The sequence below is a fragment of the Sus scrofa genome, chromosome 6 (assembly GCF_000003025.6).
Source record: "Sus scrofa isolate TJ Tabasco breed Duroc chromosome 6, Sscrofa11.1, whole genome shotgun sequence".
Lineage (NCBI taxonomy): Eukaryota > Metazoa > Chordata > Mammalia > Artiodactyla > Suidae > Sus > Sus scrofa.
Genome location: NC_010448.4, coordinates 98,268,052 through 98,412,230, shown reverse-complemented (window position 1 = coordinate 98,412,230; position 144,179 = coordinate 98,268,052). Strand labels below are relative to the sequence as shown.

The 144,179-nt window shown below is 46.3% G+C and overlaps 2 protein-coding genes across 2 annotated transcripts; both read left to right on the top strand.

Annotated features, from left to right (window-relative positions):
• RAB31 (RAB31, member RAS oncogene family) lies at window positions 26,374–133,587 on the top strand. Its single transcript, XM_021096057.1, has 7 exons — window positions 26,374–26,574; window positions 57,525–57,604; window positions 64,318–64,399; window positions 90,658–90,729; window positions 91,721–91,827; window positions 116,076–116,185; window positions 130,233–133,587. The coding sequence occupies exons 1-7, from the start codon at window positions 26,536–26,538 to the stop codon at window positions 130,328–130,330; spliced, it is 588 nt and encodes a 195-aa protein (XP_020951716.1). The 5' UTR covers window positions 26,374–26,535; the 3' UTR covers window positions 130,331–133,587.
• TXNDC2 (thioredoxin domain containing 2) lies at window positions 136,192–141,107 on the top strand. Its single transcript, XM_021096056.1, has 2 exons — window positions 136,192–138,355; window positions 138,654–141,107. Exons 1-2 carry the CDS (start codon window positions 138,283–138,285, stop codon window positions 141,020–141,022), a joined length of 2,442 nt encoding a protein of 813 aa, XP_020951715.1. The 5' UTR covers window positions 136,192–138,282; the 3' UTR covers window positions 141,023–141,107.

Here is a 144,179-nt window from a genome sequence, read left to right as displayed (position 1 = left end):
TGGAACCCTCGTCCTCATGGATGCTAGGTGGATTCACTTCCTCTGAGCCATGACAGGAACTCCAGTGATTCTAATTTAAAACTGTGGGTTCAAGTCCCAGTCTGGGTTTAGGCTAGGTTCAGGCCATTAGTGCTATCAGTTTCAGTGTGAAGTATGAAATGAAATTCCTTCTTTTTTTCACATGGATATCCAATTGTTTCAACATCATTTGCTTTTTTTCTTTTTCCAAGTTGCTTTGGCTTCAGACATTCTTTGCAGTTCCACATGAATTTTAGAATCGGTTGGTCAATTCCTACCAAAAAATTGTGCAGGGATTTTGATTGGGATTATGTTGAAACTACAAATCAGTTTGGGGAGGATTGACATCTTAATAATGTTGAGTCTTCCAGCAAATGAACAAAATATATCTCCATTTATTTTGGTTTTATTTCTCTCAGCAATGTTTTGTAGTTTGTGGGTCTGTACCTTTTTTGTCAGATTTATCATTCTTTACTTGTTTAGTGGCTTGGTTCCACTATTTTGTGAAGTCTGTTTCTCCTGATGTGAAGCTTTGATGTTACTGTTCTGAGGCTACAGCTCTGGGCAAGATTCGCTTGACTGTCTCTCTCCTTAATCTTTCTGTTAAACTGCTGCTCTGTTGGATTTATAACCAGCACTTAGGCTCTGCTCATTGCCTGTTACTGCTCTATTGTTTTCAAGAGTAGCCTGTGGGCTAATTGCTCCACTGTCCAGTCAGGTAAAATTTAGGCCCCTTTGCAGGGGTAGTTTTTTTTTTTTTTTGGTCTTTTTAGGGTCCTACTGGCAGCATATGGAGGTTCCCAGGCTAGGGGTCGAATCAGAGCTACAGCCACTGGCCTACACCACAGCCACAGCAATGTAGGATCCCAGCTGTGTCTGAGACCTACACCACTGCTTACGGCAATGCCGGATCCTTAACCCACTGAGTGAGGCCAGGGATCGAACCTGATTTGTCAGATTTGTTTCTGCTGAACCACGACTCAAACACCTGCAGGGGTAGTTTTTGAGGCCCATCTTTGAGGTTTGTTCTGACTCCAGAGGATTTGTCTTAGCTATGCCTTTTTTCAGCCCTTCTCTGGAAAACTAGACTTTTCTTGATTTGCTTATCACCAAAATCTCCATTGTTCTCAAGAGTGTTCTTAAGCTCGGACTTCCCCACACTCTGTTCCAAATAAAGTCAGATCCTTTGGGGAGAGTTTCAGGTTTCTCTGTCCTCATGGCTTGACTGGCCTCCTGAGCAGGTTCTCTGAAGCCTTGCTCTAGAGCTGGGGGCAAGGGACAGCAGTCACTTTCCTTGGAGTAACACCCTCCTGTAGGAACAGGTCACTGGACAGGGGTGGTGGCCTCTGGACTTTTCAGCTTCTTCTGGGCATCAAACCTCAGTTGTGTGAGAAACAAAGGAAAGGACAACAGAGGCCATGCTCTCAGCCTGCTTGCATCGGGGGCAGCCTCCATCCTGGGAGGGGGTGGCATGGAGGAAGAGTGCCCCGACCTCTTGGCTCTGCTCACAGGAACTCTGCCCTTGTAACATGGCACAGGGGGTAGCAGATGAGAAACACTGGCAACCTTCCTCTCCCAGAGAGATGCCACACCCTTGACCTGAGTGGAGCTCCCATCCTGCTGAGCAGAAGGTGAGGGAGGGAACAGTTCTGGCTCAAGGGTCATAGACTCTTGCTGAGACTGCATGGACTTTCTTGAATAAGTGTTTCTCAGTTTGCTGCATGTCTTTAAGGCAATTCTCAGAAACTTTAAATGGTCACTGAAAAGAGCAATTTTCACAAGTTCTGGTTGTGTCAGTAGAAAGTGGATCCATGGAGTCCCCGTGTCCCTTTTCTGGGAGAAATCCCACTCTTTTCACTTTTGAGAGTTCTTTCCCTCTGATTTCATTTCTGATCATTTCTATTGCTAGGTCTTCAAGCCCAGTAATTTTTATTTTTATTTTAGTTTATTTTATTTTTTGCATTTTAGGGCTGCAACTGCAGCATATGGAGGTTCCCAGGCTAGGGGTCAAAATGGAGCAGCAGCTGCCGGCCTGCACCACAGCCCAGCAATGCAGGATCTGAGTCACATCTGCGACCTACACCACAGCTCATGGCAATACCAGATCCTTAACCCACTGAGCGAGGGCAGGGATCGAACCCATATCCTCATGGATCCTAGTCAGACTCGTTAACTGCTGAGCCACAAAAGGAACTCCCAAGTCCAGCAATGTTTTTTAATGTGATATCGAATCTGTCTTTAACCCCACTCAGTGAATTTTTGCTTCAGACATTGCATTTTTCTTCTGTAGAAGCTTGCCTTATTTGGGTATTTTTGACATCTTCCTTGTCTCAATTTTTTGAACATATATAGTTCAGTTGTAATAATTCTTTTAATGTGCTTATCTTCTAATTTTAACTTCTGGGTCAGTTCTGGGTCAGGTTTTTTTTTGTTTTGTTTTGTTTTTTCTTTTTAGGGAAGGCATATGGAAGTTCCCAGGCTAGGGGTCAAATCGGAGCTGCAGCTGCAGGCCTACACCATAGCCACAGCAACATGGGATCTGAGCCATGTCTGCCACCTATACCACAGCTCACAGCATCACTGGATCCTTAATCCACTGAGCAAGGCCAGGCATCAAACACTCATCCTCATGGATACCAGTAGGGTTCTAAACCCACCGAGCCACAACAGGAACTCTTGGGTCAGTTTTAATTGATTGATTTTTTTCCTCAGTATGGTTTTTATTTTCCTAGTTCTTTGTTCAACTGGTAATTTTTAATTGGACGTCAGACTTTGGCCATTTTTGTATTATAATTATTTTTGAGCTTTCTTCTAGAAGACAGTTAAGTTCCTCAGACACAATTTAATACTTTCAGGTCCTGCTTTTTGGATTAATTTGGCTTTTGGACCAGACTAGGGTTCAGTTTAGTTATTCCCCTTTTCTGCGAGCCTACCTGACATTCCATGAATGATGAGTGTTTCCGGCCTGGCTGGTGGGAATAGGCACTGTTCCGGCCCACAGTGAGCACCAAACACTGTTCCCTGTAATCCTTTCAGGTGGTTCTCTCCTTGGTTTCTAAAGACTCCCCCACATGGACATGCTGGCTGGTGGGCTTCGGCTGACTATTCGAGGGGGACCCTCTGTAGATCCCCAGAGTTCTCACTTTACAAGGAGCTCCCCTTCCTAGTCTTCAGTCCTAAGAAGTCCAGCTGCAGAGGTGTGGAAAAACAGAAGAGGGAGCTTGACAAGAGCGAAGCCATCTTGCTGCCACTGTCCATCTTGGTGATCTTAAGCTGACCCATACAAGGGCTCTGAGAAAAACAAAGTCATTAGGATTTGAGTAACTCCAGGCCCCAATTGTTCTTGGGATATTTGAAAAATAGCTAGATTTTACTTGAGGGTAATCATTAAGTAACTATAAGACATTCTGCACAGCTATACATCTTTCTGTATCCTGCGTGTAACTGAAGGTTAATGTAGCATGTTAGACACATAAACAAGCACTATAAATGTTTCTCCCCCTTTGGGAAGCAATTCCCTGTGGACCCGCTGGTGTAATAAAGCTGTTCTCCGTCTTCTTCGAGTGTCCTCTGAGGTGATCTCTGGGAATCATACAACACAGCTACCTTGCTCTCCCCAGACTCTCACCTCTGCCTCCACAAACCAGGGAGCCCACAAGACTGCCTATGTTCCCTGCTCTGAACCACAGTCTGGAAAATATGTTTCCACAGGATGGGCAATCTAGGGCTCACCTCATTTTTATCTTATCTCTTAGGGGTCACTGTCCTTTGTCGTCTGTGTTCGATGTCTTGACACATTTTTAAAAATACAGTTTATTTTGGGGGAGGGGAAGTTCATGCAGGAACGTATATCTGGTCTCTGTTTCTTCATCTTGGCAAGAAGCAGAACCTAGAACACCTTCGTTCATTCTGCATTTCCCTCTGGATCCAGTAAGTGAAACCATATTAGATCTACATGCTAATAATAAAACTAAAAAGTATACTCAGTAAGATTCTTTTATGTATAAAGAAGAAAAGCATCTGGACACACATGTTATTTAAAATAAAGACATTAAAAATCAAAGGCAGGAGTGCCCGTAGTGGCACAGTGTTTATTGAATCCGACTAGGAGCCATGAGGTTGTGGGTTCGACCCCCGGCCTTGCTCAGTGGGTTAAGGATCTGGCGTTGCCGTGAGCTGTGGTATAGGTCGCAGATGTGGCTCAGATCCCCAGTTGCTGTGGCTCTGGTGCAGGCCAGCGGCTATAGCTCCTATTAGACTCTTAGCCTGGGAACCTCAATATGCCGTGGGTGCAGCCCTAGAAGAGGTAAAAAGATAATAAAATAAAAAGTAAAAATCGGAGACAAAAGCTTCTCCAGATAAATTCTAACCTCTCCCAGTAGGTTGATCTTTGTGGGAAGATTTCCAGAGCCAAAGGATGAAAAAGGATATAGTGATCACTTAGAACATTCAAGAAAAACATGCATAACTCCCAAATTTCCTCTTAACTTGTGGTATGGGTTCTCTCTCTCTGTCTCTGTCTCTCTCTCCTTCCTTTGCGCCTTCTAAAATTGCAGTATCTGAAACTGGCTTTAGAGCAAAAGGAAGACTAGTTCATGTGTGGATGTTAGTAGCTGAAAATTTGGTTTTACTTATAGAGGAACTCTTTTAAGTAAAATAAAATATGAAAAAATAACATATTCAGTATTTCAAAATGTTCCTGTTTCAAAACCCAAACAAAAGCCTTTGAATACTCAACGTTCATAGTTCTGTTTTTACCAGAGGCTGGAAAACATTGAAACCAAACCAATCCCTCAGAAATGTGTTCCTAACCACAACTCCATGTAGGCAGACAAACAGAATTTATGTCAGTTCCTGGAAAAGAGAGGCTCAGGAACCACATTTAACTATTTCACCTCCTTTGTCCTTTTGTTCCTGGCCTGCTCCTCTTCTTCGGGGTCAGACATGTTTATTCTCTCTGTTCTGACTGTGCTCTGGGTTCTGGAGGGTCTGCTCTGGATTTCCTGGATGCCTTGTCTGGCTCCTTGTCCCTTCCCAACTCTGTCCAAAAAGCCTGGGTGTCCCTGCGTCCTTCCCATGGTGACTTGTTTTGAGCTGAGATGGAGGCTGAGTGGGCAGGCTGTGCCCTCATGCTATACTCTGGCTCTCGTGTTGTTCCCAGCTCTGAGGGGCCTGTTCCAGGGGATGCCTTCTCAGCACAGCCAGCCTGCAGGGCAGGGGAGGTGGGGAGCCAGCCTCTGGGTTTGTGGGTGGCTATCCCTGTAACAGGCAAACCTGTAACAGGCAAATCTCAGGAGTGGTCACTGGTCTAGTTCTGCTATGTGGATGGGATAGGCAGAGAAGCCCAGCATGCAGACAGAAAGAACGAAGCAGAGGTATCGACAGAATCAAGAAGGTCCAGCTGCTGTGTTCTTCCAAGTCCAGCCCCTTCCTGAGTTCCCCTTGGGTTCCCCAGGACAACTTTATGAGACCTCCCTGAGGCTGTTCAATCGACATCTCCCCTTAAACACTGACATTTTTTGGCCCACACCAGCTCCAAGTTGGTCCCATTATGTGACACAAAACTGCTCCAAGATCTGTTTCATTTCAATGTGATCATGGATTATTAAAAAAAAAAATCCACGCTAATTGCTGGAGGAATGTTAATGATGTAACTTTTATATTTTAAAAATTATGTGTTAAATAATAAAAAAAAACCTCGAAATGGATTAAAGATATAAATGTAAGACTGGATACTATAAAACTCCTAGAGAAAAACAGGCAGAACACTCTTTGACATAAATTGCAGGAATATTTTCTCTGGATCCATCTCCTAGAGTACTGGAAATAAAAGCAAAAACAAACAAATGTGACCCCATTAAATTTATAAGCTTCTGCATAGCAAAGGAAACCATAAACAAAGTGAAAAGACAACCTACTGACTGGGAGAAAACATTTGCAAACAATGTGACCAAGAAGGGTTTAATTTTCAAAATATGCGAACAGCTCATACATCTCAGTATAAAAAAAAATAACCAACAACCCAATCTAAAAATGAGCATAAGACCTAAATAGACATTTCTCCAAAAAAGACATACAGATGGCCAACAGGCAAATGAAAATATGCTCAACATCACTAATTATTAGAGAAATGCAAAGCAAAACTACAATGAGGTACCATCTCACCTGGTCAGAATGGCCATCATCAAAAAGTCTACAAATAATAAATGCTGGAGAGGATGTGGAAAAAGGAAACCTTCCCACACTGTTGGCAGGAATGTAAATTGGTACAACCACTATGGAGAAGAGTATGAAAGTTCCTCAAAAAAACTAAAAATAGAGTTACCATATGATCTAGCAATCCCACTCTTGGGCATTTATCTAGAAAAGACAAAGTCTCTAATTTGAAAAGGTACATGCTCATAGCAGCACTATTCACAATAGCCAAGACATGGAAGCAACCTAAATGTTCCCTGACAGAGGAATGGATAAAGAAGATGTGGTACATATATACAATGGAATAGTACTCAGCCACAAAAAAGAATGAAATAATGCCATTTGCAGAAACATGAATGGACCTAGCAATTATCATACTAAGTGAAGTAAATCAGGGATAGACAAAATATCATATAATATCACTTATATGTGGAATCTAAAAAAATGACACAAATGAACTTACTTATAAAACAGAAACAGACTCACAAACTTTGAAAACAAACTTACCAAAAGCAGGAAGGTGGAAGGAGGGATATATTTTAGGAGTTTGGGATTAACAGATTCACACTGCTGTATATGAGGCAGATAAACACTAAGGTCCTACAGTATAGCATGGGGAACTATATGGGTTATTGCAGTAACCCATAATGAAAAAGAATATATAACTGAATCACTGTTACATACCTGAAACTCATACAACACTGTAAATCAACTATGCTTCAAAAAAATGTTACACATTAGGGGAGTGTTGTCCAATAGCAATATAATGTGAAACACATATGCAGTTTAAAATTATCTAGATCTGGAGTGCCCTTCGTGGCGCAGTGGTTAACGAATCCGACTAGGAACCATGAGGTTTCGAGTTCAGTCCCTGGCCTTGCTCAGTGGGTTAAGGATCCGGCATGGCCCTGAGCTGTGGTGTAGGTTGCAGACTCGGCTTGGATCCCGCATTGCTGTGGCTCTGGAGTAGGCTGGTGGCTACAGCTCCAATTAGGCCCCTAGCCTGGGAATCTCCATATGCCGCAGGAGAGGCCCTAGAAAGGCAAATAGAAAAAATAAAATAAAATAATCTAGACCTGAAAATTAACTACATCTGAAAAAGTAAAAAGTTACATGCACTTTTATAATATACTAAATGTTATTATATATCCCTTATCTCATTTCATCATATAATCAATTAAAAGTTAATGAGATTTTAAATTCTTTTTTCATACTAAATCTTAAAATTTTGCGTGTCACACTTAACACCACATCTCTGTTGGGACTAGCTACATTTCACATCCTCAATAGCCATGACAGCATGGTTTCTGGTGGCTTTAACAGACGGGAATGACTTTAATAGTGTGAATGTAAATGCCATAGCAAACAGACATTATTTCAGGGGACGTGGGGCCCCACAGTAACCTTCGTATGTCAGCATATTGCCAAGTAAGGCCCCTCTGCTCCTCTGGAAGGTGGACCCTCTAATGAGAGGGCACTTACCCCAACCTAAGATGACTGAGGATAGCAAGGAGGCTCAGGATTATTGGTGGAAAAATATCCACTGTAAGTCTATTATCTAGGACAATACTAGGAGCTGAAGTAAATAGAAACATATTCTACATTCAAGGACATTACTGTCCGGAGCGGGATGGGGGGATATTTATCAGAATCACAACTGAATGTGCCAGGTGTTGAGGAGGAGAGTCAGTCAGAACCACAAGAGCAGGTGCTGGGACTTGCTCATGTCTGGAGCCTGGGAGAGCTTCCTATATGAGGAGGTTTGAGCTTAGACTTGGAAACATGTGCAGATGCTTAGGGGCAAAAAGGAGGGGAACTATGCCAGGTGCAGGAGCTTGTGCAGAGGCAGCAGGAAGCCCGACCCGTTTGGGCCTGAAGGCAGACTCTGGGGCTGCAGCGTGGAGTGAGAAAAGGCGGCCTGGGCAGAGGGCACAAGGGCCAGATCACACCTAGGGCATTAGACCCAGGTACATGTGTAGGTCTTTATCCCAAGAGCAATGGGAAACCATTGCTGGGTTTCAAGTGAGGGACAAGATGTAATCAGGTTTCAGTTTTGAAAGATCATCCTGATTACAGTGAGGAAGACGAGAGGTGTCTGTGGGGAGACCAGTAAGGGTGTCAGTGCAGGAATCTCAGCAGGAGGCCATGGTGGCACATCATGTGGTGGCTGCAGAGATGGAGAGAGGAGGACCACTTTGAGGAATGTCAGGAATGCAGAGGAGACAAAGCTCGGTCAAGGGGCAGGGCATGGTTCCAATCCTTGCACTAGAACAAGCATAGAGATCAGACTTGGAGAGGAAGATCTTGTAGAGTTTTAGGGGCCGGGAGACATGCAAGGTGCAATGATGAGTCTGGACCTCAGAGGAAAGGTCAAAACTGAAGATGATCTTGAGGTCATCCACTCCTCTCTGTTTTCCAGCCTCCCTGACCTTTCAGTTCCTTAGACTCATGCTCCGGTGCCTTTGCCTAAGATGCTCCATCTGCCCCAAGTTCTCCTCTCTCTCCCCTTTGCCTAGGGACTCCCTACTTTAGATTTCAGACCACCTGTCACTTTTACATGGTCACCCCTCCTCACCCCCATGCCTGTAATAAGCCCTCACAGCACAACATACCTCACCTCTGCAGTACCTGAAGCAATTACCAATGGCAGTTTTACATTTATTTGCATCCTCATTTGATCAACAACTGTCTGTCACTAGAATGTAAGAACGGGACGGGACTAAGTCTTTTTTTTTTTTTTTTTTTTTTTTTTTTTTTTTTTTTTTTTTTTAATCAGATGGGCTTTATTTTTAGAGAAGTTTAGGTTTGTAGAAAACTTGGACAGAAAGTAGAGTTCCCATCCGCCCAAACTTGCAATCTTCTCCACCATCAACATTCTGCATCTGAGTGGAAAGTTTGTTACAGGTGGCAAACCAACACTGCAACATCATTATCACCCAAATAGCATGGTTCATGCCGGACTTCACTCTTGGTCTTTTACGTTGTTTGGGTTTTGACAAATGTCTAATGACATGTATCCAGCATTATAGAATAGTTTCATTGCCCTAAAAATCCCCTGTGCTCTGCCTATTAGCTCCTCTCTCATCGTAACTTCTGGAGACCACTGATTTTTTTTTTTAATGTCTCCATAGTTTTGCCTTTTCCAGAATGTCATGTAGTTGAAATCATACAGTACATACAGAGCCTTTTCAGACTGGCTGCTTTCACTTAGTAATATACCTTTAAGTTTCTTTCTGTCTCTTCATGATTTGATAGCTCATTTCTTTTTAGGGCTGAATGATATTCCATTGTCAGGATGGACCACAGTTCACCTACTGAAGGACATCTTGGTTGTGTGGTCGTTTTGGCAATTATGAATAAACCTGCTATACAAACAGCCATGTACAGACATTTATGTGAACGTCAGTTTTCAACTCCTTTGCGTAAATACCAAATGGTGAGAGTATATTTAGTTTTGTAAGAAACCACCAAACTGTCATCCAGAGTGCATCATTCTGCAACCCCACCAGCAATGAGTGAGGGTTCCTGTTGCTCCACACCCTTGCTAGCATTCGTTGATGATGTCTTGGATTTTAGCTGTTATATTAGGTGTGTGGTAGTATCTTGTTTTAATTTGCACTTCCCTGATAATGTATGATGTTGGGAATCTTTTGATATGCCTATTTTCCATCTGTATATTTTCTTCAGTGAACAGGTCTTTTACTCATTTTTTTTTTTTTTTTGGTCTTTTTAGAGCCACAGCTGTGGCACATGGAGGTTCCTAGCCTAGGGGTCGAATCAGAGTTACAGCTGCAGGCCTACTCCACAGCCACAATAACATGGGATCCAAACCACATATGTGACCTATACCACAGCTCATGGCAATGCCGGATCCTTAACTCACTGAGTGAGGCCAGAGACTGAACCTGAGTCCTCATTGATATTAGTCAGATTCTTAATCTGCTGAGTCACAACAGGAACTCCTTAGTCATTTTTAAGTTTTGTTTTGTTTTGTTTTGTTTTTATTGTTGTGGGTTAAGGATTCTTTGTATATTTCAAATCTATTTTTGTTCACCATTATGTACCAGAGTTTAAGATTATAGTTAAGAGCTGAGTAAATGTACACTGAATGAATGAAGTGAAAGCAAAATGTCAGATAATTCGAGCTGTAGATAAAGATTAGTTACTGAAATAAAGAGTATAAGAGAGAGATGAAGAGAATATTGGGACAAAGATTTTTGAGGGTTTCCTTCATTTAAATGCTGGATAGAAGAGAATATCCAAATGGCTACAGAACATAATGAAAGCAACTCAATTTCATCAGTCATGGAGAAATGCAGATTATAACTACAATGAAATACTACTGCATACCCACCAGAGAGGTTAAAATTCTTGAAAAGGATGGAAATACCAAGAGTTGGTAAGGATGTGGAGTAGGTGGAATGCTCCTACTCTACTAGGGGGACCGTAAATTCATACAACCAACTTGGAATACTGGTGGGATCAATTAAAACCTGAATGTATTTACACTTTAGGACCTAGCAATTCTATGATTAGGTACATATCCAATAGAATGATTCACAGAAATTCATGATTCTATTTATAATAATACTCAAAAGCAGGCAACATGAGTTTATTTCATTAAAGCCAAGGTGGTCATTACCTTCCAAGAGAGGTAGTAACTTGGAGGAGGGTCAAGGTGGGGATGATTCTACAGTTTTGGTATTTCCTGATCTGGGTGTTGGTTACGTGAGTGTGTTCAGCCTGTGGTGATTCATCAGGCTATTCACTTTATGATTTGTGAGCCTGTCTTCCTAATGCTTATGCATTAATTAAAGATGTATTTAAAGGGAGAAAAAAAAACCTGTTCAGAGTCTTCCAAAAGGAGGTCTTACAGCTCTTTTCCCATCCTTTCAGTGCCCCAAAGATTGTGAGTCTATGAGCCATTATAAGAGCAAAGGAAAGTGTTTATAAAGACTTGTCACACATCTTAAATGTTGATCCTTTAACTTAGAACCTAATGCTATTGTCAGGAAGAGACTTACTTGATAATCATGGAATGATAAAAAAAAAAAATTGGAGATGGTCTAGGATAGTTAATGGGTCATGCAAGAAAACCCTGGGTCCTCCAAACTGTTCTGCTACTGTTCTTATCAGAGTAAACTTTTTTATTGAAGATACTTATATAAATGAAATGATTTATCAGCCTAGATGCTTGCTCTGGTTTCTATAACTCTGTTGTTGTTGATGAATACTAGTATCACGAGTAGCTCTCAGCTGAGCTTTAGGTAATTGCTTAGAAATGCTGTGAGTTTCTATCAATGAAACAGAGTTAAATGTGGAAAGCTGCCCACAGAGCTGGCTAGATTCTCAGAAGCCCTCTCTTCCACTCCTTGATAGAGCCCACGAGGTGATTGTTACTGCCTTGAATTGTGGCATTGGGGTAAAACAATCAAACTATACTAGGAAGAAGGGATCTGATAGAAGAGAAGAAGCTCAGAGTTCTTGTCAGAAGAAATGGCTTGTACCTGGTCCTGCCACTCACTGTGTGGCTGTGGGTAGTTACGAGTGGTACTCTCTGCACCCAGCATCTTACCTATAACACAGGTGTGATGCACTGGCTCACTGGGTGGGATCATGACCTCACATGTCCGAAAGCATTTAGCGTGTGAGCGGTGCTTAATCAACACCGTGTTCCTTTCATAACTGAGAAGTGAGAAAAAAAACATGTGTTATAACCTATTATTTTTTTCCCTTGCTTTTTAGGGCCACACCTGTGGCATATGGAGGTTCCCAGGCTAGGGGTCAAATCAGAGCTGTAGTCACTGGCCTATGCCAGAGCCATAGCAACGCCAGATGCGAGCCCCGTGTGTGACCTACACCACAGCTCATGGCAACGCCAGATCCTTAATCCACTGATCGAGGCCAGGGATTGAACCTGCAACCTCATGGTTCCTAGTCGGGTTCGTTGACCGCTGAGCCACGATGGGAACTCCTATTTTTTTAGCAAACATAAACTTTCTGTTAAGAGAGTTGTTGAATATATAATGTATCTAATGGTGGGAGCTAGTGAAAAGTGCTTCAGCTCAATGGATCTTGGTTCAAACCCTGCTGGTCATCCTGCCTGCCACTTGCTAAATATCTGACTTTATATGTTACTTCAGGTATCTGAAATTTAGTTTTTTTCATCACAAGAGAGCAAAATGTTAGTAGTTTCCTCACAGGCTATTGTGAAGGTTGAGAGTGAGGTATGTAATAGCCATGGGTCTTTGTTTGCCAGGCGAAACTCCACCTCACCTAGACAAAGCCGCAAGAGGGAATGTGTGGGCTCTTGCTGCCAATTTTGGGCAAGGGCAAAGAAGAAGACAGGAAACTCTGGGTCATATAATAAGTATTAATTAATATAAAATCAATTATCAAATTAATTATTAATAAAATAATTAATGTTAATTATTTGACCATGTTACATATCTCAGGAACGATGATGTTATCGTAGTTTTAAATAAGAATGTTTTTGTTTTTAGGAGATACAGGCTGAAGTACTTAAGGGTGAAATGTGATGATTAGTTTATTTTCAAATGGTTCAGCAGAAAAAATATAGATAAGCCTTTTATACACACACACACACACACACACACACACACACACACACACACGCAGAGTTTAGTACTTCTAGACTCTTCAATTTCATGGGCCAAAATAAATTTAAAAATAAAAATATACACACATATACAATAAAACAAAACCAGAAAATGGGGAACGGACGTCAAGTTACTAGCTCTGTATTTTGTCTAATAAAGACTGACACAAACAATTTAAAAGCTCATCTATTATTCCATTTTTGTTATCATATTTATGTCATGGAAAATGTCATTTTCCTGAAATGGTGACCTCAAAGAAAAAGGTTTTTTTTTTTGTCTTTTTGGGGCCTCACCCCTGGCAAATGGAGGTCCCCAGACTAGGGGCTGAATTGGAGCTGTAGCTGCTGGCCTACACCAGAGCCACAGCAACATAGGATCAGAGCCTTGTCTTCGAACTACACCACAGCTCACAGTAACACTGGATCCTTAACCCTGAGCAAGGCCAGGGATCAAACCTGCGTCCTCATGGATGCTAGTCAGATTCATTTCCACTGAGCCACGATGGGAACTCCCACATGTTGTTCTTGTTCTCCAGGGACAATTGAAGATGGTGGCAGCTGGTGTAGTCACTGGACAGGCACTGGGGACTGCGGAGCCCAACCACATCCCGGCGGGGAACCGCATCACTAAGGCTTCTGCTGGGTTGCTCCACTTTCAGCCTCCGAGAGAGAGAGAGGAGGAAGCAAAATCCTTCCTCCAGAACCTATTCCCCCTGGACAACTCTGGAAGGTAAGTGTCTCTTTGTTACTTTGCTATCTGATGCTCCTTGGAACTTAACCAGTACAGTGTTTCCCATTGAATGAGGCAAGGTATGAATCCAGAAAGAAAGGAACTGAGAACCAATCTTTCCCCATCATGTATGAGTATGTTTGTGAGATGCAAAGGCTACTGTCATGTTTTCCTTAATCATCTCCAGATCTAACTCACCAGTTTTTCATATACCCTTCTTAAGCTGTGGGTTGGTTACTTGAAATTTTTCGCTTTTAATCTTTCTTAAATAGTACTAAAAAGGCCTTCGTCCCACTTGTAATTTCTCAAAGTTCAAACCTTAAGAGCACTCAACAGTTGTTCCCGCAGCTCGTGTGTGTGTGCACGGGCTCATGCAGACATGTGTTAATAAAATCACAAGGCTATGATGCAGGAGGTTTGCTTTCCTTGAAAATGCTTTACAGCATGCATGTTGAAGATCCTCATCTGCTCAGCAGTGGCGTTTCCCTATTTTCAATCTTTCTTTCTCTTTCATAGCTGAGCTCTCTGACCTTTGAGCTGTCTCGGAGATATTTACAACAGGTGCTCACACTTGGGAGGGAGAGCAGCTCTGAAGCTGAATCACAGTCCAACTGTGGCTCGTGAACTGTGCAGCAGTCAGGACCTCCTAGGCAGTTCCACGGTGATGCTACCAAACACCCTCTGGCAGAACTTCTCCGGAACCCACTATCTTCACAAGCCAGTGGTCCCCAGACAGAGCAACAAGGAAAACAAACAAAAATTAAAAAAAATCCCAACATCCCTTCTATGATTGCTATCATTCATAAAGGAAGGATATTTTAATACCCACAAAGTGAGGGACACCATTGCCTGAGGGTGATGTGAGAGCCGTGCCCTCAGCTATGACATATGAGGGAGGTCACAAGAAAGTGCCAGGCCTGCACTTGGAGCACATGCTCAGAACCTATGCCAGGGACAAGCTTCAGTGTCACCTTGCCCAGCCTTCTTCTCAGTGTGTAGGCGAAATGATGGCTATATGGCTATGTATGACACAGTGTAGAAGTGAGAATTCCTTTCAAGGAGGCAGGGTAATATCTGGGGAGGTAAGAGGAGAAGGGAAGCTCCAGGACACAGCAGCTGAATGAGACGGCAAGGAGTAATTCGATTTAGACCAAAGGTTCTCAAATCTTAGTGCTCATTAGTCTCACCCAGAGGGCCTGTTTAAACATGGAATTCGGGCTTTGATTTAGTGGTCTTGTGGGAGGTGGAGAGAATTTGTCTGTAGGACATTTCCCAGGTGGTGGTGCTGCTGCTGCTAGTGTGGGGACCAAGGGCTTGGAGATGCTGAAAGAAGCAGGAAAGTGGAGTGAGTTTGTGTAGGTAAGAGGGGCAGACAGGATTTTGCAGAAGAGTGAATGCCACGTTGAAGAGCTCGGATTTTATCTGGATAGGCAATGCGTAGCCATGCGAGATTTTTGAGCCAAAGAATAGAATTTAAAACAGGATCACATGAAGGAATGAAGTGCTGACACAGGCTGCAACATGGACAGACCCTGAAAACATTATGCTCAGTGAAAAAAGCCAGTCACAAAACACCACATAGCCTGTGATTCCATTTATGTGAGATATCCAGAGTCAGCAAATCCATGGAGACAGAGAGATTAGTGGGTACTTGGGGCTGGGGAGGAGGAGGTGGGAAAGGACTGCTTAGGAGGAACGAGGTTTCCTTTTGAGGAGAAAATGCCCTGGAGCTAATAGTGGTGACAGTGACAACAGTGTGAACGCACTAGACGTCACCGGTGGTAAATTTTATGTTATGTATACTCTCACTATGACTTTAAAAAACCCAACCAGCAGGATATTCTTACAAAATTAGGCTATATCACAACAAATACTTTGGATACAAGTCCAACAGATAAAACATGCAAATCTGTATGTACAAATGGTTGTAAACTTTTCTGGATATAACTCATACAGAAAAAAAGGACTAGTCATGGCTGACTATGCAAGTATGTGTGTGTGTATCAGATGATGAAAATCTTAGGTTTCCCCTGTTGTTAGGGTTTTTTAATTCTTCAATAATATCTGGATTTAACTTGTATAATTAAAACATTTTAAAGGAGAAGGAGTTCCCATCGTGGCTCAGTGGTTAATGAATCCGACTAGGAACCACAAGGTTGCAGATTCGATCCCTGGCCTTGCTCAGTGGGTTAAGGTTCCAGCGTTGCCGTGAGCTGTGGTGTAGGTCGCAGACATGGCTCAGATCCTGCGTTGCTGTGGCTCTGGCATAGGCCGGCGGCTATAGCTCCAATTGGACCCCTGGCCTGGGAACCTCCATATGCTGCAGGTGCGGCCCTAGAAAAGGCAAAAAAAAAAAAGAGAGAGAGAGAGAGAGAGAAGAAAGAAGAGGGTGCTGACTTCTGCACAATTTCACCAAGAATAACTAGGGAGGGAGTGAGCATGAACTGGGCAGATCTGGGTGTCGAACCTGAGACTCAGGAGGGCACTGAGTGAGGGAGTGAGCCATCCTGAGCAGAAGTGGGGACTGTCTGCCGCCCCCCAAGAGCACCGTGTTTCCTCCAGAGACCTCCTCCTGACCTCCAGCCTTTCTTCATGGAGCTGTCAGCCTGTCCCAGGATGTCACTCGTTCATCCATTGTCTCAGCAAGTATTTACTGAGCATCTACTGTGTGCTCCCGGTACTCTACCCAGGGAGCCAAGGTGCAAGCACATTGTAGTCGAGTCATTATGACCAGTGGGGGCTGGCTTAACACCCCGGAATTTTATACTGTTTCTCACTTCCATTTTCTGAACATAACTGTTTGCTATGCCTGGTCTGTGCACAGCCCTGTCCCTCAATTCCCTTGGATGGTGAGAAAGTCTTGCCTTTTTTAGTTTCACTTCTCTGGAGGGTGCCCTTGAGTCAGGCTGGTACGGCACCAGGTTCCAGGCTGGTGTGTCATCTATGAAGGCTCCTAGAGCAGGGCTTTCTCCTCCTGGGGTCCACACCCCACGTTCAGGCCTGGCTGTTTGACTCTGACTCATCTCTGTTCCTTCATCAGCCTTTTCTCTCCAGTTCTGATACTTCTTGGTCACTAGAAGTGTTCAACCTAAGGCCATGTGTTTCTGCTTTGGACCTGGGTCTATCTCCAATGTTAATATTCTCTCTCTCTTTCTTTCTTCCTTTCTTTCTTTCCTTCTTTCTTCTTTTTTTGCTTTTTAGGGCTGCATCCACACATATGGAAGTTCCCAGGCTAGGGGTCAATCCAATGTTAATATTAAGTCATTGTTCTCTTCTTGCAACTCGATGTGGCCGAAACTGCCACAGTGTTTTCTGTTTCAGAAACACTCTGCTTCTTCAAAAGGTCAAGGCCAGAGGAGAGTTCAGACTGTGGTCTCCTGATTCCAGGGCCTCCTTGTTGACCTCTGCATCTCTAGCTCTTGGCCTCATGTCTGGCACACAGTGGGTACCCGATTAATATTTGGGGAAACAGGCTCAGGACCAGAATGGATGAACATGGTGTGGTGGATTCAGGGCAAAGAAAAAAAAATCAGTAGAGTGCTGTATTAGTGAGAACTCTCTAGAGAAACAGAATCAATAGGATGTATAAATGTAGAGAGATTTATTTTAAGGAATGTGTAGGGTCAGCCAGCAGGCTGGAGACTCGGGGTGGAGTTATAGTTCAGGTCAGAAGGCTGTCTGCTGGTAGTTTCCTCTTCCTTGAGATCAGTCTCTACTAAGCTCTTCAACAGAATGGATGAGTTCTACCCATATTAGGGAGGGCAATCTGCTTTACTCAAAGCCTACTAATTTAAATGTTCATCTCATCCAAAATACCTTCACAGAAACATCGAGAATAATTTCTTCAATTTATTTTGTATTAAGGTAACACTGGTTTATACCATGTTGTAAGTTTCATGTGTACATGAAGATGAGTGAAGTAACCCACGTGACAGAATGGCTGTGGGGATATATAAACATCTGTAAAGCCATACACACACACACACACACACACACACACACACACACACACACACATAAATAATGTGTTACTCAAAAGGTCAAACCCATCTAGTCTGGCCAGCATGAATGAATGCTGCTCCTTCTGCCCCACTCACAGCACCATGGAGCTATGGGTTTTAGGATTTTGCTAGTTTGATAAGGGGAAGATTGTTTCTTGAGGCCGTTTTTGGGGGGAGGGGTGCTGCACCTGTGCCGTATGGCAGTTCCCAGGGTAGGGGTTGAATCAGAGCTGCACCTGCTGGCCTATGCCACAGCCACGGCAACGCAGGATTCAAGCCACATCTATGGCCTTCACCACAGCCTGGGGCAATACTAGATCCTTAACCACTGAGCTTGCAGATTTTCTATGTAGACAGTTGTCTCATTTGCCAATAAAGACAGGTTTATGTCTTCCTTTCCAATCTGTACACTTTTAAATTTCCTTGTCTTGTATCATTTTGTCAGCAAAGATTTCTGGTTTGATGTTGGAAAGGAGAGGGGACATCCTTATATTGTAGCTGGTCTTGGTTGGAATGTCTACTCATTTTTTCTAATACAATCTTAATTCCTTCCTTCCTTTTTTAGTACATTAATCCTTCCTATATTAGGATCATTAACTGAGTCATATTTATGCCAAACATTCTTCTAGACTGCAGTTAAAGCATTTATTAAAAAAATTAAGGAGGTCCTGCCGCAAGCTGCAGTGTAGGCCACAGACACAGCTTGGACCCCCTGTTGCTGTAGCTGTGACGTAAGTCAGCAGCTGCAGCTCTGATTCAACCCCTAGCCTGGGAACTTCCATATGCCCTGGGTTCAGCCCTAAAATGACAAAAAAAAAAAAAAAAAAAAAAAAAATTAACACCAGTAGAATTCCCATTGTGGTCAGCAGGTTAGGAACTCTACGAGGATGCAGGTTTGATCCCTGACCTCACTCAGTGGGTTAAGGATCTGGCGTTGCCACAAGCTGTGGTGTAGGTCGCAAATGTGGCTCGGATCTGGCATTGCCATGGCTGTGGTATAGGCCTATAGCTGCAGCTCTGATTCGACACCTATCCTGGGAACTTCTTTATGCCCCCGGTCCAGCCCTAGAAAGCAAAAAATAATTAACACCGTAAAGTAGGTGTTAACATTTACTTCTATCAGTCTTTTTCCTTGTGATTTCTGGACGTAAAGCTGCATTTCCCTTTCTGCATTGAGGAGACAAAGAGCCAGAGCCCCTTCATCCTGGGTGCTCCCCCAAAGCATGCCACCAGACAGTATCAGTACCACTTTAGAACAACCACTGACAGTAGAACCAAGACAGGGCCCACAGCCTGGAACTCAGGGAGCCACATGGGGGCTAAGGGAATAATTGTCTGAAAAAGGGTCAACTTCCCAGGACATTTACCCAAGAAAAGATTCTGCTTTAAAATCCCCTCTTCCAGAGGTATGATGTGTTGGTTCTGAAGGAAGTTTCAGTTCAGTAGAATATAACGTTTGATACGTGTATGTGTGGGAAGAGGTCAGATAGGGATCAGGAAAGAGAAAGAGAGAGAGAGGGGGGAGTTAGAGTGAATTGTGAGCCACCAAAAAGAGGAAGAGGCCTCACCAGAAGGATGGGAAACTAAGCAATCTTTATTTCCTGTTTCTTTTTTAAAAGCTGACATGTCATTCAATGAAACAGTTGTCATTTAGCTGAAGTTATAATTTGCATATTAAAGGCTTTAAGGTGCACTGAGCATAAGATGGTGAGTGATCATAGGGAATTTAGATGTTAACAGCTCGGTGTAAGGTAGTGCCGTTTTCTGAAGTCTAGAGGCTTTTCTATACTCAGAGCTGGAAAACTGAGGAAGGAAGTGAGGACGTTTGGAAGTTAATATTTCCTTTTTAAGGAATGGTAGCAACACAGAAACAGGCTTAGGGGAAAGGAACAGCATGGCCCTTGGTGCTGTTTACCCGGGACTGAGGGGTTTCCAGGATGCGGGACTTTGTGTTCAGACCTGGACAGTCTGTGCCAACCAGGAGGATTAGTTATCTAGGTTTCCTAGTCACATATGCACACAGACACACACAGACACACACCCCTAATTCATTTCTCTCCCCAAATAATGCAACAGCCTTTTCATGTCCACCTTTGACAGAGTAGGAAACTGAAAGACACTCAGGAACTTCTTTAACTCACTCAAACTGGGATAAAAGAGCCTAGACTGAACATTTCGCTCTGTCTGATGTCAATGTGCTCTTTCCATCTACCACCCTGAGATTATCAGTTGTGCTGATACCCTCACTCTCTCATCTACTCCCTCGGACAATTTTGGAGTCCCAAAGGTCAGGACTGTAGATGACTTATAGCAGGCTCTGTCACATGGGTAAATCAGACAAGTCAATGCATAATGAAAAAAATATTAGGTCAATAAAATAACCATAAGGGTTGAAACAAAACTTGCAAGAGTTCTGATGTAAATTGGAGTCTTAAGGTAACTTAGTTAATCATTAAACTAGGTACTTGGATCTTCTGGGAGGTCCTTGGAACTAGGGGTTAGTTAGTGTTAGGTTCTTCCTGTCTGGGGCAGTATTAGGAGTTCAGACCGAACAAAGATCTCTATCTTTGTTTGCCTATGTCTCTGTCTCTCTCTCTCACACACACACACACACACACACACTCACTCACCTCCTGTTTGACTAGCTTCAAGCTCTAACTAGCTTGATCATCATCCCTATTACTTGGGGGATGATTTGGATTCCATTCAACGTTTGCTGACTCTGGAAGTTATACTCATTTTTTTTTTTTTTTCTTTTTTGACTGTGTCCTGGCATGAGGAAGTTCCTGGGCCAGGGATCAAACCTGCACCACAGCACTGACCTGAACCATAGCAGAAAACAAGTATAGGAGTTCCCTGGTGGCTCAACAGGTTAAAGATATAATGCTAGATCCTTAACCTGCTGAGCCACCAGGAAACTCCTATACTCATTTTCTCAATTAGAGGAATAAGAAAAATGAAGCTAGTATCCCAAGCCTCGTCCATCTGCCAGCACACAGTAGCTGCCTGTTTATTTGCCTGTTTCTACTGCAAGCTCTGTGCCAGTGTGTCCTCTGCATCTCTGGTCACAGGCCTAGGGGGCCAGCATGTAGTCAGCATTTACTATTAGCTGTATGGGTGTATAAACAATTAAAAACAAATTCCCCAAGATATAGGAGTCGTTTCCAACACCTAAAAATCAGTCTTTTAGTTTGATAGCAAATATTAAAGTACACAACCTCTTTTAAAGAAAAAGAATACCATCCTACACTCCACAGTGTTATCTGAAGCTGTTGCAGTGACACTCCCATCCTGGCCAGAAAGAACAACCAGTTGGTAACCTAAGAAATGGAGCTGGGCTGGGTTGACTGGTTTGAATCAGAATGGTAATTTCACTCCTGGTTTAGAAGCAAGTAATGAAAATGAACAGGACTGACAAGGAACATATGGGTTTAGGGAGGTGATCTCCCAGCTGAATCCATTCACTTACATTTTGTTGGGAGGTGTTATTACATATCTTGTATCTTCTTGTAACTCAACCTTTTCAGCTCAACCAAGGGTTGCAGAGACTGCAGAAGCTGATGGGCAGGAGGCTGGCAGGGTGCCCAGTGTGGAGACTCAGGAAGGTGTACCTGGAAAATCGAAAAGTGACCACCTGACACAAATCCTTTGTGAGAGACCAACAGAGGTCTCCCTTGTTTTAAGTCAGGGCCACCTGCTTGTTCCAAGTAGGTGTATTCAGAAGGTGATGGAAAGAATGCAGATGGCGGTCTCCACCCACCTCTGCCCCATCCCGACTCCAGCTGCTGTCCTGAGCTTCTGGGAGACGTTCCTGTCCTGTCCACATGAAGATGAGGACAGCCAGTGTGGCCAAGAGGGGACAGGCATCACAAAGGGATCTCTGTCCACGTACGCACCACGCCCTCCACCAGGCTGCCCCATTCTGGGCAAATTCTCCCCAAGGGGGGGCTCCTTCTGTCCTCAGGCATCCCCAGCACCTCTGAACTTACAGGCTGCTTTCCCTTTCTCCAGGTCTGTGGGTGAACTGTGGGGTCCATTCACCTCTGCCTTCCTAAACCTCTCAAGTCATTCTCTTAACCTGCTATGTCCAGAATTCAGCTCCTCAAGGTTTGTATTTGTTTTTAAGTTACAGAGTAAAGTTTATTTAGAGTATTTGCAGGTGACAAAGTGATTCTGCAGCATTCAGTGTCTTAGGAAGGAAAGCAGAGTGTAATAGTGGTCACTTACTCTTTTTTTAAAATTATAGTCGATTTATAACGTTGTGCCCATTTCTGCTGTACAGCAAAGTGACCCAGTGGTGTGTGTGTGTATATACACACATTCTTTTTCTTATACTATCTTCCACCGTGGGCTCAAGATTCGTTTAAAGGATCTGCGTTACAAACAAGAGAAGGCAACAGATGTTAGTTGCAAGGTGTCTGAGATTTAAGGAAGCGAGGGCAGGGGGAAGGAAAGAGTTGCCTAGAAAATGAGAAATATTAAAATGCTATTTAATTGATACTGCAGACAATGAAGTTCTATAATAAGTAAAAAACAAAGTTCATAAACATTCTTATTTTTCCTTGACTGGCCCTTGAGTCCACCAGATGATTCACCATGGTCTGCTGAGATCAGCCAATAGTCTGGGGAGTTGTAACAAATTGGTACGGCTTAACTGTTCAACATGCAAACCCAATTCTGTGTCATGTTACACTCACCAAAACTTACTCACTAGACATCTCTCTCTAAATCTACCTCATAGACACTCTTGATGTAATACCTAAGTGACATTTATACCACCATACACCATCAAATATGCCGTGGTAAAGACACCGGTTTGCTTAATCATTCCCAAATGTTAAGGGATACCGGCTGTTTTAGCTCTTCAATGCTACAATAAATGCTGCTGTACCTCGCTGTCTCAGCAAAGGTGACTTCCTATTTCTCTAATGTATCTGTCTCTTTATGAGCATGTTTGTGCACAAAGAGGCAGGCTTTCTAGTTGCTCACTTTTCTGAGTTTGCTTCTATGTTATGGTCCAAAAAGAAGATTAGCTGGATCAAAAAAACATGATTAGTTTTACAGCTGATTGGCTTCTGGTGGATTTAAAGAATCAGATGGTTCTTCCAGTCACTTGGCAGATTTTGCTAAATACTCTTCTCTAACACTCCCCGCCACACCCCCAGCGGTCTGAGGTGAAGTCCAGCGTGCGCATTCCAGCTCACACACCCTGTTCCATGGGTCCTGTCCTGTCCTGAAGACGATGACGACGGTGGCCTCCCACACTTACACAACCCACAAAGTGCAAGTCTCCTTGGAATGAGAGGCCGCAGGCACTGCTGGAAACTTCTAGGTAGACTGAGATCAAAAAGACCCATTTCTAACCACTTTTCCTCTGCTTTCTTTATTTTTTATTTTTTGTCTTTTTTTTTTTTTTTTTTGTCTTTTTATACCTGCAGCATATGGGGGTTCCAGGGCTAGGGGTCTAATCGGAGCTACAGCTGCCAGCCTACACCACAGCCACAGCCATGCCAGATCCGAGCCGCGTCTGCAACCTACACCACAGCTCACGGCAATGCCGGATCCTTAACCCACTGAGCAAGGCCAGGGATCGAGCCTGCAACCTCATGGTTCCTAGGTGGATTTGTTTCTGCTGTGCCACAATGGGAACTCCTACTTTCTTTCTTTTCTCTTTTTTTGAAAAAGAACCCTTTTCATCATTTTAAAATTCTGAGGACACCCAGATGGTCCTTGCTTCACCTATGAGCTCCTCTCACAGACACAGACACATATTTGCATATCAATTACAATGTGGCCTATTGTAAAAGGGATTTAATGGCCAATTAACAAGTAATTAACAATTCCCTGGGAATAAAAACAGAATCTGGGTCATTAAAGTTTAACCTTGTTTCCTCTGCCCTGAGTCTACTTCTGCTGGTTCACATGGCACCGCGAGCAGAGACCTCGCACCTGCTCTTCAGACCAGGGTCCTGGTGCAAAAATGGCGGCTGATAGTGCACTGAGGGCCGTGTGCAGAAACCCCGCCCACCACACCTCAGTGCAAGATGGCGGGTGGGCCGTGTGCAGAGTAGCACTGCCCAGCACTGTGATGTGGAGCATGAGCAACAGTCACGCCTGCGTGCTGGAGAGCCCCACCTGCGCCTGCCTGATGGATCCCTGCAGAGCAGCCCCATCCCCTGGTCTGCAGAGAACATGTGCTCTGGAGCGAGTGCACACATCTCTGTTTTCTGATCAGAGTAAAGCTTTCTTTCCTTTACTTCTTAACCAGACTCTGCCTCCAACACCTGGGAGGAGGACCCTTGTTGGAGACAGGAGGGTTGGTGGCTTGCTGAATCAGTGCCAGGAGAGCTGTGAGCAGAGGACATGCAAGCTCAGGGGAGACCTAGCAGAGGTGGGATCTGAGCAGCTCCTTGCAGGGTGATGGGGTCCATCAGCCAGGCAGAGAAGAGGTGGGTTTGGGAGGTATCACAGTGCATGCTGTAGAGTTCGTTTTCATCTTGTAGATGCCACTGAGGACTTAAAAGCAACAGAAAAGCAGAAATCTGAATTCGAGCAATGACCTTTTGCTTTACAGGTTCTCATAAGAAAAACTTGCCTGTTTCATTTTTTAAAATTTGATATATTCTTAGTTATGTACACTGGATTTTTATCCCTGCTTAAATCAGAACCCCTTTAGATTTGCAGAAAATTCCAGAGGAGTCAGACTGGATGGGTCCTTCGTATAGTAATCCTGAAGTGTAATAACAGCATTCCTAGGGAACACTATACCTGTAACAAGCTGAGACCCACCCAGGCCATGACACACCCCAAATACGTCTCAGAGCAGCCAGTGTCCCTCCGTCCTGGGAGAGCTTTGTGCATCACCTTGGAGACCAGGCTTTTAAGTCCCCAAGAGTGACCTGGCTGATGAGGGGGTATAAACCTACAGAGGTGGTCCACTTGACACACCAGGGCTGGCGCTTTGTAAGTGCTGGGCCTGCAGAATGAGACCTAAGTGGGGTGATTTTAATGGGGTGGGTGTGGGGAGAATAAACAGACCAGTGATTCTTGGGGGGTGGAGGTGGGGAGGAGGCCTGCATAAGCGTCTGTCTGGGGAGAGCCCAGATACCAGAGAGTGAGCATTGGATTCACCGAGGCTAGTGGAGAAGAGAGGAGAGGGAAGAGTAGTGAAGAGGGTAGGGAAAAGATGCGAAATTCTGCCAGCTCCCTTTTGTCTGGAGGTGATCCTGCCCTCAGGAACCTACCTCAGTTTTAATGGAAAATCCTCCCACTCTGGCTTGGCCAACTTTTGGGAAGTGAGAACTAGTTTGACTGACTTTTGGGAAGTGAGAAGAAAGGCCAAAGGGAAGCACTTCTCTGAACTTATGCTGTTCCGTCCAGGACGGCAAGGTGCTCAGGAAGGCTACTGGAGGCCTTGCCAGGGCTGCTTTACCACCACGTATCTCTGCAGCTGTGTGGGTGTAACCCTGCTTAGCAGACCTGGGGACAGTGAGGTCCTGTGACCAGGCTGGGAGATTCTGGAGAGGCCTCTTTTCCTCCTTCCCACACAGAAGACCAGCCTTGCTGTTGATACTAAATAAAAGACAGGTACCAATACAAGCATCTCCATGTTGCACAGGACCTGCATGCATGTCCGTCCAGCTACGTTTTGAACAATTTAGTCCAAATTTGTGTAATCCTCCGCAGCCCGCTCAAGCCAGGAGAAGCCCCCACTGCCCTGGGAGATTAATGGCCATTTTCCAGGTTTTTTTGTTTGTTTGTTTGTTTGTTTTTTGAGGAGGAGGGGGGCCCGGCATTTTGACCCCAGCCTTTTAGGAGGTACCCATTGTGTGGGGCTACCTGGGTGCCGGGGAGCTTCAGCATGGCTTCAGGAGGAATAAAGCCAGAAAAACCAAGGTGGGTAGTCTGCTGGGGGGACAGAAATGTCTTTGATCAAAATTGGCACGTTAGGACAGAGCCCTGAGAGTTCAGTCAGGGGATGAAGTTTAAAGAACAACGTTCTTTCCAAACTGAAATGCCAGGCATAACTCAGGTACATATGTCCAAAAAGCTGACGTTTCCATGGCAGCAACACAAGAGGTGGCCTGGGTGGATGAGGTGCCTGCCCCACTGTGGAGAAGAGAGGGCAGTTCCCAGAGGCCTCTTGACAGTCTCAAGCCTGAGCCTCTTTGTTTCCCAGTCAAGGAAGGATGCAGAACGCTGGCCGCCAGCTACCTATTTCTAGCTGGTATTCTGAGGGCCAGGCGTCTGTCCAGACAAGTTGTAGCATTTTCTGCCCTGGGCAAGGCAGCTTCCTCACTAGAATGTTTCCCTTTTCAGATGCCGACACGCCTGTTTTGGAGGGAGACACAAGGCCATCGCTTCTAGACCCATTTTCCATTACATATAGGAGACCGAGCTCTGGGCTGAGAGTGACGAGCTGTATGGGGGTGAACTGAAGCCTGCCCACCCTCATAGTATTAGGGGATGGGCTGCAGGGTCAGACCCTCAGATCCTCCTTCCCATCCTCACAACTTCTGTCAAGTGCCATCTAATGACGGGGGTGCACACAGCCTTCCAAGTGCTCCCTGTAGATGACCACGGCGCACAGCATCTCCGGTGACGCCGCCAGTCGTGGGGGCCAGTCCCCAGGGGAACTGACGGGTCCTCCTTCGGCCCCATAGGCTCTGCAGAGCGGGCTCCGAGGCCGGGCTGGTTGAGGGGAGGAGGCCCCGTCCCGGAGGCGGCCCTAGGGGCTGACGCCGTCGGGGGCGTTCCTGGGAGCCAGCCGGCGAGGTTAGCCTCGCAGCCCCGGGAGGAGCCGGCGGCGGCCACGTGACCCACCGCGGCGCGCCCGGCAGCCCAGAAATAGCAGCGGCGGATCCGCCCGCGGGCTGCGCAGGGGGGAAGGCGGGGACCGGAGGACGCCGGCTGGCGGGGCGCGGCGCGGCCCCGGACGATGCTGAGCTCCTGCCCGGCCCGGCCCAGAGCTCATGATGGCCATCCGGGAGCTCAAAGTGTGTCTCCTCGGGGTGAGTCCTACGCCGCCGCCGCTGGGGACCCTGGTCCGTGCGTCCCCCTCCTCCCCGCGCCCCGTCGTCTCCGCGCCCTGCTGGTCCCTGCTCCCCCTTGTCTCCTGCTCCCCCTTTGTCCCCACCTTCCCCTGCGCTCCCTGGTCCGTGCGCCCCCAGTGTCGCAGGCACCCCCTGGTCCGCGCGCCCCTCTTTCCCGGGGCCCGCTCCCAGTCCCGGCTCTGCTGGATTAGGGTCCGAGCCTACTCGGGAGCTTTCTCTATTCGGTCCACCGCCGCTGGCCCGCGCTCCGGGGGCCGCTCGGGCCTCGCCAATCTCGGGCTGGGCCGGGAGCCCGGGACCCCTCCGCCGGACTGGAGCCGCGGCCCCCGCCTCCGGGAGCTTTCTCCTTCGCCTTTAATAATTTCCTTCCTGCGGAAACTTTAAGTTAGCTAAGGTGCCGAGTCCTTTTGCGTCCCGTGGGCAATTGGTTTATTTACTTTTTTTTTTTTTTTTTTTTTTTTTTGAAAGCTCAGCTCAGGGTGAGAAAACGCGAGGGGATGACCCGGTGGCGGGAAGGTGAAGAGAGAACGTACCATAGAAAACGCGCGCCTAGAAAACTTTCGAGCTAAGGGTAAAGGCAGGATGAGAAAGTCCTCCTCTGACCCCACGTCCCTCCCAAAGTGGGTCACTCTGAGCCTGAAGAAACGTGGAGGAAGCCAGAAACAAAGACAGAAACAAACACCCAAGGGATGAGGAGCTGTCAGATGGCACAGGGCAGCCCCTTGGGGGATTCAGATGGTGTTGAGGGGCACTTCCTTTTGGGTGCCCACATCAAATTACAGGATTACTTCTTTGGAAGGAGCTGGTTTTAAGCCCTGTTTTCAGCAGTTTTTGGCATTGATGCCTAGTGTTCAGCCCTTGGCAAATCTGGTCTCTCAAGTAAACCATTTCCAAAAAAAGCAGCAAAGGTTGGACCCGTTCTGTTTTTCTCAAAGCGGTGCTCACTGGTCTGTCAAGGAAGACGTCCAGAAGCAGATAAAGAAGAAATGGTTCTAGGTTAGGATGGAATTGTCCCAGGCCCTGGGGCTGTCTGGATACCCTCTAGGCTCTTCTGGAACCTGGGGCAGGACACTGCTCTTGGCTGTCTCCCCTCACTGGCCTTTGCTAGAACTCTGGTGTCCTCTGGCTGTCCTGTTTGCCTGGAATTCCAGGGGATCAAGCAAAGGCCCTTCCTTCCCTGTGACCCAGCACAAGCCTCTCAGCATTCCGCACCCCCTGCTTGCACAGCCCCACCACCTGGATCTGACTGGGATGCTGTTCTCATCTTCCTCGGTTGACCTTTAGCAGCATTGCAGGAGTAGGTCTGCCAGGCTCTCTAACCTAGTCCAGACATAAATCCAGGAATCCCATATTTTCCTTTCAAGGAGTCATTTCAGCCTCAAGGAAGCTGGTCAAAGATGCAGAAGGAAGGTCTGGTCCCAGGGAACCAAGGGGCAACTCTGACGTGTGTTTGTGTGGGTCAGGATTGGCCTTGGGAATAAATGAAATTGGAAATGATTTTCCTTTTTTCCTCCATGCTCTCTCCTTAGTCATCTACTGGTGGCACAGGCCCTGCTCCATCCCATGAATTATTTTCAATTTTGCTACTGTTTCCTTTTTTCAAGGATGAGTGTTTCCTTCTACAAGGAGCAGATCAGGTAGAAAGCCTGGGTTCTCCTTCTCCCCCATTCACTGGCTGTGCAGTATCGGACAAGTACCTCAGTTGCCTCATCTGTAAAATGGACATAATAACATCTTCCCTTTAAGTTAGAGGACAATACCAGATGGTCTTCTAAGACACACGGTGCCATTTCCTGCTATCCTGTGATTCCAGGATGACAGCAAGCTTGGGAGATGAGAAAGCTAGAGGAGATCCCTTTAACTTTTCTTCTCTTATCTCTAAGAATGGAACAGTTGCATTTAGTGATTTCCTGGAGACAATGCCTCTCCTTGTCTGCTGGTCCTTTGCAGTGGCTTAGCTGGTAGGAGGTTGAGCCTGGAAGGGATGAACAGTCCCAAAGCAGAGCAAGAAGTTTTCTGGGCAGATGGGGAGACCTTGAAAGCTTCAATCCTATCACACCCTATCCATGCCCCCTCCTCCTTTTTTTTGAGAGTGGCTCTAGGATTTAGTCTTGTTTAGGTCAGAAGACACCTTATGTGGAATATTTGAAAGGGCCAATGACCTTATTATCACACTGTGTAATATTTCTTCAGTCCCCCGGGTTTGGCTGGTCCTGTCCTGGGTGATATGTGTGACAAGCTCTGTTTGCAGCTGCTCTTCTAAACAAGGTGCTTCTCCAGGTGACACAGCATCTGGGTGAGACCAAAGACATGTAACTGCTGAGTCTGCTCTCTTGACTGGAGAGAGCCCTGGGAATGGGCTGGAAGAGGGAGTTAGCACCAAGCTGAGTCCTCCCAGATTTTAGCAGGAGCCCCAGCTGCTTTGTTCTTTGTAAGAGAGGCCTGTCTTTTCTGGATGAAATCTTACACACAGCCAGCCCTCAGCTTCCTGTTTTTAGCCCCCTCAGATTGCAGTATGACCCAGCCCTTAGCAGCCATGCCTGCTGCTAGAATCACTTTCTGTTGGGCTGCCTTGAGAAGGGGATGGGAATGGGACCATTTAGCTGAAGTCTTGCTCACTTCAGAGTCTGAGGGCTTGGTCCCTCTGTGCCTGGTTGAAGGTCCCTGTCCCTGATTACCTGGGGCCATGCTTCCCCATTTAAGGGGCATGATTGGTTTCAGCAAGGGCAGTGCAGACTTTTGCCCCTCTTAGCTTCTCCCCGCGGGGGTGGAGGTTCCTGACTGGAGGGTCATTTGTAGCAGGTGGTGTGTACCTGTGTCTTCCAGAATCCTGATGTTTGGTGTGTCTAATCTTATTTCTTTGGTGAGCACTCCCAGATGGAACTGACCTCCATCTGTGGAACATTCCCTGAATGCTTTGTGCTCTTGGAGAAGCCAAGGACTCAAGAGCATTGGGTTTATTTATGGTACCTGTTAGAAATTCTTGGTTCTTATTGTTGTCAAGGGTGGACTTTGTTGTGTTTCTCCCAAGCCTTTATGAAGCCCTTTCCTGGGATAAGCTGGGCTGTGGTGGAAGTGAGCCGGACAGGAGGGTGTTGACAGGGGTTCGCATTGGACACGGAGGACCCACGAGTTTCATTCTGGCCAATTAAGTAACTAACAGTCGTCCTTCTTTGTAAATCTCAGCTAGTATTATGAAACATGTAGCTTAAAAAACAACTCCATTAAAAACAGCAAAGTATGTTAAAAAAAAAAAAAAACTAACAAAAACAATATTGAAGCAGCAGCTGTTCCAACCCCAAAGGTGGAAAGCTTCCCAGTATGCATTTTTAACACACATCACCACGTGGCAAAAAGCAGGAGAAAGAAGAGGGGAAGGGAGAGGGAGGGGGAGGGGGAAGGGAGAGAAGGGAAAGAGGAAGGGGGAGGGAAGGGGGAGGGGAAGGAGGGAGAGAGAAGAGGATCTCTCTTTAATTATTTCCTCTGGGTGTGTACAGTTTTTAAAACTGCTTCCGGATGGAATCCCAAAGAGATTTCTATTTGGAGTTTGGTTGTCTTGACGACAGTTTAGAGATTTCTGCAACTTCCTCAGCAGCTGAGTGGCATGACACTGTCAGGGGTTTGGGGAGGCTCCTGGCCTCTATTAGAATCTGCACGGCTGTTCATCAGGGTACCTGGGATTCTCTGCGACATCTAGGCAGTGGGGACTTCAGCAGTGTATAGGGCCTTCCCAGAAGGGGCGCCAGGACCCACAGACTGCTCACAGTAAGGCAGACCAGTCCGAGCTGCAGACCCTGCTCTGAGTGGGGATGCAGGTGAGTTACTGAAGGTGTTCAGTACGTTAGGTGATCTGTTGTATCCTCGTGGAAGGAACCCGTACATAGGATGGGAAGGAGCAGACCAGGGGCATCCGTGGCATTACCATCCAAGCCTGAGATCTGTTAATTTTTTTTTTTTTTTTTTTTGCTTTTTAGGGCCACACCTGAGGCATATGGAAGGCTAGGGGTCAAACTGGAGCTTCAGCTGCCAGCCTATGCCACAGCCACAGCAACGCAGGATCCGAGCCACATCTGTGACCTACACCACAGCTCACGGCAATGTCGGATCCTTAACCCACTGAGCGAGGCCAGGGATCGATTCCTTGCCCTCATGGATCCTAGTCGGGTTCATTGCCTCTGAGCCATGATGAGAACTCCTATTGCCATACTTTTTTTTTCTTTCCCAGAAACTGGCATTTCTTTTGGAAATTGGGGGTATTTGGGGGGGGTGTAGTCTAGGAACATGTTTTGTGTCTGATTCCTCTGTTAAACTGAACCCGATGGAAGGTGTGGTTCGGCATTGGTGACTGTGGGATGAGGATAAATATACACGATACAGGGGGATGTCGCCCAGCAGTGCCATCAGGCCCTTACTCCTCTCCTGCTCAGGGTCGGCAAGGCTGCATCCTGCCCTCTACCCAGCGTGGCCCAGGTGGGTACACCAGAGTCCTTGTGGAGCATCTTCACGCTGACCTGGTCCCTCCCCACCCCTCTCTGTAGCCCTCAGCCTGTGGCCCCCACCCCCACCCCTGCCCAGTGTCCCTGTTTTAGTGAGCGTGTTGTATCCCTCAGATCTGCTCCAATGCTGCTATAGACGTTGGAAAATAGAAAACTACATTTTAAGGTGCCAGCACATGGAAAGATTCTGAACTCATGCATTAGAAAAGGCCTTCAAATTCGGTGGTGTCTTGCAGGTTAGACTAATTTCAGTGCTTCTGTGTCTGCACACATTACACTTCTTTTTGACTTAGTTTTAATAATTTGTAACGAGTGTTTGAAATGGGAATAGGCTTTCCTTCACTCATTCACTGATTGTCGAGCAACCTGTCTTTTCTGATGGGACCAATGAGTGGCCACAGGTGGACAGGACGGCCACGACCCCTGCCCTCAGAATGCGCTCTGCCTTTCCTGGGAAGCAGACACAATGACACAATGACCTAAATGACATCCCTTGTATTCCTGTGACAGCTCAGCCCGGAGCCATGTGCGACAGCAGTACTAGAGCAGGAGGACAGTAAATATCAGACGTGGGGGAAAGGGGGAATAGGAGGTTTTTGCTCAAGGTCTGTTTTGCATACCTGTCATGGACAAGGTGTTTGTTAGCTCCGCTGGAGATAGGAAGTAGGGAGGGTGAGTTCTGGTCCTGGCTTGTGTGGAGAGGCTTCTGGTGGCGCAGGGAAGACAGGCATGTGCACAGCAGCCAGCATGCAGGCCTTGGTGATGGGTGGATGCCAGAGGTGTCACATGGTGCCGTGGGAGCCAAGCAGGTGAGCACAGTGGGGGCTGGGCACTGAGCTCTCTGGAAGGTCTCTCAGCCTGGGAAGGATGTGCACAGGACCACAAAGGACAAGTGGAGCTTTGACAGGAAAAAAGCAGGTTCTGGATCTCATGGTATCTTCTGGAAGGCTGAGGTGGTTGGAGGGGTGTGGGAGGACAAGGAGAACAGCCTTCCATTCCCAGGTTGATGTGTCTTGCATTCACCCAACCTTCTCTAGCAGGGGGCCAAGGGGGAGGGGTCTTTTCTTCTTTTTTCTTTTGGCTACACCTGGGGCATGCAGAAGATCCCGGATCAGGGATCGAACCCTCACCACAGCAGTAACAAGGCCAAATCCTTAACCACGGGGCCTACGGGGAACTCCCAGGGGGTCTTCTGTTTTAACTCCCCTTTCCTGTTTTATTTTGAAAAATATGAAACTTGCAAGACAGCCTGAAGAGTGGTAGAATGAATGTGCATGGCCTTCTCACCTGGAGCTGGGAGGGAAAACTTTTTGCCTTTCTTGCTTTTCTGAGTTTTCCTGTCTCAGACATACACAAATCATGCTGGATTTTCCTCTGAACCATCTGAAAGTATTGCAGACATGATGACACTCACTTCTGACTTCAGTGTGTAGCTTTTCCGGGACAGGCCATTCTCCTTCCTGCACACTCACCCCAGCAGCAAACCCCACATGAGTTCAGGTGTGTAGTTCACACCCAGGAGGCAGTCGTGGATCGTGTATTCCATTTGCTCCTCACGTCTCTCATCTAAAACAGTTGCTCCCTTTTTCTCCTACCATGACATTGGCATTTTTGAAGAATCCAGGCCAGTTGTGTTGTAGAAAGTTCCAGATCTCGGTTTGTCTGTTTACTTCCTCGTTGCTTCTTCTGGGCTAAGTGGTGGGAAGACATCATGTATTATATGGAAATATTCCTTCCCATTTCCCTCTGTGGCACTCATTCAGTAAATCCTCCTGGCCTCTATGTGTGCTGGCAGGGCTGTGTTTCTACACAACACATGGCTTTGACATGGTGGATCTGACACTTTAGCAAGGGCTGAAGATGCAGAACGGAAATCCACTCTGGGTGAGCCAGGGGCTGAGCCCACCCACCTTCTACCCGCTCCCCACCCCTGGCTCCAGCCCCCTCACTGGGCTGTGTCCTGTCTTTTTCCATCAAGCACTGACCACCACCTAACAGGCCATGTGATTTTATGTTTTCCATCTAATTGCTAGAGCTGTTGAGAGTCACAGGTGTCCCAAGGGGCCAGAGCTGTTTGTCAGCAGAAATAAGGAAAAGAAAAGAAGGATTTAACAAATGGGGTCCTGAGTGGGTTTCTCGCTGCAGAGGCTTCTGTTTTGAGAAGTCTTTTTCTGATCTGTTTCCTTGCTCCCAATGCCCCGAAGTCTCTGGAGGTCATGACTGTGCCTTCTGCTTGCTGGGATTTAACCCAGATTGTGGTCTGGGCAATTTTCGATTTCTCCAAAGATGCCTAGATGACTTGGGTTATCAGAAAACTGGGCACCAGGGGAGAGAAGCAGAACCTAGGGGAGGTCATTTCCCTCCTCTTCTCTCTTTGGAAGGCAGATCCTCGAGGGCTTTGGGTCCCTTTGTGGCAACAGTATTTGTGTTTCTAGAAGAAAAACATACGTGGAAATTCCAAGGTGGCGCAGCGGGCTAAGGATCCGGTGTTGTCACTGCTGTGGTATGGGTTTGATCCCGGGAGGGCATGGCCAAAAAAAAGAAAAAAAAAAAAGATGCCTGAAATCTCCAGAATTACTTCCTTTCTGCACTCATGGAGTCAATGTTGTTGCAGGACCTGCAAATAAATGCATTGTCCTAAAAAGTGCCTCTATCCACGTTGTCCAGGAAGGGAGAGGGGAGAAAAGGAGGGATGGAGGGGGTGAGGGGGAAGGATGTGTGTGTGTGTGTGTGTGTGAGGGGGGGGGAGAGAAACACACACAGATACACACAGAATGGCAGTCATGGGCATGCCACACACATGAACACTGGGTATCACATAAAACTTGCCTCCCTCCTCCCACTCTCACTCTCTCCCTCCCTCTCTGATGAAATGATTGGCTAGGGCATTTACATTTATAGCAGGCTTAATTAAGAAAATCTTTTATTTTTAAATAAAAGAACATCTCATGGCATCAATATTACATCTTTCAAAGACATCGTTCATTTTAGGAGCGAAGATATTTTCTAAACTTTTCATAACAAACTTCTGAAAAACTATTTTTCTCATTATCTGTGCTCGTTTTAGTTAACATTTGAATCGAGTGATGAGGTTGGGGAAAGCCTTAGTAGTGAAATGGCAAGTGTTGGGTGGCGTTTGCTACGGCAAAGACAAGGGATACAGGACGATGCCTTTACCTCATGTCTTCATTGTGACCTGTACCTGTGCTAACTTGCCCAAGTTTTGTTTCCTCTGCTGAGTGGTGAGTTCAAAACCCTGCAGCTGTGACATCTTCTCTTCTGCCCTCCTCAGCTCCCGGCTCACCTCCTGAAGGTCTTTCCTGCCTTTTGTTTTCTATTCAGATGACTGCTTCTCTCTTTGACGGTCCACAGTCCAGCCCACTGTCCTGCTTCATATTTGTCCTGCTGTCTCTCTTTTCAGCCCCCACATTCTTCCATCATTTTGCTTCCTTTTTCTCTCCACTTCTCATCAATGAATCATCAGCCTGTCCTTTAAAGAGGCATCCAGGGCTTGGCTCTTAGAGGAAAATGTTTCCAACTCTGCTTCCCCCCCCCCTTCCCCACTGAGCGGGGAGTGTGCTGAGCCCCAGTGCAGTGACCTTTCCTCTGGCTGCCAGTGTCAACCAGAAAACCTGGCCAGGCTTTTTGAGGGGATGACACAGGCAGTTCCCCAGGCTTTTTGTTTTAGTTTAAAACACAACAAAAGGGGATCTGTATAAAGTAAATGAGGATTTATGTAGTGGGTCCTATGCCGTGGGGATGAACAGACACTTACCAGGCATGTGCCAAGCTGTCCTACAGGCAGGGGTAACGATGTCCCACAGCAGAGAGGGGGCTCTGTCCTTGGGTTTCCAGCCCAGCAGATAGAGCAGAAAGCTGGAGGTGAAATAGCAGCACCAGAGGGCTGTGGGTGTCGCATGATGCTCAATTGCCAGGTAAGGGGGTGGGGCGTGGGCATAGCCAGGGAGGACCTGTGAGTGCTTGTGGTGCAGAACAGAGAGTGTCCAGAAAGAGCTCAGGTGGGCCAGAGGCTGATTGGTGCTCAAAAATAACCTATCCTTTCTCTTTTGCTTCTGTGCATTGGTTTATTTAGGGAGCATGTGTTACTAACATAATTAGCTAAAACCTATAAAAATTTACTGCAGGGCCCAAGGAGACGTTTGATGGGTTGAGATCCTTTTGGTTGTTCCTGGAAATAACTAGCACACCAACAGTAAAATTGGAAAGTAGATTTGGATCGTTGCTCGGGCTCCTGTTCAGTCTCAGGAGCTTTGGAGTGTGGTGAGTGGCCTTGTCAGGGTGGGCTCTGCAGGTTTCCTGTGCCTGTTCATTTCTATGCTGTTCTGTGAAAGGTAAATAACATTACCCCCAGATCTTCCAGGTGAGCCTTCTGTAATAGTGACTTTGATGCCCATTAAAACCGGCTGTTGAAGGAGATGGAGTTCCCAGGTGGTACGGGGGTTAAGGATCTGGTGTTGTCTTTGCCATGCCGCCGATCACCGCTGTGGTGTGAATTCGAGCCCCCACCCAGGAACTTCTGGAAATATGGGCGCGGCCAAAAAAAAAAAAAAAAAAATCCAAAACAAAAAATTGGCCAAGGAGAGGAGGACCCAGTCAGAATCAGCCCAGATGTTGGGCTGGGGCCATGTGATGACCCAGTGGTTCTGAGCATGTGCCCCAGATATTGACGGGTCTGCCCCAGGGCTGGGCACATAGTAGGCAGCAAGGTGGACACACAGTTCCTGATGGCCAGAGCCCACATCCCAGTGGGAGTGACCATACCCTAGGGCACTGGATGCCTCATGTGACAGATGGAGAGAAGGCCAGGAGGCCCTGATTGGACTGTTTGGGAGGCTGTGGTGCTAAGTAGGGGCTTGAGAAAGTCCTCGACAAGAAGGCCTTTGAGTAAATGCAGGGACAATGTTATTGAGCCATCTGGGCCCTCCTGGTAGAGGGGACCCCCCTAGGGTGAGGGGTTGGGGGGCAGGTGACTTGGAGGAGCAGCAGGCAGGCCCATGCAGCTGGATCAGAGTGACTGCTGGGAAGTGAGCAGAAGCAAGTTTGGGGTCCTGATCAGTGGAGTCTCCTGGAAATCCAGTGGGGGCCGTGGGAGGTGTTGGTGCAGAGCAGTGATGTTGATCTGACTCACCGCCACGAGGATTCCTTGCAGCCGCGTGGAGGGTGGACCACGAAAGGCAGCACAGCAGAGCCCATGGCAGGCAGCAGCCTGGGTCACAAGCAGGGTTCGTTTGGGCTACTGTGAATGTAGAACCAACAAACTTTGTTGGCAGATGGTGTGTGGAATTTGAGGGAATTAAACCATGCCAGGTACAGGGTGACAGAGCACACTGACCCTGGACCCTACCACCGCCCTGAGCCAGTTCCCTTCAGGGAGCAGCACCATCCATCATGTTAGACTAAAGGTCATTTGAGTGGACCTTGTTTGATAGTTTGATTTGCATTTAATGAGTACATTTATCTTTTCCATACTTTAGCATAGCAAACACAGTTGGTGTGTGCTTTTACTCTTTGTACGCAGTGTATACTCTTAGTATGCAATGTCTACACTGGGGCTGTGGGGTTGCTTTTCTCTTTAAAGGAGGCTGAGAAGCTCAGTTCTGACCACGAAAGCTGGCCCTGCGCCTGTGGAAGCTTTGAGCCTCTCAGGGGCAGCGTGTGGTCTGTACTTGTCTCATTTAGTCCTGGGACAGCCCTGTGTGGTGGCCCTGTGCTTCTGGTTTTGGTGTGAGATGGGCTTTTAGGGTCCAGCACATCCCCTGATGTTACAGGGCCGTGTGTTTGCAGTGGCCTTGAGCTTGGCTTTATCTGCTGCCCATTTTCCACCTGGTGTCCGGAAGCTGCGATTCCCAGGCCTTTTCTTTCGTGACTCCCCTGGGAGATACATGAGCAGCGGTGTCATCGGGTTCAGGAAGTGTCAGTTTGCAAACCCTGAATGGTGAGGCCCACAGGTGTTTGGCGTTTCTAGGTCTGCAGTTGAGCCATCTGGACAGCCGTCCTGCTAGCAGAGCACAGTGGGCAGTGGGGCCGCATCAGGCTAGCAGACTGGGTGCTTGTTCTGGCTTTGCCATTTACTCCATCCCCCTAGCAAATCACATAACTCTTTTTCCTCCTTTGTAAAACGCTGGCAGTTTGCATAGACCACCCCTCTAGCTCTGCCTGGCCGTCTCCCCTCTGCCCCAACCACTTTACACCCTGAGAGTCTCAAGGCTTGGGTGAGTTTAAATAGATTTGTTCCACCGGAGGAGCTCCAGTTTCGACATTTTCTTTAATCTGCTTAGCTGTGGGATCTGGCAAAGCCTAGGTGCTAAGTGATAGCTTTTGATTTACTATATACTTCGGTTGGTTTCTGAATCAAAGTCAGATTCAGGAAAATTTAGAAATTGTGTAAATTTGAGGAATGGTGCAGGGTGCCTTGGATACCCAGGGCTGCAAGTCAGATCTAGTTCATTGGTTTCCCTATGCAACAAATGTTTATGGAGTCACTACCCACGTGCATGAGTTTTACTAGCTGTTGAGTGTGTTTTGAGTTTTGTTCATCTGTGACAATGTTCATCTTACGGAGAATGACAATCTGGAACATTGCATATATTGAATTCATTTAGTGGTTGTTGGAAGAAGTTTTTGTGAGTGAAAAATTTGGGGGTAGTAGCTAAAGGGAAAGAGTGACGCCTTGAGCTGAGCCTTAGCTGGGTGGTACCTGGCTTTGAAGTGCAATGGCTTCTGTGTTTGGACCAGTTTTAGAAAAATAAACAAGCAAAATGATGAGTTACAGTTTCCACCATCTGTAGCACTTGAGTATTTTCTGTGCTGTAAATCTTTATTTGTTTCGCCTTCAGTGTGCGTGGGATTACTTCCATTGGAGGTCACCCAGCAATTGCGAGGTCAGTGGGCATTGTGAGTCTAAAAGTCAGGGATAAATTGAGCTTATTGTGTAACACAGTCCGTATAAAATGACCCCATATCCTAGGTTTTTCATCCCTGCCAGATAGCGAGCAGGGCTGGAGCCCTTCTTCACGATAGGACCTCTCTGTTGCCTGTAGTGATGGGCTGGAGGGCACACACTCCAGTCAGTGAAACTGGCCCCACGCTTTGCTTGTTGCCAGTCAGAGGGGGTAGAGCCCACCTCCAGGAGGACAACACTTCAGTATTATTGTGAATCCAGAGGCACCATTTCTCCTTCATCCCGATTCATTCGTTCCTCAGCCTAGAATTCTGATTCCTTCTCTCTGCCTAGAGCCCCAGCCTGAACCCCAAGCCCCCTCTCATTTTCCTGGGCCTTCACCACTTCCAGGAGCCGCCCAAAGGGTGGTAGACAGAGCTCCTGGCACTGTGGGCTGCTGCCTCTGGGTTCACAGCTTCTGTTCTTGCTCCGTGGCTGCATCTCCGTGCCCTCAGTCACTGCATCCCCGCTCGTCTGCTGCAGCCTCTCCTCCCCGCCTTCCCACATGTGAATCCATGCATGTGATTGGTGAAATTTCACAGATGTGAAATGGGCTTGTTGCTCTCTGACGGACAGAACTCACCCGGGCTGGGCCGTATTGCTTTTGTGGCCCATAATCTTCAAAGATCCTGGGATGGAGGAATTTCTTGGCTCGGTTTCCAGTAGGGACCGATTCCCAGAGCACCTGTAATGTGCCAGAGGGAGAAGCCACTTCTCACTTCGAATGAAACTGAGTTTTGCCTGGAGTTGGGCGCCATGCCTGGTCTGAGTTGTGTAAGCCACAAAATTAGACAAAAGGAATGGGGTTAAGTATTAGGAAACTCTTTATTTCAGAGTGTAATTAATTTCAGAGGGAAGCAGAGTGTGCCTTCTGAACAAAAGTGAAAAAGATCGCTTTGGCAGCTGAATTACCGGCCAGTGCCCTGGTCTTTGCCCAGGAGCTAGGATGGCCCTGGGATGCAGGTGGCCAGGAGCAGGTGGCCTTGGGGGCTGGGCCTGGCAGAGTTACCTGTCCAGCCTGATGTTGAGGTGTGATTTCGATGGTGACCCCAGCTCTCTGGTTTCCTGGAAACCCCATGAGGGAAGAAGCAGACTCACCTCCCATGGGTGTTCTTCGGGGCTGAGGGCTCAGTGGGTCGAAGCCTTACTTGATGCCCTGGTGTCAGCCCAGGCCACATGCAGCCTCGATCTTCTTCAGCTTGTTTTCCTCTGGCCCTCCGCCCAGCTCTGAGGGCTCTGTGCCTTTGTATTTTTTTTGTTTCTATGCCACTATCTTGTCAGCACGTCTCCTTTTGCTTTAATGCTCCATGTTGACCCTTGGCCATGACTGCAGGGGTGGTGAGGTTGTTGGGCTGGAGGCCGGTAGGTAGCCTACAGGTGTGGAGGAATAAGTCCTATCAAGTGAAGGCCATGAGCAGGGGAAGGAGAGGCGGGATGGAGAAAGTCTGCCAAGTAAGGTGTACAAAGGAGGCCCAGGGAGTCGACCCCAGGGAGGAAGCAATGGTGAAAGCCCTGAGCACAGGGCCCTTCCTAGCCTTGGCTCCCAGTGGCTTGGTGGGCCCATCCAGAATGGAAGGGATGGGGGGTGAGAGGCCCTCGAGGCTACTTTTTCTCACTCTTGGCCACCTTGATGTAAACAGCATCTTCTTCACCATTATTGAAACATTTCATTTTATTTGTTTTATTTTTATTTTTAATTTTTTAATTATAATTTTCCCAATGCAATTTTTTTTCTACTGTACAGCATGGTGACCCAGTTACATATACATGTACACATTCTATTTTCACACATTGTCATGCTCCATCTTAAGTGACTAGACATAGTCCCCAGTGCTACACAGCAGGATCTCATTGCTAATCCATTCCAAAGGCAATAGTTTGCACCTATTAACCCCAAGCTGCCAATCCACCCCACTCCCTCCCCATCCCCCTTGACAACCACAAGTCTATTCTCCAAGTCCATGATTTTCTTTTCTGTGGAAAGGTTCATTTGTGCCTTATATTAGATTCCAGATATAAGTGATAGCATATGGTATTTGTCTTTCTCTTTCTGACTTACTTGACTCAGTATAAGAGTCTCTAGTTCTATCCATGTTGCTGCAAATGGCATTATTTTGTTCTTTTTATGGCTGAGTAGTATTCCATTGTGCATATATACCACATCTTCCTAATCTAATCATCTGTCGATAGACATTTGGGTTGTTTCCACATCTTGGCTATTGTGAATAGTGCTGCAATGAACATGTGAGTGCATATGTCTTTTTTAAGGAGAGTTTTGTCTGGATATATGCCCAAGAGTGGGATTGCTGGGTCATATGGTAGTTCTATGTATAGATTTCTAAGGTACCTCCATACTATTCTCCATAGTGGTTGTACCAGCTTCCATTCCCACCAACAGTGCAGGAGGGTTCCCTTTTCTCCACACCCCCTCTAGCATTTGTTATTTGTGGACTTATTAATGATGGCCATTCTGACTGGTGTGAGGTGGAATCTCATAGTAGCTTTGATTTGCATTTCTCTTATAATCAGGGATGTTGAGCATTGTTTCAAGTGCTTGTTGGCCATCTGTATATCTTCCTTGGAGAAATGTCTGTTCAGGTCTTTTGCCCATTTTTCAATTAGGTTGAAATTGGATTTTCTGCTGTTAAGTTGTATAAGTTGATTGTGTATTTTAGAGATTAAGCCATTGTCAGTTGCATCATTTGAAATTATTTTCTCCCCTTCTGTAAGTTGGCCTTTTGTTTTCTTTTTGGTTTTCTTTGCTGTGCAAAAGCTTGTCAGTTTGATTAGGTCCCACTGGTTTATTTTTGCTTTTATTTCTGTTGCTTTGGGAGACTTACCTGAGAAAACATTTGTAAGGTTGATGTCAGAGAAAAAACATTTCATTTTAAAACCTAGACCTGAAGCTCCAGAAGCTGGCTGCCCACTGTTGTCACTGCTCTGTTTCCCTTTCAAGGCTGCACGGGACCTGAGCTGGCCTGGGACCACCTCAGGTGACACTCAGGGACTCTGGAGTGGGGGAGAGCCTTCTCACTTACCAATGTGGGGAGGGGGGTTCCCTCTAGTTCATTTTTTGATTGTTAGAGCTGAAGTTTCCCAGTGTATATTTGTAAATTCCTTGATGACTCATCAAAATAGTAGTACTCATCTTGGGAATTTTAGGTAAATATTTGCTGATTGTATTAATATGATAATTAGGTTCCAAAGCCAATTTGGTTAATTGTTTCTTAATAATTAGATTTGCTGAAGGCAAAAGAAGTCTTCACTGGGTTATGCTTTCAGTTTCTAAAAAGCCTTCAGACTATGGTGGTGATCAATTTGAAAATCCTGTATAATTTGTGTTTTATTTTAAAAGCACAGTACTCTTTCATGTGAATTTTCTTAAGTTTTCCCCTAAGACTAAAAAGTAGTCATTTGAGATTTTGGATGAGAGGGGCAAGGGCTTGTTATTTTTATTTTTAAATTCATGTTATCTCTGGTTTACTCTTTCAAGTGTCTATTAAAATTTATTCCCTGTCTGTACTTATAAATGTTTTATATACCAATTGTAAGAACGGATCAATGGATTTATGTCCAACAGAAGATTGGTTAATTGGTTTTGAATCGTGTGCCAAGGTGACACTCTCAGGTTTATGACTTTCCATAGATGATGGATTCTGCTCCTGTGACAAGGTCAAGCACATAAAAATTCCAATCAAACGCCATAAAAAGCCCAGTTCCATATGCCAATTTAATTCTGTAGCAGCCTTTTTATAGCTTAGTGGCAATTTCATCTGTTTCAATTTAAGATTAGCTGCAGTTGTGCCTCTGTTGCAGGTGATCACACACACACACATACACACACAGTTCCTTAATACATGTAATATAATGAAATTATATAGTGTGGATAAGGTAAATGTATGTTATGTCATTTAAAGCTGGAAGTGTATGATTTTGGTTGTAGCAGGGTCTGAGCAGGCAGTAGAGCAGAGTTTCCATAGTTCAGGATGGGGAGGGCAATGGGGAGGTTTCTCTTGGTGATGTTCTGCTTTCCCTCTTCTGCTTGGGATCTGTGGATAAACCCTGCTGGTAATTATGTGCTCCAACTAATAAGCAGATCACGACTGCAGCTCTTCACCAGAAATGTGGTGGCCAAAGTGAATGGCTGCTGTTTCTCATCCTGGTCATGGAGTAATTCAGGTGACATGGCAGGTCAGGCTCAGGTTGGTAATAGGTTGTTGAGAAAGCAGAAGACGGCAGGCTAGAACACATTGACCCATTCCATCATATAATCTCAGGTAATGGCACTTGGTTGTGCGTGGTGCAGCCGAAATAGCTAGCACAAGACATCCAAGCTGGGGGTCTCTAAATAAGTCAGAGGGTTCCAGCAGGCACCCCACCCCCTTCTGCCGCCTTTAAGGGCTCCCATTACTGAATGGTTATAAAAAGAGTTTTGTCTGTCCTAACATTAACTGACAAGACAGGGTTACCAATGACTTGGTCCTGGCAGGCAGCCAGCCTGCCCACATCTAAAGGATGCTCGCTGCCGTGGCAACCCCACTGGGCTTCTGTGTGTGAAAGCAGTTGCAGCTGCCGGAGAAGGACCAGAGCTGCCTGGCAGGGCAGAGAGCAGGCCTGGTTCAAATGATGTCATGCCAGCCTGGGCCACTGGGAAACTCGGGTGGCGGACAGACCACCTGCCCAGTGGCTAAATATGGGTGAGTGGCATTTTCCAAAAAAGGACACTGGGAAGAATATGGGTTTAAAGAAATGGCATAGTGTCATACTAGACAAGTAACTCTCATAAATTAGGATTTGGAAATTGCGAGAATTCAGACACAGGCCAGGAAGCCTTTACCTTGTACGTGAGCGAGAAGCGAGCAGGAGATAAGGTTCGACAAGCTCTAAGGGTAATTCTTAGCCTGTTCAGAGGAATGCATGGGTTCTTAAGTTTCTTCGATGTGCTGTATGGCTGAGGGTACAGGCTAAGCTGCTGGCGCAAGATATCCCAGGGTACAGTGACTCGAGCTGGATAGAAGCCTCTCTTTCTCCGTAATCAGTCCTGGTAGCTGGTTCAGGGCTGCTGGGGGTTTATGGGGTCAATGCATTGGCTCTATTTCCAACCCATTTGCCAGAACCTAACCACCTCCAGCGGACAGGGTGACCAAGTGCGCAGCTAACTCTCAGGGCTCTTTTTCTTCTGCATGAAGGGGAGAGTGCGTATTGGGAGAAACAGTAGTTTCTCCTACAAGCACCTTTCATGTTCTAACAAGGTCACTCCTGGAATATGAATTTGAAGAATACGAGTTTGTGGCTTGAATGGTTTCTGAACCTCTGGACTCTAAGGAAAGAGAAGTAAGCCTTAAATTGGCTTGTGGGGCCTCTTCCAGGCAGATCCCTCCCTTGTAAAATATTGGTAACAGTATCTGCCTCAGTGAGTTGCAACAGTTGCAGAGCACAAGGAAGGGAGGACACCTGGGCCCTGCAGGTCACGTGACAGCTTCCCAGTGAGACTGAGTTTGTCCTCCTCTCTAGGAAGCTGGAGGAGTCATCTCCTTTCCCAGCACTTCTAGAAAAACATGTTGATTTGCTCACATGTTAATTTAATTTGCATTATTGCACCAGGATTATACCACTTTACAGTAAAAGTATTTTTACTTCTCCAAATGCAAGCTGTAAAATTCTGTGGTGAGCTCATGTTCACCCAGAGGCAATGCATACCATCCTGACACATCTTCTGGCCCTGCTGCATCAGGATTAGAATGAAGGGATAACAAAAAAGCAGGTTTCCTTGGGAAATGACGCATGCACGCTGTAGTGGCATCCGTGGCCTTGGAGGCTTTGGGGTCATGAGTGGTGGTCTACACGGCAGTACAGACATGCTCCTCCTGGCTGATAGCCTGTGATTCCTGGGTCTTGGGTCCTGGGAAAGCCCCCAGCAGGTGCTGCTTTGAGGCAGGTGCCACGGAGTGAGAGATGGCCACTGGCGCCCCTGCGGTGTGGCAGACGAGGTCCTTGGCTAGGTAGCTCCAGAATCAGGTGGCAGCTCCAGAATCGGGTGGCAGCTCCAGAATCGGGTGGCAGCTCTGTGACAGAGACGCATCACGAGGACTACACTGGTGGGGTTGGAACTGATGGGCTTTCCTGGGAGGGCCCGCTCTTGGGAAGCCACGTTCTTTTCCAGTGCTGCCTCCCCACCTGGGGCTCCCACCTTGGGTTCCCAAGCCGCTGTCCCAGTGCTTTGCTGACTTTCCAGGGCAGTGGGAGGGAGTGAGACCATGCCTTCCGGCCTGGGCTCCCTGCAGCCTAAGTCACCCTCTGCTTCCCTGCACTTTGCCAGCCGCCCTCACCCCCCATCTCCTGCCCTCCTCCAGGACTACTGTTGGGAGGGCCACATAAGAAGATCAAGCGACGTAATATATACCATTTTAATGAAAAAAAAAAAAACCCACGTGGTTATCTCAATGCAGAAAAAGCATTTGAGAAATTCCAACACCCTTTCATGAGGAAAAACTCAAAAAAGAGAGAGAGAAATAGAAGGAAAGTGCCTCAACATGATAAAAGACATCTATGAAAAACCCACAGCTACTGTTAGGCTTGATGGTGAAAGACTGAAAGCGTTCCTCCTAAGGTCAGGAACAAGACAAGGATGCCCACTTCCACCACCGCTCTTCAACATTGTACTGGGGACTCTAGTCAGTGCAGTTAGGCAAGTCATCCCGACTGAAAAAGAACTAAAATTGTCTCTGCTGGCATGTGACCCCAAACCCACACTCTGAGCACCACAGTTCTGCTCCAGCGGGCAGTCAGTTTGTGGGAGAGCTGGGGTTATTGTTACTTAGGGTGTCCTCCGTGTACCCTGACTGTTATTTTCTGTTCCTCCTTCATCATCCTGTTCCCTCAGGTGTGTATCCTGTGTGTCTCACACTCTGTGCTGTGACCTCTTGGGGTCTCTGAGCTAATTGGACCTTTCTTTCTCTCTCTTTCTTTTTTTTTTCTTCTTTTTATGTCTTTTTAGGGCTGCACCCACGGCATGTGGAGGTTCCCAGGCTAGGGGTCAAATCAGAGCTGTAGCCGCCAGCCTACACCAGATCCGAGCCATGTCTGTGACCTACACTACAGCTCACAGCAACGCCGGATTCTTAACCCACCAAGCAAGGCCAGGTATTGAACCTGTGTCCTCATGGATGCTAGTCAGATTTGTTTCCACTGAGCCATGATGGGAACTCTGAAGCTTTCTTTTCATATTGTCCTCCAATTCAAAGAGATAGGGCAAAACTCAGATAGGGTAAAACAATTATGATTTTTTTTAAAGAGCAGCTTGAAACAGTTTCTTGGTTATGGTTTCTTGTTTTTTTGGCCCCTCCCACAGTATGCAGAAGTTCCCAGGCCAGACATCAAACTCCCGACACAGCAATGACTGCACTGCATCCTTAACCTCTAGGCCATCAGGGAACTCCAAACAATTATGATTAAGGTTTGCAAAATGATTCCCAAGAGTGGCTGTCAGATTTTGATCTATGAGCAAGGAAAAGATTGTGTGCATATTTTCTGTGGCGTGGTGTGCACACAGAAAGAAATCTGAGACTCTTCTTGTCTCCTGTAGGGGAGTTGGGTCCTTGCTGTCCCTCAGGGATGCCACATGGTGGAGAAACACAGACACTTTGTGGGTGTCCTCTGCCTGCCCTGCCATGCAGTGACTGGGTCCCAGGATCAAGGGGTGGCTGAGGAAGCCCCTGAGCCCCAGGCGCCTGGGTCCTCTCCGTTCATTCCTTCCTTTTTGTGTCTCCCCAGCCGTGGTCCAGACTGAACCGCAGCTGGTAGCCAGCCCAAAGGTCTGAGGTCTGAGGGTAGGCGCAGGGCACTCTGAGTTCCTGCTGTTATCTGATGGGGAATATTGCGGGAACAGCCCTAGGGGTTTGTGTTTTGATTTTTTCAGAGAAGGAGCAAACGGAGAGTTCAGTGGTGCCGGCCAGCCTGTGGCTACCATTCTGAGGAAGTGTAAACATCAAGCTGGCTTGGTTGGATCTAAACTCAAGGTTAAATGTCATAGAGAACACAAGCTCCAAATTTTTTTCCTTTGGTCATCAGAATGACAGGATGCTGCTGCCGTCTGTGTGTCCTGGCTGACCCTCTGTTCCTGGATGCTAGAAAGATGCAGTTTGCCATTTAGATGCATTTAGCAGAAGGGGATCCCTTCTCGTAAAAATGCAGGCTTGGCATGCTCTGGGATTTGGAAACTCCTTCTTAAAGATCCTCATCCTTTTCTGGGAGAGAGGCAGACAGACAAAATAAGGGTCAGCGCAGGCACACTTTACAAGTGTGTTTTCGCTAGCCTGTGATGCTTGGGAAAGTTGCTTTTATGCCAGTTTGGGTAAGTTGCCTGCTGTAGGGGTAGGACACTGAAGTGTGAAATTAGCTGCTCAGGTCACATGGTCAGATCACGGTGTGGCAGAAGTTGGTACTCTGAGGTCGGAGAAGTTCTGCAATCCCATTCCTGACCCCGAAGTTGTCCCAACCACGGAGTGAAGAAACACACTTCCTTTGCTTCATCTGACCGGATTATCTGTAAACTTCTGGCCTGGTTGCCTCAGTCGAACTGCAATCTTCCTGCTTGAGCGAGAATTCTGCGGGGGAGGCGGGGGCAGTGCATTGTAGGTCCCCAGGGCCGGAACACGAACAGACAGAAGGGTCCAAATTGAAACCAGAATGATGATTTCACTCCTGGAACAAGGAATCTTCTTTCCTTGTACATTTATTTTTCTTCCTTGATTTTTTTTTAATCAAGTCAATCAGTTGTATATTTGTAAAGCTGGAATATAGAAATGGACATCCTCTGACAACTTAGAGAGCACAGAGCTTTCTGTCCCTTAGATTCCTAGTGCACATGTAGGAATGACCTTTAAACCATGACTGTGGCCCAGGATGCAGATGCAATGCACCCGAGGTCAGTGAGTGGCCAAGGCGATGCTTGGGGTGCTTAAGCCGGAGGCAGCTGGACTTTGCTGTTGGCCAGGCCCAGCCATCAGGCAATCTTTTCCAGGCTTTCTTTGCTGAATGGCTCTTCAGCTACAGTCATAAAGCAGCACATTATCACGTTATGGTTTGGACATAACTGCCTGCCAAAAAAAAAAAAAAGTGAGTGTGATGAAGTGATGGCAAAGCCCAGAGCGTGGAGATGATGTGATACCACTGGGCTCAGCTATAAAATCCTTATGGGTGTTTCCTCCTGGGGGTCAGGCTTTGGATGGGTAGCCCCTATGCTTCTGGTGGCCATCAGGAAGTTCCAGCATGCCCCAGACCCAGCCAAAAAATAAAAATACAGGGTATCCATGGAACCCAAAGCCCGGTGTGGCTGAGCCTGGGGAAGAGAGGGGATGTGCCTGAATGCCTAGTCCTTGGGCTGCTTGGCTTAATTGCTCTCCACACAGCTGCTTCTCATTTCCAGTGCAGGGATTTGTATAGTGGCTGCCTCCAGCCTCCACTTCACACGGTGGTTCTTACTTTGGGGGCTTGGTGCCTGGGTTTCCCAGCCTTTCGTGAGGGATACAGAGAGTCCTTTCCCCCAGTGCTGGCAAGTACTGATTTTAAGTCTGTGACAACGGCATGAGCAGAAATGTGAAATCTGAGGGGTGTGCAGGCAGCTTGCGCCAGCCTCAGCATCCAGAGATTTCTGTGTTTGGCCAAACAGTGTTGAGATGGTGCTGATAGATGGATCGTTCTTCTAAAATTTCTGTTTCTGACTATGTCTTATAGGTTGCAAGATATCTTAGGATAGTATTGCATGGGTGCAGTTTGTAAATAAATACACACTTCTCAGAGGATGCACACATCATTTTCTATAGATGAGCAGTCTGGGGCTCAGGCTTTATGGGCATGCTCATACTGCATGTAGGTACCCACAGTATCTCTGGGAATATTCGGTTACTCATACAAGGGACAGTTCCTATCTTGAGAAGCACTCACTACACATTTTCTTTGCTACCCTCCTATCACGTGAAGAGGAAGGTGGTCAGCTCTATGGGGTTGTTATCAATTTATCTACACCTATTTGCACAAAATCATGTTTTAATATAGAAATTAACCAAAGTTGTTCAGCTGTAGGAAACTGTCTATTATTTCACTTCGAGGGTTTTTTTTTCCTTCCATTTTTGACCACCCTGTGGCATATGGAGTTCCTGAGCCAGGCATCAGATTTGAGCCACCGTTGTAACCCATGCTGTAGATGTGGCAACACCGGATCCTTTAAGCTACTGTGCCGGGCTGGGGATTGAACCTGCATCCTGGTGCTGCAGAGGTGCTATCAATCCGCTGATCCTGTTGTGCCACAGTGGGAACTCCTCACTTTGAGATTTCTTAGCTCTGGACTTTTTCCTCCCTAGCTTTTTTTTTTTTTTCTTTTTTTGAAAAGAATTCTATTTTCACTTTGCCCATATTCTAGTTAGGTTAAGTTATCTCTACCAATATGAAATAAATCTAACATTTTGTTCAATCTTTTTGAAAATTGAACATTATTTTATTAGGATCATGCAGCATACATTTGCATAATAAATGCATTTTTATTTCTATGAAAACCTTACCAAGTTCTTTTTTTTTCTTTTTTTGCTTTGATCTTTTTTCTTTTTTGAGAAGTAATTGGCATAGAACATTATATTAGTTTCAGGTATACAACGTAATGATTTGACATTCGTATATGTTGTGAAATGATCACCGCATAAGTCTAGTTAATATCCATGGCCTCACATAGTTAGACAATGTTTTTTTCTTGTGATGGGAACTTTTAAGGCATACTCTTATAGACTTGTAAATATACAATACAATGTTGTTAAGTCTGGTCCCCATGCTGCATGCTTCGTCCCCAAGGACGTGTATATCTTACACCTGGAAGTTTGTATCTTCTGACTCCCTTCACCCAAGTTGCTTCCGAAGGCCCTCCTGGTCCCATGTGCTCAGATCCTCTAAGGACTTGCTGCCGTAGGACTGGAATCATTTAGTGTCAGGGAAAGAACATCCTAGAGATGGAGGCCTGGGTTTGGCGGCGCCCCCTTTGGCAAGCAGTGTGCCTGTGATGTGCATGGGCCCCAGGTTCTCCATCTGTAAACCCAGAATGTTGACCTTGATGGGCCTCGGAGAGGCTCAGATTTGGTGCTGAACGTGGGCTCCGTCAGCTGGAAAACCTTTGGAGTGTAGGTTGAGGTGGAGAAAGACCATTGCTGCAGTTTCTCATGAGCTTCTCACACAGGGTGTGTGCTGGCACATCATGCGTAAGGAGATCTCGAGGTGCCAAGGAAACCACATGGCTGAGCCATCCCACCAGGATGCAGGCACAGTGTCTGGGAGTGGCTGCTCCTTTGTGTCAAGAAGATGAAACCCAGGCTCCGGGAGGCTGGGACCTTGGAATCTGGCTCCACATCGCCTTCCTCTGTGTGTCTTATAGAGGAGAGGGTACAGCTTCTTGGCTCCCCAGCGCCTAATGCAGTGCTGGCTGTGTCTTAGGCACACGGGGTACATTGAGCAAGCGGAAGGTAAATGCATTGTCGCACTTGTCCGGAAGATGGAGATTAGAGGCTCAGGCTTCTGAGGCACAGACAAGGTTCAACTGCTGACCCTTCCTGAGCCTGGTTTCCAAACTGTATTGAAGGTAGTAGTAGTATATCCCCCAGAGAATTGGGTTGAAGATTAGAGCGATGAGGCAGGTTAACATGAGGTATCTTAATAAAACATTCTCTATCACCATCATCATCATGTGGATAATGCGGCTGGTGTTATCAGTAGCTCCTTGGTGACCGTGACTCGGAACCTGGAAGTCAGAGGCTCCATTTGCCCACATGTCCTTGCCTTCTCTTCACTTTTCCCTGAGTCATCACTTCTGTTGCAGTTCCCGTTCACCTGGGCACAGGTGCTTACTTTCAGTCCAGGTCCCTCAGCGCCCTTGTCTTCACCTCTGCCTCCTCTCTGGCAAGGCTTCAGGTTAGTTTTCCATGCAGAGGTGGTGGTGGAAGGGGTGCTGGGTGGCAGGTGTTTTTCAGACCAGGGTTGTGCCTGAGCATTAACAATATAGGGGTTGACTCTGTAACGCAGCATCCAGCCAGCAGTGGAGGGCAGGTCTGCAGTCATGTGACCTCTTCCTTGATGTCCAGCAGGTCTTTGGCAGGAAGCAGAGGACACTGTGGGGGACTCTGTGAGGAAATCTGAAGGTGCGTTTCCATGGCCTTATTGCTTATAGTCAACAGTGCACTGGTTCAGGCTATTCCTGGGGAATTTGTCCCCATGGGTGTGTCTTCATCTCCGGCCCCAGAGGCCACACCTGTTTTCTCTCCTTTGTACAAAGAAAGGATGGGGGAGCCTGATGTTTGACCCTGGAGGTTGGGCAAGAGCGGGGGCCCTGCTCAGAGGCCGCAACATGGGGGGTCTTCTGGAAGCTGCGGTGCAGATAGCCTTGTGTTTCCCAGTCACCTTTCTTTTTCTTTTTTTGTCTTTTTGCTATTTCTTTGGGCCACTCCCGCGGCATATGAAGGTTCCTAGGCTAGGGGTCCAATCGGAGCTGTAGCCCCCGGCCTACGCCAGAGCCACAGCAACGCGGGATCCGAGCCGTGTCTGCAACCTACACCACAGCTCACGGCAACGCCGGATCATTAACCCACTAAGCAAGGCCAGGGACCGAACCCGCAACCTTATGGTTCCTAGTCGGATTCGTTAACCACTGCGCCACGACGGGAACTCCCCAGTCACCTTTCTTAAACCAAGTGTGATAGTTTAGTGTTTATTCCCAAAGATCATAGATTGAAAGTGAGGTGGTAGTAATTTCCCTCCAGTTGGAAATTACTTTTCCACAGCTGCCTTTTATGTGTGTTTTGTGGAGTCTGTGAGACCCTTGCAGAAATGCCAGATGATTGAAGGAACCAGACCGTAAGAAAGTCACAGCATCATGATAGTTACGGGGATGGTTTTTCTCACAGTCTGTGGACCCAGCCCCTTCCCTCTGACATACTTCATCCCTTCGTGCAAGTCCCTTTACTGGACAATGATGTGGGAATTGAGTCTGGGGCCAGAGGTAGCTGACCATCAACATGTATAGGATGATTCCTCATGTGTTGTGGGTCAAACGCTGTTATAATTTAATCGAGTCAGGCAGGTGGCTAAGACGTGAACAGTGTCTAGAATCCACAGGTTATAAAAACCTTGAGGTATATTGACTGTTTGCAGTTGAGAAGGGTGAATGTCCATCTGCTGTAATCTACTGTCTTGATTAAGAATCAGCAGGTAACTGTCTACATCCCACTGGATCTCGGCTTGGGGTCAGCGAAGCAGAGAGTGTTCATTCACCTGACTGAGGGTCTGATCGTGCCAGCTGGCAAGCGCATCATAGTTGGGATGTACAGCTGAGCTCTTGATGTGGAGTCTTAGCTCCAACAGACTGGCCCTCGTCATCTCTGAAAATGCCAGGACATAGTGGGTGCTCAAGAAAAATGCAGCCGGCAAGAGAACAGCCTCCTCAGTGCCTCTGTTCCAGTGTTTGGTTTCCTCCCAGGCTTCTTAAATTTGCATCCCTAGTGGGTCAGTTCTACTGCCCGTGGGACAAAGTCCAGGCTGATGGATGAGGGGAGGCTGGAGGGCAGCGTCTCCCCTCTGAGTCCCAGGGCTCTTGGCATTTGTGGCTGCACCTCCCACTTGAATGCCAGGGCAGGTGTGGCAGTGCCAGACCATCCTAAGGAGGGTGAGATGGCATGAGTGATCTATGGGCTGGGGGTCCTACCAGGACTGTGTCTGCCCAGGAGCCCTGGCTGCACGCGGCAAGCTTGGTGAGAAAGACCGGCGTTCCAGTGACACATTTGCCGCGGTGTCAGAGCAGTAACTGTGGAACCACTGTTGCCTCTCATCTGAGACTTTCCTGAGACCCAGGATGGCTTCACGAGTGGGGCTTTAGAACAGTCCTCAGAGGTAGGTTAGGATTGTCTAAAGCCAGAGAGAAGGAAATACCCAGGCACTGCGTCCTCCCCACTTCCTTTCTCACTCCATCAAGCAGCACAGCATCCTGGCCATGATTGGTCCAGAGGGGAGAACCTGTGTCCTGTTCCTAAGGGCGCCAGGTGCTCAGAGTGGGAAGTGGGGAGGACCCCAAAGAGCCCACCGCTGGCGCCAGATCCCTGTGACTCACCGTGTAGGGAAAGGGTACCTGATGCAGGAGAATGTTTCCAAGGAGATGAAGAAGCACTTTAAGGAATGGGCTGTGGAGCTGACTACTCAAGGCAGCTCTGCAGTGTCTGTGAGGGGATGGGAAACTCGCACTGTGGCTGCTGCACTCTGCTTTCTGGTCATGGATGCCATGGCATCTGCCCCAGAGGTTTTTCCCAAGATCGAATGGTTGCCTTCCCTGTAGCTCTCTGGCCACCATCACTTCACCTGTTGACTGCAGCTTTACCCTCGCTGCTTACCTTACTCTGACCAGGCTTTGGCATTAAATCCCGCAGTGTCTGTCCTTTCCCGCCCCCGCATGGGCTCCTGGGGAATGTTCAGAATCGCTGCTCTCAGGGCGGGGCTGTGTGGGTCTTGCACAACTTTGCCCTCATCATCCATGGAGGGCTGACCTCTCACATTTCTGACTTGTCCTCAGCTTGAATTTCCTCCCTTCAAAAGGAGCAGGGTAGCCTCACTTCACCAGCTTGCCGCATGAATTACATAACATTGGTTCAGCTTTGTGCTTGATAGATGTTGCTCACTCATCTGTATTTGTTACCCCCTGCTGGGTAACAAGTTGCCCCCAAATCTGGTGACTTAAAATCAGTGTGCTGTCCACCTAAAACTCATATAATTTTGAATGACAATGATGGCTCAATGAAAAACCTTAGCAGTTTAAAATAGCACGTGCTTAGTATCTCCTAGTTTTATGAGCCCAGTTAGGTTCCTCCAGTACCATGTCCTGAGATGACCTCTGATGTCTTCCCCTGGTGCAGGTCACATGGTAGGGACATAGCTGCCTGGGGTTTACCATTCTCTCTCTCTCTCTTTTTTTTTTTTTTTAGGGACACACCTGTGGCATATGGAGGTTCTCAGGCTAGGGGTCCAAGTGGAGCTACAGCTGCTGGCCTACACCACCGCCACAGCAACAGGGGATTGGAGCTGTGTCTGCGATCTACACCACAACTCACGGCAATGCCAGATCCTTAACCTACTGAGCGAGGCCAGGGTTCAAATACCCAACCTCATGGTTCCCAGTGGGATTCGTTTCCGGTAGAATTCCTACCGTTCTCTCTCTTGAGCAGTGGAACCCCCACTTGCAGTCTGCTGCTATAGTCCAGGAGTGAATTAAGTGATGCCCAGCGATTCACATGGCAGCAGCTGAAAGTTTGTGGCTTGGTGACTCCGTTATTCCAGATTAACGTGTGATCAGTAACCGTGACTGTTCACAGAGCAGTGTGTGGAGTAAGCGGTGCTCCTCGGAGAATGGTATTGTTCGCCCCAAATAGCAGTAACCTCTGGGGAGGAACGTCAGAGGGAGCCATTTCCCTGGAAGGAGCTTGGCCCCAGCACAGCCCTGGTGTCAGCCTCACAAATGGCAAGACAGGAAACGCTGACCGACACCCCAGAGGATTACACGGGTCTGACCCCTGGTTGGTGGGGTCAGAGGTGGTTTTCTCCTCACACCTCCCTGCTAGTTGGAAATATGCCTCCTTTCATTTGGGGCAGAACCTGGCAAATGTGTTTTTAGGACATGTGACTCCCCTGTGGAAGGTCAGGCTGGAAAGTGGTAGTAAAAGAAGTACCCCTTGCGGGTCCTAGAAATAGACTTTTTTTTTTTTTTTAAGGTGAAATTTACATTTGGCAAGTTGAATCTGGTAAGAGCCTTTAAGGATGTCTAAAAATTTCAAAAATTAGATTCTGCCTCTCTAGCCAGCAGGACGCCTGGCAGCTTCCTCTCTTGCAAAACCGGGAGGCTGGGCGAGGGGCTGCGACGGCCTTACCATCTTAGGAAGCGGATGGAGTCACGTCCACCGGACGTGAAGGAGCCGTGGAGGGCGGCCTGGTCCTCCAGTCCCTCCTTGTCCTCCACCGACTCCTTTATCCACCCAGGATGTCCTGCCTCGGACCTCCTCATTTTCCCGCGGGATGGTCCTTTTCCTCCTTTGTGTCACTGTCTAAAGGAAGGCAAAGGAAGTCACCAAGCTGCGTGATGCATGAGACTGGCATCCGCTTGGCTCATCTCTGCCATCTGTGGGCAGGGCCTTCCCCTCGTGGCCGGCTGGGGAACAGCAGGCCTGGGAGACGAGGCCCCAAGGTCATCACAAAGCCACTGGCCCCCGGAAGATGATTTAAGCTGTGCTTTGTAAGAATATTTTGTTTTTGGAGACAAATTAGAACTTGCACTGTCCTTTTGCCCTGTTGCTTCTTTCTTGTCAACTGTATAAGAGAGAGAGATGCTGGGAGTTAAATTGTAAAAAGTAAAGAAACACCAACTGTATTTGGTGGAAGAATTACCTTAAATCTAAATTCAAGCAGGCTGGCTGCTTTAAGTACTCAGAAAAGTGGTGTTTTAGCTTGAGTTCATAGAATATGATGAGTACAGAGGAATATTCCCCTTTCTTTCTTTTTTTGTCTCCATACCTGTGGCATATGGAGGTTTCCAGGTGAGGGGTTGAATAGGAGCTGTAGCCACTGGCCTACACCACAGCCACAGCAATGCCACATCTGAGCTGTGTCTGCGACCTATACCACAGTTCTTGGCAACGCTGGATCCTTAACCCACTGAGCGAGGCCAGGGATCAAACCTGTGTCCTTGTCGATCCTGGTCAGATTCATTTCCATTGAGTCATGATGGGAACTCCGAGGAATACTTTTCAAGATGGCTTTGGAAAGTTTCATCTCTAAAGGTATTTTAAGGGCTGCCCTTGTAGGACCCTTGGGCTGTTTTGAGCAGAGCCTTTGGGGAGAGTGCATGCATGGACTTTAAAATGTGCCCCTGGAGCATGGTGTGGCCAGTGTGGCCAGAGCCCTGGATGCCAGCCCCTCACTTAGGGCACACGCTGTGCTGCTGGCAGGGGTGCTGTCAGAAGGGACACGGTCCCAGCTGGGTGGGAGCTCAGGTCTTCTGTGTTCAGGGTTGCTGGGGTTGCGAGGACAGCAGGATGACAAGGACCTGCCCATCCATGGGGTGGGTAAAGGCAGCTGAGGGGGGAAGGAGGGGCTCTGGTTTTGGGGACCCAGATCTGTTAGCTGGAATCCACCCCAAGGCACAGCTCAGAAATAGCGACGTTGATGTGGAGTCTCAGGAGCTGATGTCCCCATCCTGTCCTCTGTCCTTGAACTGCACACCGCAGAGCAGGGCGTTTGGCACGGTTGTGTTCATGGGCTCAGAACTGGTGCAGGCTGTACTACATGAGGATTTTCTGATGACAATCACAAGCCAACAGCCGTCTCGCCCTCGTTTGCTGGAATAGTGTCCCCAACATAGAAGCCAGAGGCCATGCATATAATTCAGGTGACCAAGGTCACAAAACTCAGCTCATATTTTAGCATCTAAAGAAAAACACCTTTCTCTGAGAGTCAGCGTTTTCTCTTTGTTCTATAGGCTTTTGAAGTTATACCTTTAATATAAGAGACGCGTATGGCTGTTTTTCCTTCTTGAGCTAAATGTGTCCCGCTTCCCTCCTACCTTCAGTCTCAAGTCTCTGCGACCCTCTCAGAGAAGCAGGTTGACCAGAGTGCCCTGTTCCAAGTTCCTGGCATCTTCTTGTGGCCATTCCTAGAGGGGCAGCTGCTGGCAGCTGGGGGCAGTGGCTCTGTCCTGTTTTGTCCTACTTCTTGGGTGGTCTCTTCACTTTAACATATAACTTCCTTTGAAACATCCATTTCCACCATCATATTTTTCATTTCTGAGGAGTCCTTCTTTCTTTCTTTTTCTTCTTTTTCTTTTTCAGGCTGTACCTGTGGCGTAGAGAAGTTCCCAGGCTAGGGGTCTAATCGGAGCTGCAGTTTCCTGCCTACACCATAGCCACAGAAATGCCCAGATCTAAGGCACATCTGCAACCTACGCCACAGCCTGTGGCAATGCTGGATCCTTAACCCACTGAGTGAGGCCAGGGATTGAACCGACATCCTCATGGATACTAGTTGGATTCTTAATCCACTGAGCCACAACGGGAACTCCTCCTTCTTACTTTATGAATGATCTAAATTCACATCCTGCTCTTTTTTTTTTTAAATGAGTATAAATGTCTGGTATTTCTTGTCTGACACTTTCTTTTTCAAATATTAAAAAGCTTTGGGGGTTCCCACATAGCACAGCTAGTTAAGCATTTGGCATTGTCACTGCAGCAGCTTGGGTTACTGCTGTGGTGCAAGTTCGACCCCGGCCTGGGAACTTCTTCATGCCACGATGTAGCCCAAAAACAAAACGCATCCCCAAAGCCATCTGCCCTGGGGCCTGTTGGCAGGTGTAGACGTGGCCTGGAGTTGGGGACTCCGAAATTAGGGTCCGCAGTCCTTCCTCTGCAGAGGAGTGCCTGGCCTCTCCAGTCTGGGCTTGCACAGGGCGGGGAGTAGTCCAGGGCCCTCTGAGCTGTGTGTGTGGGGTCCCGAGCAGCCCAAGTCTGATACAGGTTCCCCAAGTCAACCTCTCACATCCTCTGAGCGGCCTGGGCTGCCCAGGGTATGGTCTGTAAATCTTTTCACTTAACTCTGCAGCAACGTCACCCTCCAGCTGTCCAAACGATCAGGGAATATGAGCGGGGTGGACTTGCCCTCCCCACCTGCAGGCCCCTGGGCTCCGGCTTCTCTCTCACCACCCCCCACTACCCACTGCTTCTCGCTTTTGTCACTTGGCTGATGGCATTTCTTCTGTCTCTCTGACCATGTGAATCTGTGTTTTTGATTCCTCAAACCATTTGTTAAGGATTTGGAGGGTGGAGAAAAACGCATGTATCCTGTTTCCAATACATACTGGACCCCTATCCTAAATCAGCTTTAAATAATTATTTATCAGAGAAAGAAGTGGCCTTTGTACAGTTGAGCAAAACTGGAGGTTGTTCTGCAGCCATCAGATTCTAGAGAGAAAATGTTAGAAATGCAGTAGTTAGAATTCATTGTTCTTACAGGGCCATACCTAGAAAAATAGATTATGTATTTTTAGAGTGCTAAAGTTTTGAACAAAGCCAGTTCTATTCTACCCAAACAATGTAGCGTGTTACTATACTTCTTAGACCCTTCTAGAAATTTCCATGTTTCTGGAAATGCATGTATTGTGAACATGCTCGTTCTAGGTTAATTATTGTATATAGACAGGATGTGTTTCTAAAACTTATTTTTACCATACTTCTTCTCTTTCTGTGAAAGCGAAATGATTTCATTGTCGAAAATACTAGTATGAAATAAAAGAGAATGTCCTTCTCCCCATAAGCCTCCTTGTCCTGTTTTGTCTACACTGGTTCAGAATCTTCGGCTTTGGTCTTCACAGCTTTGCTCTCATTCTCTTCCAGGATACTGGCGTCGGGAAATCCAGCATCGTGTGTCGATTTGTCCAGGATCACTTTGACCACAACATCAGCCCAACCATCGGGTAAGTTCTCCTGCATTTTTTCGAATGCTCCTTCTTCCTTTCTAAGTTCTCAGAAGTTGCTTTGTGCCTGAGCCTTCAAGCCGTTTTCATCCCAGCCAATGAGAATCAATTCCAACCATAAAGACTTCAACAGAAATCCAGGAACTTGTGGGCAGTGTGTCCAGTCTCACCGTCTCTGCAGTCCCCCCTCCCAACAAGCATCCTCCTGCTGCAGCCTAAACGGTTTCCTTGACTCCAAGAGCATTATTCTGCCAGTCATGTCGACTTTATTTCCAGATGGAAGACAAGACTTGGGACACATCCCTGCAGGCTCTGCTTTGACTCTCCTGCCAGGAAACCCTGGGAACGCCATCCACTCACAGCAGAGCTGTTTGTGCAGCCTGTGGGCGGATGGAGTTTCCTCTCCTGGCTTAATGGAGCGTCAGCATTGATGCTAAAGCTTGGGGTTGGGGGACAGTGTACCCCCAGGCCCTGACCTTGGAGTGTAGGAGCATTTTCCTGCTCCATTTCCCCTGTATAATGGATGCCTTTGCCAGGTGTGCTTTTTCCGTCCTGTTTTGCAGGTACTTGATTGCCTGCTGTCTCTAACCTCACTTCTTTTTCTCTGTGACACAGCATGCTCTCTGCAGAGAGCAAGGTTTGCGTTTCCTTAGCAGGGAAGCAATGTGTGTATGCATGTTGGGAACCGCGGAGGGTTGATGAGGACAGGGCGATGGTCTCCATCAGCTGTAGTGAAGAAAATTCATGGCGGGGGCATCAGTGCAGGTGCACTGGTCCATAGGCCAGTGGTTGGAGCCCGGGAAGTGCTAAAAAATGGCTTAAAGAATGGTCTTCACAAAAGCATGCTTCAAGAACTGTGACGGGTCCACAGGCTAACAAGTTCATAGACATGGGCAGAGGACCCGAGATCCCTGGTCTGAGGCAGAGCAGTAGCCAGCAAGGTATCACTTTGCATTGGTCCCCAAATCCCTGTTTCTCAAAGGGTGACATGAAGAGGGAGAGACATCACCCCCAGATAATGCAGTGGGCTGTGTGATAGGAGAGGACTCTAGTCTTTTATCATGGACAGTAAGCATGTTCGGGCTTTGCTCATAGGAAGACCCTCTGTCCTCCAAGGCTCTTTGTCTACAGACATCCTTGAAAAGAGTCTGGGAGAAGGCTGGTCCTCTGCTTGAAAGGTGTGCATCACCTCCCAGTGCAGGCACATCTATGGGCTGGAGACAGTTTCAGAGGAAATTCCTTTCTCTCTTCCCCATGATGTCCTTTTCCCTCCTAATTTGCCACTTTGTGTTTCCTGACAAGAACCCATGAGAGTGAGACACTCTGCAGTGTGGTTCTGGGAGATGGAAGAGAACCTTTGTCTACTTTTTAAACTTAAGACAATTTTTTTTTAAATTTTCTTTTTAGGACCACATCCAGGGCTCATGGAAGTTCCCAGGCTAGGGGTAGAATCAGAGCTGCAGCTGCCAGCCTATGCCACAGTCACAGCAATGCAGAATCCGAGCCTTGTCTGTGACCTACACCATAGCTTATGGCAATGTGGGATCCTTAACCCACTGAGCAAGGCCAGGGATTGAACCCTTGTCCTCATGAACACTAGTCGGGTTCTTAACCCACTGAGCTGAACTCCGAAATTTTTTTTTAAATAACTCTGTATTCCTTTTGTAATTGTTTTCTGAATCAGAAGGTAAGACATGCTCCTCCCATAAACTATGGTAAATACACAGAAGTCTTAAGCGTCACTGTCACTTGTGTGTATAAGCATCACCATGCCTGTAGTAGGTATATTGTCCTGGTCCCAGGCTCTTGTCAAACCTAGTCACAGTGCCAGCCTGGATTCAAGGGAGGAGAAGTGAACCATAGCTCCCAGTGGGAGGGGCAGATGGGGAGATGCACTGTGGTGGTTTAGGGGATTTTTAAAAATTATGTGTTAGGAGTTCCTTTTGTTGAAGCGAATCTAACATCCATGAGGATGCAGGTTCAATCCCTGGCCTCACTCAGTGGGTTAAGGATCCGGCATTGCCGTGAGCTGTGGTATAGGTCACAGATGCGGCTCCGATGTGACTGACATTGCTGTGGCTGTTGGTGTAGCTCCAATTCAACCCCTACCTAGCCTGGGAACCTCCATATGCCACAGGTGCAGCCCTAAAAAGACAAAAAAAAAAAAATTATGTGTTATATTCCACCCCCCTCTACTTTTAGCTCTATTTTTCTGTAAACCTAAAACTTCTCTATAAAACAGTCTATTTATTTTTTAAATTATATATTTTTTCTTTAATTATAATGCTCATTATGAAAAGTTGAGACCATGTGTAAATAAATAAAAAGTTAGGTCACAGGATTTTACTAGCTCTCCAGTCCCATTTCTTCAGTTTATATCACCAATATTTAGAGTCCAAAGTGCATGTTTCATGAATTTAAGTGTTTTCTGTGTATAAGCAGGTGTACAAACACAGAATTTCTCCAGAGAAGAACAGCACTGCCTTCCTACCCCACGTGCTCAGCACGACTTCTTTTTTCCTTGGAGACTTTCTTGACACTTTGTCCTCAGTGCAGGTTTCTTGAGAGATGCCATGAACAGAGTACTTGAAATGCTGTCTCTACATCTCCTTGACAGAGTCAAGATTAAAGCCTAATTTTTCTGATTATAAAAGTTCATGTCTGGAGTTCCTGTGGTGGTGCAGTGGTTAACGAATCTGACTAGGAACCATGAGGTTGCAGGATCGATCCCTGGCCTCACTTGGTGGGTTGGGGATCCGGCACTGCCGTGAGCTGTGGTGCAGGTCGCAGACACGGCTCGGATCCTGCATTGCTGTGGCTGTGGTGTAGGCCGGTGGCTACAGCTCCGATTAGACCCCTAGCCTGGGAACCTCCATATGCTGCAGGAATGGCCCTAGAAAAAAAGACCAAAAAAAAAAAAAAGTTCATGTCCACTCTGAAAAAGCTTAAAAAACCAAAATTTATCAAAATAGGAATCCTATTTTTCATCTTGTTTTCTGCCTAATGCATTTTGAACATGTTCTTATAATGTCACATCATGATGAAAGTATTTTTCTGACTATAACTTTTATGTACTCATCATCAGAAATTAAAAATGAAGAAAATCATGCGGAAAACCATAAAAATTACTCATATTCGTCCTCTCAAAGTAACTACTGTAAATTTTCTTTTCTTTTTCCTATGAATAGATACAATCTTTTTTTCATTCAACATTGTATTGTGAATTCCATGATGTTGAACTGTCTTTGAAAACAATGACTTTTAGTGGCTTTTTAAAAAATCTAAGGCATTCAGGTTGTTTAAATTATTTTAACTTTCATAAATAATGTTACGAGATATATCCTTTATCATTAATACTTTCATGTACCTCTCTGATGATTTCACTAGATTAAATTTGTAGTAGTGGGGCAATTTAGTCAGAGAATAAGAACATGTTTGAAGTTCTTAATGAACACTGCCAAAATGTTCTTCAGACACTTGCTCTTATTTGTCTCCATACTCACCAGCTTTAGGCATTATTTACAAAATTTTGTATATGCGACTTTTTAAAACTTTTTTAAGTTTAATTTTTTATGAAAGTGTAATTGATTTACAGTGTTGTGCCAGTTTCCTGCTGTGACTCAGTTAAACACAAAGAAGCATTCTTTTTTATATTCTTTTCCATCATGGTCTGTCCCAGGCGATTGGATATAGTTCCCTAGGCTACACGTGAGACCGTCTATGTGATTTTGAATTCTCTTCTTTTCCTGTGATCTTCAGACTCTTCTCACACGTTACTTTCCTCACAAGCACAATTTTAAGTGATGTAGCATTAAATTATGTCCTGCTCTGCTCTCTGTCTACTTTAAGCCACACTTTCTCTGACTCAAGATGAAGTTCAGCCCTCTATTCTTAGGTAGTATTCTTTCCTGATACATTTTTCCAATTTTAAAATCCTTTCAAAGTTCTCCTCTCTTCTGGGACTTGGAAAAAATGTTTCCAAACCCCAGTTTCAGAGAAATAAAGCCAGCAGGAGTGTCCAGGTTTCTTGGAAGACGGCGTAAGTGGAATGCTCTACAAAGGATGGAGTGCTTATGCCTTGGCATTGGCTCATAGGTGTGTTTCGTTTAGCCTGCTTGAAAAACATGTAAGCCAGAAATGAAAGGTCGGGAGATTTTTATGTAATAAACTTGCAGTTTGGGCTCCTCTTTCAGAATCAGTAACCTTGGAGGACTGGGTGCCTGTGTGGCAGGTGGGTGGGTGGGCTTGCTCCCCTCCACGCTGCTCCCACTATTTATCATTAATGCAAAGTTATCAGTGTAACCTTTTCCCCTGCCCTCATGGCTCTCTTACATGGCTGGCCTGGTCCCACAGACCTCTCAGTTTATAGCCCTGGCCCAGGAGCCTTTCCCAGTGACCCATGGCCCCAAGAAGCAGAGCAGTGGGGTGACTTGTTCAGAGTCATAGCAAGGGAGTCCACCTCTCTCCCACCCTTGTCACGCCACTGGGCAAAGGCCACAGACTCTGAAAGGGCGTCGTTTTAGCATCACAAGTTCATTCTTATCATCCTTTGACTCATGAGAAACCTTGGCTGCTGATCAGGCAGATAGGTCGTCTGCATCTTGAACACAGGTGTGTGTGTGCATGTGTGTGTGCATGCACCTTCTTTTGTGGAAATTGTGTTACTTCTCTGGCAAATTTTGCTTCCCACGGGAATGGGATCAGCCCCCCTCCAAAGGCCATCTAGAGGGAAGAGACAACACCAGAGGGTCTTAAAAGCTGGCAGAGGCTGAAAAAACTCCATACTTCCAAAAGAGCGATGGTTGTCAGTTTTCATTTCTTTTTTTCTTTTTTGTCATTTTAGACACCTGTGGCATATGGAGGTTCCCAGGCTAGGGGTCGAATTGGAGCTGTAGCTGCTGGCCTACACCACAGCCACAGCAACGTGAGATCTGAGCTGTGTCTGCAACCTATACTACAGCTCATGGCAACACCAGATCCTTAACCCACTGAGAAAGGCCAGGGATCAAACCCACGTCCTCATGGATACTAGCTGGGTTCGATAAGCACCGAGCCGCAGTGGGAGCTCCCATCAGTTTTCATTTCAGATAGGGGTAGTCTTTCTCCTAGCAGCAGGAAATAGGGAGGAACAGGGAGGGGTGTGTGTGTGTGCATGGGTGTGTGTATGTGTGAGTCTGCACATGTGTGTATAAATGTACACGTATGTGATATGCATTATTGCCATTACTAGTGCTGTCCCTCATGGCTCACTGTATATCAAGAGGGAGTTCACAGCGGTTGTTTCCTCATTTGACCCTGCAACAGTCTGATAGGTCATGCAGGGTAGATTTGGGCCCATTTCACAGATGAGCACACTGAGGGACTTTTTGAGCACTCATTTTCCAGGCTGGCAGTGGGGCCTCTGCATTCTTTCCTGGCTGTGGCATCAGAGTCTGCTCTGATCAGGGTCAAGGTCTCTTGGGTCTCAGATTTACCCCTTATCTGGAAAGTGAAGGGGTTGGCATGGATTTGTTTTTCCCTAGCTTGTAAAGCCTATGAGTAAGTCTAAGGTTTTAAAGGCATAACCTAGTTTTCCAAGCCTGAGGACTTTTTTTTTGGTGGGGGGGCTGTACCTGTGAAATATGGAAGTTCTCAGGCTAGGGGTCAAATTGGAGCTGCAGCTGCTGGCCTACACCACAGCCACAGGAATGCCAGATCCGAGCTGTATCTGTGACCCACAGTGCAGCTCATGGCAATGCCTGATACTTAACCTCCCGAGGGAGGCAAAGGTTGAACCCACATCCTCCTGGATACTAGCTGGGTTCCTTACTGCTGAGCCACAACGGGAACTCCAGCCTAAGGACTTTTTAAGGGCAGAATTGTTGTGTTATTTATCCTGCTGTCTAGAATATATTGAGGAATGAATGAAAAGCCGACTTATATCAAAGTAAAAACAAAAACAAGCACCAGAACAAAATACTGATATAGCTGTCCATGTAATTCTTTTTTTAAGGGCCACACCTGTAGTGTATGGAAGTTTCCAAGCTGGGGGTCAGGGCCACAGCTGCCCCCCCTACACCACAGCCACACAACACAGGATCCAAGCCTCATCTGCACCTCACATCACAGCTTGCAGCAACACCAGATCCTTAATCCACTGAGTGAGGCCAGGTATCAAACCTGCATCCTCACAGACACTATGTCAAGCTCTTAACCTGCTGAGACACAACGGGAACTCCGTTGGAAACATGATGTCTTGAGTGCGTTCTTTGCCCCCCGCCCCAAACCTCCTGTTGGATAATGGGTTGTTTTTTGTTTGTTTGTTTGTTTGTTTGTTTTAGAGCTGCATCCATGGCATATGGAGGTTCCCAGGCTAAGGGTCGAATTGGAGCTGTAGCCACCCACCTATACCACAGCCATAGCAATGCCGGATCCGAGCTGCATCTGCAACATACAGTACAGCTCACGGCAGAGCCAGTTCCTTAACCTACTGAGCGAGGCCAGGGATTGAACCCACATCCTCATGGATGCTAGTCAGGTTCCTTAACCCCTGAGCCATGACGGGAACTCCAGGTAATGTTCTCTTTCAGGTAACAAGGCTCCGTGGCCCTTCTTTCCTCTCTGTGGCTCCCAAGAGGAGAATTCTGGATTCCTGCAGAGGCCCCACATTAGCCGAACTTTGTGAAGGTTGTAGGAGTCATTGATAATGGGGACATGTTGATTCTCTTTTTCAGAGCATCCTTTATGACCAAAACTGTGCCTTGTGGAAATGAACTTCATAAGTTCCTCATCTGGGACACTGCTGGTCAGGAACGGGTAAGGATGTGCTTTTGTTGGCTTTCTGGGGGAAAAAAAAAGCCAAATACAGATGGTTTATTTTATTTAGCAAGGCTATTGGTTGCCAGTATTAGGAACCCAGCTTGAAATGATTTAAGCAAAAAACAAGGAGTTCCTGTCGTGGTGCAGTGGAAATGAATCTGACTAGGAACCATGAGGTTGTGGGTTTGATCCCTGGCCTCGCTCAATGGGTTAAGGATCTGGAGTTGCCATGATCTATGGTGTAGGTTGCAGACGCAGCTTGGATCTGGCATTGCTGTGGCTCTGGTGTAGGCCAGCAGCTGTAGCTCTGATTAGAACCCTAGCCTGGGAACCTCCATATGCCGGGGGTGCGGCCCTAAAAAGACACACACAAAAAAGGAAATGTAATCTTCAGGTTTGAGGAAGATAATGGGGCAAAATGATCTGAAGGCAGGGCTGTTCCATTCCCCAGCGTGCTCCAAGGCATCCTGTTCCCTTTCCTTTGTTGACCTTTAAATTGACTTAATTTTTAAGCCGACCCACCTGCCTCCCTCCTCTGAGGGTGGCAAGGAGACCCTATCAGCCACCCCAGGAACAGGGCACCCCTTGCCATCACCTGCTCTAGGGAGTCCTCTTCCACCTGATCTGGGGCCCGTGCTCAGGAGATTTGGTGCCCCTGCTGGTGGGGCTGGGCAGGGCACATACCCCTGAGGTAGAGGCTTGTCTAAGCTCCTCCTGAACCCCATTGGCTCGGAGCCAGACAGGCTTTGTTCCCCAAGGAGGGTCTGGGTTCTCTTATTGGGAAGTGGGGAGTGGATGCTGGATTAAGAGAAACATCAGAAGACTGCTCTCTTACTCCTGATTATTTTTATTGGCTGAGAATATTTATGGAGAAGGTGATTCAAGACGCTCATGTCTTTGGATTTTAAAAAGTGGAATAGGGGAGACAGGGTTAAGATGGCAGAGTAGAAGGACTGGAGCTCACCTTTTCTCATAAAAACAACAAAATTACAACCAACTGCTGAACAACCTTCGACCAAATATACTGCAAATTATTTAAAAAGATATCCTACTCCAAAAGACAAAGAGGAGGCCACATCAAGATGGGAGGGGTGTTATATAATATATAAGCAACCCTATACACACCAGGTGGGCAGCCCACAAACTGGAAAGTAACTGTATCACAGGGACTCACCTACAGGAGTGAGAGTTCTGAGCCCCAGGTCAGGTCCCCTTGCCTGCAGATCTGGCACTGGGAGAAGGAGCCCCCGGAGCATTTGGCACTGAGGGCCACCAGGGCTTGTGCACAGGAGCTCCACGGGACTGGGGGAAACAGAGACCCCATTCTTGAAAGGTATACACAGGCTTTCATGTGCACTGGGTCCCAGGGCAAAGCAGAGACTCCATAGGAATCTGGGTCAGACCTGATTGCAGTTCTTGGAGGATCTCCTAGGAAAACCGGGGGCAAAGGACATTGGAGGCAAAAGTCTCTGGAATAATCACAGTGTGTGCTCCTCTGGAGGTGGCCATTTTGGAAAAATCCAGCCCCATCCCTCAGAGCTGAGAAGCCCCAAACCAAACAGTAAGCCAGGTGGGATCACAGCCTCACCCATCAGCAAACAGGCTGCCTAACCCCACCCCCACCCCAGGCACACAGCTGCCTCTAATCTCACCCAGAGACAAAGCCCCACCTACCAGACAGATAAGAATAAATTCCATCTATCAGTGGGCAGACACCAGTCCTGCCCATTAGGAAGCCTACAGCAAGTCCCTGTACCAACTTCAGCCACAAGGGGGTGCAGACATCAGAAGCAAGAGAGGCTACAAGTCTATTGTCTGCAAAAAGGAGACTACACCAAAAATCTATACAAAATGAAAAGGCAGAGAATTATAACTCAGATAAGGGAGCAAGAAAAAAACCCCAGAAAAATAGCTAAGTCTTCTGGAGATTTTCAACCTCCATGAAAAAGACTAGACTGATGATAGCAAAGATAATTCAAGATCTTGGAAACAAACTGGAGGCAAAGATTGATAATTTACAAGAAACACTGAGCAAAAAAATATAAGATTTAAGGATAAGCAAGCAGAGATGCAAAATACCATAACTTAAATAAATTCATTAGAAGCAACCAGCAGCAGAATACAGAAGGCAGAAGAATGAATAAGCAAGGTGGAGGACAAGCTAGTGGAAATCACTGATGTGGAACAGACAAGAGAAATAAGATTGAAAAGAAATGAAGACAGTCTAAGAGAACTCTGGGACAGTGTTAAATACACCATCCATATTTTAGGGGTGCCAGAAGGAGAGGACAGAGAGAAAGGGACAGAAAAAATATTTGAAGAGATAATAGCTGAAAACTTCCCTAATGTGGGAAAGGAATCACTCACTCAAATCCAGGAAGCACAATGAGTACCATATAAAATTAACCCAAGGAAGAACTCCCCAAGACACATATTAATCAGACTGACCAAAATTAAAGACGGAGAGAAAATACTGAAAGCGGCTAGGGAAAAGAAACAAATAACATACAAGGCAACTCTGACAAGGTTATTGGTAGATTTTTCAGCAGAAACTTGGCAGGCCAGAAGGGGGTGTCACAATACACTTAAAGCAATGAAAGGGGAAAAAACCTCCAATCAAGGCTCTCATTCAGATTTGAAGGAGAAATCAAAAGCTTTACAGACAAGTAAAAGCTAAGAGAATTCTTCACCACTAAACCAGCTTTACAACAAATCCTAAAGGAACTTGTCTAGGTGGAAAACAAAAGGCCACAACTAGAAACAAAAATATTACAAATGACAAGGCTCACCAGTAAAGGCATACGTATAGTACATGTAGGAAATAATCTGCACACAAATATGCTAGCAAAATCAGAAATTGTGAGAAGAGGGTACAAATGCAGGACACTTATACTTGCAATTAGGAGACTGACTTAAAACAATCTTGTGTGTGTATATATATATATATATATATATATATATATATATATATATTCCTATATCAACATTTCAGGGTAACTGCAAACCAAAAATCTACAAAAGATACACAAATAAGAAAAAGCAATCCAAATACAATGCTAAAGATAGCTATCAAACTACAAGAGAAGAGAACAAGAGAGGAAGGGAAGAAAAAAAGAGCAACAAAAACAAATCCAAAACAGTTAATAAAATGGCAATAACATACATATCAATAATTACTTTAAATGTAAATGGACTAAATGCCCCAATCAGAAGACATAGACTGGCTGCATGGATACAAAACAAGATCCATATATATGCTGTCCTCAAGAGACCCACTTCAGTTCTAGGGACACATATAAATTGAAAGTGAAAGGATGGAAGAAAATATTCCATGCAAACAGGAATCAAAAGAAAGCTGGAGTAGCAATACTCATATCAGACAAAATAGACTTTAAAATAAAGAATATTATAAGAGACAAAGGACATTATGTAATGATCAAAGGATCAATCTAAGGAGAAGATACAACAATTGTAAACATATATTCACCCAACATAGGATCACCTCAATATATAAGACAACTGCTAACAACCTCAAAAGGAGAAATTGACAGTAACACAATAATAATGGGGGACTTTAACACTCCACTTACAGCAATGGACATATCATCCAGACGGAAAATCAACAAGGAAAACTAAAGGACACATTCGACTAGCTGGATGTAACAGATACTTATAGAACATTATAGGAGTTCCCTTCATGGTGCAGTGGAAATGAATCTGTCTAGGAACCATAAGCTTGCTAGTTCTATCCCTGGTCTTGCTCAGTGGGTTAAGGATCCGGCTTTGCCATGAGCTGTGGTGTAGGTTGCAGACGTGGCTTGGATCTGGCATTGCTGTGGCTATGGCATAGGCCAGCAGTTATAGCTCTGATTAGACCCTTGGACTGGGAACCTCCATATGCCACGAGTGCAGCCCTAAAAAGACAAAAAAAAAAAAAAAAAATTCCATCCAAAAGCAGCAGAAAACATATTCTCTTCAAGTGCACATGGAATGTTCTGTAGGATTGATCACACCCTGGGCCACAAATCAAGCCTTGGTAAATTTAAGAAAATTGAAATTGGAGTTCCTGTTGTGGCTCAGTGGAAACAAATCTGACTAGTATCCATGAGGATGTGAGTTCAATCCCTAGCCTTCCTTAGTGGGTTAAGGATCCAGCATTGCTGTGAGCTGTGGTGTAGGTCACAGATGCGGCTTGGATCCTGTGTAGCTGTGGCTATGGCATAGGCTGGCAGCTACAGCTCTCACTGGACCCCTAGCCTGGGAACCTTCATATGCCATGGGTGTGGCCCTAACAAGACGAAAGAGAAAGAAAGAAAGGAAGGAAGGAAGGAAGAAAAAGAGAAAGAAAGGAAAAGAAATTGAAATCATATCAAGCATCTTTTCTGACCACAACAGTATATGACTGGAAATCGACAACAGGAAAAAAACCGCAAAAAAACACAAACAGGTGGAGACTAAACAACATGCTACTAAATAACCAGTGGATCACTGAAGAAATCAAAGAGAAAATTAAAAAATACTAGAAGCAAATGACAACAAAGACACAGCAATCCAAAACCTATGGGATGTAGCAAAAGCAGTTCTAAAAGGGAAGTTCATAGCAATACAAGCCTACCTCAGGAAACAAGAAAAAGCTCAAATAGACAACCTAACTTTACACCTAAAGCAACTAGAGAAAGCAGAACAGACAAGACATAAAGTTAGCAGAATGAAAGAAATCATAAAGATCAGAGCAGAAATAAATGAACTAGAAACAAAGAAAACCATAGAAAACATCAATAAAACCCAAAGGTTGTTCTTTGAAAAGATCAACAAAATTGATAAACCCTTATCTAGATTCATCAAGAAAAAGAGAGAGAGGAGTTCCTGTCATGGCACAGTGGTTAACAAATCCGACTAGGAACCATGAGGTTGAGGGTTCAATCCCTGGCCTTGCTCAGTGGGTTAAGGATCTGGCGTTGCTGTGAGCTGTGGTGTAGGTTGCAGACGCGTCTCAGATCCCATGTTGTTGTGGCTCTATCAAACATCTAGAGAAGAGCTAACACCTCTCCTTCTGAAACTATTCCAAAACATTGCAGAGAAGGAACACTCCCAAACTCATTCTATGAGGCCACCATCATCCTGGTACCAAAACCAGACAAAGATATCACAAAAAAGGAAATTACAGGCCAATATCACTGATGAACATAGATGCAAAAATCCTCCACAAAATACTGGCAAACCAAATCCAACCATACATTAAAAGGATTGTACATCATGATCAAGTGGGATTTATCCCAGGGATGCAATGATTCTTCAATATCCATGAATCAATCAGTGTGACATACCACATTAACAAGCTGAAGAATGAAAACCATATGATCCTCTCGATAGATGCAGAAAAAGCCTTTGACAAAATCCAACACCCATTTCTGATAAATACCCTCCAGGAAGTGGGCATACAGGGAACCTACCTCAACATGATAAAGGCCATATACAACAAACCTACAGCGAACATCATTCTCAATGGTGAAAAGCTGAAAGAATTCCTGCTGAGATCAGAGACAAGACAAGGATGTCCATTCTTGCCACTACTATTCAACATAGTTTTCAAAGTCCTAGCCATGGCAATCAGAGAAGAAAAAGAAATAAAAGAAATCAAGTTGGAAAGGAAGAAGTAAAACTGTCACTGTTTGCAAATGATGTGATACTATACCTAGAAAATCTTAAAGACTTTACCAGAAAACTATTAGAGCTCATCAATGAATTTGGTAAAGTTGCAGGATACAAAATTAACATACAGAAATAGACTTCATTTCTATATGCTAATAACAAAAGATCAGGAGGAAATTAGGGAAGAAATCCCATTTACCATTGCTTCAAAAAGAATAAAATACCTAGGAATAAACCTACCTAAAGAGACAAAAGACCTGTACTCTGAAAACTATAAGACACTGATGAAAGAAATCGAAGATGACACAAACAGATGGAAAGACATACCATGCTCGTGGATTGGAAGAATCAGTATCATCAAAATGACTATACCACCCAAGGCAATCTATAGATTCAATGCAATCCCTATCAAATTACCAAGGACATTTTCCCCAGAACTCGAACAAAATATTTTAAAGTTTGTTTGGAAGCACAAAAGACCCAGAAGAGCCAAATCCATCCTGAAAAAGAAAAATGGAGCTGGAGGAATCAGGCTCCCCGACTTCAGACTTTACTACAAAGCAACAATCATCAAAACCATATGGTACTGGCACAAAGACAGAAATATAGATCAGTGGAACAGGATAGAAAGCCCAGAATTAAACCCACACACCTCTAGCCAACTCATCTATGACAAAGGAGGCAAGAATATACAATGCAAAAAGGACAGCCCCTTCAATAAGTGGTGCTGGGAAAATTGGACAGCCACATGGAAAAGGATGAAATCAGAACACTTCCTAACACCATACACAAAAATAAAGTCAAAATGGATTAATGACCTAGATATAAGACCAGACACTATCAAACTCCTAGAGGAAAACACAGGCCAAACACTCTCTGACATAAATGACAGCAACATGTTCTCAGATCTACCTCCTAGAGTATTGACAATAAAAAGAAAAATAAACAAATGGGATCTAATCAAACTTAGAAGTTTCTGCACAGCAAAGGAAACCCTAAACAAAATGAAAAGACAACCCACAGAATGGGAGAAAATCTTTGCAAATGAAGCGACTAACAAGGGATTAATCTCCAAAATTTATAAACACCTTCTGTAGCTCCATACCAAAAAAACAACCCCATCAAAAAATGGGCAGAAAATATAAACAGACAATTATTCAAAGAAGACATACATACAGATGGCCAAGAAACACATGAAAAGATGTTCATCGTCACTCATTATTAGAGAGATGCAAATCAAAACCACTCTGAGGTACCACCTTACACCAGCCAGAATGGCCGTCATCCAAAAGCCTACAAACAAGAAGTGCTGGAGAGGGTGTGGAGAAAAAGGAACCCTATTATACTGTTGGTGGAAATGTAAATTGGTGCAACCACTGTGGAAAGCAGTATGGAGATTCCTCAGAAAACTAAACATAGAACTACCATTTGATCCAGCAATCCCACTCCTGGGCATCTATCCAGAGAAAACCACGACTCGCAAAGACACATGTACTCCAGTGTTCATTGCAGCACTATTTACAATAGCCAAGACATGGAAACAACCTAAATGTTCATCGACAGAGGAGTGTATCCAGAAGATGTGGTACATATACACAATGGAATATTACTCAGCCATTAAAAAGAACGAAATACCAGCATTTTTAGCAACATGGATGGACCTAGAAACTATCATGCTAAGTGAAGTCAGCCATACAATGAGACACCAACATCCAATGCTTTCACTGACATGTGGAATCTGAAAAAAGGACAGACTGAACTTCTTTGCAGAATAGATGCTTACTCACAGACATTGAAAAACTTATGGTCTCCAGAGGAGACAGTTTGGGGGGTGGGGGGATGTGCCTGGGCTGTGGGATGGAAATCCTGTGAAATCAGATTGTTATGATCATTATACAACTACAGATGTGATAAATTCATTTGAGTAATAAAAAAAAATGGAAAAAAAAAGTTTTAGCACTGCAAAGGAAACCCTAAGCAAAATGAAAAGACGACCCACAGAATGGGAGACAGTATTTGCCAATGAAGCGACTGACAAGGCATTAATCTCCAAAAATTTATAAACACCTCCTGAAGCTCAATACCAAAAAAACAAACAACCCTATCAAAAAATGGGCAGAAGATCTAAACAGACAATTCTCCATGGAAGACATACGGATGGCCAAGAAACACATGAAAACATGTTCAACATCACTCATGATTAGAGAAATGCAAATCAGAACCACTATGAGGTACCACCTTACACCAGCCAGAATGGCCATCATCCAAAAGTCTACAAACAATAAGTGCTGGAGAGGGTGTGGAGAAAAAGGAACCCTATTATACTGTTGGTGGGAATGTAAATTGGTGCAACCACTGTGGAAAGCAGTATGGGGATGCCTCAGAAAACTAAACATAGAACTACCATTTGATCCAGCAATCCCACTCCTGGGCATCTATCCAGAGAAAACCATGAATGTTCATTGCAGCACTATATACAATAGCCAAGACATGGAAGCAACCTAAGTGTCTTGGGAGGGGAGTGGATCAAGAAGACGTGGTACATATACAGAATGGAATATTACTCAGCTATTGAAAGAAATAAGGGCATTTGCAGCAACATGGATGGACCTAAAAATTATCATGCTAAGTGAAATTAGTCAGACAGTGAGACACCAGCATCATATGCTATCATGTATATGTGGAATCTAAAAAAGGATACAATTAACTTCTTTGCAGAACAGATACTGACCCACAGACTTTGAAAAACTTAGGGTTTCCCAAGGGGACAGGTTGGGGGTGGGGGGATGGGCAGGGCTTGGGATGGAAATGCTACAAAATTTGGTTGTGGTGATTGTTGTACAACTATAAGTGTAATAAAATTCGTTGAGTTAAAAAAATGGAATAAAGACCAACAGAGTGTAACAGGGAATTTGTGTAATAACTAAAATGTGTATTATCAAAGCTGAGAGGGGTGGCCGGGATGAATGAAGCCCAGGTATAACCGATATCTAGTCTTACCCGTAAGCTTTCAGCCTCATCAAAACCTTCACCAGAGCTTATAATCATGGCGTGAGATAGGCTGACCCTCCCCTGGTCTGACCCCACTTGGGCATCACATTCTCTGCCTACCCACTAGTGTCAGCACTTCCTCTTGCCCCACCCCCGCCCCAATTCCCCTCACTTTGTTGTTCTCCACAGTCCTTAGCACCTTCTGACCAACCACCTAATTCACCGATTCTGCTGCTAGTCTCCCTCTCAAAGAAAGAGAGTGCAGGGTTCAGGATAATCCATCCCTTTTACCTCCAACTCCTAACAAATCAAGGGTGTGTTTAAATCATTTTCGTTTTCTATAAACCCCCCTCTTCAAACTCAAATTCCAGCGTTTGTAGATTAAGGCTTTTCAGAGATTTCTTTTTCTTGAATTAGGACGAATGTTTTGGCCTACAAATGCTAACCCATTACAGAGTCTTCTGATTTGCTGCTAAATTGAGAACACAGATTTGCACACATGAAGCTGCCGCCTGGAGCACTTCTTTCAGGGATTGGTCAGCTGAGCATGCTGACCCTGGAACAAGGGTGGCCAGATCCCTGGAGAGGGGTTCATCTGCTTAGGGATCTCTTCTTTACCCACTGTGTCTTCTCTGTAGTTGGTCTGCTAGGTTTTTTTTTTTTGTTTGGGGGATGTTTTTGTTTTATTTAAACTTAAGCAATGAGATTTTCTTGCTCTGCTTTTTACTTTCCGCTATGGAATAGTTGCTTTTCCAGCTGCTCTTAATGAGTGAAATAAGTCAGTTTTCCGCAGAGCTGGTAGTAGTGAGGCTTCGACCGCTGGCAGATATGCTGGGGGCTCACTGTGCTCCAGCACTGTTCTCAGCGCCTCTGCGCACCAACACATTTAACCTGCTCCCAGCATTCCGAGGCCAGGGCTGTCTTTATCCCTATCTACAGTAGAGGTCAGTCAGGCACAGAGAGGTTAAGTAACTTGCTCAAAATCACACAGCTAGGAAGGTACAAAGCTGAAATTAGAACCTAGCAGTCTGGGTCCTGTGCTTTATAGGTCTGGTGTGATAGAAAAATCACCCCAAAACCATACAGTTGAAAGTACAATTGTCCCAGAGTTCCCGTTGTGGCTCAGTGGTTACAAACCTGACTAGCATCCATGAGGACATGGGTTCGATCTCTGGCCTCGCTCAGTGGGTCAAGGATCTGGCGTTGCCATGAGCTGTGGTGTAGGTTGCAGACACAGCTCAGATCCTGCGTTGCTATGGCTGTGGCATAGACTGGCAGCCACAGCTCCAATTGGACTCCTAGCCTGGGAACCTCCATATGCCGCAGGTATGGCCCCGAAAAAGGCTAAAAGACCAAAAACAAAACAAAACAAAACAAAAAGTGCAATTGTCCCAAATCCCACTGCCCAGATATTTCCACTGTTGACATTAGGTGACTGTTCTGATAGCTCACTGTGTGTCTTGATAATTTCATATCAATGGGATCATCTTCTTTATAACCTGCTGTTTTCACTTGTGTTGAACTGTCCCTAAAGGGAGATTCCTGTATGATCTAGCAAAGCATTTGACATTTACTTACCTATCCTAACATATTATTCAAGGGCTAGACTACTCTGGGTGAAACTTGGCTGTAATGTGACTAGGAGCCCAGTTAGCATTCCGAAGCAGAAGAGCAATAAAATTTTTCCATATGACTGTGTTGCTAATTATTCTAGTTGCTTTTCTAAAACTTGACTCTTGGAGGTTACAGGTACCTGTGACTATATTGCTACACCTGCAATTTGGAAAACAGTGGCATTGTAAGTGCAGGGCATGACCCCATGATTCTCTTTATACGTCAGGGAAGAGGGATTGGGTTTGGGGTGGTAATTTCTGGTGAGTCTGGGTTTTTGGCCTCATGGTCGTCCCATCACTCCCACCCTCGAAAGCCTTGTTTGTCACCCCTGGATGACCTTGCCCACTGTCCCTCTGCGCAGTCTTGCGTGTCTCTCCAGTGACGGCAATTTTTCAGTCGTTTTGGCAGCTTTTTGCTGGACTTAATTGTGCTTTTAATGATGTTGCCTAATGTTTGAGCTAAAAATAAATTCCCCGCCATTGCTGGTGTGGGCTGCCACTTATTCTTTCATTAATGTTGGAGTCCAGCGGGTTTTATTATCCCTCCTTATCTTTGTAGAAATCTGCCGCTATTCTCCTTAGTTTTCACAGTGCTGAACAAGCAAAATCTCTTTGGATTTATGATTTGACGCAATGCAGACAGATGTCAAGGAGGGAGGGTGTGCAGCTCAGCGCTCTGCTGTGTTCATCCCCAGCATGGGACCATGTCTGTGTCTGCCTGGCACATACCGCCCTCCTGGTGATGCCCACTTACTGCTGGTACAATCCTGTGGCACAGATTCATACTCCTACAAGATTCTTTTTCCCTCTGAGCACCCAAGATGTAAAAGGAGCCTGGTTGTCCTTGCTGTCCTGGTATAAGAGTGCATTCACTCCTGACATGATGTCTTAATTTTGCTTTGAGTTCAGCCATAGATGCTGGGCATCCTCTGACCCTTTCAATGGCAAGTGGCAATCCAGTGAGTGATTCTGTAAGAGAAACAGTTTGAAAAACATAACCATTTTCAGTTGTTGGTTTTTGGTTTTTTTTTTTGTTTTGTTTTGTTTTGTTTTTTTTTTTTTTGATGCCCCAAGGTATATGGAGTTCTCGGGCCAGGGATCAGATCTGAGCCACACTTGCAACCTCAGTCTCGGCAACTCCAGATCTTTAACCCACTGTGCTGGTCCTGGGATTGAACCTCTGTCCCAGCACTCCCAGGTTGCCACTGATCCCATTACTCCACAGTGGGAACTCCTCCAGTTGATTGTTGAATCCAGAGTTAAAAGCTTACCATTTTCAAGCCTTGCGCCATTGTTCTGCAGCTCCCAGAAGGCTTTGGAGAGGGAAGGAGCCCACGTTGGAGGTTGGAGCTGGTGCAGGCTCTGTAGGTTTCTGTCCTGCCCTCTTTGCAGGGGTTGTCCTGCTGGTTTCCGCTCAGGTTGAGCTTCAGAGGGGCCGAAGTCAATTAGCAGGACCTCTGGAAGGATGTTCTCAGGAGCCGCAGCTCGGATGGGGCCCGGGAGAGAGGATGGAATTTATCCGCCTGCTCTGTCCTCCCATCCCCCATCATCAGGATTTGGGGGGCGCGGGGGTGGTGGGGAATGAGACTTCAGTCCCAAGGTGTCAACACATCATCCTTCCCTGAGTTTTGATTCCTCCTTTGTTTTTTTTTTTACTTAAACCAGGGACCAGAATATCCTCATTGCTATTAAATATCACAGTGTGAGATGTGGCCTACACTTTCTAGATGTATGCCTGCCTTAGCACACAGTTTCAGGGAGTTCCCTGGTGGTGCAGTGGGTTAAGGATTGGCATTGTCACTGCCATGGCACAGGTTTGATCCCTGGCCCAGGAACTTCCGTATGCTATGGGTGAGGCCAAAAACAGTCAGCATCAGAGTTCCCTTTGTGGCTCAGAGTGAACAAACCCAAATACTATCCATGAGGGTGCAGATTCGGTCCCTGGCCTCACTCAGTGGATCAAGGATCTGACATTGCCTTGAGCTGTGGTATAGGTCACAGATGTGGCTCGGATCCAGTGTTGCTGTGGCTGTGGTGTAGGCCGGCAGTTGCATCTCTGATTCGACCCCTAGCCTGGAAACTTCCATATGCTATGGGTGTGGCTTTAAAAAGCAAAAAACAAACAAACAAAATAGCATCTTGGAAAAATCTTAGGCTTCCTTCTCTTGGTCTGATGCATCAGAGCAGCATTATTTTAATAACTTAACATGGAAAAACATTAATGTCATTTTATTCTTTTGTTTCATTTGGTGGAAATCAGTGTTAGAGCTGTCTGTCTTTCCCAGTGGACTGCCTGAGTCATAACAGTTGCATTTGTACAATTTTGGTTTCAAGTGAACCACAGTCACCAAATCCACAAAGATAAATTGATGGTTCCATTATTAGCATTAAAAACTCTCCACTGCTCTACAGACACATCTGAAATTGGATGGATTGGCTCCTGAAATCAAGCTCATTGTTCTATGTTTTTTAAAGATGACATTGGAGAACACATATACATACTAAAAAATAGCCTCTCCCTAGATCCCCAGCCCTAGGCTAATTTCACTGTATAGATTTGTCCAATCTGGACATTCAGTGTAAACGGAACCATGCAGTCGGTGGTTTTGTTCCTGGCTTCTTTCACAAGCACTGTGTCATCAAGGCTCATCTGAGAAGCTGTGTCAGAGTTTCCTTCCTCTTGAGGCTGGTTTATATCCCATTGTGTGGATGACTGCATTTGTTTATCCATTCATCTGTCCATGGATGAGTTGTTTCCACTTTTTGGTTTTGATGAGTCATGGTGCTGTGAACACTTATGTACAAGTTTCTGTGCGGATGCACTTTTTTCCGTCTCGGGTGTGTATCTAGGGGTGAAACTTGTGGGTCAGATGGTGGCTCTGAGTTTAGCATTTTGAGGACCTGCCAAGCTGTTTGCCAAAGTGGCCGCACCATTTCACATTCCTGCCCGCCAGGGACAAGGGTCTAGTTTCTCCACATTTTCGCCAACATTGTCTTTGCCTAACTCAGGGTCACATAGACCTACTCGTGTATGTTCTTCTAAGAGTTTTCTGGCTTTAGTTCATTTAGTTCTATGATCCGTGTGTGGTTATTTCCTGTGTATCTTGGTAAGAAAGGAATTCAACTTCTTTCTTTGTACGTCAGTATCATACAAAATCAGTTGTCCCAACACAGCTGAAAAGACTATTCTTTGCCCAATTAGATGTTGTGGCACCTTCATTGAAGATCAGTTGGCCACACATGTGAGGGTTTAATTTCAGACTCTTGGCCCTGTTCCTTTGTTCTAAAATTTTCCCTGATGCCAGCACCACGTTGCCGTGATTACTGTGGCTTTGCAGTGAGCTTTGAAATAGGAAGCGTGAGTCTTCCCACCTTTTCTTTTTCAAGATTGTTTTGGCTGCTCTGAGTCCCACGCATTTCCCCATGAATGTTAGGGCTGGCTTGTAAATGTTTACCAAAAAAAATCCAGCTAGGATTTCAATAGGGATTGTTTCAAATCTATAGTGAATTGAAGGTTACCTACACCTTAAACCTTCAAATTAAAAGTGACAAGTGAATTTCACACTGTCTTTCAGAGATTACTTGTGATTTGGAAATGCCACCTTGACCTCAGAGTGATCAAAAAGAAAATATTGAATAAAGTATTAAATCTTTTACATGTTTATATGTGGCCCCTGTAATAAATTCATAAAGAACCATAAACAAGTTTATATTGTGGAGTTAATACTTATAATTTACCAAACCAAACCACCGGTAGATTTGAAATTTAGAGTATTTGACTAAATTGTATGTTTGAAAAGAAGGAATCTAGGGGTTCCCATTGTGGTTCAGTAGGTTACAAACCCAAGTAGTGTCCATGAGGACTCAGGTTTGATCCCTGGCCTTACTCGGTGGGTTAAGGATGTGACGTTGCCATAAGCTTCGGCATAGGTCACAGATGTGGCTGGGACCTGGTGTTGCTGTGGCTGTGGTGTAGGCCAGCAGCTGCAGCTCTGATTCGACCCCTAGCCTGGGAACCTCCATTTGCTGCGGGTGCAGCCGTTCAAAAAAAAAAAAGAAAGAAGGAAGGAATATATCTTCAAAATAGTATTATTTGCAGCTGATTTAGTTTTATTTCAGCAATATTATCTAGCCTATGACCAGACTTTGTGCCGTGGTACTGCTGAAGATAATGAGATTCTGAAACCCATTGATTCAAGAGGCTTGTTATAGTCCTGTTCCTAGTGAGTGCACAGACTTATTTTTTCAATCATGAGAGGTTTCAAGCATTCCAGAAATAACGTAATAAATGACTGTATTTGCACCACGCAGAGGTCTTTACTTGTTCCTCCATCAGAAGTTTGGCCTGAGCCCCAGGGCCTGAGGAAGGAAGGGTCTCTGAGGCCCCAGGAGCTGACCATTTCAGAGATGCATCCATGAAACCGGGGCACCCAGGTTAGGGGGCCGCACTGCTTATTCACCCTTTTGAACTCATAATGTGGAAGCTTTGGTGGCCGGATAACAGGTGCTGGGGGACAGCTGAGTTGGCCACAGCTTTACGGCTGGGCCTGAAAAGCTCCTTGAGAAAGAGAAGAGATGATGGCAAATTCTGGGGTCAAGTTCAGGCCCTTTACCAACATCAAAAGAAACGCTTCTTCTTTCTTTCCTCCTTTCTTGGGGCCCTGGAGTCAGGAAAGTGGTTCACTATTCATCAGCTGTGGCTAAAGTCAGGGGAAAATTTGACCTTCAGGCGTCCTTGAAGAAAGGGGCCTCTGACAGTCTCTGAATGAACTGCTCTTTGTTTTCTTCTGGGGGGAGAAGCCAGCTCCACACACAGCCCAGCAGGGAGCCCACTCTCTGAGCACAGCTGGGGGGCTCACGGGGTAGGGGGGGCACCTCCTCACCAAGCCACCAGGAAGCTGCTCCCAGGGTCCTTCTTCAGTGGAGGGGGCCCAAGACATGCACTTCCTTCCTCTTTCCAGAGAGCTCTGCGCTCACAGTGCAAATTGAGGTCCTAATAAAGGAAATACCCCTCCCCTGTCACCTCTAGAACGTTCTCAGAAGGGACAGCTGGACAGAGGTTCTGTGGGAGGAGGTGGCTGGGCTCGCAGATGTGCTGTTAAAGAAGATCAGGAGTTCTGTTGTGGCTCATGGGGTTAAGAACCCAATTAGTATCCATGAAGATGCAGGTTTGATCCCTGCCTTTGCTCAGTAGGTTAAGGATCTGGTGTGGCTGTGGCCAGCAGCTGTAGCTCCAATTCGGCCCCTAGCCTGAGAACTTCCATATGCCGCGAGAGCACCTAAAAAGCCAAAAAAAAAAAAAAAAAAAAGATCAGCAGCTGGTAGTGGGGCCACAGCAGCCCCTTTTAGAAGGAACCTCAGGGGACATCTCTAGGTAAAAGTGGTTCAGCCCCAGAGGTACCCTGTAAAAAGTGGCAACAGAAACTTCAGGAGAAAAGTGTGCCAGTGGTGTCTGAAGCAGGACAGAGCTGACTGTTCATAGATCTGGTTCTCAGGTTGCTCGGGGTGGGGGGGGAGGGGGGGAACGATGTTGGTGTCACTTTAGGAAAAGAGGATTGGGGTGCAGAATTGCCCTGCTGGGTATCAGAATGCTGCTGACAGGAGAGAAAGAGGAAGGACGTGTCCACATACTGAACCCAGTAGAAATGTGATAAATCAAGTGCATCCTTAGGGAAACACGGAAACCTCTCTGCCCTCAACCATCGGGATGGGAACCCCTGGAGGAGAGAGGGGGATTGGGAGTGGGGGCCCCTGAGCTGGTCTGAGAGGGACCCAGCCCCTAGTGCCTGCCTCCTCTCTTCACAACAGACCCTTTGTTCCCCAGAGGGCGTCTCCACCTCCTGGGGGTGCGGGTTGGGATGGGATGGTGGCTGCCGGCAAGGATGTTTCACTGTGTGGATTTAGTCTGAGCGGCTTCTAATCATGAGGCTTGTCCGTGCCTCTTAGGTTGAGGCCAGTCTCTGTCCTGGAGGCTGGCCTTGGGGCCCAGCGGGGTACATTTGTTAAGACTCTGAGGAGCCCTGGGCCTGGCTGCACTTTCTCTCTCCCACTCCCTTTTCCATTTTGCAGCTAATTTCCGATGTCTGGTTCAAGTGCAGACAAAGGGCCTGTGAAGCCTCTCAATGGCATTCTTTTTTCTTTTTTCTTTTCTTTTCTTTTTTTTTTGCTTTTTAGGGCCACACCCACAGCATAGGGAAGTTCCTGGGGCGAGGGGTTGAATCAGAGCTGTAGCTGTCAGCCTAAATCACAGCCATGCCAGATGTGAGCCGTGTCTGCAACCGACACCACAGCTCATGGCAATGCCAGATCCTTAACCCACTGAGCAAGGCCAGGGATGGAACGCACATCCTTATGGATACTAGCCAGGTTCATTACCACTGAGCCGCAACGGGGACTCCCTGCATGGAGTTCTTAAGGAGGAAATTAGACACATGGACTTCATTTGGCAGAAAAGAGCGTTTCCTTGAGCGCCTTGCAGGTCAAGTCTGCAGGGGGACCTCTGAGAGGGACTCACTGTGTGCTCTTTACCTCCAGGACCACCCCTTGGAAGGCCATGCCTCCACCCTCCACACCCAGAAAATATGTGCCTCTGGAGGCCAGGGGCCTTTTGGCTCCCTTACCTCCTCTCTTCCTGTGGCTGCCCCACTCACATTTGGGGGTTAAACCCCTTGAGGTCACCTCTTGCTGTCTGGGTGCAGGCAGGCTGTGCTCTTTTGCGGAGGCTCTGGGAGGGTCGCTACCTGGCCTTTTTCAGAGTCGGCCACAGTCCTTGGCTTGTGGCCCCTTCGTGCACCCTCACAGCTGGCAGCACAGCACCTTCAACTTCCTCTGACCCTCCCACCTCCCTCTTCCACATGGAAGGATCCTGCAATGATGACATCAGCCCCACCTGGTGACCCAGGGTGACCTCCCATCTCCAGATGGGCTGGCCATTGACCCTGCTCCCCTCCCATGCACGGTACAGGTTCACAGTGCCATGGATTAGGATGTGGGCATCTTTGGGGCTCTTACCCGCTCTGTGTTTCCATTGCTTGGAAATGGAACACCCAGTCCCTGGGTGTTCAGTAGCTAGTAGACGAATGAATGAGTAAAGTTGGTGGGAGCCGGAATCTTCATCACATCTACTTAAGCAACCTCATTTCTTAATGAAGTGGGCAATTTACTTAAGCATTCTGAGCCTCAGTTTTCTCATCTGTAAAATGGGAATCTCTGTGCCTTCACAGGCTTATTGACTCATCCTGCGGTCTGTCATTTGATGCTTGTTGAGTCCTTCTCAGAGGAGGTGATAGCTGAGAAAAGGTGTGAGTGGAGGAAGAGGGAACTGTGTGGAATTGTGGTGGACGAGGCCGCAGCTGGGGAAGCATGTGGAAACCTGAGGCTCCATGTGGCTGCGGGTTTAGGCCCAGTGCCCTGGCGACTAGGGCCTTAAACATCACAGTCCAAGGGGTGGATTTTACATGCAGTAAGCTAGGCAGATTTTGAACAGGAAAGTGACACAATTTGACTAAGTATAAGGAAAAAATCCCTCTTTTTTGTAGTAAACCTAATAATATGTTAAATGTTTGTTGCAGAGGATACCAATGGTGCGGGTTGGGTGGGCTGTGAGGAGGGGGTGACAGGGCCTCGGGTTCAGGATGTTGAGACTGGGACGGGAGCTTGAGGTGCATTTTCCTCTGCTCTCTTGTGTGTGTGTTTGAAAACTTCCACAGTAAAATGTTGAAAATAGATTTGACCACGCATGTAAGCAAATGTAACAACCCAACAGGGAGAGACCACATCCCCTGGCTGCGGTGGCTGGCGTGGAGGCCACTGCCACACCCACATGCACCCATGGAAGCTTCGAGACTGCCATTCGAGGGGGGGGCGGCCTGGGCTGGGGGAGAGAGGGAGGGAGGGGGCCGAGGCAGGGGGTCCAGCTGGGTCTGGCAGTTGGCAGTGGGGTGTGTTTTGGGTGGTCGGGACCCTCCCTTGGGAGGCGCTGTCACAGGGGGCATCCTGGTGGCTGCAGTGAGGGCATGCTTTGCTGCCACTGAAGTGGCCAGGTGCCTGGAAGCCATGGGTCGGACTGAGTGGGGTGCCATCCCCAGAGATGGTAGCCTGCGGTTTACTCTTTGGGACTGAGGGCCAAGGATGCGGACTGGAGGAGAGAGAGGCATAGCCCCCCAGTGGTTGTGGGGGGTGCACACTGGGTTCTGCCCTTTTAGCCCCGTCCCCCAGGCCATGGGGTAGGACTTAGGACTGAGGGTCACCTTGGGTGGGTTTTTCATGGGTGGGAAAACCATGAATCTCCATAGCATTTCCCAATCTTGACTTCTGTCTTCCACGTTATTCTAGAGATCAGAATATGCCAGCTCGTGACCCTACCTCTTAAAACACTCTGATCCCTGTCCCCCAACTCCCACACCGTTTTTGTGGAAAGATGTTTGGATTTGGTCATATTTTCTGCTACAGAAGGTTTGCAGGACCTTGTCAAAAAAAAGTCCAGTGCTGGTCAAGCTACCCTAAACCCCAGATTCCTCCTGGCACTTTTGCCTTAACCCTTTGTTCCCTGAATGCTGAGGAAGCCCTTTCATGTGAATTGGCACATTCAAGGAAAAAAGAAGGAAAAAGGGGAAAAAATAAATCCCCTCTTACTGCAAAAGTTATGTATCCTGTTAACATTTTGAAAAGATAATTAGGAAATATTAAAATGAGTGATGGTCTGCCCGTGATGGAATTATTCAGAAATAACCATTGTTCACAGGTTCTTCTGTTCAACTCCATACGTTACTGGGTTTAGGACCTTTGAGTAGGCATATTAAGGAGCCCTCGCGTCTCTAGAGAGAGAGGGTCTGTGGAAAACTTAAGAAATGTTCATCTGAATGACACAGAAAGTACATTCAGTAATGGTTTTTCCATTCAACTTCTGCCAGCTGGGAATGTCGGGAATGTAAGGAATTTTCCTCTACAGCTTCCCACTTCCCGCTTGGTTTCAAGCCTAATGGACCTAGGACGTTTTGGCTTCTGACCTTGACCGGCAGCCCCTGTTCTGTGGGAGGGTGAGACTTCGCGATTGGGTGCTGGGTCCTGAGACAGCCCAGCACCCAGCTCCCAGGCGGCGGGAAGCATCTCAGCAGGGCCAGAGCCTTCTCTGAAATCGTGAGGCAGAACCAAGCCCTGAACTCCTGGGACCCTCTCATCGGGGAAGGCTGAGCCCAGATGAGACAGCTGGGGCCTGTCCTTGTTTGGAAACTTAATGCATTTTTCCACCACTGCTCGCTCTTGATGTGCACAATTCTGCTGCTGTGGAATTGATGATGCCACAAACCTGCATGAAAGGAATGTTGCCTGAAGCAGACTGGGTGGTCTTGAGGATTAGGTTTCCTGGAATAACACTTTCCACCGTGTGTGTGTGTGTGTGTGTGTGTGTGTGTGTGTGTGTGTGTGTGGTGCTGTTGGGTGATGAAGGGAGCTTTGTGTTGCTGGTGAGGCAGGAGCAGGGTGATGGAAGGAGGGTCCATCCAGGGCCTTTCTTACCTTGAGCATGAGCGTTGTCACAGCTGGGGAAACCTTAGCTGTCACCACTGATGCCCTCCCACACTGCCCCCAGTTTATAAAGTAGGAAAACCAGTACCAAGCCAGACACAGTTCAGTGCTCTGTCTTGAGTCTAGATCTCGCCATCCTGTGCCCCAAGTTAAGTGCTCAGGACACTAGCTAGGTCCCTAGGTGTTAGTAAATATTACTTGAAAAGAGGTAAAAAAATAAATAAGAATTCTGGGAATTCAGTGGAATTCGCAGTGGAAATGAATCTGACTAGGAACCATGAGGTTGCAGGTTCGATCCCTGGCCTCGCTCAGTGGGTTAAGGAGCTGGCGTTGCCTTGAGCTGAGGTGCAAGTCACAGACTCGACTGGGATCCTGCATTGCTGTGGCTCTGGCATAGGCCAGCAGCAACAGCTCTAATTAGACCCCCCAGCCTGGGAACCTCCATATGCTGTGGGTTCAGCCCTAAAAAAAAAAAAAGAGAGAGAGAGAAAAAAGAATTCTGAATTAGAAACCAAAATAGATTTATTATAGAAATTTTCAGAGCCTTTATTTTATCTTTTATTTTTGGCTGAGTCCTCAGCATGTGGATGTTCCCAGGCCAGGGACTGAAATCATGCCACAGTGGCAGCTTAAGCCCCTGCAGTGACACCTGATCCTTAACCTGCTGTGCCACAAGGGAACTCTAAGCCTTTAATACCCTAGTAATACTCTGTAAAGCTCCCTGGGAGCATTCCAATATGTAGTGTTTCTCAAGCTTCTTTGGCCAAGAAACTTTTTTTCCAAAAAGCACTTCAAGAGCACAGAGTTCTGCAGAAGACCTTTGAGAAATATCTCCCGTGCCTTTTCACACTTTTCAGAGACTTGAGCTAATTGCCGCCTGGTGTCCCATCGTACGGCCAAGTCAGAATTACGTTTCCAGTCCCCAGTGGTTAGACGTGGACGTTGCTTCCAATTTTTCAGCATTACTAATGATTCTAGAATGAATTCTGGTTCTGTTGAGGCCACCTCTGACCCCTTCAGGAGTGGAGTTGTAGAGTCAAAGCTGGTGAATGTTTCAAGACATTCTGAATATGCTGTCCAGGTGCTTTCCAGAAGGGTCATGTCCACTTACCCTTCTGCTCATTGCTGGACGTGGGGGCAGCACTTTCCACCTGGGAAACCTGAGGGCCTCAGAGGCTCAGAGAAGGCCATTCCCTTGGCCACGCCCCCTGCCTGCCCCCCTAGACATCCAGCAATTAAAACATAGTCACACACACGGACCTTAACAGCCACTTCTTTTTGAGGGACAGATTAGCTTTTTCCAATTCCCTGTGCTGCTTCTAAATAATTAACCATCACCTGGGCATTATCTGGACACTTTTCTTTGGCCATTCCAGATACTTGGTTGGAGAGTTAGGGAAGAGGGGATTTTGGGTTTTTTTGTTTGTTTGTTTTGTCTTTTTTTTTTTGCCATTTCTTGGGCTGCTCCCATGGCATATGGGAGGTTCCCAGGTTAGGGGTCTAATTGGAGCTCTAGCAACTGGCCTACACCAGAGCCACAGCAACACAGGATCCAAGCCGTGTCTGCGACCTACACCACAGCTCACGGCAACACTGGATCATTAACCCACTGAGCAAGGGCAGGGACCGAACCTGCAACCTCATGGTTCCTAGTTAACCACTGCACCACGACGGGAACCCCCAGAAAAGGGGATTTTGCATTGGCCTCTGTCTTGCTGATTTTCAAATAACCTTTCAAGGTGAGATTTTTTTTTTTTTTAAGTTATATCAACCCCCTGTATTTGTGAACTCTGTTTCTAGAAGAATCTTTTATGCAAGTGTTTCATTGGTCTTAATTCTGACCCCACAGAAATGGAATTATGTCATGTTGAATATTGAGGCCAATTGTGGTGCTTTTGTTTTATATTTGCAGGGGGAAAGGATACACATTGTAAGTGAGATGTGATTTATCTTTTTGTCCTCCACAAATATTATCCTTTGGTCAATGCATTATTGGGTTTGGGAACTGAGACAGGAACTTTAACTCAATAAAAACCCCCAAGTCCCCGGTAATACAGTCATTTAAGTGGCTTCGCCAACAGATTTATTTCAAAGTGACTCCATTTGGAGGAAGGAAAGAACAAGCAATGCATTATATACAAAGATCTAGTCAATAATTCATGAGACATGCACACAGCGACCGTCTTAGATTCAGTTCATGGTGTCAGAGCTGAAATGAACTCTGTCTTAGAAGATCCTCAGTTGGTTCCTCTTGGTGCTTGAGTCCACAATTATCTTGATTTTTGAGATACAAATATTGTGCTGACTCTCCTACTTTGAGTGTTTAAGCAGACGATTATTATATGGAACCCATTTCGAAAAATGGGCATTTTATATAATTGGGCTAAAAGGACCCTTTCTGTGTATTCCTTTCTGTTAGCAAAGCAGGAGTGTTTAAAGAATGCTTAAAAAATACATGACTTTCCCCCTCTCCGGCAGGAACTCTGATTTTGTTTTCTGCATCTGGAGTGGGTTGCCAAAGGATGGATTAAAAATAGATTTATTGATGCCTGACAAGGACGGCAAACACACAGAGTGGGGCAGTGACTCCGGAAAGCCTCTGTCCTCGGCGAGGCTGGGCGAGCGGCCAGGGTCCTCCAGCTGGGAGCTCCCAGGTCCTTCCTGAGCTCCATCCAATCCGTTCCCTTTTCTGAAAACCACAGGGGTGCCAGGGCAGTTTCTCATCAAGGGCCTGGGGCTGGGAAGGGTGGCCTGTTTCCTCCCTCCCCCAACTCTGTTGAGGCCACACTAGCATTCTGTCATAAAAGGGAATCCTGGGGACAGGTGTGCTTTCAGTTTTCAAATAGGATCATTTCAGTTGGGCCAGTGTTTATTCAGTGAGAAGTATTGCACGGTCAGTAAAATGAACGATGGTTTTGTTGTTTGCCAGGAAAACTTCAGGATCTGACCTTCTTTCCCTCCTGCTCCCTCCCCAACCCCCCAGTAAATACGGCTGCTTTTTAAATTTAAAAATCATTGTAAAAATGTATACAATAGACTCTTATAAGGAAAAGGTACACATTCTGAGAAATCCCACTCTTAATATTTTGAGAAACATGTTACACCTTCACTCACAGACACACCACACATTTTATGCCCAATTATATTATGCTGCCTCTGCTGCTCGGAGATTGTTTTTTTTTTTTTTTTCATTGAACGGTATATCAAGGGTATCTTTTCTTTTTTTTTTTTTTTTGTCTTTTTGTCATTTCTTGGGCTGCTCCCGCGGCATATGGAGGTTCCCAGGCTAGGGGTTGAATCGGAGCTGTAGCCACCGGCCTACGCCAGAGCCACAGCAACGCGGGATCCGAGCCGCATCTGCAACCTACACCACAGCTCACGGCAACGCCGGATCGTTACCCACTGAGCAAGGGCAGGGATCGAACCCGCAACCTCATGGTTCCTAGTCGGATTCGTTAACCACTGCGCCACGACGGTAACTCCAGGGTATCTTTTCTTATAAGTAAAAATCCTCACCTTCATTTTAGTGGTTGTGGAATATCCTATTATAGACATACACTATTGATGAATTCTCCATGATGAACTTTTGGGTTGTTTTGAGTATTTGCTCCCATTTATACATAGGGAGGAAGGTCTTTATGTGTGTGGTAATCACAAAAGTGGAACTTCTGGGTCGAACAATATGCTTTGATATAGGTATTACCCACAGTAGTTGTGAAAGAAGGGCTCTGTCTTTTTTAAGTGAAAATTATGTGTGTTTAAGGTGTGCACCCACAGTGATTTGATGTGTGTGTATATAGTGAAATAATTATTGCGGTCAAGCTAATTAGCATATTTTCTCTTCACATGGTTTCCCTCTTTTTAAGTGATGAGAACATGTGAAGCCTACTCTCTTGGCAAATTTCCAGACCCAAGTATCATTAATCACAGTCACCAGGCTGCGCATTCTGTCTGCAGACTCGCTCATCCCACACAGCGGCTACTTTGTCCCCCTTGACCAACATTTCCCCATCTCGCCCCCGCCCCCCGCTCCTGGCAACCACTGCTCTGTTCTTTGCTTCTATGTATTTGACTTAAAAAAAAAATCCAAGTATAATTGGCACATAAGATTATATTACTTTCAGGTGTACAGTAGTGGTTCAGTGTTTGTGTAATTGTGGAATGATCACCACAATAAGTCTAGGTCATGTTCTAGTTAGGTCTAGTTCACATTCTTTGTCAGCACATACAGTTATGTATTTTTTCTCTTGTGATGAGAACTTTTAAGTTCTACTCTTTTAGAAACTTTCAAATGTACAATATGGAGTTATTAACGATGGTCACCATGCATACATCACATCCCCAGGACTTAACTCACTCATTTACTCGATACCTGGAAGTTTGTACCTTTTGACCCCCTTCAGCCATCTCACCCACCTTCCACCCCCTGCCTCTGGCAATATCCATTCTGTTCTCTGTATTCCTGAGTTCAGTTTTTATTTTTATTTTTTTAATGATTTTTATGTTTTCCATTATTGTCAGTTTACAGCAGGTTTTCCTTTTAGATTCCACGTGTAAGTGACATCGTACGGCATTTATCTTTGTCTGACTTATCTCACGTAGCACATTGCTCTTGGTTTCCATCCATGGTGTCTCAAATGCTAAGATTTCATTCCTTTTTATGGCTGAGTAATATTCCATTGTGGATATGTGTGAGCGCGTATCATATCTTACTGATCTATGTATCTGTCAATGGACACAGTTTCTTTCCATGTCTTGACTATTATAAATAATGCTGCTGTGTTCAGGAGGATGAATATGTCTTTTTGAGTTACTGTTTTTGTTTTCTTTGGATAAATATCCAGAAGAGGAATTGCTGGGTCATATGGTAGCAATATGGTAGCCCTATTTTTATTTTTTTTAGGAACTTCCATACTATTTTTCACAGTGGCTGCACCAATTTACATTCCCACCAAGAGTGTATGAGGGTTCCCTTTTCTCCATATCTTCATCGACACTTGTTATTTCTTGTCTTTTTGATAATAGTGTGAGGTGATGTCTCCTTGTGGTTTTGATTCGCATTTCCCTGATGCTAGCAATGTTGGGCATCTTTCCATAAGCAGGTCATAAAAGTACATTCCTATGTATGGAATCACCTCCCTCCCCAAGCCCACCCCAATGCTGGATGTGATCAGTCTTTTTAATTCTTAATGAATTAATAAATACCCCATTTTGTTTTCATTCCTTTTATGATAATTAAGCAGGTTTTAAAATATTTATTGGCAGTTTATAACTCTGCTCTGTGATTTATCTCTCTGTTGGTATCTTTTGTTTACTTTTCTCTTGAGCTGAGTTATCTTGTCTTTCAAAACCCCTCTATGATATATTCTTCAAATATATTCAAATATATTTAAAGAGATTGTCTTCAAAATATACATACAGTCTGCATGTATCCTCAGGATAAGTATCCATCCTGCTTGGGGATAAATGACTCTAACGACCCACACCACTTGTTCTTCACCTTTGGAAGGACGCTCAGCTGTCCTACCACTTGTTGGGAGTTTGCAGGATGTCAGTATCCAGGCCCAAGGGTGGGTCCAAGGGACCCTGCGCTGTCTTCCTCCCTAGAGGCTCAGCCAGGGTCTTGTGATCTGTGCCATCTCCTCTTTTCCTTCCCTCGGTAAATGTCCTATCGCTGTATCCTTCTACTGAAATTGCTCTGGATCCATCATCCTTAGATGAGTGATGAGCAGTACAGAAAAGAAAATTCCTAGTAGCATTGGAAATAACATTTATTTTTGGTTTTTCCCAGCAGCGAACTTCATGTTCTGTAAACCACAAGGGTATGTGCCTGAGTTCCCGTTGTGGTGCAGTGGCTCAAGTTGCTGCTGAGGCTTGAATTCAATCCCTGGCCCCTTGCAGTGGCTTAAAGGATCCAGTGTTGGAGTTCCCATCGCGGCTCAGCGGTTAACGAATCTGACTAGTATCTATGAAGGATGAGGGTTCGATCCCTGGCCTTGCTCAGTGGGTTAAGGATCCAGCATTCCTGTGAGCTGTGGTGTAGATTGCAGACGCGGCTCAGATCCCATGTTGCTATGGCTCTGGCATAGACCGGAGGCTGCAGCTCCGATTGGACCCCTAGCCTGGGAACCTCCATATGCCACGGGTGTGGCCCTAAAAAGACAAAAAAAAAAAAAAAAAAAAAAAAAAAAAAAAGGGATCCAGTGTTGCTGCAGCTGTGGTGTAGGTCACAGCTGTGGCTCAGATTCAGTCCCTGACACAGGTACTTCTATATGCTGCAGAGGCGGCCATAAAAAAGTGGAGGATATGTACCCTTGAGGAGAAAAATTTATTATTTGATATGAATCCTGGGGAGATTCCGGGGGGTATCCAGGGAGCCAATAAGGCTGATGTAGGATAATAATTGTATGTTGAATTTGGGAATGCGTGAAATATGTTCCCTTTGACCTAAAAGTATTCACCGTTCCTCAACAGTTCCACTCGCTGGCTCCCATGTACTATCGAGGCTCTGCGGCGGCTGTCATAGTGTACGACATCACCAAACAGGTAAGGGTTTAGAGGCCGTGGGAGGGGGTCCTCTGTCTCACTGCCTGAGTCCTTCCCGCAGGGGCGTAACGAGCACCATGTGTCTCTCCAGTTTGTCTCATCTCTATGTAGCAAAGCATTTCACATTTCTCTGCTCAATTAAATAAACAATAACGATCATTCGTTTTTCAAATTGCCTGACTGTAGAGGCAAGCTCATGCCTGCTCATTCTGTTCTCCAGAATGTCCGCTTTTTGGAAAAGGGAAGTTATTTTTAAGTTTTGGCATGTGTTGTAATTATAGCTACTTATTTTCTGTTTGTGTTTCAATCATATAACTTCTGACTGTCAGGATGATGTTGATGTATGTGTAGCATGTGTGTGCATATGAGAGGAAGGTAGGGTAGTTACTGCTTTAAGCATCCAGGATACCCATGGACAAATAATGCCAGCAGTCTGCCAGCCCTTCCCCCGCTCCTGGGGTGCTGACTCAGTGTTCACTGCTTTAATGACTCACTGCCGTGACCACCCATGAGCTCCTGACCACTGTCTCCTCAATGGAGTGGCCACCTTGACTGTGTCCTGGAGGTCAATTGTGAGTGAGGACCGGATAGGAAAACAGGACTCTAGTGTGTGTGTGTGTGTGTGTAAATATACATATTTTTCTTTTTCTTTTAGATCAAGCACAAGCATTATTTTAGTCCTGTGACTTAGTCCTTATTCATGTTGAGTCAAGGCTATAATTTAAAGTTAAATGTTATTTATAGAAGAAAATGACTAATATGATTATCTTAACTTCATCGAGTTTCCCTTTTAGAAAATGAACCTTGTACAGGCTATGTAAGTATAAATTAGCTAGTATTAAGTTTCGTGCCAAGATTGGGATAGTATGTTAATCTTTGTGTGCCTCCTGAAAATATGCTTCCTTATTAAATTATGTTGTGTTTGTTACTTCTCTGTAGTTAAAATATGTGGCTGAGTCTTTCCCAAGATTGATATACACTTTTGGTTTAGGATTCATTTCACACCTTGAAGAAATGGGTGAAAGAGCTGAAAGAACACGGCCCAGAAAACATTGTAATGGCTATTGCTGGAAACAAGTGTGACCTCTCAGATATTAGGTAAGATGCATTTAAATGTTTGTGTGGTGAATGTCCCCCACCCCTGAATGTTTATGAGGTTAAATGAGTCTGATCTCAGAGTCAGAAGGTAATCAATGGCATTCACTTCCACTGGTCAAGGTGGTATTTGTTCAACCAGAGTAGAATTAAGGGAAAATAATAAGGAGGAATTCCTGTTGTGGTTAAGAACCCAGCATAGTGTCCGTGAGGATTCTGGTTAGATCCCCAGCCTCACTCAGTGGGTTAAGGAACTGGCGTTGCCACAAGCTGAGGTGTAGGTCACAGATACGACTTGGATCTGATGTTGCTGTGGCTGTGGTGTAGGCTGGCAGCTGCAGCTCTGATTCCACCCCTAGCCTGGGAATGTCCATATGCTGCAGGTGCAGCCCTTAAAACAAAACAAAGGGAAAATAGGGAAATGCAGAACTGGGGAAGCACCCAGTAGTGAATATTGAAGTCAGATCTTCTATATAGAGCACAGGTCCATCCTGACTCTAGATATCTTTGGGCTAAATGGTATTATTATTTGTATTGTTACCTTTTCTGTTATATTTTGTCATTATTACTACTGGTGCCACTTTAGTAACATTTTTGTATGGGAAGGAGTGTTAGAATTCTATACATTTTCCATAGCATCCCTGTTTGCTTTAGTTCTGATTGTAACTTAAGGAGGCAGCCACGTCTATAAACTCTGTCTTGTTCTGAGATCTGAACCTGATGCACACTATAAGGGAGCACCTCAGCTTTCCCCAGAGACACTGAATGTTGAACTTCTGCCTGCAGAGAGGTTTGCAGGGCTTGGTCCTTGTAGACTAGAGTTTTGATGATAGCTTTGCCTAGCCTGATAAGCTATTTCTACTAGGTAAAACTGAAATAAAAAAGGAAACATTGAATTTGCCTTGTCTGCATCCCCTGGTTCGTTTAGTTGTCAGCAATTTAAGAAGTTGCTTTTCAGGTTTTAATTATCCCAGCATGATTAAACCAAAGTTTAATGAACAATGAAAACAGATCTTGCAAAAGCTCTGAGGATGGCCTTGGACAAACCACTCTGTTTCCTTGGAGTTTCAAAAGCTTTATATCACATTGCATCAGGTTGGTTTGTAATACCAGCCATAACCACCACTTAATTGTTTGTTTTTCTGGGGGCTGGACAAATCTTTCACTTTCCCAGACTTAGTTCAGATCTTTACCTTCTTTATTGTAATCCTGAAACAGCCTGCTCGTCTAGAATGCCCAGCAGAATTAACTTTTGTCATGGGGGGTGGGTGCATGGAGACCGGTTATGCTGAGAAAGACTGCTGGCATCTGCCACCATCCAATCTCTGTGAAAGTGCTACTTTGAGTCGACTAAGCCTTGCATGGGAACTGAGGAACTGAGAGATGAGAATATAAGCAGAAAATGGGGATAGTTCCCGTGGTGGCTCAGCGGAAATGAATCTGACTGGTATCCATGAGGACACAGGTTCAATCCCTGGCCTCGCTCAGTGGGTTAAGAATCTGGCATTGCTGTGGCTGTGGTGTAGCCCCTAGCCTGAGAACCTCCATATGCCATGGATGCAGCCCTTAAAAAAAAAAAGAAAAAGAAAGAAGAAAGCAGTAAACCATTTACACATGAATGGACTTAGGACTCTATTACATAGAAGTGAAACGTAATTGAAATTAATTTTAGGAAAAAGCGGGGTTTAGTGGAAGGTACTGGTTTCCACATGGTAAAAAGCTGGGTGCCTTTAGCTCTGGGATTTGGTATTTTCTATCTTTTGTCTTAGAAAGATACTGGCCTGGCACTCTCTGTTTCTTCCAATTGCCGTGGAAGGATTGACATCATGACAGAGCCTTTGTGGACCAGGGAGGTGATTTTGTGGGTGGTACAGATAACTTCTCCCACCATTATCACAAGACTGTGAGGATGGGAGGTTTTGAAAGGGGCAGGTCCCAGAAGATTACAGCCTGGTTTGTAACGAGTTGGTTTGACCACTGGCACGTGGTCACATCGTGTCTGGGGGTGGAGTTCAGTGTATGTGCACTGGTATAGCAGCTGCCCCAGCAGATATCCTACTTTGTGTCCCACCAGTTCCTTTATATACAGTTTTCAAGGAGTTCCCATCGTGGGACAGCGGAAATGAATCCAACGAGTATCCATGAGGATGTGGGTTCAATCCCTGGCTTTGCAGTGGGTCGGGGAGCTGGTGTTGCTATGGCTGTAGTGTACACTCCGATTCAGCCTGTAGACTGGGAACTTCCATATGCCATGGGTTTGGTCCTAAAAAGCAAAGTGAAAAAAAAGTCCCACTTGCATGACACTTCCATCTCATGTCCAACCATAAATTCACTCACAGACCCTCCTCTCCAGTGGATCCAAGACCACTTCTAGCTATGACATCCAGAGTGACATCATGCGGCCAACTGTCCCATGAGTCCAGGTTCCCTGGGTAATGCCTCATTAGGGTCTGAATATGGCCTCTCCAGGTCCTGTAGTCGTGGGTTAAAGTGTGCACATATATCTGTTTTTATGCTACTTTTTTTTTTTTCACTGTATCCATACCATGTGGAAGCTCCTGGGCCAGGGATTGAACCCTTGCCACAGCAATGACCTGAGTTTTAACCTGCTGCACCACAAGGGGACCCCTTAACATTTATTTTTATACGTGCTATTCTCTGTTTAAAAGAGCAAGAGAAAAGGGAAAGCAGGCCTTAGGTTGGTGCCTTCTGCAGACAATTTTATCTAGTTAGAATTTATATTTTATCTTGTATTTATTTCTTAGACTCACATTATTTTTATGACAACTGATATTTGAGTTCCATTCATGATAATGATATACAAATTTTTAATGTTTACAAAGTTGACTAATGCATATGATAAGATTGTCTACATGGAAACACACCAAAACCCTTAAAACTTATAAGTGGGTTCAACAAAGTTGCCAGATCAGTGTAGAAGAATCAATCATATTTCTTTTTTTTTTTTTTTTAGTCTTTTTTTTTTTGCTATTTCTTTGGGCCGCTCCCGCGGCATATGGAGGTTCCCAGGCTAGGGGTCTAATCGGAGCTGTAGCCACCGGCCTACGCCAGAGCCGCAGCAACGCGGGATCCGAGCCGCGTCTGCAACCTACACCACAGCTCATGGCAACGCCGGATCATTAACCCACTGAGCAAGGGCAGGGACCGAACCCGAAACCTCATGGTTCCTAGTCGGATTCGTTAACCACTGTGCCACGACGGGAACTCCTCAATCATATTTCTGTATACTAAAAATGAATATGCAGAAACTGAAATTAAAAACACAATACTGTTTATAATTGCTCCAGAGAAAATGGAATTAACAAAATATGTATACAGGATCTAAATGTTGAAAATGTAAAAGTGCTTGTGAAAGAAATCAAACAAGACTCAAATAAATGGAGAGACATACCATGTTCATGAATTGGTAGTCTCAGCATAATAAAGATATTAAGACTCCCTACATTGATCTGCAGGTTTAATGCAGTCCCTATCAAGATCATAGCAGGTGTTTTTTTTTTATTTTTTATTTTTTGAAAACATCACCAAGTTTATCCTAAAGTTTATATGGAAAAGCACAGGCACTAGAGTAGCTAAAACAATATTGATAAAGAAGACTATAGTGGAAGAAATCACTCTATTCTATATTAAGGTTTACTGTGCAGCTACAGTAATCAAGACAGTATGGGATTAACAGTGGAATGGATGCACAGATCAGTGAAACAGAATAGAGGATGCAGAAATAAATCCACATAAATATGCTCAACTGACTTTTGACAGAAATGCAGAAGCAATTCAACAGAGGAAGGATGGCCTTCCTCTGGAGTAATCAGACATCCAAAGAGGAAAAAAAAGAACTTCAGCCTAAACCTCACACCTTGCATAAAAGTTACTCTAAAATGAACCATAGACTTTAATGTAAAATGTAAAACTTTTAGAAAAAATCTAAGAGAAAACCTTGAGGCTCTGGGATTAGGTAAAGAGTTCTTATACTGGACAGCAAAAGCACAGTCTGTATAAGGAAAAATTGATCCTTTGGGCTTCCTCAAGATTAAAAACATTTGTTCTGGGAGTTCCCGTCGTGGCGCAGTGGTTAACGAATCCGACTAGGAACCATGAGGTTTTGGGTTCGGTCCCTGCCCTTGCTCAGTGGGTTAATGATCCGGCGTTGCCATGAGCTGTGGTGTAGGTTGCAGACGCGGCTCGGATCCCGCGTTGCTGCGGCTCTGGCGTAGGCCGGTGGCTACAGCTCCGATTAGACCCCTAGCCTGGGAACCTCCATATGCCGAGGGAGCAGCCCAAGAAATAGCAAAAAGACAAAAAAAAAAAAAAAAAAATTTGTTCTGTGAAAGCCCATGTGAAGAGGATGAAAAACAAGGTATAAACTTGGAGTAAATATTTGTAAACCATGTATCTGACCAAAGGCTACCATGTAGGCTATGTAACGGACTTGGAAGACTTAATGGTTAGAAAAAATCTGATTTTAAAATGGGCAAGAAAGATGAGCAGACATCACCCAAGAAAATATCAAGATGGTGAGCAAAGACGTGAAAGGATGTTCTAAATCCTTATTAGACTCATCAGAATGGCTAAAATAGGAAAGAGTGATACCAACTAATGCGGGGGAGGATGGGGAAAAACTGAATCCTTCCTCTGTCACTGATGTGGATGGAAAACTTTGGAAAACAGTTGGGCAGTTTCTTTCTTTTTTTCTTTTTTCTTTTCTGTCTTTTTAGGGCCTCACTGGTGGCCTTTGGAGGTTCCCAGGCTAGGGGTCCAATCAGAGCTGTGGCTGCTGGCCTACGCCGCAGCCAGAGCAGCACCAGATCCAAGCCACATCTGCCACCTACACCACAGCTCAGGGCAATGCCGGATCCTCAACCCACTGAGCGAGGCCAGGGATCAAACCCAAGTCCTCATGGATGCTAGTCGGGTTCGTTAACTGCTGAGCCATGACAGGAACTCCAATTTTTTTAAAAACTAAGTATGAAATTACCATATGCCCAGCAATCATATTCTTGGGCATTTATCCTGGAGAAATGAAAATTTCCTTTCACAGAAAACCTGCACATGAATATTCACAGAAGCCTTATTTGTAACAGCCCCAGATGGGATCAGGACTGAAGGATGTCTTCCTGGGGCACATGGTAGTGTGTCTACACCATGAAATACTACTCAGCAAGGAAAAGGAGCAAAACACTGTCACAGGCAACCTGCACAAACCTCCAGGGAAATATGCTGAGTGGGTAAAGCCAAGGCCATGGGTTCTACCCCTGGCCTGGGTACTTTCACATGCCACAGCCACAGCCAAAAAAATAAAAATAAAAATAGTCAGGACCAAGGGTTTTATGGTGTATGATTCCACTTATATGATATTTGGAAATGAAGCCATTTTAGAAATAGAGGATTTATGGGCAGAGGCAATGTGGGTGGGCAGGGGTGCAGGAGGACAGGAAAGAGGGCAGGGGCATAAATGGGCAGCGTGAGGATCCTCGTGAGGTTGCAACATCCACCTGTCTGTGCAGAGGACACTCAGCCTAACGGGTGATAAAACTGTGTAGAACTTAATCCCCACATGCAAGAACCATTAAAGTGGGGATCTGCACAAGGTGTTGGTGTCAGTATCCTGGTTGTGATCTTACACTATACTTTTGCAAAGTGATGCCCTTTAGAGAAACCGGGCAAAGTGTACCAGGATCTGCTAGTGTTATTTCTTGTAACTGCGTGTGAAAATACAGCTGCCCCAGTAAAAATTTCTATCAACAGAAATTGGATTTAGAGGGAGTTCCCACTGTGGCTCAGTGGGTTAAGAACCTGACTAGTGGAGTTCCCATAGTGGCTCAGCGGAAATGAATCTGACTAGCATCTGTGAGAATGCAGGTTTGATCCCTGGCCTCGCTCAGTGGGTTAAGGATCTGGCGTTGCCATGAGCTGTGGCATAGGTTGCAGACTCGGCTCAGATCTGATGTTGCTGTGGCTGTGGTATAGACCGGCAGCTGCAGATCTGATTTTACCCCTAACCTGGGAACTTCTATATGCCACAGGTGTGGCCTTAAAAAAAAAAAAAAGAAAAGAAAAGAAAAAAAAAGAAATTGGGTTTAGATAAAAATAGTGAGTAAATATCAGGACAGTGGTGGGGGGTATATATGCAAACATATACAGGCATGTTATATATATTATATATGAGTAACTGAAGTTTTGTAAACACACTGGGCCACAAGATGAATTTAACCATCCCTTCCCCCCCACTCCACTGTGACTCACTGTGCAAAAGGAAAACAGCGAAACTGTATCACAAACTCCTGTTTAGGAAATCAGAGAAGGGGAAGCCTGATCCTTGGGCCTTGCCCAGGGGGTGAACTTTCTCCCTTGAGACAGAAATAGTGTGGTAAAGGATAGGCCTGCGAGTCTTACAGGCACCTGCTGTTGATACCTTTCCAGGGAATAGAATTGTGTTCATGGTCAGCCGGTCCAGCTGCTCCAGATTCCGCCTGCTGGTATGATTTTTCTGGGGACCTGGCCAAGTCTCTGCACTCCAGATCCTCTTTAGAGCTTGATCTTCTTTTACTTGCATCTGAAAGACTTTGCTCTTCTGTAATTGCCTGGAGACCACAGTTTATTTTTCAGTGGGGGTTGGAGATGGAGAGTGTGTGGATTTGGTGCACACCAGTATGTGTGTGTATAAGTGCACACACGCCTGCACATGTGTGTGTGTAGGGGAACCAGGTTCACCTAACAGACTTTGGTTGTGTCCATCGTAACCCCTTGAGCAGAGCCCTGCCTGGCGTACTTTGAGAGCCTGCTGGATTCAAATGGGATTAATACCCTGAACTCGGTCACTGGGGCACTTGTGTGCAGACGTGCTCCACAGGGGAGATGCCCATCATGGGGTCCCTTTTCTTTTTCATCTCATTTTGATAGACATCAGGAGAAAAGATATGATTGAGTTGGTTTGCCTCCAACCAGACACCCCTGGACCAGCATCCTGTATGTCCCCTGGATGCTGGGACTCCCTCAGATTAGGCTTAGTTGACTTGGCTTGGGCAAGAAATTAGGACCACCTGGCTGCAGTGCTTTCATGAGCGGGGCTGCAGGTATTTTAGGGACCATCTGCTCTAATGGGCGATGGAGGGAAGGATCTCCCAGTGTCAACATTAAAAGAAGAAGAGGATGTCCTGTCCTACCCTTCACCCTGCACATGTCCCCACCAGCCTTTCCAGCAGGCCTTGATCTGTGCCATCATAGTAAGTCATGGATTGGAGAAACTGTCCCCACCCACCCTCCCCCTACCTCCTAACAGGCTGCAGTTCTGTTTCTTTTGCTTGATCTTCTTTTCCCGATTTTGGACTCTTGACTTTTGACCTCTCCCAATTAGGAGCCCTTCCTTTCTTTCTTGGTCACTCAGACATTGGCTTTGCTCTAATGGAGGATTCTAGTTTCGTCTGCTTCAGGCGCAGGGGTCTCCTGCTGGCTTTTCCTTGGAATTTCACGTCACTGGCATCTCTAGGGCTGGGAGTGAATCAGAGCGGGTAGGGGAGTGATGGTGTAGAGGTGCTGAGCGGAGAAAGGGCCGCAGGCCTGGTTTGTTTTATCTTTCAAATGGCAGCAGTGGGAAGTCACCCAGCAACAGTGGTGGTGGAGACTGGGAGCTGGAGAGGTTGGCGTGATGGCCTGGACACTGCTCTTCTGTGCTGGCCTCTCTGCCTACGGTTCGGCCTGCACCCCCAGTACCCCCAGTACCACCCAGAGATAACTGTAGCCAATGTGTGACCTCTTGCCTCCTCTGAGGGAGGGAATCAGTCTCTAAGATCTTATGTCCACCCTTCTGGCATCTCTAAGAGAAACACTGAGAGAGATGGGTGGGGCGGCCCCTGAGTCAGGAATTCTCCAGGAACAGAGCAGCTGGGCTGGGAGGAAGATGGTTCATCCCACCCTGTGAAGCTATTCAATTCACACGTAATTTTGGTCCTTGTTCTGTGTGGAGCCCGATGCTATGGGAAGAATGAGAAGAGGGAAGAAAAGTTTCCCTAGAGCTCCTTACTTCTGCTGGGGGAGCCAAGAGCAGTACACTAGGAACTATCTAGGAGCAGAAAGCATGTTGTATACAGTTCCAAGGTCAAGGTGCAGAAAGGGCAGAGAGGTCCAGGAAGGGGCAAGTCCGTGGTCTCCCAGGTGCCTTGGGTGGAAGGTGTCACAAGCTGGGCTGTGAGGGTGAGTCTGTAGGAGAAATTCCAGGAAGGGCAGAGGCATGAATGTGGGAGGGGACATCGTCTTTACCTACCTGATCCTTTGTCCTCAGGGATGTGGGGGGGCGGAGATGGGGGTGCTAAGTGGATAGTGTAGGATTAGGGTTAGGGTTAGGGACTATTTTGGCTTGGTGTGCCAGGGCCAGGACGGTAGCCCCCAGGCTCCTGCCTCCTGCTTCCGTCTCTTAGTTCCCTGGCACCAATACCCATCTGGCTCGACTTTGTTGTTTCCTGAGCCTTTGTGGCCTTAGGCTTCTTAAGGCGGAGCTTCATAGTCACCAGCCGTCAAAGGGATGGAACCTATTTGCCAGCCTCTGGCGAGGCTCTGGCAGGCGTTCTGGATTCTTGAGCAAGTAAGGATCCCTGCAATTGTGTGCAGCCTAGAGCTGGAGCTGATGTGGGAGCTGGGCCTGGCAGGCGTGGGTCCCCTTCCACAGCCTCCTGAAACCCATGCCAGGCCAGTCAGAAGTCACCAGGCACCTGTGCTTTCAAGTTTTTGGATAGAGTTGAGGTCTTTAGCAGATGAAAAGTATATCTGGGAATATATATAAATATATACACACACACACACACATATATATATATATATTTTTTTTTTTTCCTAAGAAAATGTGAATTACTTTTCACTTCTTACATGTGACTCCCAAACTCATTCTAGTCTTGACAGTGGGCCAAAAATGGATATAAGAGTTTCTTTAAAGTCATACAAACCAGGAGTTCCCATTGTGGCTCAATGGGTTAAGAACACAACTAGTATCCATGAAGATTTGGGTTCAATCCCTGGCCTCGTTTAGTGGGTTAAGGATCCGGTGTTGCTGTAAGCTGTGTCGTAGATCGCAGATGTACTTTGGATCTGGCCTTGCTGTGGTCGTGGCGTGGGGCTTGGTGGCTGTGGTTCCAATTTGACCCCTAGCCTGGGAACTTCCATTTGCCACACCTGCAACCCTAAAAAAACAAAAGGATAAAAAATAAAATTATACAAACCAAATAACAGAGGTTGAGATGCTGGATAGGAAAAATCCAACTTATTCCAAATAGTAAAAGCATAAAAGCCAACAAATGTCAAAAGTCACCAAAAAGTGTGGAAATATCACTACAGGAATTAAAATGCACACAGCATTTTCCTTGTGTGAGGTGAGGAGGCAGACTCGAGGGTGTGCTGTTAAAAATGTGTTCTGTGGAGTTCCCGTCGTGGCGCAGTGGTTAACGAATCTGACTAGGAACCATGAGGTTGCGGGTTCGGTCCCTGCCCTTGCTCAGTGGGTTAAGGATCCGGCGTTGCCGTGAGCTGTGGTGTAGGTTGCAGACGTGGCTCGGATCCCGCGCTGCTGTGGCTCTGGTGTAGGCCGGTGGCTACAGCTCCGATTGGACCCCTAGCCTAGGAACCTCCATATGCCGCAGGAGCGGCCCAAGAAATAGCAACAACAACAAAAAAGACAAAAAGACAAAAAAAAAAAAAATGTGTTCTGTGCCCCGACACTCACCTGCCCTTCTTTCTACCTTCTGATGCTGCTTGCGGGCCAAGCCTGCATCCGCTGCTGTTATCCAGGCAGGAGAGAGGGATCTGGAATCACTGTCCATTTCAATTAGAAAGTATTCTTAACAAAGAATCTAAAAAGCCTTTACATATATTTTAAAGAATAAAAGATATGAATTTTAAAGAATAAAATGAAGAGTTCCCTGATGGCTAAGAGGGTTAAGGATCCAGCATTGTCACTGCTGTGGCTCGGGTTGCAGCTGTGGCTCAGGTTTCATCCCTGGCCTGGGAACTTCCACATGCTGCAAGCGTGGCCAAAAGCAAAAAATAAATAAATAAATAAATAAATAAAGAGAACAGCTGCATATCCACGAGGGAGCCTCTCTCTCTGCTCCGAAGTACTGCTGCTCTGACTTTTGTGATGATCTTTTTTTTTTTCCTTTATGCTTTGCTGCCTGTGTTTGCATTTTTGAACAATAGGTTTAGGTTTGCCTGTTTTTGGCCTTTGTAAGTGGAATGAGCCTGCATGTATTATATGGCAGCTTGTCTCTTGCCCTCAACGTGCCAGCTCGCAAATGTTAGCCATACTTTGTCCGTTTCCACTGCTTTTCTGTTTTATGAGTGTAACACAGTTTATCTGTCCTTCCTACAGTTGATGGATGTTTCAGTTATTTCTGACTTGCTGTCGTGATAAACATTGCTTCTTGAACATTCTTGCCTGTCTCCTATTGCCACCTGTAAGCTTCCTCTGGGTTTGAGTGTGTAAAGGTCTAATTGCTGAGTCACGAGGTGGGTGCTGGTCAGTTTTACTAGGTGATGCCAGTGTTTTCCAGAGCGGACCTGGGTGGTGCATGAGGCTTCTTGCTGTTCTGCCAGGGTGTGGAGCGAGATCTGATCAAGAATTTCAGTTTGCATTTTCCCAGGTACCAGGGGAGGTGGCATTTTTATGTATTTATTGGCCATTCAAGTTTACCCTTGTATGAAAAGCCTGTTTAGTACTCTGCCACTTTTTCTATTGGGTTGTTTACCTTAATCTTGCTTATTCACAGGATGTAACTATATGTGGACATTTGATGGTATGTGTTGAAATATCTTCTTCAAATTTATGTCTTGTATCACTCTCTTTATATTTTTTTATCATCATCAGTCTCTACTTCCTACCTAAGAGAATGTACAAATTTTTCCTTTATGCTTTTTGGGGAGAGAGGGTGACGGGAGGAAAGGGGATCTTTTTTTTTTTCTTTTTACATCCACACCCACGGCACATGGAAGCTCTCAGTCTAGGGGCTGAATCAGAGCTGCAGCTGCCGGCCACAGACACAGCCATGCCAGATCCAAGCCACATCTGCGACCTACTCCAAACTCATGACAATGCTGGATCCTTAACCCACTGAGCAAGGCCAGGGATTGAACCTGCATCCTCACAGATACTATGCCAGGTTCTTAAGCCACTGAGCCACAATGGGAACTCTGGGGTGTTTTTTTAAAATTGATGTGTGACTTTAAACACAGGAGTAAGCTTTGTTCCTAAGGATTTTCTTAGAAGATACAATAATTTTTCCCCTTTCACTTTACATAATGCCCAGACCTTTCACAGTTCAAAATGTAACTTCTGTGAAAGTTACAGCTATGTCAGCAGTCACTTTCTTTCTTTTATACTTATTTCCCCAATACGTTTTTTTTTCTACTGTACAGCATGGTGACCCACTTACATATACATGTACACATTCTATTTTTGTACATTATCGTGCTCCATCATAAGTGACTAGACATAGTCCCCAGTGCTACACAGCAGGATCTCATTGCTAATCCATTCCAAAGGCAATAGTTTGTATCTATTAACCCCAAGCTCCCCAACCACCCCACTCCCTCCCCCTCCTCCTTGTCAACCACAAGTCTATTCTCCAAGTCCATGATTTTCTTTTCTGTGGAAAGGTTCATTTGTGCCTTATATTAGATTCCAGATATGTAATATCATATGGTATTTGTCTTTCTCTTTCTGACTTACTTGACTCAGTATAAGAGTCTCTAGTTCTATCCATGTTGCTGCAAATGGCATTATTTTGTTCTTTTTATGGCTGAGTAGTATTCCATTGTGTATATATACCACATCTTCCGAATCCAATCATCTGTCGATAGACATTTGGGTTGTTTCCACATCTTGGCTATTGTGAATAGTGCTGCAATGAACATGTGGGTGCATATGTCTTTTTTAAGGAGAGTTTTGTCTGGATATATGCCCAAGAGTGGGATTGCTGGGTCATATGGTAGTTCTATGTGTAGATTTCTAAGGTACCTCCATACTGATCTCCATAGTGGTTGTACCAGCTTCCATTCCCACCAACAGTGCAGGAGGGTTCCCTTTTCTCCACACCCCCTCTAGCATTTGCTATTTGAGGACTTATTAATGATGGCCATTCTGACTGGTGTGAGGTGGAATCTCATAATAGCTTTGATTTGCATTTCTCTAATAATCAATGATGTTGTTGCTTTCAAATGGTACGCTTTATTTATCTTTATATACTGTTCACTTAGGCAGTGGACTGTAACAAATTAACCATCATCATTATCACCATTGTCAACCTGAATTGCATGATTACTATGTGCCAGATACTAATGCAAGTAGTTTATATTAATCCTCACAATCCTACGAGAGTTACAGTTATTCTCATCAATAAGGAAACGGAGGGAACTTCCGGTTTGGGCTCAGTGGTAAAGAGTTGGACTGATATCCGTGAAGATGTGGGTTTGATCCCTGGCCTCGCTCAATGGGTTAAGGATCTAGTGTTGCTATGGCTGTGGTGTAGGCGGCAGCTGCAGCTCCAATTTGACCCCTAGCCAGGGAACTTCCATGGAGGCACAGAGACTAAGGAGCTTGCCCAGGTGCTGTGGCTGAGGAGGTATAGGGCCCAGCTTTCAAACCAGGTCATCTGTCCCAGAGCCTATGTTCATCTTGTAAAAAGTATAAACAGTATCCATGACGGAAAGCAATTTCTGAACTACCAAGAGAAAATAAAAGGCTGCTGATTTGATTCTGCTCAGAGAATTTAGAACTCATGATTTTTTCCCAACGGTTCCTCTGGCCCTCTTGGGAATAGCCTACCCTGCTGTCTGGAGAAGGGGTATTAAGAGGCAAAGGAATGGCCAGCGCCCCCCGCCCCTTGGGAACCTGTGTTTTCTGCTCAGTCCTCATTGGATTCACATTCTGACATTTTCCATGAGAAACAGTCCATCTAAGTCTGTGGCAGGAACCTGACACTGCTTGTTTGAACTTGACACCAGGAATTTGGCCCCAGGTGAATAGCATTTACAGATGCACATTACCAAGCAGGCTTGGCCCCCCTGGGAACAGAAATCCTTCCCAGGGTACAGATGTCAAGTGCTCTAACTGTAAGCGCTTATTAGGTCATTGTAAGGAGTAACTGTCCAATCAGATATTTATTGCAAAGGTAGTCATTCTCCTTTTTTAAAAAAAAGTTCATTTACATTTTAGTTCCAGCTCACAAGCAAACCAATCTGAGGGTCTAAAAGAACTGGCATTTTGAACAGAGATTTTGCTGCTTTAATTATTGCTGAAATGGTTGCTTCCTCTGGGTGCGCCCCAGACACCTTGGATATTTAGAAAAAATAAGAACTGGTGGGAGCACAACAAGCCCTGATTATTCATTTCAGTGGCTGTTTGAGGGGCTGGGAGACCACTTCGTGGCACACAACAGCCCTTGCCAACAGCCTGCAGCCTTCTTCTGCTGGGTTTTGATGGACTATTGTGAACGGTTTCTGTAGCTATTGGCTAGCATGCCTTAAACATATGGGATGGTTTTCACGGAAAATAATGCCAACAGACATTTGACAGCCTCTCCTGCTGACGGTTGCCTTGCTGCGTCCTTGTGGCCAGCATGGCTTGCTTTGCTGCTCAGGCATGGCTTTGGAAGGGGGCTGTGGTTGGAGCAGAGGGTGAAATTATAGAGCAAATATTTTTAAATGAAATGGTAACTCTCATATCCCAGGAGTTTGGCAGAGTGTAAAATGCTTGGTTATTGCTCATTTGGATTTTAGAAATACCATATACCCGCTGGAACACACCAGAACTACCAGATTTCTTTGGGGATGAGCTCATGAAGCCACTCTTATGGTATCACTTGTAAAGTGGTGCCTGATCCATGGATATGTGATTAGGCCCTAGGTATGGTCATCCAGCTCTGGACTTCATGGTATCAGATTATGAATTGGAGAGACTGCAAAAAATATCAAACTCAGTATTTTACAGTCTGCCCTCTCATGAGTTATTCTCAAGCTATGGAAAGTGTAAAAAGCTGTCCAGAATTTTTAAAAATGCCTCTTCCTGGGACATGCCCAGTAAACATTCTGGTTCAGTAGGTCTGGGACGCAGGGGTCTTCCTTCCCAAATAATCCCAGGGTAGGTGGTCTGTGGAACACACCTGAGACTGACGGCCTGGCCCTGCAAGATGTGCGGGGCGTCCTCTGAAGACGCCTGGAGAAGGAAGGTGGTGGTTGTTATGTGACAGGAAGGGGTGCAGGAAGGAATCTTGGGTGCTTGCCCTTGCTCAGTGGGTTAAGGATCCAGCATTGCCGTGAGCTGTGGTGTAGGTCACTGATGCGGCTGGGATCCCGAGTTGCTGTGGCTGTGGTGTAGGCCAGCAGCAATAGCTCCAGTTCGACCCCTAGCCTGGAAACTTCCATATGCTGCAGGTGCGGCCCTAAAAAGACAAAAAGATACATAAGTAAATAAAATGATCCTAAAATTTATCTGGAAAAACAAACTAGCAAAAATAGTATTGGAGGGACTAATCCCATAGATATTAAAATATATTTTAGGAGTTCCCGTCGTGGTGCAGTGGTTAACAAATCCGACTAGGAACCATGAGTTTCAGGTTTGATCCCTGGCCTCGCTCAGTGGGTTAAGGATCTGGTGTTGCCGTGAGCTGTGGTGTAAATCACAGACGTGACTCAGATCTGGCATTGCTGTGGCTCTGGCGTAGGCCAGCAGCTACAGCTCCAATTAGACCCCTAGCCTGGGAACCTCCATATGCTGCGGGTGTGTCCCTAAAAGGACAAAAAGACTATCTATCTATCTACCTACCTATCTATATATATATATATATTTTTTTAATCATTCAGTAAGAAAACAATACAACATTGCCCCAGAGCTTGATAGAAAATCAATGAACAGGAGTTCCTGTCGTGGCGCAGTGGTTAACGAATCCGACTAGGAACCATGAGGTTGCGGGTTCGATCCCTGCCCTTGCTCAGTGGGTTAACAATCCGGCGTTGCCGTGAGCTGTGGTGTAGGTCACAGACGCGGCTCGGATCCTGAGTTGCTGTGGCTCTGGCGTAGGCTGGGGTCTACAGCTCCGGATTCGACCCCTAGCCTGGGAACCTCCATATGCCACGGGAAGCGGCCCTAGAAAAGGCAAAAAGACGAAAAAAAAAGAAAATCAATGAACAAACTATGGAATCAAGAAATGGGGTGAAATACATAGGGATATTTAATATATGATAAAGATGATAGTTAAGTGAAAAAAATGGATAGTTCAATATATGGTTTGGGGATAATTAGCTAGCCATAGGGGAAGAAATGAGAAAGTAAATTCAAAATGGATTAAAAGATGTAAGTGTAAAGTAACAAAACCATGGAAGTTAGAGAAAGCAGTTGGATTTTTAAAATATCTTAGAATTGGAATAAACCATTTAATCATAATACAAAACCCAGAAGCCATAGAAAAAAATGGTCCCGGAGTTCCCGTCATGGCACAGTGGTTAACGAATCCGACTAGGAACCATGAGGTTGCGGGTTTGGTCCCTGCCCTTGCTCAGTGGGTTAACGATCCGGCGTTGCCATGAGCTGTGGTGTAGGTTGCAGACGTGGCTCGGATCCTGCGTTGCTGTGGCCCTGGTGTAGGCCGGTGGCTACAGCTCCGATTGGACCCCTAGCCTGGGAACCTCCATAAAAACTGTGTGGGAGTTCTTGTCATGGCAGTAGTGAACCCAGCTAGTCATGAGGATTCAGGTTCCATCCCTGGCCTTGATCAGTGGGTTAAGTATCTGGCATTGCCATGAACTGTGGTGTAGGTGGCAGACATGGCTTGGATCCCTCATTGCTGTTGTTGTGGCTCTGGCGTAGGCTGGCAGCTGCAGCTTCAATTCGACTCCTAGCCTGGGAACTTCCATATGCCACACATGTGGCCCTAGAAAACAAAACGAACAACAACAACAAAAAAACACACCAAAAAATGAAACAAACAAACAACAACAAAAGCAATAAAAGAACTCCCAAACAAAAAACTTCTGTGTGGCAAAAATGCCATATACGGGTGCCTGAATACAAGTGGTAAGTTGAAAAAATATGGCAAATATACTACCAAAGGCTAGGATCCTTAATACATAAAAACCACTTAAAAATAAGTAAAAGCATCCAAACAATTCAAGCCAGAGTATGCAGAGAACATGCACAAGAATGTCACAGAACAAGAAATATCTACAGCTTATGGAAAGATATGCACCAGCTTCGAATAAAAGTTACTCAGAATTAATGTCACATTTTTCTCAAGGAGAAAGAACTCTATGATGTGATTTTACTCTAGGGGTGATCTGAGGAAACTAAGGTATTTAATGAGATGGCTGCTGTAGCCTGTGTTCCCCGTTCTTATATGGAGTAGTGAGGACCTTCCTGGGCCAGGAGAAGAGGGGTTTGAGTCAGATAAACCTAGTCAGGCTCTGAGGTAGTTTGAGCCTCTTTCTTACTTGTTCCTCCGTTTCCTCAATTTTTTTGGCATTCTGTACAAAAACAGTGCCATCTTTGTAAAAATTCAGTAAGTAAACACTGATGTCCGCACTTTCTGTGTGCCAGTGTTGTTTTGAGCACTTTATAATATCCACGTGCGTTACGTTTGAAATGGCAGAGCGTTCACCTGCCTGCAGAACAGGGGCTGAGCCTGAGCGAGGAGGACCTGAGGGGCTGTTCCTGGCGGAGAGGGTGATGGACTTCTGTGACGAGCAGCGGATGGAGCTGCCGTGCTCTCATCAGGTCGGACCAGGCCGCCGGTGGAAGCATCTGGCCTGGAGCTCACGGCTGGGACACTGCTGTCCTGCACAGTAGCCCAGTGGGGTCATGTCTCCATGGATCAAGAGGGATACAGGAGCCGGACTTGCCCCCAGACACTGGGGACAGAGAGTGTTCTGCCCTTGCCTTCGGGCTGGATTTCCCCTTACAGGGGGGCCCCAGAGCCCCTTTTGGGTACCTGCCTGCTCCATCACCCATGGGATGGGTGGGGAATTAAATAGCCCAGAGGATGGAACAAGTCAGCAGCCGTGTTGCTGGGTTACACCTGCCGACAACAAAACACGGACCTGTATTGGATGGCACAGCCTGCTGAAAAGTCCGGAGCCACGCGAGTGCCGTTTCCAGTCCTCCTGTTCCACAGGGAGCCTCTTGGGCTGTGGCCCGCTCAGGCCCTGCCTGAGTCCAGACACGCAGCCAGCACGGCGCTGGTGGACTCTCTGAGACCTGACATTGGCGGAACGTCAGAGCCAGGCCTCCCTCCCCAGCTCTTACGGAGGCCCTGCCCCCTGAGCTTTTGCAGTTATCCTTGTCCTCCCTGCTGTACTTCCGCTGAAGTCCCCCAGCCCCCTACCCGAGTCCTCCTCTCTGCTGACAGTGACTTGGGCTGTCACCGGTCATTCAGCAGGTACTTGCTGGTGGCCTCCGAGGGGCCCAGCACTGAGATGACTCCGGCCCCTTAGAAGAAATTGTGATCCTGCTCATGGATGTGCACAGCCCCTGAGGGAGCCATCAGCAGCAGGACAAAGACGAGGCCCCCCTGGGGGGCGGGGGCGGGGCTGAGGGCTCCCTCTCCCCCCCCCACCCCTGGAGGCCACTCGAGGACTCTCGCCAAGTGGATGGGGAGGGGTGGACCAGGGCAGGTGCAAGACCCAGAAACCCGAGCCCAGCACATTCCCAGCACGGCGGACGGCTGCCAATGGCTGTCGCTCCAGCCGGAGCCTCGTCCTGCTGAGGCGCTGGGCTTTATCCTGGGCGGTTGGAAGACATCGAAGAATTGTATTCACAGGAATGCTTGATAGATTCCCCTAGGGTGGGCATGTGGGTGACAGCTTGCCCGAGGCTGGGGGGCCAGGGAGCGGCAGCTGCAGCTGTCTGTGCCGACAGGAGATGAGGACTTGATCACTTGGGGGTGAGAGGTCAGAGGGGAGGCTATGGAGGGCCTCCGTGGCTTCTGGCCTGGGAAGCACAGGTTTACTGGGAAGCGGGTGTGTGGCTGAGAGGCAGTTAGTATACATAGAGAGGTGGTGTTTTCAAAGCCCATTTGCTGTTCACACAGCGAGGAGCCCTCTGAGGCCATAACTGCACACCTGATTTAGGTGAGCCCCCCTGGACATGCTGCTGGGAATTCCTGAGCCCTGCTGCTTCCCTCCCCATCATCCCAAGCTGACCTGGGCTCCGGCTCTGCCGACGGCCCCTTGAAGTCAGTGTTTTCTTCCGTGGTCTCCAGCTTGCTTTCTGCGCACCTGACTTTCTGTTTGTACCTCATCTAGATAATCTATAGTCTTTCCCATCAAAATTGAGTAGCTGTGTGTTTATGCCTTGTCTTGGGTATGCGTGTCTTGTTTCAATTTACCTTTTTCAGACCTAACCCAGTGTCCAGCCTGTGGTGAACACGCAGCAAACATGTGTCGAAAGAAATGAAGGAAAGTCACGGGATGCCAGGGTCTCCTGTGATCGTGGTGACAGAGGCTGGTGGATGATGGCAGCCTTCCGGCCTCTCCAGCAGTGCCTGGCCTCTCCCGAGACACTGCTAGAGGGGTTCCCAAGGTCACCCACTGGTCACATGCCTGCCAGGGGCTCTGAGGAAGCATGTGCTCACCATTCTGAGGTTCTTTCTTCAGATTGTAGCTGAACCACTTGTTTCAACAACAGTTTTCTGACCCCAACCAGGTGTCTGCAGTTCAGCTCATTTCTGCTGCCAACCATGCAGTTAGTACTGACCCCACGAATTAGGAGCTTAATCCCACGAGACTGGCCCCACTTCAGATTCCCAGCTCAGGTCTTGGGTATCCCCAAGTTACCCACACTTCTGCTCAGCAGACTATAAATTTAGGGAGAGGATCCATGACCTGCACACCTTCTCCACACCCCTGTTCAATAATTCACTAGAACAGACTCGCAGAACTCAGAAAAACACTAGACTTAGAAGTTTTTATACAAAGGATACAGCTCAGACCAGGCACAGGGAAGAGACGCACAGGACGAGGCCTGGAGGCTCTGTGTCCCTCTCCTCCCCAGGCCCCCCTGCCCTCCCAGCCCCTCCATGTGGTCACCAGCCCTCAGCTCCCCAAGCCTTGTGTTCTAGGGTTTTTCTGGAGGCTTCCTTACTGAGGACTCTTTAACTCCCCAGCCCGCTCCCCTTCCCAAAGTTTGGGAGTGGAGCTGAAAGTTCCCTCTCTGATAGGGTGGACACCCAGCCCCTGCCCTGCAGCCCTTCTGGTAGGGCCCCTCCCCATCAGAAGCTCAGGCATGGTCATCGGGGCACTTCATGAATAATAGGACCCACCCATCACCCAGGAGGCCCTTGGGTTTTAGGTGCTCTGTGCCAGGGACCAGGGACAAGGACCAAATACAGAGTTCTCATGGTGTCACAGCAGTGGGAGCATACTTTGCAGACCCGAGAGTGGGTGGTCCTTCCAGTCTCAGTTTACAGAGGAGGAGAAGGGATTTCCTGCCCCTCCTCCCCAGACTCTGAGATTAAGAACCTGTTCTTCTGGACAGGAAGCACCAGGTCCTGCGTCCACCCCAACTCCAGGGCACTACCTGTGAGGCTATTGTCTGTACAGGTGGAAGGAACAGCCTCTGGTGTGTGGGTTCCTGTTCGGGGGTCTGACAGGGGAAGAGTAGGCACAGCCAGAGGGCCTTGGTTTGGACCCTGTCTTGGCCCCGGGTTACTGGCTATCTTGGCAGGTCATTGATGTGACGAGACCCATCTCTGAACATTGGGGGTGGGGTTCCGAGGACCCACTTCTCTCCTCTGCATTTCAGGGCCCTTTGTGCTAACCTGGGGGTGGGGGTATCTTGGACTTCGCTCTCACCTTAACCTGCAGAAACATCCTACTCCTTCTTGTCCCAGGAGGGGCTGCAGAGAGGGATTTGATTGCACAGTGCGCTGACCTGCCCTCCCTTGAGGGCAGGGGTCTTTGCAGCTTCCGGGGCTGCCAGGTGTGCCCCCACCCCTGGGAGAGATTAGCAGGCTTATCTGCCCCACCTTTGGGCAGAGATACGCCCCACCCTTTGATCTGTGGTTTGATGAAGTAAAACAGGGTAGCTTGCCAAACTGAACTGAGAAAAGCTCTCTCCTGGAATATTTCAAATGTAAAATTCATCAGCACCAAAAAACTGAACTTTTTTTGGACTTCCCTGGTGGCTCAGTGGGTTAAGGATCCAGTGTTATCACTGCTGTGGCTCAGGTTGCTGCTGTGGTGCAGGTTTGATCCCTGGCCCAGGAACTTCCACATGCCACAGGTATGGCCCAAAAAAAAAAAAAAAAAAAAGCTGAACTTTTTCTAATAACTGAGAAGCCCAAGACCTGTCAGAAACAAGAAAGAGAGTGGATTCGGGAGGGTAATTTTTCAGTGTGACTCTGGGGAGGAAGATAACATGAGTACAGATTCCAGCTGACATGAACCTACCTGGTCATTGGGCCCTTTCCTGGCGCCTGAGAAGTTCTCCTCTCCAGGATTTTGGAAAAAATTGAGGAGTTCCCTTGTGGCTCAGAGGAAATGAATCTGACTGACCTCCATGAGGATACAGGTTCAATCCCTGGCCTCACTCAGTGGGTTAAGGATCCGGCGTGGCTGTGAGCTGTGGTGTAGGTTGCAGATGTGGCTCAGATCTGGAGTTGCTGTGGCTTTGGCTCTGATTTGACCCCTAGCCTAGGAACCTCCATATGCCATGGGTGCAGCCCTAAAAAGACAAAAAAGAAAAAAGAAAGAAAGAGAAAGAAAGAAAGAAAGAAAGAAAGGAAAAAAGAAAGGAAGACAGACAGACAGACTTGAGATGCCAGGTTGAATTTCCCCAGTAACTTGATGAACTGCTGTGTACTTGTCAGCCATGTGTCGTAGATATGACAGTGTCATGGCTTAGAGTGACCTGGGTGTCTGGATCCTTGCTCTCAAGCAGAGATTCCAGAACACAGAGACTCTGGTTTTCTTTCCACCTACAAGAAGGGCTGACACACAGCAGCATTTCTAAATATTGGCTGAATAAATGAATGAGCTCCTGGAGAATAGGTGCCATGTGTTTTTTAATCTTTGGATCCAACAGAGTATTTTAAAGTAGGTCAATAAATGTCTTAGGTTATTCATCTGATCTAGTTCACAGCCAAAAACCTTGCAGGAACGGCCTTTTAAAGGCTGGTGAAAGTCCAAATGTGCCATTGTAGCTGTGAACGTGTTCATTTCCAAACTTCCAAATCATGTCACATATTTTCTCTGACTTGTGAAAGGTGATATATGGAAAGTCTTACAAAAGCACATGTACAAGCATGCCTTGCACACACACACATTTTTTTTTTTTTAAATATTGAGTCATTTTTTGGGAGTTCCCATTGTGGCACATCGGAAACGAATCCAACTAGTGTCCGTGATGATTCGGGTTCAATCCCTGGCTTTGCTCAGTGAGTTAAGGATCCAGGGTTGCCTTGAGCTGTGGTGTAGATTGAAGACGAGGCTCGGATCCTGCATTGCTATGGCTTTAGCATAGGCTGGCAGCTGTAGCTCTGATTCGACCCCTAGCCTGAGAACTTCCATTTGCCTCAGGTGCTGTCCTAAAAAAAGCAAGAAAAAGGAATCATTTTTATGGGAAAAGAATTTTGAACTCACCCTAACTCTGAAAGCTGGCCTTACTTATAATGCCTTTTCCCACTGTTCTGGAATCCCTTCACAGATGGTATTTTGTGGGTTTTTGTTTTGTTTTGTTTTGTTTTTGTTGTTGTTGTTGTTGCTATTTCTTGGGCCGCTCCCGCGGCATATGGAGGTTCCCAGGCTAGGGGTTGAATCGGAGCTGCAGCCACCGGCCTACGCCAGAGCCACAGCAACGCGGGATCCGAGCCGCGTCTGCTACCTACACTACAGTTCACGGCAATGCCGGATCGTTAACCCACTGAGCAAGGGCAGGGACCGAACCCGCAACCTCATGGTTCCTAGTCAGATTCGTTAACCACTGCGCCACGACGGGAACTCCAACACAGATGGTATTTTGTAATGCTGGTCTCATCTCCATGGATGGCAGAGACCAGATTTTAAACTTTTTTTTTTATAATTTTTTTATTTTCCCACTGTACAGCAAGGGGGTGAGGTTATCCTTACATGTATACATTACAATTACATTTTTCCCCCACCCTTTCTTCTGTTGCAACATGAGTATCTAGACAAAGTTCTCAATGCTATTCAGCAGGATCTCCTTGTACATCTATTCTAAGTTGTGTCTGATAAGCCCAAGCTCCCGATCCCTCCCACTCCCTCCCCCTCCCATCAGGCAGCCACAAGTCTCTTCTCCAAGTCCATGATTTTCTTTTCTGAGGATATGTTCATTTGTGCTGGATATTAGATTCCAGTTATAAGTGATATCATATGGTATTTGTCTTTGTCTTTCTGGCTCATTTCACTCAGGATGAGATTCTCTAGTTCCATCCATGTTGCTGCAAATGGCATTATGTCATCCTTTTTTATGGCTGAGTAGTATTCCATTGTGTATATATACCACATCTTCCGAATCCAATCATCTGTCGATGGACATTTGGATTGTTTCCATGTCCTGGCTATTGTGAATAGTGCTGCAATGAACATGCGGGTGCACGTGTCTCTTTTAAGTAGAGTTTTGTCCGGATAGATGCCCAAGAGTGGGATTGCGGGGTCATATGGAAGTTCTATGTATAGATTTCTAAGGTATCTCCAAACTGTTGTCCATAGTGGCTGTACCAGTTTACATTCCCACCAACAGTGCAGGAGGGTTCCCTTTTCTCCACAGCCCCTCCAGCACTTGTTATTTGTGGATTTATTAATGATGGCCATTCTGACTGGTGTGAGGTGATATCTCATCGTAGTTTTGATTTGCATTTCTCTTATAATCAGCGATATTGAGCATTTTTTCATGTGTTTGTTGGCCATCTGTATATCTTCTTTGGAGAACAGTCTATTCAGGTCTTTTGCCCATTTTTCCATTGATTGATTGGTTTTTTTGCTGTTGGGTTGTATAAGTTGCTTGTATATTCTAGAGATTAAGCCCTTGTCAGTTGCATCATTTGAAACTGTTTTCTCCCATTCTGTAAGTTGTCTTTTTGTTTTCTTTTGGGTTTCCTTTGCTGTGCAAAAGCTTTTCAGTTTGATGAGGTCCCATGGGTTTATTTTTGCTCTTATTTCTATTGCTTTGGGAGTCTGACTGAGAAAATATTCATGATGTTGATGTCAGAGAGTGTTTTGCCTATGTTTTCTTCTAGGAGTTTGATGGTGTCCTGTCGTATATTTAAGTCTTTCAGCCATTTTGAGTTTATTTTTGTGCATGGTGTGAGGGTGTGTTCTAGTTTCGTTGCTTTGCATGTTGCTGTCCAGGTTTCCCAGCAATGCTTGCTGAATAGACTTTCTTTTTCCCATTTTATGTTCTTGCCTCCCTTGTCAAAGATTAATTGACCCTAGGTGTCAGGGTTTATTTCCGGATTCTCTATTCTGTTCCATTGGTCTGTCTGTCTGTTTTGGTACCAGTACCACACTGTTTTGATGACTGTGGCTTTGTAGTATTTCTTGAAGTCTGGGAGAGTTATGCCTCCTGCTTGGTTTTTGTTTCTCAGGATTGCTTTGGCGATTCTGGGTCTTTTGTGGTTCCATATAAATGTTTGGATTGTTTGTTCTAGTTCTGTGAAAAATGTCATGGGTAATTTGATAGGGATTGCATTGAATCTGTAGATTGCTTTGGGTAGGATGGCCATTTTTACAGTATTGATTTTCCCAATCCAGGAACATGGAATATCTTTCCATTTCTTTACATCTTCTTTGATTTCTTTGATTAAAGTTTTATAGTTCTTGGCATATAGGTCCTTTACCTCCTTGGTCAGGTGTATTCTGAGGTATTTGATTTTGTGAGGTGCAATTTTAAAAGGTATCGTATTTTTGTATTCCTTTTCTAATATTTCGTTGCTGGTATACAGAAATGCAACTGACTTCTGAATGTTAATCTTATATCCTGCTACTTTGCTGAATTTATTAATCAGTTCAAGTAGTTTTGGGGTTGAGTCCTTAGGGTTTTCTATGTATAGTATCATGTCCAGATTTTAAACTTTAAAAAGCCTCACCCATCCCAGGATTTCAGCACTTGCTGGGCGACAGAGTTGTTATTCTGCAGGGACTCAAGGGAGCTGTTTCCACGAGAGCTTTCCCTTTGGTCTGTCAGGTTATTTATTCTGTACACGTGAGTGTTCATCTCTGTCTGGGTTTGCCCTCTTTTCCAGGGAGGTTCCCTTGAAGGATGCTAAGGAGTATGCAGAATCCATCGGCGCTGTCGTGGTTGAAACAAGTGCAAAAAACGCCATTAACATCGAAGAGCTCTTTCAAGGAATTAGTAAGTACCTGATTGTTGTCAGAGGATTAAAATCGTGGTGCATGGAGAAGGAGCTGTTCCTCTGTGTGAATTTGTCCAATGCTGCAGATTGGACAAGCCCTGCCCTGCTTACTGCTGGCCCACATTGTGCCTCCCTGGTTCCCTAGCTCCCCAAGTCTGGCTTTCACCTGCCAAGTCAGTTTTGTGAATCAAAATGAGGTAATCCTGTTGCCAAGTAAAATTTATTTTGATCAAACGATGATGTATTCTAGAGCGTTTTATGTTAGCATGTGGAGGGGAGGAGAAATAAAATTGTGATGGAGTATAGAAAACCAATGTCACCCATCAAACTGAATGACTGGGCAGACAAAATGAGAAGCTTTGAGTAGTTTCTTTTGCCTGGTGATTGTCAACAAGAAAGAATGTCTCTTACCCAAGTGACCTGAAGTTGGGAACTGGGTAGAGAGTCAGTGTGGAAAGGTTTTCCTCATTTCTGATCAGTTTTTTTTTTTTTTTTAACTGAAATGTAGTTGATTGTTAGTTTCAGGTATACAGCAAGGTGAGATATATATATGTATGTGTGTAAATATATATATTCTTTTCCTTATAGATTATTACAGAATATTGTGTAGAGTTCCCTGTGCTATATAGCAGGTTTACCAATTTTATGTGTAGTACTGTGTATGTGTTAATCCCAAACTCCTAATTTATTCCTCCCCCCTCTTCCTCTTTGGTAACCATGAGTTTGTTTTCTATATCTGTGCATCTATTTCTGTTTCATAAGTAAATTCATTTGAATTGTATTATCTTTTTAAAAAAAATTTTTTTTAGGGAGTTCCCGTTGTGGCTCAGTGGTTAACGAATCCAACTAAGAACCATGAGGTTGCGGGTTCGGTCCCTGCCCTTGCTCAGTGGGTTAACGATCTGGCGTTGCCGTGAGCTGTGGTGTAGGTTGCAGACGCGGCTCGGATCCCGCGTTGCTGTGGCTCTGGCGTAGGCCGGTGGCTGCAGCTCCGATTCAACCCCTAGCCTGGGAACCTCCATATGCTGTGGGAGTGGCCCAAGAAATAGCAACAATAACAACAACAAAAAAAAGACAAAAGACAAAAAAAAAAAAAAGAACCATGAGGTTGCAGGTTCGATCCCTGGCCTTGCTCAGTGGGTTAAGGATCCAGCGTTGCCATGAGCTATGGTGTAGGTTGCAGACGAGGCTTGGATCCTGCATTGCTGTGGCTCTGGCATAGACTGGCAGCTACAGCTCCGATTCGACCCCTAGCCTGGGAACTTCCATATGCCGCGGAAGCGGCCCAAGAAATGGCAAAAAGACAAAAAAAAAAAAATTTTTTTTTAGATTTTTTTGCTTTTTAGGGCATATCCTGAGGCATATGGAAGTACCGGGACTAGAGGTCAAGTTGAAGCCGCAGCTGTGGGCCTGCATCACAGCCACGGCAATGTGGGGCTTCACCCAGTGAACGAGGCACCCTCATGGACACAAGTTGTGTTCGTAAACCCTGAGCCACAATGGGAGCTCCCTATTTTCTTTTTTTTTAGATCCCATGTATAAGCAATCTCATACAGCAATTGTCTTTCTCTGGCCGACTTCACTTAGTGTGGTGGCCTCTAGGTCCGTCTGATCAGCCATTGATGGAAGGTGACAGCTCCCATCTTCGTCTCTATTCTGGGTTGTGTTCGCTTCCCTTTCTTTACGTTGGTCCCCCACATAACCTCTCTCTGTGGGCTTCCTCTCAGCTCATGGTCAGATTGCACCTTCCCAGCTTCTCTGGTGACGTCATTCTGTTCTGGGTCCCCTTGGAGAGCCACCTGCCAGCAGCTGGCTTTGGAAACTGTTCCGAGAGGCCCCAGAGCCGGTGCCTAGTACAGTGCAGACCCTCAAAGTCCAGGGGTGCCTGTGTCAGGAAGGTCACACCCCAGACCAACTGGCAGTCGTCTCTCGGCTGCAGGCAGCTCCAGGAGGGACTTCCAGAGGGGAAGCTGACAGTTTGTTCTCTCTTCCATCTGCAGTCATGGCTGGTAATGCTCAGAGGCAGAGGGGCTGTGGCTTCCCAAGCTCGTGTGATTCCTTCTCAGCTTCAGACTCTGAGAACCCACCCCAGGGAATATCTGGCTGGTTTCTCTTGGCTTCAGGGAGAATTCCCTGGAGATGGAGACTCTGACCTGTTCTTAGGGGACCCAGGAATGTGCAAAAGAAGGCAGCAGAGTGCCCTGCTGGGGTTCATGTGGTCTCCCTCCCTTCTTCCTCCAGGTGGATTCTGTTGTGGTCTGTGCAAGTCAGAAAAGAATTTCTAGACTTGTATCGAGGTGAAAAAAGAGTGTATTGAGCATGGTGAGGTAAAGAGAAAGTACAGTTTATTGAGATAAGAGATGCTGCAAGCGCAGTAGGACAACTCCCTGATGATCTGGGAGAGCCGATGCTGAGCGTGTGGTCGAGTCTGCTTTTATAGCTCAGGGAGAGGAGAGGTCTCTTGACCCACCTGCTGATTGGGTGGGGGGTGTCTTACCATACACTTGCTGGTTGGTTGGGGGCCCCCATATAAGGCCCCTATAGGGGTGGCATGAGGAGTGGCCACATACCTTTCCTAGTAGGGGGTAGGAAGGAGTAGGACAGGTTGCTCAAGGTGGGAGAGGGGACATGACAATGAGAGGGGTGGGGCAATGATAAGGGTCTAGTCATTCTTGTCTTGGCCAGAGGCTTTGAGTTCCATCTCCTTGAAGGGACCTTGAAGTCCAAAAGATTCCTTTTCCCGCTGTCATGTCATACTCTTTACAGAATAGTGGTCTCCAAGCTCCTGGACCTGGGTGGTTGAACTGGAGAGGGCCAGGCTTGTAGTTTTATGTTAGAAACCCCACATCCCCAGGTACCTGCTCCTTCCTGAAGATGAGTGGTGGTGCGGGGCTCCGAGGATAAGTCTGGGTGACATCCAAGAGGGTGTGGCTTGAGTTCCTCCTGTTCTTATTTCCTCAGATGAAACTCCATCTTCTCTGGGAACCTTCAGCTTTTCTGGTACCTCGGGCTAGCTGTACAGCTATTAAACATTTTGCTTTTATTAAGGTATTAATGGTTTTGATTGACGAAGCAGAATAGCTCCTGCTGGCTGTGACATTCACCCCTGTCCCTTGTGCAGCTCCTGATATTTTCCAGAGCCCTCTCCCCAGCATTAGCGCTGCTCCATGTACCTGAAATTCACCTTCAGATTTCTGCACGAATTAGGAGATCTTCTGAGGTTTATGCAGAGTCATCATTTCAATAAAAAATGACAGAACAACTTCAAAGAAGAAAACGATCCCTAAGCCCAAACATTAATCTCTTAATTTGAAAGATATTCCTTTGCACTGTTCAGCCAGTATAAATCCCTTCCTGCATATGAGGTCTTTATGACTCAGAGTGACCGGGACTTGGCACAAGGAGTTCCTGAGAGTCCACTTCATTTAAGAAAAATAGGGAGTTCCCGTGGTGGTGCAGCGGAAACGAATCCGACTAGGAACCATGAGGTTGCGGGTTTGACCCCTGGCCTGGCCTCGCTCAGTGGGTTAAGGATCCGGTGTTGCTGTGGCTGTGGTGTAGGCCAGCAGCTATAGCTCCGATTCGACCCCTAGCCTGGGAACCTCCATATGCCACGAGTGTGGCCCTAAAAAGACAAGACAAGACAAGACAAGAAAAGAAAGAAAAAAGAAAGAAAGAGAAAGAGAAAGAAAGAAAAGCAGACATTTTGCTTGAAGCACTGGGTAATTATGCCTTCAGATAATTAATTCCTATGGAAGTCACTGAATACTTGTGTCTCCTCATCGTCCTTGTCAATTGTTTCTTTTTCACTAAACTTTGGTTAGAGTTGCCTTAGCAAAGAAGCATGTAGCTACTTGGCCAACGGCTAGCTCTCCCTCCACATTTGTAACGTGAACCCTGCTGCCTCCCCAACTGCTGTACTCCCTCAGGTGTATGTCTTCAGAATGGGGTCCTGTCACCTCCTTATACGTTAACTTAAAACACAGTACAGGAGTTCCTGCTGTGGCGCAGTGAGTTAAGAATCCAATTGCAGCAGCTCTGGTTGCTGTGGAGGTGCGTCTTTGATCCCCCGCCTGGCACAGTGGGTTAAAGGATCCGCTGTTGCCCCACCTGTGGTGTAGGTGGCAGCTGTGGCTCAGATTCAATCCCTAGCCCAGGAACTTCCATATGCCATGGGTGCAGCCCTAAAAAGGAAGAAATTAATTAAATAAAGCATAGTCCGGAGCACACCTAGATACATCGCTGGAGGCATCTCATTTATCCTTTCCCTGTTCCGGCTTGTATTACATGTGCTTCTCCCTGAGCTCAAAATAGGATGAGATACTGCTGACACAGTGTCCCCAGCACTGGGGGGCAGGGGTGTGCCTGGGAGAGAAGAAGCCACAGAAACCAAGCATAGGGAGTGAGAAGAAAAGCCCTCAGATATGTGTGCTTGAGCAAAACTAATTCATACTGACCTAGAGACAAATGTTTCCTTTTACATTTCCAGAGCGTCCATAAACCAGGCAGGACACAACTGTGCTGAGGGAACATGAGTTCGTATAGTTTCTAACTGGGAATTGGCAGGCAGAGTACTAGCTGTTTTCAGACTGCAGCTGCAGGGCTGCCTGTTGGGGGTGGTCTGTGCGCAGCCCCTTCTCTGGTCGCCTTTGCTGCCAGTGCCCTTTTCCACCGCGTGGTTTTGGACCTGCTTCACCCTGATGTGTGGCTCCGGCCCTTCCAAGCATCTCCATCCGGGGATGTTCGGTTTTCTCTCTTGCATTCTTACACCTTTCATTTGGACATTAAAGGTGCCCTCTTTGAGTTAAAACATAGGACAAAGAATTCTTGGTCAAGAAAAGGATTGTCCAGTTGAGTTTTTAAATTGATGTGTGGAAACACGGATCTATGCGGTTTTTCCTATGAAACTACGCTGTCCACCCCCAACCCCCACCTTTACCCCTCCCCCATTCCTCCCCATCCCTCCCCCATCCCATCTCCTGAGAGGCAGCCCAGAGGGCAGTAAAGGCTCCACTGTTGCTCCCTCCTTGCACTTTTGCTCTCTCCATCCCGTCCCTCTGAGATGCTCCCCCTTCATCCTTGCAGAGGCTCCTCCCCTTGTGACTCCAACTTTGACTTGAGGCTGCTGTAGTCTGGCCATCACTTTGATACTTGCGTGTGTTTCCTTTTTTTTTTGTCTTTTTAGGGCTGCACTCGCGGCATATGGAGGTTCCCAGGCTGGGAGTTGAATCGAAGCTTACACCACAACTATAGCAACGTGGGATCCGATCTGCATCTGCACCCTATACCACAGCTCAAGACAACACTGGACCCTTAACCCACTGAGCGAGGCCAGGGATGGAACCTGCGTCCTCACAGATAATAGATTTGTTTCTGCTGAGCCCATGATGTGTTTTCTAAGTGACCTTCCAGGTGCTCCAGGCATGCATCTCTTCTTCTGGTGAGCTGTAAGTTCTCTGGGAGCTGATTTTATTCTGGCACATTCCCCATAAAGCTGTGGCTAGGGGAGTTCCCGCTGTGGCACAGTGGGTTAAGGATCCAGTGTTGTCTCTGCAGAAGCTCAGGTTACTACTGAGGCGAGGGTTCTATCTCTGACCTTGCTCAATGAGTTAAGGATCCGGTGTTGTGGCAGCTGTGGTGTAGGTCACAACTTGGCTCAGATTCGATTCCTGGCCCAGGAACTTCTATAGGCCACAGGTGCAGCCAAAAAAGGAGGGTGGGGGAAGCTGTGGCTAGGAAATAGGAGCAGGCATGACTTTTTTTTTAAGTTTTATTGAAGTACAGTTGATTGACAATGTTGTGATGATTACAACAAAGTAATTCAGTTATACATATCCACATATCCACTCTTTTTCACATTCTTTTCCCATATAGATCATCACAGAATATTTGGTAGAGTTCCCTGTGCTCTACAGCAGGTCCTCATTGGCCAGTCATTCCATATACCATATACCATAGTGTGCATATGCCAATCCCAAACCCCCAGTCCTTCCCACACCCCCCACCTGTAGAGATTCTCATACTAAGTGAAATCAGGCAGAGAAAGACAAACATCATACGCCATCACTTATATGTGGAATCTAAAAAAAAGGATGCCAATGAACTTATTTGCAAACCTATGTAGGTCTTAGAATCAGGATCTTCCAGATGGTCTCCTGATGTTCCAGGAGATAATATTGCAGCAGATTTACCAGGTCAGGTGAAAAGGGGTCACTTTTCTATGGGACTTCCGGTTGGCAACCCCAGCCAAGAGGCAGGCCTCCTATCTCTTCACTCTTTTGTGGGTCGGGTGCTGTGCTGGACACTGGGGACATCCTGGTGAACAAAACAGAAGGGCTTTGGGCGCTGAGTCAAGTAGGTGTGTAATTACACCATCGTGGTCAAGGCTGCAAAGCAAAAGTACGAGGACTGTGGGACGGTGACAGGTGGGACTCTAGATTGGCTGGGGAAGGTCTCCCCGGGGAGATGGTTTTAGCTGGACCTGAAAAATGAGAAGAGGCCAGAAAGGCAGAGAGCTGAGGAAGAGCTGCCAGGCCAGATGAGAAGGAGGAGCTGAATCCCTGAGGCAGGAAGTGGTGGAGCCCTTAAGGAAGAGAAAAGAGGTGGGTGGGAGCTTGGGGGCCCTCAGTGGGTGAGGGTGGGGGGCTTAGAGACTGAGCCAGGCGCTGGCAGGCCTTGTGGTGGAAGATAGGCTTGCAGAAGAGATTGGGAGAGAGGATGCAAGGCTGGAGATGGCGTGGTACCCATTGGGATTCTGGCGTGGCACCCTAGCAGAGAGGCTGGGGGAAGGGAGTGGACGTGAATCTCAGAAATCTTTGGGGAGTAGAACTGGGAACACTGGCCTGTGGGTTGGAATGGGGACAGGGGGAAATGTGGTCCTGACACGTGCTCCAGGCTCCTTTTCCCAGAAGGAGGAAGGTGAGCAAGGAGCCAGTCTGCTGGGGCACATTGGTCAGGAGCCAAGCAGACCGGAATCTCGAGCGTGGGGAACACAGGGTTTTGCTTTGTGCATTTTAATTATACGACTCTTTAAAAAAAAAAAAAAACTCTCCCCAAAGGCAAAAAAAGGGTGGGGCTGCAGGCTTAACAGAAAAAAAAGTCTGGATTGGGGTGGGACTTCAGCCGGACAGCTGTGTTTCTCCTCAGTTCATTTGAATGCTGACTGGAGAAGGGAACAGAGGCTTTGTCCTGCAAATCACATCTGGTGATTAGACTAGGTATTCTGTGGGTTTGTTGTTAGTTTGAGAACAAGGAGAGAAATATTTGGGTTTTTTAAAGTGAGTATAATTAGAGGTACAATCATATATGGGTTTGGAAAAATTAGAAGAGGGTGTAAATGTGAAGACAGGAAGCTAAGGCTTGTGGGCAGTAAACACGTCTTGTCTGCACAATCATTCATTGCACACAGCTTCACCATTTTAATATTTTAAGTCCACTGCAGTTTTGAAATTCCCTAGGTAGACACTTTTGGTTTGGAGGTTGAAGACATTTAAAAACAAAATGTTTGCACATTTCTAATAGTACAGCATGCGGTCAAATGAAGATAAGTTTAGCCATTATGGGATGAGAAAAGGACAAAGACAAAGCCTGTCCACTTTCTCACCACCACCCCCCCAAAGTTAATTTACTGAATGCAATGATATGAGACTTCTGTAAAAGAACGTAGTTTCAGAATGTGGGTGAGTTGGGTATCAAAAGCCCTCCACAGGCATATCTTTCATCCTAGTGCTTCTAAAGAAGAAGTGGGTCAGGGTGCAAAGTGTGCTGGTAACATTGAACATACAGTAAGTTCTCATTCTGAGCCATTGGTTCAAGTCCTTCCATATATATTAGCTCATTAATGCACTGTTTATCTTCTGAAATAAGCACTGTTACCATCCCTGTGTTATGTCTGAGGAGGCTGAGGCGTGGAGAGGTTTGCGACTTGCTCTGGTCACAGGTCACAGAGCAAAGTGAGAGGGAGGGCTAGGATCCAAAGGCAGGTGGGGCTCCAGGGCCCTCACTCTCAGCCACAGGTCTGCGTCACTAATTGCAAGTGGCGGTTTATAGTAACATAATTCACGATAGTGAAAAACAGGAAATGACTTAACTGTCAGACTTGGAAATTTTTTTTTCTTTTTTCGGCCATACCCCCAGCATGAAGAAGTTCCTGGGCCAAGGATCAAACCTGCACCACAGCAGTGACAATGCTGGATCCTTAATCGCTAGGCCACCAGGGAACTCCTTTTCTCGTGTCTTATAATTTTTTTTTTTTTTTTTGGTCTTTTTAGGACAGCACCTGCGGCATATGAAGGTTCCCAGGCCAGGGGTCATATTGGAGCTGTAGCCGCTGGCCTAAGCCATAGCCACAGCAAAGTGGGATCCGAGCCGCATCTACAACCTACACCACAGCTCATGGCAACGCCAGATCTTAACCCACTGAGTGAGGCCAGGGATCGAACCTGTGTCCTCATGGATACTAGCCAGATTCTTTTCCACTGAGCCGTGATGGGAACTCCATGTCTTATAATTTTTAAACGTTAAAAAGTTAAGGAATTATCCTTGTGGCTCAATGGGTTAAGAACCTGACGTAGTGTCTGGAGGATGCGTGTTTAATCCCTGGCCTTGCTCAGTGGGTTAAAGATCTGGTATTGCTGCAAGCTGTGGTGTAGGTCACAGATGTGGCTCAGATATGGTGTTGCTGTGGCTATAGCAAAGGCTGGCAGCTGCAGCTCTGATTTGACCCACAGTGTGGGAACTTCCATATGCCGCAGGTGCAGCCTTAAAAAAATAAAAAGTTAAGAGGGATATATCTATACAGTAGAATATTGTCTGGCAGTAAGAAGAAATGAGATATCAAGCCATGAAAAGACACATGAAAAAAAATTTTTGTCTTTTTAGGGCCACATCTGCATCATATGGAAGTTCCCAGGCTAGGATCCAATCTGAGCTGCCAACCTGCGCCACAGCCACAGCAACAGCAACATGGTCTTGAGCTGTGTCTGTGACGTACACCACAGCTCATGGCAATGTCGGATCCTTAACCCAATGATCGAGGCCAGGGATCGAATCCACATCCTCATGGATGCTAGTCAGGTTTATTACCACTGAGCCACGAGGGTAACTCCCGAAAAGAATGTTAAATGCTTATTTCTAAGCCAATATGAAACAAGCCAATCTGAAAAGGCTGCAGACTGTATGATTCCAACTCTACGACATTCTGGAAAAGCCAAAATCATGGAGACAGTAAATCAATGAGGGTTACCAGGGTGAGGGCAGGGGTGGGAGGCTGAGCAGGAGCCTCGGATGTTTGGGGCCGTGACACTGCTATCTGTGATGCTGTCAGGGTGGATACCTGTCATCGTAGGTGTGTCAAAACCCATAGAATGGACAACACTAAGCATGAGCCCCATGTAAAGCAAGGACTCACTTAGTAATGATTAGCGATGGCTCATCATTTGTGATAAATATCCCACACTCACAAGAGGTTAAAATAGGGGAAATTGGGTGTGAGGGGAAGAGTGTATGGGAACTCTCTGTACTTTTATGCTCAATTTTTTCTGTAAACCTAAAGCTGCCCCCCACACCCTGATAGAGTCTACTAATTTGAAAAAATAAAGTAAAAGGAAACGATGCCTTTGATAAGGAAGTCAATGAATTTGGAGCAGCGTAAGCCCCTCCGTGTTAAGACGTTTGGCATTTGGGCTAATGGTGGGGGTGACTGTCCCCCTCGCTTCCCCCTCTGCTGGGGGGGGTCACCTTTCCTTGGGCTCCTGGACTTGAACTTCACTTTTCTTTCTTTTATTCTTTCTTTCTAGGCAAAAAATAGATTTATTAAGACAGGACGCTTGTGTGAGATGCAAGCAGGCAGGCAAAGAGGCTCTGCCAAACTTCACTTTTCTCTATCCCTATCTTCACCCTCCTGCTTCCAGCCAGTTGTCCCATATGCCAGGTGTCTTCCTACACCTTTTGTCTTTGTTTTCCTACTTCTCTCAACTGCACCCAAATGAGGGCTCTGGTTATCCCCGACCAGGACTTCTGCCAGCCTCCTGGCTCCCACCCTTCTTGAGCCCAAAGCCATGCTGGCCCCCCAGAGACTGCTCCTCCTTCCTGGGTCCAGACTCTTTCATGTTCTAGGTCATCTGGGAGTCAACGTTGTCTTTGTTATGGCAGCAGAAGGACGGTTCAGAGGATGACCCCAGTGTCGTGCGTGTGTCCCTGCTCCATGCAGTGTTCCTAGGGCCATGTCCTGTGGTTGTGAGCCACTGTAGCTTTGCTAGGGCCATGTCCCGTGGTTGTGAGCCACTACAGTGGGCCGTCAAGACCCCTCTAAATGGAGAGGCCTGGAGCGCATCATCAAGAGCAAATACTACCAAGTCCTGATAAACTCCGTCGGTTTACTTCTCTGGATGATTCAGAAAATCAGGATCAAGAAATGGAAGTGACAGGGCAACTGTCAGCACCTCTAACATCCGACAGAACAAAGCTGAGCCTCATAAATCCTGGGACTGGGCTGCGAGAGAAGGACACAAGCAGCGGGTTGTCAGGGTGGGCGCCAAGCCTGTGCAGAAAGGGCTGGTCCCCCGCACAGGGAGAGAAGCCAGCTGCAGCTTTTATTTTATTTTATCTTATTTTATTTTCTTGGCTGCTTCTGTGGCATGTGGAAGTTCCCGGGCCAGGGAACAGCACCGGATCCTTAACCTGCTACGCCACCAGGGAACTCCTTGCAGCTGTGTTATTTTTGTTGTGTGTAAAGCATTACAGCCCCATTCCAGAGCCACAATACAGTTTGTAGGCTGGGGATTTGTTTTATCTCATACTGCATTCTTGAGGAATCACGTATAAAACCTGCTTTTTCTCTAGGCTGTCAACTTTCAGGAAAACGGAACTCCAAAAAAAAAAAAAAAAAAAGATGGCTTTTAACTTTTTCCAAGTAGAGTCTTACACAATCCAAACCTTATTAAAATAAACACCCAGCTGTAGGATTCACTTCTTTGGAGATTATGTACTCAGAGGACATTTCGTGAGAGCAGCGACGCGCAGTGAAGCCCAGAGCATTTCAGATGATTGTGTATCTTTTTGTCCTATTCTGGGCCTGTGCAATTAATACTGATTCAACAGTGTTCCAAGATGATGGCCTCGGTACCAAACACTATGGCTATTTTCCAGATCGAGTCTATGGTGTAAGTACACTTAACCTTTCAGCAGGTTCCAAATAACTCGGCCCACAAGGTCCCAGCTCTTGGTTTGTTTTCACAGAGCTGGTGGCTTCCTGCTGTTTTTACGGTGCTTGACTCATTTTTATAGCCTGGCCTTCCTCCCTAATGCTGTAAAATGGAAGCACTTCCTTTCTTCTTGCTGTTTGAAGTTGGAATGTGTGGGCCCCTCCCAAGCCAAGTGTTTCTCATAGAAGAGCAGGACAGCCCCATCCTGGTCACTGAACCCCAAGTACCCGCCGTGGTGGGCGGGGAGGCAGGGTCTCCCTAGGGAGCCTCTAGCTGAGCTGTGCCCGGAGCCAGGGATGCTGAGCATCACCACTGGCCCCGGTTCTGCCACGTTAGCAACAGCACCCATCTGTGATGTGCGCTGGTTGTCAGGCCACTGCCCGCATCCCTTTTCTAGGTGTGGAAAGGCAGTCCTGGAGACTGCATATGGTGTGTCCGAACTCCCTCAATGAAAACACTCTCAGATCTCAAAATCCTTTCTACCCGATAAGAAAAACGAAGCCTGAGGAAACTGCAGTAATTCTGTCTCAGAGAAATGTTTCATTCTACTAAGTAAAATTTGAGGTATCTGGAGATAAACAGACTCTGGCTCCTCTCAGACTCCTGGGTTCAACCCTGACTCGGAAACCGTGCTCGCAGTTTGAAACAAACAAGAGGGGCGTCTCCTTGGGGTGCGTTCGGGGCCTGACTTCCTCTTGCCTGGCTTACCGTCTACTGAGGAGACAAGTGGGGCCAGGAAGGAGGAGGAAGAGGATCGAGGAAGGGCGCTGATGGGGTGGCCGCTGCCACGTGGACGTTTCTAGCTCCTCACTTTTGTTAACTTTAATCTCCTGGATAAGCTTTTTCTACATTTGAATTACTTTCCTTAGGAACAATGTTATGACTCGAGGCACATGAGACCAGTCATGTACTGGAGGGTTGAAAGCTTGATGCTATTTTGCTAACTTTGGAGTTAACAACTTAAGAGTGCCAAGAAGTTGCTGTGAGTGTAGGATACTGATTCTGATATCATCAAAAAAATGCTGATGCGTTAACTAGGGCAATAGTGCACACTGATCAGAATTAGAGTGTCATCCAAAAATAATGCAGATGCAAATGCCCCTATTTCTGCAGCTCCTAACATTCTTAGGAGGCACCTAGAATGTTAATTTAAATAACGTAAGTAATTGTGTGTGGAATCTAAAATAGGACACAAACGAACTTGTCTACGAAACAGAAACAGACTCACATGAATAGAGAACAGACTTGTGGTTGCTAAAGGGAAGAGGGGAGGGGGAGGGAAGGTTTGGGAGTATGGGATTAGCAGATGCAAACTATTCTATATAGGGTGGATAAATAACAAGGCCTTACTGTAAAGCGCAGGCAACTCTATTCAATATCCTGTGAGAGGCGTTCCCGTCATGGCACAGTGGTTAACGGATCCAACTAAGAACCTTGAGGTTGTGGGTTCGATCCCTGCCCTTGCTCAGTGGGTTAACGATCCGGCGTTGCCGTGAGCTGTGGTGTAGGTTGCAGACGCGGCTCGGATCCCACATTGCTGGGGCTCTGGCATAGGCCGGCGGCTACAGCTCCAATTCGACCCCTAGCCTGGGAACCTCCATATGCCGCAGGAGCGGCCCAAGAAATGGCAAAAAGACCGAAAAAAAAAAAAAAAAAGAAAAAAGAAAAAAAAAAAAATCCTGTGAGAAACCATGTGAAAAAGAATGTGAAAAAGGACATATAAATATGTATAACTGAGTCACTTTGCTGTAAGGCAGAAATGAACACAACATTGTAACTCAATTGTCCTCTGTAAAATAAATTTTGAAGTAGATAAGTAGTAAATAACTTCAGTAATGATGTAAGTGGACACTGCCATTCCTCCAAAACACATCCCTTTCTCTGAGGGAATAGGGAACAGTGATTGGGAAAAGCTGACTGAAATAAATCAGAGTGTTAGCAGTCACCGGGAACGTTGCCGTCTGCTTGTCACATAAGATGGACAGAGGAGGAGAGGCATTTTGTTTCCTTCCCTTTTGTTGTGACGAATAAAACCCGCAGAGCGTGTTCAGAAGAGGAAGGTCCTTGCTCGCTGGCTTCTGGATGAGCCCTGCCTATTTTGAGGGTGGCCTGCAAGAGCCATGTACTGCTTTTTGGGCCACACAAAATGGCAGAAGCAAAAGGTGCAGAGGTCTCTACAGCCTTCCTGACTGCTCCGAAGGCAGATGAAGAGCCCTGCCATGAATTCTGAATTTTAGATAATTGCCAAATCCTTCATCTTTGTGCTTGAGCTTTGAGGAATGGCTTTACCACCCCGTCGGCATAACGCTTCCATACCTCTGAGGTGGACAATTTCCACCCTTGTGAAAATGCTCCTCTTCCAGGGCATCTTTTGTTTGTTTTTGTTTTTGCTTTTTAGGGCTGCAGGTGGGGCACATGGAGGTTCCCAGGCTAGGAGTCAAATTGGAGCTGCAGCTTCTGGCCTACACCACAGCCACAGCAATGCGGGATGGGAGCCACATCTATGACCTACCCCACAGCTCATGGCAATGCCAGATCCTTAACCCACAGAGTGAGGCCAGGGATCGAACCCACATCCTCATGAATACTAGTTGGGTTTATTTCTGCTGAGCCACAATGAGAACTCCTTTTTTTTTCTCAAAGAGTTGATTTACAATGTTCTGTCAATTTCTGCTGTACAGCAAAGTATGCATTCTTTTTCTCGTAGTATCTTCCCTCATATTCCATCACAAATGATTGGATATAGTTCCCTGTGCTGTACAGCAAGACCTCATCGCTTATCCACGCCAAATGCAATAGTTTGCGTCTACTAACCTCAAACCTTGGCCTCCTTTCGTTCCAGGCCGCCAGATCCCACCCTTGGACCCCCATGAAAATGGAAAAAATGGAACAATCCATGTGACACAGTCACACCTGCAGGGCGGCCGGCGGTGCTGCTGACCCGGGGTCCACTGCACTTGAAGAGGCCATGGCCTACCTCCTGTGCCCTTGCAGGACCTCCCCGCTGCTGGCAGCCTGGCCCCTGGCTCAGAGGGACCTGCACGCGGCTGGGCAACCTGGAAGGCCTGCAGGGAACAGGCAGGGGTGTCTCTGGAAAAGGATTATAGAAAACTCTGGGAAAACCTACCACACCGCCACAAGGCCTTTGGGGCCTGAAATGCATTTGGAGGGAACGGCTATTAGGTATTAAGTAGAGTTTTTTTGTTAAAAACCGTAAAATGTTCTTACATTTGTGCAAAAGTCTTACTGACTTATATATATGTGAGATTCTAAAACATTCTTCCACTCTGATTTCCTATGTTTCTAACCAAATTTCAAGAACCTCTTCAGCGCATTGCCTTAGTACCTAAGCAACCTTCACGGAAAGTTAATTGACCGATCGGTGGAGGGCGGTTGGATGATGGGCTGCAGACCTGGGCTGTTGTGAAAGAGGGGACCCATGTATTAGGAGCTATTGTCTACATCTCTGACCTTTACTTGGGGAACATTCCTTTAAGTTTTGGCCATATATGCAAACCAACCAAATCTGACTAAAATATTTCATGTCATTCTGGGATTTAGTCCTGTTTTGGATGTCCTTGGAGTGGCTCCTGTGTGAGCAGTGGCAGGTGGGGGACATAAATATTATTCCGAGAACCATCTGATTCACACCCCCTCCTCAGTAACAAGCTCCTACTCTCTTAGGACGTTTCACACACAGAGTATTATTTTACTAAGGGAGCATGTCCTGGTGTCATTTCTAGGGAAACACATGTCCTAGAGGATGTTTAATCTAAAAATTGTAGGGCAAACTTCTAATAATATCAATTAATAATAGGTTACAGGAAAGCAAGCCAGAAGGAGTACCAGCACTGTAAGATTCTAGGATGCCCCCCTACCCCCACCCCACTCCTGCAAACTGCAAAATCAGAGAAAGTGTTTTAGAAGATGCCAAGCGTGGGGAGGTGGGTACCAAGGTTGACCAGAGGTCTAGCCTTGGAAACCTGCCTTTTCAGATTCCCTGTCTGCTAAGTTAATTCAAGATGTCTGGATCCAGTGGAAGGAAAAGTAAAGGAAGAAAAGCTTTTCCCATTGAAAATTCAAAACCTGTTTCCATTTTAATGTTCATAAAAACCTGGGATCAAGAAGCAGTTGGTTCCCCATGAGAACTCCTACTTGGGGATGATGGTTCTTAGAGGATATTGGGATGGGTGCCCTTTGTGGGGACTGGGAGATAGTTATCACCCAGCATGGTGACAGGGCCAGTTGGTACCTTCAAGGCTCAGCAAACCTTAATTGAAAACCTACAATGTAAAAATCAGGAATGAGGTCAGAAGCTGATTAAAGACCTGGAACTCTCCATAACTCTGAGAGCCGTGCTTCAGAGTCCTGTGGTGACTGTGCCCACAAGCTCTTGATGTGTGGACACTGAGTCTGCCTGCCATCAAAAAGAGCTAGGGCCCTTGAGAGACCAGGGCCAAGGTTACACTTCTTCATGTGGACTGCAATCAAGAAAACAGGTAGAAGTCACAGATGTAGGTTTTTTTTTTTAATTCAAGAACCTGCAGTCACTTCAATGTTATTACTGCTTCACGCAGCTCGCAAGGGTAGTCTGACAGTCTTAGGGTGTGAAAGCTGGAAACACTGATCTTTGGCTCAAGAGTGCCTCTTAGCTCCCCCGGCAAGTGCTTTATAAACTGTTAGCCAGTGGTGCTTGGACATCTTGGCAGGGCCTTTGCAGCGATTTTTAGGGTTTTCTCTTGTTAACCTCACAGGCTACCATGATTTCTGCTTGCAGGCCAAGCAGTTATCACGCTTCTTTCCAAAGTTAAAACATTTGGGTTGCAAATTCAGATGACCTCTCTTCCAGGTACCATGCAGGCTTATTTTGGAAACTTTCCTCACCCAGCTGTCCCCAAGGACCTGGCTTGTCTCTTGACAGCCGCTCAGGTTGCCTTGCTAAGGAGGTACGCGTCCCCACAGAGTCCCCAGCTGGGTCTTCAGGTCTTGCCTCTTGCATGAAATAGCTGGTCTTAACCATATAGAGTAATCTGCCCACCCATGAACCATGGCTTTATTTCAGGAGCACACGGGGGTGGGAACCACACTTTTGCCTTTCCATGCAGCCTTACCTATTAAAGCCATCAGATGACAGTGTACCTGTAGTCACTCCTTGGAGCAGTTGGTGGAAGGAGTGGATGGTACTTGGGGACATGAACATTCCCACGAACGTGGAGTCTTCTCTGAAGATAGACGCTTGAGCCTTGTCCACAGGGAGACTTTCTTATCTCCCTTGGCCTTGAGATTTCTTTCTGGCTACCCTAATCTTTGAACTCTAACCAAGTAATGTTACCTAAAGGCCTGGAAATGATCGTTGCTCCAGAATGTCAAGTAGTTTCAGGTGATGGAGCATCTTTCACCCTATTTCCCCAAATGTGCTCTTTCCCCATTTTCTTTATAAATATGTGTGTAAATATGATTTCATGTTTGCTGTGCTCACATGTGATCCATTTTATTGGTTGGCTGAGTTTGGCTCGTGACTGTGTGTTGTATGTAATGCAGCCATGGGCTCTCAGAGGGATTATTTCCTTGTGGAAATCCCTGCAGTGGCAGTGGGGTCAAGCAAATATTTTACGTACACGCATAATCACCCTGCTGTTTTATAGTTGGAAATGGTACCTTAGGGCGCTGAAGATGACTCCGCTTGCAGCCTACAGAAGGCTGAAGACCAAAAACCAGCCTTAAGCCAACTGAGGGACCAGGCCCCTGAGGACCGAGCGAGGCTCAGATGACTGAAGGATGTCCTCTGAGATCAAGGAAGGTGGCCTGTGATGGCTGAAACTGGCTCCCTCTGGGGCCCCGCTTCTCCCTGCTCTGCAACACTCATCCCAACTTGAATCAAGAGTGGGCTCGTCAATGAAAGGGCCTTGAGCTGACTTCAGATCTTTTAGGTAGTGGCTTAACCATCATTGCTGAAACCAGACTCAATGATCCAGTGTCCACACTCTGTTGTGTAAACTTCCCTCTTTTCTCGTGTTTTTATAAAGGGCTTCTGTCTGGGCTGGACCCAGTTCCCACATAGAAGACGCCGCTGCAGACTTTGGGGCCTTTCCACCTTGTATTCTGTAGTAAAGCATTGCCCCCAACATCACCCAATTGTATCTGTTATTTTTGGTTTAACACACACTGATTCGTACTAATAAATATTTTGAATTTTACCAAGTTTGCCTTTTTCTTACTATAATGTTTGGCAGAGTAATTTTTTAAGTCACGGTCACCCTGGAAGAAAGAATAGTGGACCTGCACAGATGAAGATACATACAAGGACATTCTCTGTATTGTTTGTGATAGTAAACAGTCTTCCCCTAAGAAAATCAGTTACTACAGTGGGGCATATCCACATGAGGAAATCTATAGGGTAATTAAAATAAATGCAAGATCTTTCTTGCGTCAACATATATCTCAAAACAACATAGAGAGCAGGGCTACCATACTACTCCCGAGGGAGCCACTCTCACAGAGGTCTGTGTGAATGGAGCCCTCAGGAGTTGTGCAGTGCACAACCTGAGCAACAGGGCCAAGGCCCTGGCGGAATGAGTAAAGCAAATTGAAGTACAAAAGTGCATAAACTGACACAAAACAATAATGCATGTTGTTTATAAATGTGTATGTATAAAAATAAAGGCAGAGTTAGAAGGAAAAAGATGAACGTCATGGCAGTGCTTACCTCTGGGGAGGCAGGGAAGTAAACAGGACCAGGAGGGAAAGCAAAAGGCCTTAAACCCTCAGTAACTCTTTTTTTTTTTTTTTTTTTTTTTTGTCTTTTTGCCATTTTCTTGGGCCGATCCCGCAGCATATGGAGGTTCCCAGGCTAGGGGTCGAATTGGAGCTGTAGCCACCGGCCTTCGCCATAGCCACAGCAACACGGGATCTGAGCTGCATCTGCAACCTACACCACAGCTCACCACAAGGCTGGATCCTTAACCCACTGAGCAAGGCCAGGAATCAAACCCGCAACTTCATGGTTCACTAGTCGGATTCGTTAACCACTGAGCCACGACGGGAGCTCCCAACCCTTAGTAACTTTTATTTCATGAGAAGAAATCTGAAGCCAGTGTGGCAGAATGATAGCCCTTGGCAATTTCAAGTATGTTGTCTGTGTCTCTTTCGCCATATTAATGCCTTTAAAAGAGACAGTATATGGAGAAACCATGAAAGATGAGGCTGATGTAGGCAAAGTCTAGAAAGATTTCATGAGGGTAGTTGCTGGCTCCAAGAACCCAGTAAGTCATGTGAGGTTGACCTGCTCCAGTCCCTGCCTCAACTTGGCCACCCCCACCTGCCCCTCAGCACACACACTTCCTCCCAAACGCACACGTGTGGACTGTAGGCTTTCTGTGCAGAACCCAGAGTTTTGAGACCCCCAAGTCTGAAGTGTCTTAAAATGTTGGGTTAATTTCTGGTGTACAGCTAAGTGACTCAGTTGTACAAGTATCTTAACTGACTTTTTGAAATAACTTCTGAATCAGGATCTGACATGTTTGACAGATGAAGATACGTATAAGGACATTCCATAGGGTCGGAAGCACTGAATTCTTCTGAGAACCCGGTCTCCAATCTGGTGTCCCCAAGTGGGCCCAGATGACTCGAGGGTGGCCAGTGTTCTCCACTCTCCTTTACTTGGCTTTTCTCTCGATTTGTACCTGTTCTCTCATTGTTTGCTTCTTTAGAAAGGGTTCTAGCTCATCTCTAAAGTGTGTCCCAAGCTTTTTTTTTTTTTTTTTTGCTTCCACTGTAAAGTCCCCTCTGCACTGTTTTATATGCATAAATCATCTCTAGGTTTGGTAACTACAGCCCTTCTCCTTTTCCCCATAAAAGCTACCATCTCTTTCCTTCACACTAATTCTTCTTTTTAGGGCCGCACCTGCAGCAGATGGAGGTTCCCAGGCTAGGGGTCTAATTGAAGCTGCAGCTGCAGGCCTACAACACAGCTCACAGCAATGCTGGATCCTTAAGCCACTGAGCAAGGCCAGGGATAGAACCCACATCCTCTCAGAGACTAGGTTGGGTTCTTAACATGCTGAGCTACAACGGGAACTCTCACACTAAATCTTAAAGGAGGATGATGACCTATTCGCTCAGCACCTGAATTTAGGTATCTAAATGCCCTCTGCTCTCCTCTTCTCTCCTCACTCCCCTGAGGGCTGTTGCCCTCCCAACTGGCTCCTTCTCTGGCTCTGGGCCAGGGCTCTAAGGCTCCCCTGGCGCCTGTCTCTGTGCCTTTAGATGCCTTATCTGCTTAATGCAGGTGCTTCCTGAAAATCCACTCTCCCGACCCCACTCAGTTGACACCCCTTCCTTCCGACTCCATCCAGTCTTATGATTTCAGCTATTGCGTTTGGGTGTTTGACCTCCCTATGGTGGTCTAGCCTGAACCCTCTTCAGAGACCAGCTGCCAGGTGGGTGTCCTGCTTTGGGTCCGATGCCCCTCTGGGCACACAGACCCCACTCCACCACTTACCTGTGCTTCATGCACTGTCTTTCAGCGGCTCAGGCTCCACATTCCAGGATCCAGTTCAGCTCCTCTCAAGCATTTATAAACAATTTAAATTCAGGAGTTCCCATCATGGCGCAGCGGAAACGAATCCGACTAGGAACCATGAGGTTGCAGGTTTGATCCCTAGCCTCGCTCAGTGGGTTAAGGATCCAGTGTTGCCATGAGCTGTTTTGTAGGTCGCAGAAGTGGCTCCAAACTGGTGTTGGTATGGCTGTGGTGTAGGCCAGCAGCTACAGCTCCGATTAGATCCCTAGCCTGGGAATCTCCATATGCCGCGAGTGTGGCCCTAAAAAGTGCCCCCACCCCCAAAAAATTAAATTCTATTTCTGGAACTTCATGAGCCCTGTAACTCTCTTTCCACTGTCCTAATTGAGGCATTCAATATATTCTTTCTCAATTATGCAATAGTTTCTTAACAGATCTCTCTGAATTCTGCCTTTGGCCCTCAATTATGGTTGCCTGTGCTAACAGTGAATCTGCTAAAGTACGTATCAGATGATGTTGCCTCAAAACTTTCTGGGACACTTGTTGCAAATTAAATAAAATTCTAGCTCTGTCACCTGTGGTGGTATATCCTCTCAAATGGGCCCAGGATCCATCTCTGCCACCACTGGCTAGAGCCCCTACCCCCACCACCATCCAAAAGGGGGTTGCAGCCCCCTGGCTGGCCAGTTCTGCAGCATTATTCCTCTTTCTAGTTATTATTCCCAGACACCTCGCTAAAGGCAGCCTTTCCAACTATTTTATGATTAGATACGTCTTTCCATGCTGAGATAGCTGATTGTTTGCTTCCCTGACAGAACCATGACTGATGTAAGGGTTCATGAGCAGTTTGGGGTGAGATTGTGCTGAAGGAAGAAATACCTTTTATGACAAGTCAGATGAAAATGGTTCAGAGGCATCAACATTTCAAGTTGCTCAGAATCCATCTGAATTGCAGAAGGAAGAGTAGAAATAATAGGACCAACTCTGCCAAACCAAGTGTGAATGTCATGGGGTCACAGACTTTCTCGTTTGTACTAAGATGTGCAGACATAACGTGGCTTCAATATTTTTCTGCAAAGGGTCTGTGCTTCCCCCTGAGCCTCATGTCACAGGGACTGGGGGAGGGATGGTGAGGAGAGGCAAGGAACTCAACCTGCCTGTTTGTGGAATTTCAGCCTAGAGAACACAGTTTCATTCTGGTAGCAGCCCTGTCTTTCTGATTCCTGCCCTTTCTCCAGAATATCTGGGTGTGCAGGGCTGTGTGGACCAACCATCTCCTCCCCCATCCCACCCCCTCCCCTGTCTCTGGCTGGTTCCCTGTGTGAAGCAGCTGGTCTGGCCTAGTCCTTGACCTGGGAATTGTTAAGGTCGTGGTTCCCGTCTTGGGCTGAGACCCCATGCTGTCACCGACTGATCAAGCCTGTGCCTCTGGTCCTTGCCTCTAGCTGCAAACCCCCTCACCAACCTGCCTTGTTCTTCCTTGAGCTTCTGTTGCTTCTCCGGTCTTAGGACACTCACAGCCCTGCTACGGGGTGTGTGGGCTTCCTGATCCCTGGCCCCAGAAGCTTCAGTGTAGACCTGGAGGCCCCACCTTCCAGATGGAGCCCGAGGCTCCCAGCTTTCCTCTGAACACATCTGACCTGCATCCATGCTCCCACTCCAAGCTTGCGAGGGAGGGGGGACACAGTACCTGTTCTCTTGGTCCTCCGTCTCCAGGGCTGGCAGGGGTGAGGTTTTCACTTCTTCCTCTTCTCAATTAGGGAACTCCTCTCCCTGCCAAATGTTCCAACAGCACTTCACACAAGTGGGCAGGACTTCGCGGAAGAAGGTGTAATGAGAGAAGAGGAGACCCTTAGTGGGTGTTAAGGTGGGTGAGTTGTAAAGGGAAAGCTGGAGCTGGGGATGCCTGGAGGGAGGGGAGGGCAGGAGGGGGATTCAGTTACTCACCCTGGCCGGGAGGGGCAAGCAGCCCAGCCCAGCCCAGCCCAGCCCAGAACTCGGAGCCTGCGCCTGGAACCTGCCCACCTGCAAGCTTTGTGACCTTGAGTGAGTCACGTAGCTTCTCCAGGGCTGGTTTTCTCACTGGTGTAGTGGGGATCATAATGGGCCTTACCTCAGTGGTTTGTTGTGTGATAGGAAATGATGCCTGTGAGTGCCTGAAAGGCACTGGGCACAGGGCAGCCCCCGCAACCCCAGCTACCATGAGATTCCCAAGCCATACACTTATGAGGCCAGAGAGGGAAAGCCAGCTGTAAACAAGGCCAAGGGCAAGTGGCTCCCATTTGATGTTAGCTGGGAAAAGGTTGAAGGATTCAGCTCCGCCTGCACCATGAGGCACCTGTGAAGCAGGAGTGGATACAGACAACCAGAAATGGAAAGTGATGACGCTGGAGCCCTGGAAGAACCGGAAATGAGGCCAGACAAACTCGCAGAAACGAATGAAGGTGAGGCTGAAGCGGAGCGGGGAGTGGGGGGGGTCACCTTGGGGACCTATGTGCTTAGGGAAGGGTCACTATGTCCATCTAAGCAGAGAAAGTTGTAGTTAAACAAAAAACCAATGTAATGATTAATGTAATCTGCCACTTGGCCTTCTGTTGACTGCAATTAGTTCAATGGACACATCATGGTTATAAGGCTACATGGATGAGCTCTAAGCATGACATAAGTCTTCCTTGGCATATGTGGTCAGAATTCTTTTGTTTCTTCTTTGGCATTTTTAATTTTTGTTACCTTTTTCTCCAGAAAGTCCATTATTACAGGTTCTGTCCAGCCATGTGACTTTCTTGGTCCCAGCACACAGCCCGGAGGCCTTTGTCCATGCCGTCAGCAGCATTCAACACGTACCTGCGGAGGGATCTCAAGTTCCAAGGGCCATGGACACACTCACGTCTGAGCAGGGCAGTGACACCCTCAGTTCCCCAGCCCAAACCATCCTGCCCAAGCCTGGGGACTTTCTCAATTCCTCAGCAAAAACCACACCATCGGAAGAGGCTGATACCCCTGATTCCCCAGAAAAAAACATCCTGCCCAAAGAGGGTGACATTTTCAATTCCTCACCCCAACCCGTCTTGCCCAAGCAGACTGACACCCCTGATTCCTCAACCCAAACCATTTTACCAAAGCAAGGTGACACCCCCAATTCCCCTGAAAAAAACATCCTGCCAAAAGAGGGTAATAATCTCAATTCCTTACCCAAAACCATCCCACCCAAACAAGCTGACACTACCAATTCCCCTGAAAAAATCATCTCATCCAAGCAGGGTAATACCCGCAAGCTCTCAGCCAAAACCATTCTGCCCAAACAGGACGAAACCCCAAAGTTCTCAACCAAAACCGTACAGCCCATGGAGGCTGACATCCTCAAGTCCGCAGAGGAAACCATGCAGCCCACAGAGGCTGACACCCTCAAGTCCCCAACTCAGTCCATACCATCCAAGCAGGGTGACACCCCAGAGTCCTCGGCCAAAACTGTGCAGCCCACAGAGACTGACACCCCCAAGTCCCCAACTCAAACCATCCCATCTAAGCAGGGTGACACCCCAAAGTTCTCAGCCAAAACCACGCAGCCCATGGAGACTGACACCCCCAAGTTCCCAACCCAAACCATGCCATCCAAGCAGGGTGACACCCCAGAGTTCTCGGCCAAAACTGTGCAGCCCACAGAGACTGACACCCCCAAGTCCTCAACTCAAACCATCCCATCTAAGCAGGGTGACACCCCAAAGTTCTCAGCCAAAACCATGCAGCCCATGGAGAATGACACCCCCAAGTTCCCAACCCAAACCATGCCATCCAAGCAGGGTGACACCCCAAAGTTCTCAGCCAAAACCATGCAGCCCACGGAGACTGACACCCCCAAGTTCCCAACCCAAACCATGCCATCCAAGCAGGGTGACACCCCAAAGTTCTCAGCCAAAACCATGCAGCCCATGGAGAATGACACCCCCAAGTTCCCAACCCAAACCATGCCATCCAAGCAGGGTGACACCCCAGAGTTCTCGGCCAAAACCATGCAGCCCACGGAGACTGACACCCCCAAGTTCCCAACCCAAACCATGCCATCCAAGCAGGACGACACCCCAAAGTTCTCAGCCAAAACCATGCAGCCCACGGAGACTGACACCCCCAAGTTCCCAACCCAAACCATCCCATCTAAGCAGGACGACACCCCAAAGTTCTCAGCCAAAACTATGCAGTCCACGGAGGCTAACACCCCCAAGTTCCCAACCCAAACCATTCCACCTAATGAGGCAGATGCCCCCAATTCCCCAGAAAAAACTACCCTCCCAAAAGAGGGTGACATTCTCAATTCCCCCACTAAAATCATCCCACCCAAGCAGACTGACACCCCCAATTTCTCAGCCAAAATCATTTCACCCAAACAGGCTGGCACCCCCCGTTCCCTGGAAAAAACCATCTCACCCAAGCAGGGCAATACCCCCAGTTTTCCATCAAAACTCATTTTGCACAAACAGGGTAATACCCGCAAGCTCTCAGCCAAAACGATTCTGCCCAAGCAGGATGACACCCCAAAGTTCTCAGCCAAAACCATTCTGCACAAGGAAGCTGACACCCCCAAGTCCGCAGAGGAAATCGTCCAGCCCAAGGAGGCCGACACCCCCAAGTCCGCAGAGGAAATTGTCCAGCCCAAGGAGGCCGACACCCCCAAGTCCGCAGAGGAAACCGTGCAGCCCAAGGAGGCTGAGACCCCCAAGTCTGAAGAGGAAACTGTGCAGCCAATAGAAGGCGACATCCTGAAGCCGACAGAAGACATGGAGCTCCTGGAGGTGGACCTGGTGAAGGTGATCCTGACCAAGGAAGACTTCGACGTGGCGCTGAAGGAAGCCGGCGAGAGGCTGGTGGCCGTGGACTTCTCAACCACATGGTGCAGGCCCTGCAGGGCCATGAAGCCCATTTTCCGATCCCTGTCTGTGAAGCACCAGGACGTATTGTTCCTGGAAGTGGACGCCGATGAGTGTGAAGAGCTGGTGAAAGACCTCAAGATCGTTTGCATCCCAACTTTTCACTTTTATAAAAAAGAGGAAAAGGTGGGCGAATTTTCTGGCGCCCTTAAGGAAAAGCTGGAAGCGACCATCACCGAATTAAAGTGATGGTGTGTTCCAAAAGCACTGGGCCCAGTGAGCTGCTCATAGCTTGTGATCTTTTTGTTTACAAAAGAAGATGAGGTGTCACAAATGTCCGTCTGAGTGGCGTCTGCTTGTAAATTATAAGCCTTAGCTCTACCCTTCCCAAAACATAGTCGGAATGCCAACTCCTACTGTGACTATGTTTTTATTGATGGGACAGTGTGATGTTTGAATTTTCTTTGGTGGAGATTGGAGGTCAAATTGTCCCCTATTTTTTAACCTTGATTTTTTTCACTCTTTTTTCCTTTCTTTCTTCCATTTTTTTTTTTTTTTTTGTCTTTTTAAGACTGCACATGCAATGCCAGATCCTTAACCTACTGAGCGAGGCCAGGGATCGAACCTGCGTCCTCATGGATTCTAGTCAGATTCGTTTCTGCTGAGCCACAATGGGAATTCTGATTTTTTTTTTTTTCACTCTTGAAAATTCGGCTCACAGAGTCTTAGTGGCAGCCCTGGAAATTTAGACAATTCTTCTGTCGAAGGACATGATTTAATGATGAGTAGAAATTTCTTTTCTGTGATGCTCACATATCTTTGGGATTTCTGATAAGACACTTTTTTTTCTTTTGTCTTTTCTAGGGCTATACCCGCTGCATGTGGAGGTTCCCAGGGTAGGGGTCTAATTGAAGGTGTAGCTGCTGGCCTATGCCACGGCCACAGCAACACCAGATCTGAGCTGAATCTGCAACCCACACCACAGCTCATGGCAACGCCATGTCCTTAACCCACTGAGCGAGGCCAGGGATGGAACCTGCAACCTCAAGGTTCCTTGTCAGATTTGTTAACCACTGAGCCACAATGGGAACTCCTGATAAGACACTGTTTTAAATTTTGTTTTTATAATTCAGTGAATGTTGTTATATTCATAGTTGTACAACCATCATCACAACCTAATTTTAGAACATTTTCATCCCCAACTCCCAGTCCTCCCCATAAGTTTTGTAAAGTCTGTGTCTGTTTCCGTTCTGCAAATAAGTTAAGACACTTTTGCAAGTAAAGAACTGGAAAGCTTCACATGTATCTAACCTCCTTCATGTGCGGGACGTGCTATGGAGGCTTCGGGAAATTCCGCGGGCTCTGCACACCTCTGTGGGATTTGTTGGTGTCGGAGCTGTTTCCAGATTTCAAGTCCAGGCCTCTTTCTTCTGATCCATGCTCACAACATCTGAGATAGCTCGAAACTTCTGGTTCTCTCAGACCAAGTGCTTTGCTTTTCAAGCTTAAGTTAGTGTGATCTTTGGTGCCGTTATGACATCATCACCCTAGTGTCAAGTTCTCGCTTTGTCCTCCTGGTGACCAGGTTTCTGATACCTGCTCTCAGGTGTCTCAAGAGTGTGTATATATGTGTGTGTGTGTGTATATACACATATACACCTGCATATATACATATATATAGCTGCATATATTGAATATATACCATTTGATTAAGTGTATACACCGGGACACCGTCACTGCAAACAAGGTAATACACATAGTCATCACCTTTTCCCAGAAGTTTCCCTGTGTGTCCCTTTCCTTTGTGTGTGTGTTAAGAACACTTAGCATGAGATCTACCCTCTCAACACATTTTAAAATTGTGTAATAGCATATTAACTACAGGCTCTATCCTGTCCAGCAAGTCTCTGGAACTTATTGATCCTGTGTAACTATAATATTATGCCCCTTGAATCCTGGCTCCCCATTTCCCCCATTCCCTGCCAGCCACCATCTCTTCTGCCAGTGGAGTTAGGACGTGATGTCATGACGTGGAACATCTGTACTTCATCCTCGAACTCTCCAATTGTCCCTGAAGACCTACCTGGAATAAGAAAATGGGTTCATTGCTGAATCATATTTACAGGCTGTTCCTTGGGTGTTCAATACAGTTGTCTTTTTGAGGCTGAAATGTTCATTTCAAATAAATTATACTCAGCAGATATTTAAAAGATGTGGTATTTTGTCACTTAGAGAATTTCATTGAGGTTTGGGGCAGGTTTTTAGGACCTGGCAAGGAACTGTCACTGTATGCAGATGATATGATACTATACCTAGAAAACCCTAAGGACTCAAGCCCAAAACTCCTTGAACTGATTAATAAATTCAGCAAAGTAGCAGGATATAAGATTAACATTCAGAAGTCAGTTGCATTTCTGTATACCAGCAATGAAACATTAGAAAAGGAATACAAAAAAATGATACCTTTTAAAATTGTACCTCACAAAATCAAATACCTCGGAATACACCTGACCAAAGAGGTAAAGGACCTATATGCCGAGAACTATAAAACTTTAATCAAAGAAATCAAAGAAGATGTAAAGAAATGGAAAGATATTCCATGTTCCTGGATTGGAAAAATCAATATTGTGAAAATGGCCATCCTACCCAAAGCAATCTACAGATTCAATGCAATCCCTATCAAATTACCTATGACATTGTTCACAGAACTAGAACAAACAATCCAAACATTTATATGGAACCACAAAAGACCCAGAATCGCCAAAGCAATCCTGAGAAACAAAAACCAAGCAGGAGGCATAACTCTCCCAGACTTCAAGAAATACTACAAAGCCACAGTCATCAAAACAGTGTGGTACTGGTATCAAAACAGACAGACAGACCAATGGAACAGAATAGAGAATCCGGAAATAAACCCTGACACCTATGGTCAATTAATCTTTGACAAGGGAGGCAAGAACATCAAATGGGAAAAGGAAAGTCTATTCAGCAAGCATTGCTGGGAAACCTGGACAGCTGCATGCAAAGCAATGAAACTAGAACACACCCTCACACCATGCACAAAAATAAACTCCAAATGGCTGAAAGACTTAAATATACGACAGGACACCATCAAACTCCTAGAAGAAAACAGAGGCAAAACACTCTCTGACATCAACATCATGAATATTTTCTCAGGTCAGTCTCCCAAAGCAATAGAAATTAGAGCAAAAATAAACCCATGGGACCTCATCAAACTGAAAAGCTTTTGCACAGCAAAGGAAACCAAAAAGAAAACAAAAAGACAACTTACAGAATGGGAGAAAACAGTTTCAAATGATGCAACTGACAAGGGCTTAATCTCTAGAATATACAAGCAACTTATACAACTCAACAGCAAAAAAACCAATCAATCAATGGAAAAATG

Coding starts and splice junctions, on each gene's coding strand:
- TXNDC2 (XM_021096056.1), top strand. CDS start 138,283: ATGGAAAGTGATGACGCTGGAGCCCTGGAAGAACCGGAAATGAGGCCA. Junction 138,356..138,653: donor ACTCGCAGAAACGAATGAAG/GTGAGGCTGAAG, acceptor CTTTTTCTCCAG/AAAGTCCATTATTACAGGTT.
- RAB31 (XM_021096057.1), top strand. CDS start 26,536: ATGATGGCCATCCGGGAGCTCAAAGTGTGTCTCCTCGGG. Junction 90,730..91,720: donor TGTACGACATCACCAAACAG/GTAAGGGTTTAG, acceptor CTTTTGGTTTAG/GATTCATTTCACACCTTGAA. Junction 91,828..116,075: donor TGTGACCTCTCAGATATTAG/GTAAGATGCATT, acceptor CCTCTTTTCCAG/GGAGGTTCCCTTGAAGGATG.